This window comes from Atractosteus spatula, chromosome 2 (genome assembly GCF_055471065.1).
Source record: "Atractosteus spatula isolate fAtrSpa1 chromosome 2, fAtrSpa1.hap1, whole genome shotgun sequence".
Classification (NCBI taxonomy): Eukaryota; Metazoa; Chordata; class Actinopteri; order Semionotiformes; family Lepisosteidae; genus Atractosteus; species Atractosteus spatula.
Genome location: NC_142707.1, coordinates 67,151,072 through 67,284,530, shown reverse-complemented (window position 1 = coordinate 67,284,530; position 133,459 = coordinate 67,151,072). Strand labels below are relative to the sequence as shown.

General features: G+C 37.0%; 2 protein-coding genes across 5 annotated transcripts; one reads left to right on the top strand and one right to left on the bottom strand.

Moving 5' to 3' along the window:
- Positions 1–25,350: 25,350 nt before the first annotated feature.
- Positions 25,351–84,366, bottom strand: LOC148840105 (uncharacterized). Of its 3 annotated transcripts, XM_088933519.1 has the most exons (4): positions 84,287–84,352; positions 37,172–37,248; positions 35,544–35,664; positions 25,351–25,591 (listed from the first exon to the last, which is right to left on the bottom strand). In XM_088933519.1, exons 2-4 carry the CDS (start codon positions 37,175–37,177, stop codon positions 25,368–25,370), a joined length of 351 nt encoding a protein of 116 aa, XP_088789645.1. In that variant the 5' UTR covers positions 37,178–37,248; positions 84,287–84,352; the 3' UTR covers positions 25,351–25,367. The 3 variants fall into 3 exon arrangements, 1 of the variants encoding a protein (XP_088789645.1); XR_016094175.1 differs by lacking the exons at positions 25,351–25,591; positions 35,544–35,664; positions 37,172–37,248 and adding an exon at positions 68,905–69,303 and having other exon boundaries at positions 84,287–84,366; XR_016094169.1 differs by lacking the exons at positions 25,351–25,591; positions 35,544–35,664; positions 37,172–37,248; positions 84,287–84,352 and adding exons at positions 68,905–69,303; positions 82,176–82,529.
- A 54-nt stretch (positions 84,367–84,420) lies between these two features.
- pax1a (paired box 1a) lies at positions 84,421–92,796 on the top strand. Of its 2 annotated transcripts, none has more exons than XM_088933508.1 (5): positions 84,421–84,655; positions 85,190–85,819; positions 86,951–87,084; positions 87,739–87,952; positions 92,044–92,796. In XM_088933508.1, exons 1-5 carry the CDS (start codon positions 84,652–84,654, stop codon positions 92,133–92,135), a joined length of 1,074 nt encoding a protein of 357 aa, XP_088789634.1. In that variant the 5' UTR covers positions 84,421–84,651; the 3' UTR covers positions 92,136–92,796. The 2 variants fall into 2 exon arrangements, with proteins under 2 accessions (XP_088789634.1, XP_088789625.1); XM_088933499.1 differs by having other exon boundaries at positions 84,423–84,655; positions 86,948–87,084.
- Positions 92,797–133,459: the final 40,663 nt, after the last annotated feature.

Sequence of the window (133,459 nt, the reverse complement as noted above, 5' to 3'; positions counted from 1 at the left end):
AGCTCAAACACAGGCTATTTGCCTTTTCACCAAGACTAGGGGAAAGGCATTCTTTTTAGTCAGAATTTAGCAGCACTGCTCAACTTTCACTCGTGTAGTTTCTGAAATCGCCAGCATCTTGCAGAAGAGTAAAGGGATGAGGGTACATAAACTCCACCGATAGAATAATATTCTTTTCGATTTACACGCTGAAGTTCAGTCTGTCAGATTGACTACAGTATGTCAGTTTTTGAAAGGGACAGTACCAAAACGACTCTTCGATGCATTTTCTACTAAGACGCTTATTAACAGTTTTCATTTTGTCAAAGTGGCGACAAGCTTCTTTAAAAAAAAAATGTGAATTACGTACTCTTGTATATTGAGTTTGTTTAAATGAAAACCGTCATTTTCTAAAATACTATGGCTGTCATAGTTTGAACCAACTTCATGGCTAGAAAACAATTTGGTTTAATACGTCGTGTTGGCAAAATTTTGCCGCATGTTGATAGTTTCTGTTAAATCTCACAGAGAGAACTCTCTATGCAGGGAATAACCATTTAGGATAGTGACATGGTTTGTATACCCTCAAATGTCTTTAATCATTTATGAATCAATTCCGCAACTTAATCTATCATTGAAACAAAAAAACTAGAGAGAATACGTTGGTTTTTGATGTTGTTCGAAGCTGGGTTTGTTTTTCTTGACCAGCGTTTACTTACACTGCAACGCAGGGGCACTGCTACAGCGTTGGTGGAGGTTCCGATTTAAATCCTTAAATATAGTAAGCTATGTATGAATGCGCACAAGTAAGGCTGCGTGTCTATATAACAACACATCACAGTCGAGAACGTCGAGTGGATTACAGTTGTTTGAATGACTGAAATGCGTAAACGATGTTTTCATTCATTCCACACAAACAAAGCGTATTGCACCATACCGGACTATCGGTACCATGCAAAAGCTAGGTACTGTATACTTTTCGTTCCTCGGTAAACGGTACCGCTGTGCTAGAGTTTTTATATATTTAAACCATCAAGATCCCCAACACACGAAGTATAGAGCGAAAGCAAGCATATTTTTTTTTTCCACAGAAGAAAACCAATCAACACCCGAAAAGAACAAGAAAAACACAGAACGCAGAGAAGAGGAAAGGGGATCTTATATGAGGCGCGACATGCAGCTAATGTCCACATTAGAGAAAAAGGCGGCACAACCTAGCGAATTGGATATTTCATATATATTTACTGATAGTATTTACTGTTCTTCTGTTCATTGCAGTAAGCCAAGGGTCTGAATCGACACTCATTGCCATTATGGCTAGATAAAGGATAGGTTATTATTAGTATTGCTTTAACGATATTAGTAACACTGACATAATCATCATCATCATCATCATACAGCTTCAAATTACTATTGCCATATTTTTTACGTGTTATTGCACAGCGTTTCGAGTTTTTTTAACCTCTCATAAATAAAACAGTATTAATATGATAAATGCTGTCAAGTTCATTTACAATATGCGACTTCAAAAATTCATTTGATCTCAAATGGAAAAAAAAACTAAGCCGAGCATAACAACAGTGCAATCCGTATGCATTTTCAAAGAAGTATTGCCTTGAAATGAACAGGGAATGCTCTAAGGTAATAATCCCATTCGAATGCATTTAAAAAGAAGAGAGAAAGCCAGAGGATGACTTATAATAACGCTGATGTTTTTTTTTAATCGCTGGATTTCAGCGCGTTGAGATGCCCTTGGCAAGCAAGCAGGTCTTTGATAGAGGTAACCTCATTTTCCTTGAGGTGGTGATGATAAATGCTTAAATTTAAAAGCTTTTTTAAGAGTTCATATATATATGCAGGTAAAAGTATTTCGTTTTATTTTATGGGACTTACTGATCGCTCTGGGGATACCTTGCGGCACAAATCATTTGTAGCTTTTTCATTCCGGAAATCTAAACCCTTTTCTCGCTCGAAGGCAAACGTTCCGCTTTTATTCACTTGCCTTTCTCTAATGATTAAACATGTCACAATGAGATTAGCGTGTGCCTATGCCCCGAGGAAATGCCTTTATTTGTTAAACTACCAGTTTATTTGTAACGGTGAATTTCGCGCAGCACTGTGTTAAACTTGCCGTTACAGCCTTTTATCAGCTTTTCTGTAACAAATTGCTGAATATCTTATTTAAATCGTGTCCAATGGAATACCTCGGAGTTAAGAATCACTGGTAAGTGTAGTTGTGACTTGCTTGAAATTAATTACTGTATAAATGAGGCTCCAGTGCCAATGTATGCATTCAACAAGAATAGCTAGAAAGGGGATTTTGTTGCAAAATAATAGCTTAAATTTAATTAAACCATCAAAAAGTGAGTAGTGTATGTGGCTATACATACATACCCTATGTATATATATGTAAATATATAAATACATTTCGAAGCAGAAGTCTGTACTGTTATTAAAATACTGTCTAATGAATATAAATATAAAAAAACAAATATAAGCATCTGGAACATAATGACTTTTGTACTGTTAAGACATTTGCAATACTCTAGCGAACTCTACTGACACAGCGATGAATCGTCGCGAGAAAAGCTCATCGATTTACAACACAAAAAAGATTAACAAGCGAGCAGGAACCTGGTGTGGCGTGATTGAACTGAAAAGGCCTGTATGTATGATAATTATATATATAATTCTGACAAATGTTGTAATACATCACACTGATATTCATTGTACACTACCAACACACAGAGAAAAAAAAAACTACTATTGCCTCATTTTACAATCAATGAATCTCACATGGTATATCGGCATGAACCATCAAGAGGTTTTGGACTTTTCTAGGATTAATTGTACACAACATTTTTCTTCAAAAACAATCCTTAAAAAAGCAATGAACTGAGAGCAATGAATTTATGAGATCACCGAAGAATCACGCCCTCCGTGAGACGTTTCCTGGATGTTGAGTGCTCAGAAAGGGACACCTACGCAGCCTCTTGGACAGTTTTTTATTGTAATCCGAGAAACGTTGAAACTCCGTTGTACATAGCTAATGATTTCTGTAATTCCTGACGTGGTCATGGGCATTGAATTCAATATGAAATATTTATATTTAGGGACTGCTGAATGGAAACTGATCCCGGTGGCTTATCTCTTGAAATATTTAGGGAATACCTGTGACGTGGTAACGTGGAGCATCTTTGCTCCATTTGGTAAAACTTTTACTTTCACGTAATATCTCTGAGCCATAAACTCATTTTATTTGATTCTACAAATGACGCATCTGAAACAGCTATCGGTAAGCTTTCTTTAAAAAAAATCGAATGAAGCAATGGCTTTGTTCTCTGTTCCACACGCTTTATGTTTAAAATTTTAGCTAGAAATACGTTTGTCAACAGACGAAAGCAAATCTTAAGTGTAAAGTAATGAATGGAGTGATGTTCCTTCGGATTAGGTTCATCTTGAATTTATCATTTAAAACAATGAAGTTAGCATATTGCTTGTTTAGAATATGTAAACAGAGCTCATTGAAGAAGATAAACTAATATCTGATACAAACACACACGTATTCAAATCTCCTGGCAGAAAAAAAAAACTTCTTCAGGTAATTTTGTATGGAAAAGAAGAGCACCTCAAGTGCTGTTAAGATTCGCTTCATGGCTTAAAATGGCGTATGAAAGGGTTAAACATAATAAAGACATATATTGTGCTCACCTGGAGACTGACGAAAGGGGCAGAGTGGTGTAGCCAGCGTTAAGACAGCTTGGAGTTAATGAAATATCTCCAAATGGAAGTCAGGAGTGCGTGCAGAGATAAGGGTGATGTGCTTTATATACCCAGAAAGCAAGTGCTCCTCTTCTGATATTGTCCAAGTGCGTTTGCATAGCTGCCCAAGTGGCACTGCTCTTGCTCTCTCGCTAACATTGCATGATGTTTGTTTTCCCCAACTATGACGTTAGACAAAATATTGGCCATATGTTCATCGGCAATAAATTGGTCATGAGTGCAAACACGGCTCCCCTTGATGGTGCTTTTAGCCGGTTCAGCCTAACTTTCTTATTCACGTTGCTGTCGGCTATTTGTTTTTTTTTTCTTCTTTCATATCGTTATCAACGCGTGCTTTAGTTTCGTTTGTAGTACCAGCCGAAAAAGTAAACCAAAAGCTCCACCAGCAACAGCTAACGTATAAAAGAAACAGCTCTTTATTTTCGATCTATTATTATTGTTCACAGCTCGCCCTACAGAAAGATGCCGCGAATAAATCGTTTGGTAACTAAGAAGCAGCTAAGCAAAGGGGCCAGATGTGGCATGTTATTTATGCGAGAAATCCCCGTTTACATAAGATACACTGATGTAGCATTAGATAGCTGTGGTTCAGGGGATTAAGTCTCACAAGTTATTTATTGTTGTAGCTTTCATTTTGTGGATGACGGGGAATTGACATGTTTTACCCACATTAAAGGGGGTTAATTTCCAAGCTCTCTTTTAATCGTGCATGGGGATATTCAAGAGGGAAAATAAATTCAGAGGAAAATAACAGCATAATTTAAAACATTTGTAAACGCATTTATATATATATATATGCTTACATTGTGTTGGTCTTTTAAATTACGTAGCTCAATATGCTGTAATTTGATTCTAGGCAAAAGCCACTGAATGTACTAGTTTACGTCTTAAATCCCGACTCCATTTCATAGCAATTACGGAGTGTGAAACTGCAGAACACCATCACCCACAATAACAATGACCACATCACTATCTTTTACTCCCTTTAGTGTTATTAGTCACACTACGTTTAAAAGAACAATCACAGCGTCATATTGACATGTGCCGCCTGTAACACCCTTTTCTTTTCGGAGATTTAGCGTAGCCTACTTACAGACCTTGCTTGTGTGCACAGAAGATTACGCGCAGTCCATCCTCCGGGGTAGGTTGGCGTGGTAAACGCTGCAACTTCTGTAATATCGGTGAGTATCCGTTGAGAAAAAAAAGTCCAATATGATCTATATTCAATGTTTTAAATTGTCCTGCTACAGTAGGTCCACATAATCATTAATTGTTTTCATCATTATCTTCGCAAATCTGACCGTGGTTTTGATGGTTTTCTCTTTGCCCTCTTATCAAATCTTCCAAAAAAAGCTACAAGGTCATCTTTGATTGTCCTATACATTGCTGAAAAGTAATATTTCAGGATATAATAACAAATCCGTTGCATTATCCCTAGCGTGTGCATTCTTGTCCATCACCTGCGCCCAACAGTCAATCCATTTACATTATTTGTCCGTGATCCGGACTGGATCGTTACGTATGAAAAACTTCAGAAAGATCCAGCGTTAAAATTCCTCCCTAGTATTTTCATCAAATGATCTATAGTTTAAAACACACAAATTATATATCAGACACATGTCATTCTTTTGTATTTTTTTTTGCACAACGTATTTGGTAATGTGCTTTTGGTTGAAATAAACACGTTATAAACAGATTACTCCAATACAACACCTGAAATCGTAGACTAGATTTACACAGGACATTCTTGTTGAGAAAGAACTTTATAGGTGATGTTAGACATAGCCTATACTTAGAGCAGAAAATGGATGCTACTACAGTACATAAGCAGGAATATCACACGTGTAAATAAGTACAATATTTTTTTATATTAGTTTTCAGAATAATATTAAATCTTACAAATTTGAAAAGGTAAAGGATACACATAAGAAATTGCACAGCTGACTATGGGTATGCTTAAGGTTTTGAACATGTATTAAATGTTGCAATAAAATAGATTTGACTTGAAATACTGATGGAAATCTATGATTAAAATCCTTTTCAGTAGGCTGAGGAGAGCCACAGATATTGTATTAATACTGTATTAACAGCAGTTTGAAGTCTAAGCAAGTAATTCTTTAATCAGTTTGCTACAGAGCAGAGTTACAATGCAGCTGTAAAAGATGAATGGCTTGAATGTAACTATGGGATCATGTAGGTTCCTAAAGAAAAACAAAAGGAAAAATATCAACATACACTACATATGTATTTCATCAAGGCAGTGTATGTGTAGAAAAAGTGGAACAAATTGTGCACTTGTGCCAGAGGCTTTTATAGTGTGAAAGGTGTGAAATAAATTCAAGATTGTATGATAGTATCTGAAATCACCACCATATTAAATAATGCCACTCTCTCGTTTTTGTATTGCTTTGTCAAAAACATGAGAACTGATGTTCAGGTTCTGCCCATGAAGATAATATTGAATGTTTTGTATGACTACTTTTACTTATTTTCTAGTTATATCTTTGTCAGAAAGGCCAAGATTATGATTACAAGTTCAAGTGGAGAAAGAATGTACAGATAATGAGAAATAATACACTTCATTTTATATAGTACCTTTAAAAGTAACTTCTCAAAGCGCTTTACAGTAAGAAAAAAAGTTAACAAGGAGAAGAGGTAACAACATTTGCACAATTAAAAACAAGAGTTTAGCATGCAGAAGCAGATGCAAGGGGCACACACAGAGCCCATTAAGTAAAAGCCCTTCTGAAGAAGATGGTTTTGAGTCCAGATTTGAAAGAGCTTAGGAAAGGTGACTCTTTTATATCATTAGGGCTAGTATTCCAGAGCTCTGTGGCACAGCAGGAGAAGGCCCAGTTACCCTTATAGTGTGAACATGTTTGGGAGATGTACAGGAGAGTGGAGTCCGACAAACAAAAGTTGCGAGGTGGGGAGTAGGGTGATTGTATGTCAAGATAGATATCTGTATTATTTTAGTATAATCTTTTTGAGCACAGTAAGTACATTGTATCTTTAAAAAGGGACATGTATGGGTCATTCTGTCATTCTGTTAATACAGTATGTAACAGTTCATGAGTTCATTATGAATCACTGATGTTGTAGTCTACCTGAGGGCTGGAGCTTGGAAAAATATTCTATTTTTTTATTTTTTAAAAATAATATTGAGTTGAAGAAAGTTCCTTCACATTGCGTTTATGGAAATAACCATCTGTCTTATACACTGGCTAAAATCAGTCTACATTAGTTGCAAAATCAACATCTGCATATACAGTTTATACATTTCTTTGACAAAAGCATCCATATTTGCTCAGTTTTTGAACAGATGTTATTAACAAAAATTGGTTTATTCATATCCCTGAATTCATATTCCAGACATATGTCTACAGAGGATGTACAAGAAACACAGTTTGCAAACAAGTTAAAGTTGTTTAATAATAAGATTTGTGCTACATATTATTCCACTTTCCTAATTTAGTACTTAATTCTATTATAAAATTTGCTTCGTAAAATATCTGTTTTCAACACATTGACACGGAGAAATTAATCATACAATGTCACAATTCAATTGTATACAGTATCTCAAACTATATTACTGCTGCAAGGTTTATTTATTTTTTATTTATTTTACACACTCACTTACTCTTCCAATGCTCAACAAGCAATGTCAGAGCTCCTGTTAGATAAATATACATCAGGTCTTAGGATTTCAACAGCAGGAGAAAAGAATTTCAATCACCAAGAGCATCCTGATGTTATTATGGGCAGTTTGGAATCTCTATAATAATAATAGTTACCAAGTGCAGCAATACTATCAATCAATATGTAATACAGTACTGATAGGTGTGTTAAAAGCCACTTTTGTGATGAAAGATAGTGACTGTGCTTTGGTACTATCATTTTGTTCAAGAGTATTGCTGAGATTCAGAAAATACATTCAAATAACATTGTCTCATCGTGATTTTAGAATCTGTAAACGTAAAGGCACTGTCTTGAGTTTATTAACTCATTCAGTTTTCTTCAGTGTCCTTGCTGGCTGTGAATCTCATTATGACGAAAGAATAGCAAGACTACAAGATTTGCTCAACAAGAATATATAATAGCAATGTTAGTGAGCTTTTAAACCCAGTAGTTCAACTATTATCAATCAAAGCCCAGAGCTCTGCTGCACTCCAAATGTAGTACTCAACTCAAGGAAAATGCCAATGGGTCTGCATTCCTAAAACCACTGGTTCAAGTGAACATATCTTCTGCTCAGTAATGCAAGCTTCTTAAAAATACAAATATCAGAATAAGGATATTTTCAGGGAAGATGCCCTTTTAGAAAATGTTTAATTAACATAAGTACACACTTATGTGTTTTGTATAAGCCTTGGAAAGTGGACGGACTCCTGGTCCACAAGTTGTTAATATACATCACATTAGTTCTGCAAAGGCAAATGCTGTTGTCTGAAAGGCACACTGAATTTTTAGTAAAAATGCTTTTAAGAGGGAACTTGTATTGATACTGCTTCTGCTGCCAAGACCAATGAATAGGAGTCTTTGCCTCCTGAAAGCACACAGAGTGAGCCCAATTTCACTCATCAGGAGACAAAAGTGCTAGTTCAAAAGATCACAGAACACTATCATTTCTTGTTTGGAGATAGTGCATTGATGGGAGAACCTGTCAAAGAATAGGCAGTGTGTATTAATATCCTGCACTTTGACACATCTCTTCGGTTTACTTCTCAGCGGAAATAGAGGTTCTAAAGCACAAATAGGAAAATATCTATGGGGCAATGGAAAAAAAGCTGTATGAGAACTGCTTCTAAACCTGACCAGAGTTCACTAAATCCTTCTGGAGTTGAATAGTTAATGGCAGAACTACTGTATTTCTTTGTAGCTCGGCAGCTTTTTCAAGGTGCTATACTCCTAAGAAAACATATTATATATTTTTTTATCCCTATTTTCTTCCTCAAGAATAAAGCAGTGATGCCAAAAAAATAGTACCTCTTCAGGATAAGGGTTGTAAAAAAACCCTTGTAACACATAGTACATGAAGAGAATGTTAATGCAGACTTCCTGTCATTTAAGTGGTGATTTCCTGAATTCCTACTTAATTCCAATATTATTTTGGCTACAATGTTATTGTCCTTTGGATATGAAACATATACATGAGATTGTATCATACATTAAACTTCTTTTACAGCATTCTCACTTTAAAGAAAAAGTAAATATAATGTAAAATTCAGTATTTATGCATTAAATAAAATTCACTGCTGGCATACTGGCATTTTCAATAGCATTTGTTCACATAAATACCTTATATACTGAATGAATTCTGACATGGTTAACATGAAATGCGAGCATTCTTTCTTTACTAATCAGAATTTTTTTTAAAACATTCAGAAATATTATAAAAGGTCTGCTTAATAGTTTTTTGAACCAGAGATAAAGCAAATTTCTGTTTTTAAAAATGTGCTTACATTGTTTTGTGTCAGATGGACAATATTATAGTAGATTAAATTTCTTAGATTCAACAAGCAACGGACAAAATGTTTAGTATTGTCTCAAGCTGTTGCAAAACTTAATTGATCAAAAAGAACAACATATATTATCTATGAGCATCACTTTTAAAAATACTAATAGAAATTCAACTAGAAAGTTTAATTCGAGACAATGCAAGTCCATGTACTGTACATGTAATTAAGTATGTAAGTCTGTGTACATGCACATTTGTATGAAGTTCATCTCCATATGCTCCTTACATTTACCTTAGCCCCTAAGTCACTGGATGAAATAATAAAGAATCCTACGTTGTAGTGGTAACCATATAGTTCCTTGATGTCAGAACAATTGCTGTTATCCATAACAATATAACCAGTCCAATATAAATATATGTAATAAGGTTACAAATGCAAAAGCAGCTTCTGCCCTTATGAGTCAAAAACATTCCTGCATCCAGTGTCTGGTCTTCTGGTGAAGTGTGCATCACACTTCTTCAAACATGTTTGGGTAGTGTAGATCAAGTACCTGTATTTGGAAGCATGCATGAGATATTTGCTTTAATCTGCGGTCTTAAGACGCTTGCAGCGGTGATGGTTTTTGTAACATATTACAAAGCTGGAAAGTGCAGACTCTTCTCTGGCAGACCTTCAAAGCCTTTCAGTGTAGCAGAGTTTGCTGCTGACTAGGCAGTGGTACTGTGTTACTCTGAGCCTGTGAGTGACTGTGATCCAGGCCTGCAGGGACTCAGTGGAGGTGAACACATCACAATTTGACTTAGATTTTGATGCCCAACAGTTATGAAGCTGCCATTGGATTTAGAGGGTGCTCATAATGTATTTTGAGTTATTAAAAGCTTACCAATGCACTTAATGCAGCGCTTCACAGCCCTTTGGGGAAGTGTTTTTGATGCTTGTACTGTATGTGCTAGCTATGTGGATGAGATGCTCAGGGATTTGTCTGTGACTATAAATTCAAATTCCAACTACATACTCTACATATACCCCCCCAAAAAAATCACTATTTTGATAAGAGATGCCAACCTCCAGGACACCTCTTCTTTATTCTGGGGCCACTGAGTCGGTGAAATTCTTTTTTTTTTCATGACATGATGATAAAGACTTGCAGATACCAATGGTGAGGATTCGAAATGTGAAGACTCTTTTGGCGAGATTGTTCTGGTGAAAGTATTCCTGCTTAAGTATAACTATCTACAACAGTTTTACTTTAAGATTGTGTCATATCTATAGTCATCCAAAGGTCTGAGCACCCCAAACTGTGATAAAGCATGGCATCCAGTTTTAAGAGGTCATTTGTTCTCGTGGTTCAATATGCTGGTTTGAGCTGAAATAGAGAACGATGTTTAGGAATGAAAACGTATCTACATGAATTCCTCACATAACACCATAGTTGTGTTCCTGAAAACATGTTTTACAACAAGATGATTTTCCTTTCACAATAATGGAAAAGGCAAGGGTTGCCTTCTTGATTTTCATTCATTAATTTTATTTTGTTGGTGTTATTTTCAGGTACAGTATGTGTCGGCATGTGTACAAACCTGTTAGTGTGCTTGTATGTATTAGTATATTATTAGCATAAAGACACCATAGAAAATTAAGTTTCCTTAAAAAGTTATAATTAGCAAAGCTGGCCTAACTTAAAACCATTCATTATTTAATCTGAAAATAAAGAATAATCAATAGAATGACACTCTTATTAACCTTGAAAGCTATGTATTGATGAGCCATTGAAATTCAAAGAGTGGGCAATACCACATATTCATTCACCTTTTTCTATGCATTTATTATTTCACGTTTCTCTTCTAATGTAATAGCCTTTCTTTGCTTTTTATTTGCAGAAGCACTGGAATCACCTTTTTCATGCTTGCTGCTCATGTTGAAGAGCAATAATGAACTGTAGACAACTGAAGATATATCCAGTGGTAAGCAAAACACTGCAAGGAACGGACTGCAGCAATGCATTCCTCCTTACAGGCAGATACCCACAACTCATGCTAACGTAACATGTCTAAGGCCAAGCAGACAGTGTTATTGCTTCATGTGAAAAGTGAAAATAAAGTGCCTTCACGTCACTGACTCACCTGGTTAAAGCAATGGCTTCTACAAAGGCTGTCCTCAAGAGAAATATCCAAAGAGGCATGAATGCCAAAAAACTTAAATGGGGGCTTCATTAGTTGCCATCAATGAGAGATGTTGAGATTCTGTCTGGTGTGACAGGTGGTATTAACTATGAATGTAAGAAAGGTTACAAGAGGAGGCCATTTTGCCATATTGCCCATTTGGTAGTTTGGTAGCTTTGCTAGCTAATTGATTCAAGGATCTCATCTGGCCATTTCTTGATAGAAGTTAGGTTATTGACGTCAACAATATGTGTTGGTAGCTTCCATACTTGTTTTTTTTTTGTAAGGAGTACTGTACCTCCTGTTCCCAGTTTTAACTGCACTTTCTCATAGTTTCAACTTGCATCCCCTGATTTCTGTTTTGCTGCTGATTCTGAAGACGTGTACAGGGTTACATATGTCAGTGCCTTTGAAACTTTGACGAAACCTGAAGTCCTCCTTTGACAAAGTGTCATGTCAATCTGAAGGTAATTATTCTGGAGTGTCATATATTTCCCAATGTATGTATTAAGATGGTGAATGGTGGCGCTATTCTATGTTTACTTTCACCCATCCATTTTCTAATCCATTCATTCAATCTGGGGGGTAGATGAAGCTTATCCCAGCAAGCAATGGGCGCAAGGCAGAATGCACCCTGGATGGGATGTAAGCTCATTAACCTACCAGTATGCCTTGGGACGGTGGGAGGAAACTGGAGCACCCTGAGCAAATCCACGATAAACGTGGGGAGATCATACAACCTCTATGCAGACAGCACCCCAGGTCTGGACCTGAACCCTAGGGACCAAAGCTGTGAGGCAGCAACGCTTACCACGGCACCACTGTCCTGCCCTTGGTAAATTGACCTTTGTTCCTTTTTTTCCCTATTATAAGTAAAGTTGGATGTTTTAAAAACAAAGTTTCCCTTTAGTGCAAACCATAAGAACAACCCAATATGCTGGCTCCAGAATAGATCAGCTCCACACTCTGGCCATGATGGTGATGTACCACAGTGTACAAGGCTACAGTGCAGTGCTAAGCACTACTTTTAGGGCCAAATTTCTGAAAGAACTTTGCGAGCGGCCTGGGAATTGCCAGTATGATAGTTGCATGTATGAAAGGGTGCAGGTATTGTATCTCGGGAAGAACCAAATGGAACGATTTTGAGCTCATATGCTATTACTGGGAAGGTAAAATGATTGAACCTCCTGCAACCTCAGAATGTGGACAAATGAGAACAGGAATCTTTCATTCTTTTGTTTATGACAGAGCCAGCAAGGGAAAATTGGACCACCGTGTGAAACGTGACTGACTTGTACTTTAAAGTTTGTGAGAGAACTTGAATACTGTAGATCTATTATTTCCATCCTTTTTGGCTTCCAGGTTCCATATCACTGAAGAGTCTTGAAATGCCTGTTTTCTTTACATGATGCCCTTGAAAGTGGGGTGAAAATAAAGTGAATGAGAAGGTTGAGAAAAATAATTACTTTTTTTTAAAAAAGAAGGCCTCTGTATAAAATCCCTTTACCAGTTCCTTGACTCTAAGAGATATTTTGGATATTCCCTGGAATCACTATGGGATTCAAAGAGTAAATATCCATCTGACATGGAAAACCATGGTAGTTCAATAGTCTTAGCAGATATTGAGATAACCTTGAGACTTCTCATTGAGAAGGGAATTTGTTCTGCATCTGGTAGGTAGAAAAATCCCTGTAATTTTTTGAAGCATCTAGTTCTTCCAAATGCCAAAACAGCACAGTACAAGTGTAGCGAGTTTACATTCCAGGCTATCAGTGTCTTTAAAAATATTGTCAAAATATTGAAATATTGTTTTTTTTTAAGACTTGGAGTCTTATACTGATGTTTGAACTCCCAATCTGTAGTTGGGTTTCCTCATGTCCACTATCAATAACAATCTGTATAACATCTGTAATCTCTATACACTGATGCTGGGCTCCTCGGTTTGGCAGTGAAAGGTACAGAGTTTCTGCCTCTGCGCAGGACTTACCATGGACTGGAATCAATATCATAGAGGTATCTGTTCCAATCAGCTGCACAGCATCAGTCAATCAGCAATGAGAAAGTAGCATAGCTACTAAGTTCCTTTAATATGTTTGATGTAGACTATGTGATTTAAAAGTGATTGAAAGCAATTAATATACATACAGAAGATTCATATCTCTTCTTTGTAATTAAAGCTCACAGTTAAAATATTACTGCTTTTTACTTACTATAACGTCTCTATCCTGCAATTTAATTGACATGAAGTGTGCTTGAGAGCCGTCATTTTTATTTGCCTGCAAAACCCAGCACATTTTAGAATGTGAAATTCCTCAAGCATAATAAAATATTATTCAGGACCCTTAATTAGGGATCGTAATAAAGTCTAAATATTTGTTTTGTACAACCTAGCCGGACAGCAAGCCCCTCGTGAGGGCTTCCAAAAGCAGAATAGGTGTTCAGACAGGAAGGGCTGGAGAATGGAATAATGTCGCACTCCACAATAATTGAATGTAGTTGCAGATATTCAAAGAAATGAACTGAGACTGTTGCTAACAGATGCCCATGTGGAATTTCAAGGACTTGAAGTCTGGGATGGCACTGTCCTTTACAGCACAAAGATCAAGCAACAGCAGAATGGAAAGGTCAATTCTGCCGTGGCTCTCTGACTGATCAGTATAAATTCAAACAGCTGTTCTGTAGAAACCAGATTTTGCCACTTCTTTGTCTGTTTCTGTAAAAACACTCAGATTTTCACTTCCTTATACCTCGAGCCCTAGGTTGGATTCCAGGATGAGATGTCTTCAGGGCTGGAGAGTGCATGTTCTCTCCTACAGTATGTTCAGGTGGGTTTTGTGTTTTGTCCGGGTACTTTGTTTTACTACCACAGGCCCACTCTATGCTGGCAGGTTGCTTCTGGTCCTGGACCTCCATCTCATAAACCGTTTATAAAAACGTTTTATTCGCTTTTACTAAGAAAACTGAGTCTAACATTAACTTTCAATAATTTGGTGGATTGAATCATAAAGAGAGGCACTTTTTGACATTTAACAATACAATACAGTTGTTAAGATATACTGTATGGGTAATGCTATGCTAAAATTGTGTGTACGTTTCTTATTAAATGAAATAGCCATGATTCAATGTCACTTGAGATTTGTGAAAAATATTGTGCCTTAGTTTAATTAAGGCCTTCATTCATCGCTCCAAACTGACCCACTAAGATTTCTTTTACACAGACCCGTTTAGTTCCTGTCCTTCTTTCAAAAGCAGTTTTCTTTTTTCTTTCTAAATTGTTGGTTAACTTAAAGTATCTAATTTATTAAGTCCTTTTTGTATCTGTGGCCATTTAATATGAGAACATTTTTGCGGTTTTCGAACAAAAGATGAAAATCTTATTCAACCCATCAGCTTCTAAAGAGATAAATGCTATACAACATGGCCTTCAGATCCAGAATGTGTAAAAATAATTGGTTTTGTTCATGTCATGTAGAAATATTTGAAGGTGAAGAATCACAGTTTTTAATTGATCTTTATAAAAAGAATTCCCCCTTCACTCTGCCATGTACTTGAACGTACATCATGCGTTAAGCAACACTTGATTTTTTTTTAATGTAATGTTGAAAAGATACTCATGATACAGGGAGAACCTAACATTATTCATTACAAACGCCCTTTCTCCAAGTCATGACAGGTCTTCAAAAGTACAATTTTTCAGAACTGCGTCATTCAAGTTATATTAAAAAACGGTTGTTTGCGTCCTAAAAATGATTCAGACTGGATGTCAAGGGGTTGGTAGCCCACAAACCCTAGAAACAGGTTACGACTTTATTTTCATGTTCTTCAATTTTGTTTCTTGACACAATCTTTGTAAGCATATTGATTTAATCTTCAGTGCTGTACAATGGTAAGCACTACACACTGCTTCATGCATAAAATGTAATGGAAACATGCACAGTCTGTATTTGCCCTTGAACTGATCATAAACCTTGTCAATAGACATCATCTGGACAACCAATTAATATGCATAATACACAAAATGTACACCTATTCTGCATGAGAAAAGCAGAAATTCTCTAAAAGCATGAACCAGTAATAGTATTCTCTATAATTGTCAATATTTTTTCATAAAAGGTCTCAAAAACCAGAGAAAAAAAACAAGATTCGAAAGTAGATTCATTCCAACACTATTTGCAAGGTGTAGGACAAGTAATTTAAACTCAGAATGAGTATGAGATACATGTGTGATATTAGAATTCATTGATTATAAGAAATGGTTTGACTCTGTATTCACAAACTCTATCTGGATGACTTAAAGAACCAAGGAACTGATATAAGGAACACTAGTATATTAACCTAATCAGCACCATTTAAACAAAGGCAACATCATCCATAGGACGCAAAGGAACAAGTAAAGGTTTATTCCATTCTGAAAGAAACATAGCGTTTCGTCTTCAGGGCCTTCTTCAGGTGTCACCTGAACATGCACCACTACATGTTTCTTTTCTTCCCTTTCACCATGGAATAAACCTTTACTTTCTCCTTTGCAGCCTACGCATGCTAACGCAGCTACAGTACCTACTTGAACTATGTCATCCACAGGACTACATGTAGACAGTATTAGAAAACAAAATAGAGAAGTGAAATCTCAAGGGATACACGATACTCCAATTGCAAAAAAACTTGCAAATATCTAAATGAAATGTATACAACAGTACCTCATTAATAACCACAAGAAAGTTTGTGATCACAAAAGTGAGCATCTCTAATGTAGACACGTGCTATGAAAATCATTAGCACAAGTACATGCAAGTTTGACTAAGCCAAGGTTTAGTGAGAAGCCTTTCCCTACCAGAAAGGCGAAAACTTGAGACCTGTAATCACACTGTACATAGATAAGAACCACTATAAATGACAAAGCACGTGACACGGTGAGATCATATGAGGAATTTGAGGATGGCCTATGTGAATGAGCTATCATAAGTCCAATGATTGAATAAAACAAGATGTCAGCATCTTGTGCATCCACACAGGAAAAATGCAGGTAGAGGAAGTCAAAACTAGAGAAGTAGAACACACGCACCTGCAGGTGGACGAGGTGGTTGTCCACTGTTAGTGCCAGTAATCTGCTCAGTCTGTATGTCGTTGGAATTTTATCTTCTGACATTCCAAGAGGTGTTGTATTGGCATAATGAATTATTATTACTATTATTTGTAATTAATAATAATAATTCCATACACTTTTACATAGCGCTTTTCTGGACACTCCCATCAAAGCACCTTACAGGTAATGGGGATCCCCTCTACCACCACCAGTGTGCAGCCTCACCTGGATGATGCGACGGCAGCCATAGTGCGCCAGAACACTCACCACACACCAGCTCTCAGTGGGGAGGAGAACAGAGTGATGAAGCCAGTTCAGAGATGGGGGTTATTAGGAGGCCATGATTGGTAAAGGCCAGGGGGGAATTTGGCCAGGACACCAGGTATCCTAAGGACGGCGCCTTTTTACAGTATAGTGTCCCTGTGATACTAATTCTGGGTATCCATGTCCTTTGGGATCTGGATTTATCTTCTTTCTCTCTGCTTGAAAACAGTGCCCTTCCTGTGGGCAAGGGGTTCTCAGATACTGATACCGCACAGCAGCCTTTTCCCAAGTGAAGCTAGCAAGACTTGTCTAACGGCTCGAAGGGTACTGTGAACACTGTGCATATCATACCTCCTCGCTTCTATCATTATTTGTATACATTAGCCGACATTGAGCATATTCTAAATGATAGAGGTGTCTGCACACGTGTGAAGCTTTCAGAAACATCTAATCGGGATTTGTGAATGTGAAATTTGATATATGCCCCTTTGTTATAATAGATGTTTCAGATCACTTTAGAGTCTTTAACAATTAACCCCCAATATATTCACAGCCATGTAGAAAACATGTATATACAGTATAGTATGCTTTGATTCATTGATTATGCAATTGTATATAAAATAGCACATATATAGTACCATGAAGTAGCAGTCATCACTGGAGAAAGGAATACTGAAAAGGATCACAAAGAACCATACAGTATGTGTTAAAAAAATGGCTTGTAGTCTCTGGAATATTGTGTGTGGAACTGGAACACTTTGTTTCTGCTACCATGGGTGAGTGTTAAAAACATCACAGAATGATCACCTGCTTTGTATATTTGCAGGGCACTTGAAAAAATCTGCAGTTAACAGACTGTATCTTTGGGCGTGTCTCCTCAGTATTTCACAGATGTAACATATTTGTGAAAGTGGCGTATCTGCAGCATGGGAAGGATATGACAGATAAGACAGATGGCTTTGAAGGCTCAGGCGGGGGGAACCACCGGCCGCAAGATGTGACTGACTGAGTTTCTTGCCGTAGCTACATTAGAGTGACCCAACCTGACATGATTCATTCATTACTGAAAACCTGCAGTAATTGGTCGTGTTCACAGACAAGTGTAATGCTTAAAAAAGGTTTTTTTCATTTGATGAAAAAACACCCTTTTTCTGTAACACAGAGACTTACAGTTGTAGAGGGCTTTGAAGGGGATAAAAAAGGATCTGAAAATACCATCTGTGTTCAGCTTCATTCAAAGGTAAAATCTTTGGGGCTATGGTCTAGATTAAAACAGAATGTCAGCCCACCCACCAGGTGCAGAATTTAAAATTCCTACTTTTGTGCAGCCTTTCTATCCAACACGAATATCCTTCCTTTTGTCAGAAGTGAGCAGCCATCAAGGTGTTAGGTTTGAAATTTCCAAGTATTCTGGAGGGTCAGGTGTTTAATTTAAACTGGGCCTGATACTGCAGTTGTTTTTACTGGCCCTGGCTTTGTAATTCCTTTAAATCGTTTTTCACTATTCAGTGCTTTTACTGTCCTGTTATAGCTTGTTTTATTTGATGTTTGTTACTTAATTTCGATTTGGTAACATTACTGACTATGTGATTTACAGTTTATCATAAAAACAGGACAATTAAATCTAAATGTAGTCTATACTATATTCTAGGCTTGGTTTCCTATCCCACCCAAAGGGTCCTGGTCAAGCACAGGAAAGTTACAATATAGTGTGGTGTCTTACAAGAAAATACCACAGCAAAACCTCAATTGCACCTTTTTAACAAGACATTTTAGAAAACATATATCTAATCTATTATATATCATAACAATATGTTTAAACTACTCAAGAAGACGTTATAAGATGTTTCAGTCTGTAGGAAAAATAGAGACTAATCACAAATATCAACACCAACAATAACAAATAATTATAAGAAAATAATAGTTTATGCTTAACATAATACACTGTCACATCAAAGTTTCTTTTGTCTCCTCAAAAGTTATTTACACGGTTGGAAATGTTCAGTTTTTGCAGTGGGTATTTAAAATGCTTTAATTTTGCATGTATGAATTATTTAATTTATATACATAATTTCAAAGGATGAACAAAATATTCACTTTGGTTCTCAAGACAAGCAAGCTTTAAATTTCTAATAAAACACACAGCCTATTTTACAGGAAAAGATAAGGCACAATTAGAATAGGAATAAATCAGAGCAATGGCAAGGATGCAGCTCTTGCCTTGAACCAGATTGCTCTTTGAAAAAGCACACATTCTCCATCTGCACAGTTCTGCAGCTTTTTAATTAACAATGGTGGATATCTACCAAATAAAAGCACAGAAAAACACCATTTAAAGTCTCAATGTAGGTTCTAAAGATGGTTAAAATTATGTTGCAAATATTCTCTGTAAATGAAACCCTCTAATAGCAATTAATATGTTCTGCAAAGAGGTGAAAACTTTTCATAATGGTAGCATGGGAAACCATTAAAAGAGGTAAACAAAGGTGTTTGCTATTTTTAGATTTTGAAAGCATGCTTTCATAAGGTTATATCTATTGAAGAAAAAAAAATGCCAAGTGCAAATTAATGACCAAGAACTCACTGAAGAAGTCATTTAGGAAAACCTTAATTGGGTATCACTTCTAATGTGTATCATCAATACAGCATCATAGATTAAAAAAAAACACCTTAGTGTTGCATTCAGTGCACGGCTAGCCTTTTATTGAGATTAGTTTATTCATTTTTTAAAGTGTCTATGAGCATTATTAACAAAAGAAATATTTCCTGCACAGCATAATGCTAACAGCATGCACTCATATTAAGATTTGTTTTCTGTTGTTGCTGTTGTATTTCTAGCATTGATTGCTTTTCATAATGTAAAGTTGGACATAATGAGAACATTACAAATTTCATGGTTTTAAACCGTAAGCCTAACCTCTTAATTACCCCTTGCTTAATTGCTGTATGCTATTCATTTAAAAGAGAACATTTTAGCCTCTTAATTTAGTCATCTGTGACAGGGATGTATTAGACACTCATCATAACACAAAAAACCTTATTGATGTTAAGATTTAAAAATCTCTTTCCCCTTTCAATACTTATGCATAGAAACTGATATACACACCTTCCACTGTGCAATGTGATTTGGTGTAGTGCAACTTTCTCAAATAGAGGATTCTGAAGGTTCAGTATGATATTAAATGGTGTTTTCGAAAGCAGTGTCAAGAGCACATTCAAATCACACAACTGCACCTTCTAAAATGCAGTTGCCAATGCAATATTAGTGTACTAAAATAAGGAAACACATCAACAGGGACTGACTAATCCTGATGTTTCCACAGAAAATGAAGAATCTGTTCTAAACATTATGAATTCAGTTCTAGGTTGCAGAAAATACTTACCTGTAGCTGTTGTTGTTTTGGAAAAGTGCTTATCAATGTGTACACTGATGGTGGATCCAGAATGAAAACATGTCTAACTGTTGACATCACAGAGATATCTCCTTGCAGGGAAACACCATTGCAGGAACCCTTACAAAATGGGTTTTACCACTTTCTAAAGGGCAAGAAATCTCCCTCTGGCATTTCAGTGTGGGTCTAAGAGTTGAGAAGAACATAAAGCTCTCCTCATGACCTCATGAGATGTTTTTACAAAGTAAGAAGCATTATAGAGGAGTCTTCAGAAATATGTATGCTCTCTGAAATTCTGCTGTTTGACAAAAACAAAACAGGAGACAAAGAAGTAGAAGCATATCACAGACTGAACGAACAAGCCACGTGCTACCATTTCCATTTGGAAACACATGCCCAAGCTACTATATGTCAAGGTCTGTCAACTACTGTCTCAATTGTCCCCTGCCGTTGAAGACTAAGTGATATTAATACATGGTTTGAAATTTCCAATTGAATCTTTATGTGTCCTGATTCAATGTGTAGCTAACATGATTGCCTCCTCTGACTTTAGGGTAAAAAAAGTTTATTTTAAACTGAATTTGTGGTTGTGGTTTCAGGGGATGTCAAGCTAATGATTTTTTTGTGTTGAAATAATTAACATTATTAAAAGATTTTTATCATCCATCCATTTTCTGTCTTATCCAATACATGGTGGCTGAGGCCTGTCACGGCAAGCAACAGGCACAAGGCAGTATGCAACCCTGGATGGGATGCCTGTCCACTGCAGAGCACAGACTGGCACAAACATTTCCACACTCACTCCAGGGCCAGTTTTCCCAGAAGCTAATTCATTTTATCAGTATGTCATCAATCTGTGGGAGGAAACCAGATTACCTGGAGGAAACCCTCATGAACGTGAGGAGAACATACAAACCCCATTCAGACAGAACCCAGGAATTGAATCCAGGGTGTCAGCACTATGAGGTAGCAATGCTAATCACGGCACCTCTGTGCCAACCTTAACGCTTTCAATATGAGATTATCATATTCTAAAATTATAAAACTTGTCTTGTATGCTTTACTGTTATTATTACAGGCTGGTATCTCTGTATGTATCATGGACGTCTTTTCAACATGTATGGCCATATTACTTTTGGTAACATCCACCCATCCATTTATTAAACGCTTCATTTTTTCAGGAAGTTTGAGGTGTACTGTATAACACATACAGTCTATTGTTTTTAAAGGAGTAATTTACATCTGCAATTTTGGGATGTTTATTTCCTTTCTTGTGTATCCTATTAGGCATATCATGCCTCATTTTATCTAGCAATCTTAAAAGTATTTGCTTTGGTAATTACCTAAAATGTAAGCTTTTAAAACACCATTAGAAGCTAATTGCACAGAGGTGTAATGTGAGCTCTGCACAAACCTTTTCAGAAGTTATCTTTGACAATAAAACCTGAAAAGAGCTGAATATTGCAATGCTAAAAGAAATGACAATAGTTCAGTTGCACAATTAGCTAAAGGGGTAACAGCTCCAGTCCATGAGAGTCAGATTCCTATAGGTTTTATGTCCGTCCAAATTTTCCATTGATTAGGCCCAACATAAACAGTTGATTTGATCCATACAATAGTTATTTGTCCAAATACTTAATTGATTTATATAATTAAGGTGAGAATAAATGAAAACCAGAGAATGATGTGGCCTTCTAAGACTGATGTTTCCCACCCACACGATATTAAAAGAATGCTTAATAACAGAAATATGGAATAGACTTTGATATTCACATTTCAATAAGAGCACTTCTGCATGCAACAAGTTCTAACAATGGGGAATTTCCGCTCCTTTCATATAGACTGAGAAGGACCAACTGGAAATGTGGAAGCTGAAACTCAAATGACTGTGCTATAACCCAGGGGTATCCAGGTCCATACACCTGTTGGTGTTCATTTCAGCCAAGGTTAGTGACTTAATGAAAGCCATAATTGTACATAAACACGTTGCTTGTGTAGAGCATTTGCAAGTTTTGTGTACTCGGTTGTTTTGAATTTTATGCAGCTTACAAAATGAAATACTTAGGAGACAACGTCCAATAAGCTGAAAAAGGTCAACCAGTTTAAATAGAACCTATTATTAAGTTAAATAAAGGTTCAACTTTGTGAGTGAGAGCTGGGCATGAACCAAAACAGCAGGTGTTTGGGCCTCTTGGACCAGCATCAGGAACTTGCTCTGACTGAATTGGCAACTATACTGTACCCACTAGAAAAAGGCTTGTGTTGATCTGCTGTAGTTTCTTCCAACAACTCTGACAGAGGAAGAAAAACACTTGTGAGAGAATCACTGAAGAGCCACAACACAGAATAATCACATGACCACAACATGGAACTTTTAAAAAACATTTTAATGTCTGCAGGTAAAGTACAGTATATAATTATGGACTGCTATTTCAATTAAGACGACCACAAATAAATGACATTATTAAAATAAAAGAGATAGAAAAACATGCATTGGACTTTAACAGATATGGAATCCAATGAGCATGGACAATTTCAAGCAATAATGTTTCTGTATCAGAAATTCAGGAAGAAGAACACTTTGGAGTGGATGTATAACAGGACCCATCCAAAACAATTGAAGAGGGTGAGGGTACACTTTGTTGTAAATACAAGTCGAAAGAGAAATTAGAAAGGAAAAGACAGAGAGTAGACAAAAATATTCCAATTGAGAAAACGCATACAAATGTGATTTCTTTCTATGCTTTTGTACCAAAATAACAATAAAGAAAAAAAAACTAATAGGTCTGAGAGATGGTAAGAGATGTGCAACGGATCAAATGTATAATACAATAAAGACGTCATGTGTATCAAATAAATATTTTACAAACGTGCTCACCAAGGAAGGAACAAATGAAGTGCTTCATGTTAAGAAACACTGCTATGGAATAATGAATAATCTCAATAAAGTAGGTGCTAAAGTGTTATAGGGGTGAAGAGTGGTATTTTAACATAGAGAATTGAGAAATGACATTTTACACTGTAAAGTAGGATTATTTCAACAGACACTTAAGGGAGGCTGCACCCACTCAGAAGAATGCAAATATAATATCAGTTCACAAAAAGACAAGAAACTACAGATGAGTAGAAGCTAATAAGCTACATTTATTTCAAGCAAGCCCATGAAACATTAAGTTGCATTAAACTAGAAAATTGATGGTATTCTGGGGATAGTGACCATGGATTTAAGGAAAGCCAGTTCACGTTCATATAATTCCACATATTCTTTGCATGAGCAAGATCTAAAACAGATACAACAGGCATATACTGTACAACATAACATATTTAGCTTTCCAGACGTCTTTCAATATATACTGAGCATCAGAATAAACAGCACTTACAACAGGGACAACTTGACAAAGTAATTATCAGGAAGAATGAATTTTGTAGCAGGTGCACTGATATTTCATTGAACTGGGATGACATAGGTAAATCATTTTTCTTGTTGACATTTTGTCAGTAACAAAATTTTAGACCCCCAGGGGTCTAATCTGAAAATCAAAAGTTAGTAGAGTGGCACATGGTGAAAGCAATCCGAGCTCTCTGTGGAGGCTTTGCATCTATTGAAGAGTCAATATTTTAAACAAGAGCTTAGTATCAGATAATTTTTCAGGAAACATGATTGATTATGATCTTACTTAATTCTCCCGATGATGTGCAGACACAGGCACGTGTGCATGGCAAGCTGCTCTTTATACTTCTAAAACTGCTACCCAATTCATTTCTGTTATGTATTTGTAATGTCTATGACATGTCCAGAGAGACCCCTGTAACCTATTAGCCCGGGCATTTGCTTTCAGAAAAGTTAGCAAAAGAATTTCTTTCCCAGCTCTACTGGAAATCATGCACTCATTTGCCAGTATTCAGGACATGTGTATGAACAAAAGCATCTGTATGTAACATACATTATGGATATTGCCTGTATGCTTTATATTTCCAGAAAAGGCAATCATGTTTTTCATTCCTAGTATATTTTAGAATTTTCACTTATTTCTTCAGCTTAATTTTGGTTGTAATAGGCAAGGTATACAGACTCTGTTTTGTCATTTATTTTTGTTAGCTGACACACTTATCCGGGTTGGTCTGCCCAGGCTTCAGTCACAATTTAAAATATAGACCTATGTTTATATGATACTTACTTAAAGCATTGAAAGGTCAGCTGCTGCTCATTTTTCTAGGATAATATGCTAAATTCTAACAGTAAACAGGTGCTTTTGGCTCTACAGAAACTGGCCCTGATAGGAACTTCTTATAATGACTATTATTTGGAAGTTAAGAAAAAAATAATTGTTTTTTTCTCACTCTTGAGCTAAGCAGCATATTTTTACAGAAGCCCAATGCAGGTTATGTGTTCTGGAACATTCATGCTGACATTTGAAGCTTCGGTTTAAAAATGCCTATATTATTTGAAAGAAAGCAAAAAATGAGTTTATTTACAGGCAGGGATTGTGCAGGAGGACCAGTATATCTGTAGGTTTTCCAAGGCTCTATAAACCTCTAGCACCTGATGACCTGGGAGAAGTTGTAAATTTGGTCTCATTAAGTCAATAATGAGGTGGATTATGTGGTTAAGACCTGAACTGGAGTGGAAACTCTGTGCACACACACTGACTCTCCAAAATTCCCCATCCCTGATCACAGGGCTTCCTTAGATGATAAGCTATTCTTCACTCAAGCTCAGCTTTCAATCAGTTAAATAATCCCTTACTCAGAGTAAACATTTGTGCTCCACAAGAACTTTGTTCAAATGATCTTAGCACCTAAATAGTTGCAGGGATCAAGGGCAATTTATAGGTAACTTAAAATGACCAAAATGGAGAAGAGAGAATAATTTGTCATGTTTTTTTTAAATTTATTAATTTAAGTTTTTAATTAAGGAATTGATAACCCAGTTCAATTAAATTTATTTTTATATAGCGCCTTTCACACCAAGGTCACCCCAATTGGCACACAAGCCACAGGAAGATTGGAACTGACAAGCCCTGGTATACAGTCAGTGTGATCCACAAAACGTCATTGTATATAAAACTCCTGACTCATTTCATGAATCAGTAATGATACTGTGGCTTAATGATGCACTTTGTGATGTCAAGGTTGGAATGACTCTAGTCCTCTGTAATTTGGGATTGTATCTTCTGGTCCACGTCACTAAGAGATGTTTTAAGCGTCTAATGTTAGAGAAATGTTCATTTTTCTTTCTTTTTTTCTATCCATTTTTTAAATGCTTCAACCAATACAGGGTAGCGGGGGAGCTTGAGCCTGTCATTGCAAGCAACGGGCACAAGGCAGGATACAACTCGTACATCACGGCGCACACAGACACAGTCACGCCAGGGACAATTTTCCCGGAAGCCATTAGCCTCCCAGTATGTCTTTGTACTGTGGGAGGAAACTGGAGCAGCTGGAGGAAACCCATGCCAATTCGGCAGCCTGAAAGAGACCCAGAGCTTCTTATTAATCAATATTGCTGCACACTCACACACTGAAGCCTGAAAAACAAAAATACATGGATTTTTAAGGTTAGCTTGCATTTTTCTGTTAGTATTATTTTTAAATAAATCTATAAAACTTATGGCAGTCCTACATTTTATTTGCAAATTGTCAAGACCTTAATTCCAGAGGCGAAAGAGGCCTCGGTTTCCGTCATCCCACCCAAACTTTCCTTTTAGAGTCAATGTCATGAATTTACCTATATCGTGCCTGTTCCATAAAAAGTCGGTGCACCCATTATGAAAAAGATATTGTCAATTTTTCTGATGCTTTTGTGACTTAGTTGCAGTTATGAGTGATGCTTCGCAGGTGATCAGTTTATGTGAGATCAGAAAGGTACCATAAACCAACTTACCACCAGGTGGCACTATCATACTTGTAAGTGAATCTGCACTCTTGGTTTTGTCTCCACATAGGCACACATAATACGCAGTCTTCTCCCCAGGTCATGTAAACCCCGACTTACGCAAATCCGACTTTATGAGAAAACCATGGGTTCTATTGCTGAGTTATAAAAGTTTACATTATATATGTAAAAAACATGTAGCGCAGCAAGTTCCTTCCGCTGAACAGTGTGGAGTGAGCATAATGCGAATCAGGTCACCACCAGCGTCCACCAGGACTCTGATTTACACTTCCGTCTCGCTTTGCTTTCGCACACCTGTGGCAAGCTGTGCATATCATCTCATGCTTTTGCTTTGAAAATTGTAGGTAACTCATACTGCAATCATGCTATTTTATTTTGTGTTTAATCACTGGACAATACAGTTTAGCGTTATCAAATATTATATAGAACGTTTTTAATGGTAATTTTCTCTTTCTTCAATGTTTAATTTGATATAAAGGATATTTTTAAGTGTATACTATATCCGTCGATCCATTTTCAAACTGTTTTATCCAATACAGGTTCATGGGGGAGATGGAGCCTATCCCAGCAAGCAACAGGCACAAGGTGGGATACTCCCAGGATGGGATGCCAGACGCTGCTACTTTCACTCTCTTGCTCTTTACTTGCCTTTGTGATCAACACACACAGGCCTGTTGACCAATAAAAGACACTACACCCTGGTGAGCCTACAGCTCTGCTCTCTTGTCCCTCTTTCCTCACTCACCATGAATGGTAATTCTCTACACAGCACATGTTCATGCAACAGCTAAGAAAGGGTTGCTTCTGACTTAAGCAAAACTTGTGTTATGAAACAGAAATCTTATGTAACAAGGGGAGCGGGATGATAATCTATTCAGATACTAATATTTCACACAGATGCCACAAAGTGAGGAACTCGTTTTATAATATGTTCAATGGGATTTTTCTGAGCTTCAGCTGACTTTGTCTTTGGAATGCACATGGAGATGGTTGTCCTTGTTGCTTTGGAAACCTCACAGTGTTGTCCCACTTCTGTTCCTCTTATTTCATGTGTTCAACGTGATGCCTTTTGCACTTCATAATTAAGCACACCTACTTTAGATGTTTTTATATGTACTGTTGTATATACAACTGTATGTATACACGTATACTGTTGTATACATTCATTCATGTATGTTATGGACTTTACCTTTAGGCTTAATTCAAAGCCTCCATACTTTTAACTACTCTTCCAGCTGCTTTTACAGTGATGAGTACAGCTCAGTGTGGGTGTGAAGAAGCCAAGATTTTCTGCACATTGACGAGTTTCTTCAAAGTCATGATTACAGCAACACTATCCACAAGCATAAACTATGAAGTATTGTAATAGCTAATCCATCACATTTACCAGTCAAACATAATGTCTCCTCATCAGGTTTCCCTTATCATTAACACAAATTGCTCCTCACTCATCAAAATACAGATCTATCAGTGTAAGCAATGGGACACATAGAGGTTAATTCATCGATGAATGTAAAAATCAGAAAACCAAACCCATGAAGCAGGCTCCACGATGGAAATGTTGTTTTTTCTTCCCTATTCTTACTTTCCAGCAGGGAAATAACCTCTGCTTGTTCCTTGGCATCTTGTTCACTTACAGAGCTAGCCGCTGTACTCTCAGGAGGAGTAACTGCTGGCTTTAAACAAGAAGACTAATATTTCAGCAGAGGATCGTGACAGCATTGTGTTTCTTCATGAAGAGGGGAAAACAATGAAACAATGAAAAGAGCAGAACAATGTAATTTGTGTAAGAAATTTGCATAACAGTGCCATTCAGAAAATTCCCACACAAGGCTCTGGAACAACTGTCTTGACTCATTTGATCTCTGTTGTAATCATCACAACATAAATGTTTCAGGTTAAGTAGGGTCATTTAATAAACAGTGATACTACACATTTTAGCTGGATTGTTTAATGCACATATCACTAAACATCAGAGTACTTCAAGCAGAAGAACATATCAATCATTCCCAGTTAAGGGCAGCTACATTGGCTGAAACGAGCTCAGGAACTACTTAAACTTGACCAATACTTCTCTGTGGAGGGGGCTTAATTGAAGTGCTTCTGGGGCCTATAGAAACGCTAACAATCATCTCTCCATTATTATGTTACATTTCTTCTTTCCTCCTGAAGCAAAGCTTCATTGTTTTTCCAAAAGGACGACCAGGTAAGTTATCCGTTAATTAGAACGTCATTGTCAGCACGGAGATTCAGGAAACTGAGCTAAGTAACGCACGTGAGAGTTTGCTGGGAAGGTGATCAACTTTTTTGTTCTTCAGTATTACTAAAAAGAAATAAAAACATTTTTATTCAGTGCTATTTCCACATTTGTATCCTGAAAAAAATATGTTAATTTAACTAGGGTTTGAATATTTCACTTTAATTAAACAGGAGCAAATAGACACTTGATGAGTACAGTGATGTACTGAAATAATGTAAAGACTGTCCAACCACACATTACATATACATTGGCTCACAATCAATAAACAAGGGAATGGTAATAGGCTTCTAAAGAGCTCCTGACTCACAGCTCTTAGGTCCTGGGCTCACATTTGACTGGGGTGCTTTCTGCATGGAGTTTGGATATTCTCCTTGTTTATTGATCTGTCTTGGATTTCTCTGGGTTTCCTCCTGTCTCCCAGAAATATGTTGACTAGGCTATTTGGTGTTTCAAAACTGTCTCTGTGTGTGTGTGTGTATCCATCCTGTGATGAAGTGGCCCTCTGTACAGGGTCTGGACGCACCTATTGTCCTGTGGTTCCAGGATAGAATTGGAATTGCTGGGACTCATCATAGAATAAATGTTTTTTTCTCATAGGAAGTGGGTAGGAATATATAAGGCTTCAGACAGAATTAGAAAATAGTATACAATAAAACAACAGCAGAAAGGGACACATATATGAAACTAAATGGTTTTTTGCAGCATCTGCAAAAGGTTAAAAAAATTCTGATGCTGACAGACTGAAAGAGCTGAAGGTTTTTAATCTTAAAAGAAAAGGCTACAAGGGGACCTGACCCAAGCATTCACAGTCCTCAAATGCAATGACAAGGCTGTGGAGTCAACTGTACAACACAAACTAGAGGGCACAAGTAGAAACCACGATGAAGTGCTTTTAAATCTGACAAGAGGAAGCTCTTCTTTACACAAAGTGTTGTGGGAGTCGGGAATATAATATCTGACCATGTTGTACCTGTCTTCTTTCAAGAAACATCTAGTCGAGAGCCTAGAATCAATTATCTCAAAGCAGGCAAATGAAATACAGTACATGGGCTGAAAGGCCACTTTTTTATTTTCTAAAAACTCCAGCTGTAACTGCAGGAGAGGCAGCTTCTTTTGTGCTGTGTAAAGTCGATGATCGTCAATCCTGACTATGGATATTTTGTGAAGAAATTATTTAAAACATTGCAGATACTCTCCTTTAAAGAAAATCATGCGTATCACCTAGCTAGGTAGCTAGTTGTGTTTTGTCTCATTGTGTGTTATTTCAAGGGACTCTTTAGAATACATTTAAATTTCTCTAAATAAGGTTCTTTATCGGTATGCTTCATCGTCATCACCTTTCTTATATTTTTGTTGATGAAACATTCCCCTTTTTTAATTTAAACTTTACAAGCACATCAGTATTGAAACATGAATATCAAAATTGCATAACCCTGAGTCATTTAATAACTGATGTCAGTGCTCATGTAATGGGAATCCCATAGAAAGCATTATTTAAACCAGCGAGTCCGTGCCCATCCAGAGGGAGTCCTGAACTCCTAATGCTACAGAAAACAGAATTAGCTCAACTCCTATAAGCCACTTAGGCTCATTAAGGACTTGAACCAATATCAATAAACTGAAGCCTTTTTTAAAAATGTGGGTAATATACTGGGAAAAAAACACAGTTTCATTAAATGGCATCTGAGTGCCTACAACAGATTTGTCTGTAAGTACAAAGGCTACAGTTATGACAGCATTTGCAGTTTTTATCGAAACCCCCATGACTTGAATCTCTGGTGTCATTTCCTTTGTCTCCCTCTAGTGGTGTTTTGTATGTTGGGTTTTGATATGGAGCAGAGGAAGAGTGGCTCCAGACCTCCTTTTAGGCAATTATTCCTTTCATATTGGAGCCACAAACTGGTACTTTTTCATTCGATACCTACCCTCCTAATAGCCTGTTATTTAAGTAAATGGGGTAACATCAGTGGGATGGTGACCCCTTAGTGTTACGGAGCTCTCAATACCAGCACACCTGCTGAGACAAGGTAACATTTATCACTGACACCTTCATAGAAAGAAGGTTTAAAAGGCCATTGATAGAGGACCACGTTGGGCTTGTTTTATTACAAATATGCCCATTTACCAATGCTTTGCTCTTGTGGTTGCCAGGCTACAAACTAATAAAGGTAACAGTGCATGCATCAGGAAAACAGAAGTAAGATGTTGACTTTGAGATAAGTACCTCTTCAAATGAAACACCACCATCACATTGCATTCAAAATAACATTTTCAAAGGTTAACTTAAAATGGCCTCGTTGGAGAATACTTGTATTCTGCAACTCACTAAATCAGCAATTTGCATACCAGTTATGTTAGTTAAGGCAATTAATTATTAATGTTTTAATTGCACAGCATTACTGGGGTGATATTATTCTTAGCGTTTTGTGTGCATATGTTGCAGGACCACTCGGATGTCTCTTTATTAAAGCAAACAAAAAGATAATTAGGCATTCCCCTATCTAAACATTACCAACAGGCCTGTTCAGGAAGTCATTGTTGAATTGGATAGGAGAAGAGAAGCTCTTGATAAAATAATGTACCCGGTTACTGCATACATATAAGCATTTATAGCAAGTAAATTCTTTATCCTTTTTGTTGGTAGTCAAAGTTCATGAAAATTGTTTTTATGCTTTTGATTACAGCACTAAGCAAATGGGTAGCTAAGTCACTTGCCCATGTGCCATTAGAGAGCTGTTACCATCAGACAGTTTTCAAGTGCTCTTTACTTATATAAACAACTGTTTTAGTTAACTGCATGTTCAAAGACCAGGTTCCTTATGTGTTCTTTCAAATTTCAAAATAGATATAAACAGTGAAAATGCAACAAATAATTTATAAATAAAGCTTAAGGCAATTTTCTAAATACGTGCCTGACTTTTGTTGCTGTTGGAATTGAAGTTTAAGTATGCGGCACAAGCTCTTTCTCTAACCTGTAATTTGCCTGGTACGAGCAGTTTTAACAATGAGCGTAGAGTAAATGTGGGTGTGTTGCAGAAACAGACTAGTGTGATTGAAAACTGTGTATTTAGATAGAGCCCTCTGCTGTTTAGTGGCCTGGTCAGATCCTGGTCAGAACATTTTCTCCAGGTTTGACCTTGGATTTCCACAAAGAAGAGAGGATTTTGTTTAGGGAAGGGAACACCAAAAGGTGTCAGGGTCAAAGGTTATGACATCTCAGAATAGTTCAAGAGAACTAAAGCCTTTCAGGATACAACAAAGCCGGACTTTCATTTGATAGGGGTTGTCCCAGTCTTGAAAACAGCTGACACTTCATGAGATGATTATCAGAGACAATTCTGAAGCAAGAACAACAGTATAAGACTCCCACTTCAGAAGTAGAACCTTTACATCACAGCATTACTAAAATAAAAAAGGGTGTACTGTATACAGTAAATGGAGAGTACATATTGAAAAAATAATGTTAAACATTTCTCTTTTCAAGCAGACATAAGAAGGTTACAAACGAGAGAAAGTCATTTGACTTGCATACAACCCTGGCAGTATAGCAAGGGCTTACCAGTGGGGCTTTAGGCATTGCCTTGACATGACCTGGAGACTTATTAAAAATGCTTGGCAGTGCTTGTTGTTTTTCATAATACCGTCGGAAAATGTCAATTTCATTATTTTCACTTCTTTGTTGATGAGAGAGTGACAGAGGTGGATGTTTTCTTGAAAGTAGCAATGGTGTGATCGAGTGCAGCCCGTACTGACGCATCAAAATAAATGGGAAAAAATCATAAGATAAGCTGGCACTCTGTTGTTGTTTTTGGTTTCCCTATAGGGCCCTGGAAGCTTGTTGTGTGAAAGGTACTGTAGGCCAGAGCACCTGCTGTTAATGTAGAGGTTGAAAAGCACACTGTACCTCCGCCATTTGCTGCACACAATTGTTGGAATCGTAGTAAAGTAGTAAAGTAGCATTTCTTTACTCTGGTCTGTGGTTCTTTTTTACTGCCAACACAAACCCTCTTCACTCCCCAACAAACACCTGAACAATTGCCCTGAGATGGACTGGCCTTGCGCCTGTTGCTTGCCAGGATAGGCCGACCCCCCTCTGCTGTCCTGTGCTGGATAAAGAGGTTAGAAAGTTGATGGATGGATGGAGCTGAAAGATTTCTCTTCCGCACCCCAGTGCTTGTATCAGAAAGCCCTATCTCAGAGAGCTGCCCTTTCCTTTTAAAAGATTAGAGGGGAAGTTTTCTCCCAAACAGACAGATACATTTTGTTACAGCTGGTGCATTTCACAACACTGTAGAAAATCACACCAGCTGTAAATCTGGAAAAGAAACTTGATGAATTGCATTGGACATTTGCTTCATCACATTCCACATCAAAGTTAGAGAACAGAAGCTTGAAAATCCCAGAAGAATAGCAAGTCAATGTATCAGATGGGTGTTTGGCCGTAGTTGCGGCAACCGTTTGACTTAATCAGGAGATTCAAGTTCAAGTTCATTGTAGAGTAAGGTCTCACTTAAGGCCTGTACTGTTATATTTCACTTACTATTTCACCATGCCTCTATATTTGAGGTGTCTACAGAAATATTATTAACCACAAAGACCCCGAACAGCCTTGAGGCACAAAGAAAAGATTAGACTTCTTTATTTAAAGGCTCGGACTGGCATGAAATATACCCATGTTATATATTTCTCAGTAGCACTTAAAAAAAATCAAACTCAGAAAAGCCAGCAGTACTGTATGTCTCCAAGGTAAAGTGCATTTTTTGTCATGCTGTGAATTTTATAACATTCCTTATTGGTTCTAACTGAAATTGGTGTTGTTACAATTTTCTATTTTGGAAAGTAAACAGTGTATGCTTTAACGGATATGAACAACATGAATTGTGAATTAATTCCATTCACACTTTAAAAGTCATCATTCTTAATAAAAACATAGACAGTGTTCGGGAAAACATATAGAATTTATTGGATAATACTAAAAATATTTAGTGTTTCCAAGACTCTAAGTACTACAGTTTTTGATACTTCATTTATTTACTCATTTGTACACCAAACTCACCTTCAGCAGTTCTCATTATCTTATCTCCTACTCATCAAGGACAGCTGATGAAACTCCAGAGATCAGAGACTGAATGAGTCATTTGTTATCTGTACTCTGAGTTCATTTAATGCCAAATTCACAAACATCCATCCCAGGTAGTGAATATAAATTCAGTGTATGAACACAATGGCTGCCAACACTTGCTAACCATGGCATTGAAAAAGCAACATAATTAATGTTTCTTTGGGTTTTGGACAAACTGAGCTTTCAGACATCAGAAAATTCAACAGCCCAATACTTTTACAATGTACTGAGCATGTAGTCCTTCTTTTATGTCTGTGCCATACCTGTTTTAACCCTAGTAAATCTGTACAAAAATCTGTAGCAAAATAAATGAAAATTGCAGACTTGAAGACTGAAGGACTTTATTTGGCAATTGCTCTGTTGAGGTGGGAGTGAGTTCCTGTCAACAAATAATGTTTTACTGCATATGTATTTTAGGAATTAATTGGGAAAACTGAGATGTGAGAGTCAAGATGAAAAAGCTAAACATTTCTCTCTGTAGTAGTAAAATTAACTCAGGTTCAGTGGTTTTGGACCAAAATGATGCAGAAAAGTTACCCAGGCTTTCAGAGTTCATGTTCTGACAGTTATAAAATTCACCACGTATTCAGCTCATTAAGTCAGTACTTGGTAGAAGCACCTCTTGCAACATTCTATTTTATTTTTTGAAAGGTCTTTACCAGTTTTGGTGTGGTCTGGTGGACTTTTTTTCAGGGCCACTGAAAGGCGTTCACTTTTTACAGGTGCCATGAGACATAAAACCGAAGTCCTGACTCTCCGTGGTCATTAAAAATCCCAGGGCGTTTCTCGAAAAGAGTAGGGGTGTTACCCCGGCATCCTTGCCAAATCTCCCCCTGGCCTTTACCAATCATGGCCTCCTAATAATCCCCATCTCTTCACTGGCCTCATCACTCTGTTCTCCTCCCCACTGAGAGCTGGTGTGTGGTGAGCGGACTGGCGCACTATGGCTGCCGTCGCATCATCCAGGTGGGGCTACACACTGGTGGTGGTGGAAGGGATTCCCATTACCCTTGAGTGGAGTGTTCAGAAAAGCGCTATATACAGTATGTGTAAGCATTATTATAATTACTTTTCATTTTGTCAGATCACTCAGAGCTGGGTTTGACCTTGTGTTGCAGGTCATTGTTTGGATGAAGGTGCACTTCTGTTCTTGATTCTTGGTTTGTGGGTGACTCACATGGGGTTTCATCTAGGGTTCGTCTGTACCTTGAACATCCATTTTCCCTCAGTCCTAACAAGCCCCTCAACCCCTGGCGCTGAAGATACTGCCACCATGTCGGAGAGTGCTGACTGGGTGATGTGCTGTGCTGGGCTTGCTCCAGTCATAACATTTTGGATTTAGATTTTTAAAAAAGTTCATTTTTCATCTGGTCTTACCGGAAGACAAGATTTCATACAAGATTTAATATGAGCCTTTTTCAGCAGAGACTTCTTTTTTGCCCCCTCACCCCTTTGTTAGGGACTGGGATAGTGCTTATGTACAATGACTCCCATCTCAGACAATAATAATGCACTGTAGGTTACACAAAGACATCCTGAAAGAGTTTCCTGCTTGCCTGGGTGCTCAGTTTGGAAGAGTGGTTTTATCACGGCAGTGTGTAGGTGGTATCATGCATTTTCTTAATGACAGACTTCACTGTACTCAAAGGGACAATCAACGTCTCCTGATCGGTGCCTCTCTACTACTTGTCGGGAAAAAAAATCCCAATATTTTTGTAACGCTCCCTGATCTTCATGGCTCATTTTCTATATCACCATGCGTCTTGTGGCTTGAAATTCATTATCCACCTGGGGGAACTTAATCAGAAAGATAAACATATTCTGAAGTAAAAATTAAACTGCCCTGCACACACACACTGATACCATTACGCTTCTTTTGCAAACTCTCAAACCTTTCTCTTGCACCGGTACAGATTAAGGTTTGCTGTAACAAAGGGGTTGAATACTTACTCATTTCAGATTCTTCGGATTTTTTTCTGAAAATCTAATTTATTTACATAGTTTCAGCGTTTTTAGCTTTATTAACTTGGATTAGATTTGAATCCAATGTCATGCAGTTCTTTTGAAAGGCAATATTGGTTTAAACTTAATGTAAATTAATTCTATGTGGAGTATTTCTGGAAAATGTAGGAAATCTTCTCACCTTTGTGTCGTAAAATCCTTTTCTGCCCCCCAAGTTTAGAAATGACGTGACTTTGACATTTGTGATGTTCAGGAGCGCTTTCTGAAACTGCTTTCAGGGGCTGCAGGTTGAAGATTTTTTGCTTTCCAAACAAATCAGAAAAGAAAAAGAAAAGCGGAAAATTATTCAGCGGGCTTCCTGGTGCCCATCAACACTCCACACCCATTCAGACAGGGTGAGTAGAGCTGAACAGATGTGCCAGACAGAGGACTATCTGACAAATTCATCCACAGCTGAGCAAGAGGAGACACAGCTCGCTGAAGAAACAAACCTTCACCCAGTGCAGTCTCACACCATGCATTAATCTTCACTTTCCAAGGCCAGGTGGGAATGATGGCATCCATTAACGGCTAACCAGGTGGCACAGTGGGTGGCATTGCTGCCTTGCTGTGCTGGGGCCCTGGGTTCAATTCTGTTTGTGTGGAGTTGGTGTGTTCTCTTCATGTTCATATGGATTTCCTCCCCAGACCAAAAAGGCATCCAGAACTGGTTAGTTAATTGGCTTCTGGGAAAATGGCCTTGTGTGAGCGTTTGAGAGTGCCTTGCGATGGACTGGCGTCTGGACCAATATGTATCCTGTCTTGTGCCTGATGCTTGCTGGGATAGGCTGCGGCTCCCCCACAGTCCTGAATTTGATGAAGCGCTAAGAAAATGGATGGATAGATGGAATGGATCTCACTGTGATATCTTATCTTGATCTTGCTTATCTGTGATGTAATAGGAATCTTGTTCATTGCTTTTGCTTACTCTTTGTTTCATAAATTTACTCTTAAAAAAAGGAACTCTTGAGCCAGTGAAAATTGACCACTTCAAGCTCTTGGTCTGATGAAAGGTTTTGAATAATTGATCTTGTTGTGAAAATACAATGTTTATTGTCTGCCCGGATGTAAAACTGTTTCAAATCTGATTTCACTAGGAATAACAACACCCAGGAACTAAGTGTACTGAAAGGATTATGGAGTGTTTAGTCAAAATGTGTCTTAACCCACTTGGCTGAGGGCTGACCTCCTGGCCAAGGGGACGAGGAGGCTGGGACCCCCCTGCAGAGTGAGGGGTGACCAAGGGGCAGCTGCAGAGGGGGAGAGGGGGTGGAGGAGGTGTGCAAGAAGACGTGAGGGAGAGCAGGGGATCACATGCGGTATTTATAGTGTTTTAGGAGAGGAAGTGACATCAGAAGTGATTGCTAATTACTGACAGATGAGTCTGATAAACTTGGTTGTTGTCATCCCTCCTGAACTTTCGTCATAAACCCCATTTACTTTACAATTTTAATTATTCCATGCCATTTTAAAAAAACATCTTAACATTGTCCAATATAATCTGATATTTTCCATAATCACTTATTGTTAAGATGTGGTGGATTTGGAGTTTTCAAAGGAGCTTTCCTTGTTTCACATTAAAAAGGTGTGTATTTAGCAATAATTGTCCCTCAATTTATATGAATATTAAGATTGTAAAAACATGCCATTTAAAAACAAACATACTGTGTGTGTTTGTGTGAAAATGGATTCCCCTTTGTATATAGGATAGTTGTTTCAGTATTGTAGTGTGAAGAATTCTTGTGTTTTTTGTTGATGCAGCAAAATTACCTTCATTCAGCCTCATAATATGTTTGGAGCTCACTTGTGGACAGTGTGTCAGTGTTGTGCATGTCTTCATGATACATCTGCAAAACAAAAGCAGTTGCTAAATGAATAATGCCATTGGGTTGAGAAAAAGCATTACTGAAGATGAGCAACGATAGATTCTTGGTGAAAATAGAAAACTCTCTAAATCATCAGGCACAAAGACATCAGCACTAAACACTGTTGTTTATCATTTGTAAAGAAAGTGTCTTAATGTCTTTGGCTTTCATCGGGGAAAAAAATCACCGTTCTAACATCTTCGTGCAATATATATATTTTTAATTTGTGCTCTTTTATTAACCAGCAATAATCACTTCAAAATGAATAGCACATTATTAAGTCTTCTAGTGGCTCTTATTGTGCTTTATCATTGGATTGTATCAGTGTGCAATTCATCTACAGCCATTCTTCACAGTGAATATGTTTTATATGAGCCCCCATTTATCATCAGCTGTCAGCTCTTAAATGTATCATTATTCAGTGTAGAGTTATAAATTGGAATCATTAAATAGTTTTTCATATAATCTGATGCAATAACTGCTTCTCTTTTATTAGCTTGTGAAAGAAAATAGTAAATACAATTGTCTGTCAAGATCCCAGTGATAACTTCGACTGCAGAGTTGAAATTAGTCCAGGAGTAGGTTAGGATCCATATCATAATATTTGCTCAACTTCATAACATGAAGAAGAAATGGTGAAAACCAGTCGCAAGAGAGACTCAGAACCAAAGTGAAATTTATCCTGTCGGCTTTAAGAAATTTGATACCAGACAGTTCAGACCTTTAGAAAAGCAGAATATTTTTCACCTTAGATCCATTTCCAGTATTTGTATTGAAACTTACAACATTTCCAAGCACTGTAAACAATGTTTATAACAATTTGAAACAAACCAGGGATATTTGACAGAGAGGATTCCTTTGTTCTGTTGCTTTATTAAAACAATAGACTTCCTCCAACTTGAGGATTCGACAGCTTTTTTAAATTGAAACTTCCTTTAATCGATTTAAAATTGAGTTAATTTAGAGGATTCTTCATAATGTGCTAGGACTGATTCTAGCAGTGCATGTAGACTGTAAAATGATTTAGCTTTCTCAGCACAGTGTTTTTTCAATGAAAAGTCTTTAGTGAAAAACTACTGTACTTTTAAGAGTCTCGAGTGTCACATAATTCATAAACAGCCTTCATAGTTTTAACACAATTAAATCAAATACTCCCAGTGTGGAAATTAAGGTCATGTGTGCTCAAGCAAGATAAAAAAGGCACTTAGATTTCGGGAATAAACCACTGGCTCACTTACAGTACTGCTGGGTTTTACCGTTGCTAAAGAAGAAATAACACAAATGCAGCAATATTAAGGAGAGATTGGTTGAAAAATGACATTTATCAAACATTTGGGATTAAACTTTGATGGAAAAAATCATCCAGAAATGAAATCCGTTTCCTGATTTTTATTTCTGTCAATTTCTGAAGCACTCCGCGGTAGTACAGTCTCAACTCAGCTTATTGCTGTGGCAGACTTGATGAAATTTAACTAAATGCTGCCATCTTCTGGAAGACTGTGTTGCTTGTTACCGTTCTAAAATTAATTCCAAGCTTTCTGTCGTGCTTTGACCACATTTTCCTCTATAATACTTGAGAAAAAAATACTTGTTTTCCATTCATTTTTGGAATGAGGATTTCTCATACTATGATACAAAAAAAAAACTGTAAGGGGTCATTCATCCATCTATGAATTGGCTTCATCACTCTGCTCTCCTCCCCACTGATAGCTGGTGTGTGGTGAGCGTTCTGGCGCACTATGGCTGCTGTTGCATCATCCAGGTGGGGCTGCACATTGGTGGTGGGGGAGGGGATCCCCATTACCTGTAAAGCGCTTTGAGTGGAGTGTCCAGAAAAGCGCTATATAAGTGTAAGCAATTATTATTATTATTATTATTATTATTATTATTATTATTATTATTCTTCACAGCAGTCACTACTTTGATGGCCATCTTCTGCTGCTCTGTCTTGGTGACGACGGGCCCTTTTCCCTTTCGGTTGTTTTGCACTGAATTTAACTTGTACGTAACATCGTTCACTTCTGGGACTCACGAACCATTAAAAAGTCAGGCGTTAAAAATCACGAAGCTTCTGCTTTATAGTTCGTCTTTTTCCCTCACTTTTCAGGTGGTCCTCCTATGTCAAATCATCAGTTTTCCGTGTCTTTTTAGTTCTGCTGACCCCAGATGATGTACAGTGCTGTACTGTACGTCTGTATTTGGGATTGGTGGTCGTCCTTCGTGGAGGGAGTCTCCAGCTGTTGCAATGCGTTTGGACCTTCTTGTCACTGTATATATACTGTTGGTGCTCATGCTTTCAAACAATACATGTTTTTCTCCTTTCACATGCAGGCACTAAGTCAGGATAGTTGTCTGCAGTTCTGTTGGCCGGTGCCTGTTGTTTTCTCATCCCTCAACAGAAAGTATTTTTTTCCGATCAGAACGACTTTAACATTGAATGAAACAATACTTGATGCCGATTTCTAATCATAATTCAGACAAAGAGCGTTGTACTGAATTTTAATTATGGAAGTCATTTCCTTGGAGACCGTTTTTAAATCAAAATGAGTACGTTTTTGCTATTTTATACATTATATACATTTTATACACAAGTAGTTTCTTAATGCAAATGTTGTGTTCATGCAAACAGTGTTTACCTGGAGTTACAGATTTACGGAATCATTAAACTGAAGTTCCTCGTCATCTCTCCGAACTTAGAGCTAGTCAAGGTTTTGTAAAAAATGATATTTTTGATTATATTATCGTGCATCTTTTACTCCTATCTTTTAAGTCTTATAAAATACACCATGTCTAATTGACCTTTACTAAACTGTGCCATCTACTGGGCTTTTAGCAACACTGCTGCAAGCAGATAATAATAATAATTGCTGACACTTATAGAGCGCTTTTCTGGACACTCCACTCAAAGCGCTTTACAGGTAATAGGGACTCCACTCCACCAACACCACCAATGTGCAGCGACAGCAGCCATAGTGCGCCAGAACGCTTTCCACACACCAGCTATCAGTGGGGAGGAGAGGAGAGTAATGAAGCCAATTCATAGATGGCCATGATTGGTAAGGGCCAATGGGAAATTTGGCCCCTACTCTTTTTGAGAAATGCCCTGGGATTTTTAATGATGACAGAGAGTCAGGACCTCGGTTTTACCTCTCATCCGAAGGATCCGGTGCCTCTCTACAGTATAGTGTCACCGTCACTATACTGGGGCATTAGGACCCACATGGACTGCAGTGTGAGCACCCCCTGCTGGCCTCTCTAACGCCTCTTCCAGCAGCAACCTTCCAGGAGGTCTCCCATCCAGGTACTGACCAGGCTCACACCTGCTTAGTGATATGGCTGCTGGCTATCCTGAGGTACAGAAGCTAGCCTAAAGTAAACACTAACAATATCCAGGATTCTTAGCACTGATTAGCTCTAATGCTTTAGATAAGAGATTTCCATACCCTGTTCTGGAGACCTGCAGTATCCTTAATGATCAACTGAGCTAATTATAGGCTTAACTGAAGCAGTGTAACAGACTGCCTGTTATCTAAGTGCTACTGATGTAAAGGCATAAAACCTGCAGGAATTCAGCCCTTCAGGATCCAAGTTAGAAAATCTTGCTCTATTCTAGAATCAGAGTGGAAACTGCAAAGGAGCAAGTAGAGGTTAAATACAGTACATGCTGAAAAACCAAAAGAAGGTCTTTGACTGCAGACTGTTTTACTCTTTGTGGGGCTACAGTATGTAATTAATCTCTGCAACAGGGGGATCCTAATTCTGATTTTGGGGGTCTAGGCTACTGTGTAACTCCTTACATACATACAGATCTTCATAAGGAAGAAATGTTTAGTTTCTCCAGTTTTTGTTCAACAGGATTAATTCATCCCTTCCCCACAGCCAGAAACCATAAACAAACCATAAACAATTTATGAGGAACTGAAAATAAGAATAATCAACCTTATGCTTATGTATAATTTTCTGGAAATTCTACTCAAAGCTCTTAACAAGTAATGGGGACTCCCCTCCACCTCCAATGTGTAGTCCCACCTGGATGATGTGACAGCAGCCAGAGTGCCCCAGTACATTCCCCACACACAAGCTATCTGTGGAGAGGTGAACAGATACTGTCACTATACTGGGGTATTAGGACCCACCCAGACCACAGGGTGAGCACCCCCTACTGGCCCCACTAACACTTCTTCCAGTAGCAACTTTAGCTTTCCCAGGAGGTATCCCATCTAGTACTGGCCAGGCTCACACCTGCTTATCAGTTGTGAGCTGCAGGGTGATATAGCTGCTGAAAACCTGCTAGGTTCCAGGCCCTGAAGAGCAGAATTTGAAAACCCAGCTTGAAACAACCTGAACTTTGCTGAAGAAGTGAGGGAAAGCACTTATCCATGTCTGGAGTTTTAACAGTACTCAGTAGCACTTGTGGATGTGAATCTGGAAGAGAGAGTTTTTCCTGTGTGGTAGTGGTTATTTTACAAATCACAAAGCAGTGCACTGAACTGGAGGTTCCTTCTTCTATGCTAGTGTGAATGTAGGCAGTCAATCTTACTACGAATGCCAGGGGTGCACAACTATAATTTATAATCATTATATGATTTTTAACGCACTCTCTACTCTGTCCTGGAGAGACTGAAAGCTTCTGGTTTTCTTTTCACCTCAGCCCTTAATTACCTATTTGAATTTGTTTTTGCTTAATTGCTTAACTATCCTATTCTCCTCCCCACATGTCCGGATGGTGCCCGGGCTGGGCACCATCTGAGCTGGATGCTGCATCACTGCCATGGATCCAAGAGGGACATCGTGTTTATAGCTATTGTTTAGGAGGATTTTGCTGGTCTACAGAGATCTGCATGGAGTACTAACACACAGAAGACATGATGGATGGATTAATACCCTTATTCATTTTTTTAAATTGTATAGACTTGAGGACGTCTATAAAACCTGCTGGACAGCGCCCCCAAGGGACTGGTGTTGGGCGACCATGACAGGAAGGACATTTGAAAGAAACGGACCTCTTGTGACCTCATGTACAAGGACGACCTTCGCTGATTTTGTTAGCAAAGTTTCCTCCACTTTTCCAGCTTCAGTTATATCTCCAAAGCCAGGTTTAAGCTAAAACACACAGTGACCATTGCAGTGACCATTTCCCAAAACAGTCAACATCAGCCTATGTTTTGTTTGGACAAAATTAAAAATAATTACATACTTTTTTATTTTTATTTAGTGGTAACAGGGTAATGGGGGAGACCCATGGAATTTAAATTAGTAAAATCTACAGAAGCTGAAATCGATGTAGTGCATTGTAACTTTGCTTTAAAAAAGTAGCTTAATCTTTGCACGTTGATAGAGGTGTGTGTCCTTCCAAAGACATACTAACTTGCTGTTTGTTCTCTCAAACTGTATCTTACGGCAAATGCCATAAATCTTTTGAAGCTATAATCAATGCTATGCTTTAGAAAGTTCCAGACTATGATATACAAGCAGGTTGTTGTGTGCTGAATGTAAGCAGTATATGCAGGAGTGGCTGCTGCTGCTGCAGGCATAATTCTGTTCATAGTACTATCACAGCGTTGATAGTACTGAAGTCGGAACTGAGCTGCCATCTGCCCTTGCAGTTCCCTTCTCTCCCCACAAGGTGGCAGTTTTGTTCTGGCTTGAAAAACACTGCTCCAGTAAAAAGGAGACAGCTGTTGGAAAGCAACCTCACAGGCAGACACAAAATGAACAAACCTTAAAAGGACTGGGGAATTAATGAATTTGTTACACATTTACAGCCGGTTACACCTGCCTTATTGTCATTACTGCCTTCTCATGTGGTCTGCAGCTGCAAAGCAGGGTTGGACCTGGTCAGTATTGGGAAGGAAGACCTCAGAGAAAAACAAAACAAGTTGCTTTTTTTGTAAGTGGAGCTGGTGGCCTAGTAAGTGGCACTTAAGCCATTAAATATGCCACGACACCATTCACAAGAGGAAGGGTCGTAAACCTGATGTCCTGGCAATGTGATCTAGCTTAAATTCACCTTTAAATCAACTTGTGAAGTTTCTCACTTTTCCCCAACAATATGGTGGGCAGTGGGACTTCTGATGCTTTGGAGTCCTTGTAATGAAAAGTGCTATATAAATGCAGTTTATTGATAGTTGTACGTGCTCATACGTGTTAAATTAATTCTACAGAGTTAATTTTCCATTATCGCCCCCCTCATCCCCGACACACACATTTCCTGACCCTGCACATTTATTTTCAGCATGTGCTCAAACACAATTAGGAGTCTTCAGTTTACTGAATTAGGAGGCATTGTAAACTGCAGGATCTTTTTAAGGAAACTGAAAGGGCATTATCCCATTTGTGCTTACAGCAGCACAGGAATTTGGCAAAACCTTCACTACTTGGAAGGCAAGAGATAAAATGAATAAAGTGACTTTCAACATTTTAAATGATCTTTTATTTAGCACAGCTGCAATTACATTTTATATTAGAATAACTGCAATAAAATTCCTCTTTTTTCATTGCTTCGTGTGGTATTTTTATTTATACTTACTGACCCTCATTTCACCAGTATATAAGCATGTTTTTATGTAAACTGTAAAAGAAAAAAAAACACTCAACAGAGCAGGGCCAACACAGTGTAGGGATCTTCATCACGCACCTCTCCTTTGTTTGTGTGAAGAAGTCAGAGATCTGGAATGTTCCGATAGAATAAAACACGCTCAACCCCTCCATGTGAGAGTTTGGAGGCTTTTGGTGGGGATGTAATTACAGCAAATTAATATAAACATGACAAAAAATAAAACTTTGCTTTACTTTGCATTTACCTCATAGGATATTTTACTAACTGAGACAGTGACAGTCTAGAAAAACACACACTTACCGTAGTGATACAATTAAAGCAAATAGGACAAGCTATTCACTGCCTTAGTCTTAAGCATTGAGCATGGTTTATTTTTAAAGAGAGCAAATTTCAGTCTACACCAAATACAAAGTAACAACTACCTTAGTTTGACATGTAATATGCAAGTCCAATGACTCTTTTTTCAGTTTCTTTTATTTTGTAGTTGTTTTTTTGAGTTTATAAAACAAAATATTCAAAATCTGATTCTTATTAATGGGACCCAGGTATAACTTGCCAAATAAGATCTTAGCAAAAGAACAATTATAATCCATGGCAAAACAGAACAGCTTCCAATTGTCTCTAACTCTGGTTTATCCCTCACTCGAAGCCGAGATACTGCAGAGCAGTGGTTCTCAAACTGTGGTATGCGTACCAGTTGTGGTACGCGGAGCGCCACCAGGCGGTACACCATATGACCCCGGAAATTTGTTGTGTGCACTGAAAAATTGGGACGGGTTTTCATATTTTCTATTTTAATAAAATTAGTTTGTGTCGAATACGCAGCCTACGTACTATGATACAGTGCGCGCTAATACTTGAGTGGACACAAGAGCTACAATGTAATTCTGTACCACTCTATAGGAATGCGTGCTATGAACGCAAGTGACCAATTGTATTGAAAAAAAGCTATCTCCAGCAAATAGGGAGGTAGGAGAATGTGCGTGATTTTGGAACAATGCCAATGTTGTAAGCACAGGAAAGCATAGAAATGCGTACTACAAACGCTGGCAATCTTGTGAGCACAGGAAAGCGTGATAGGTTACTAGGTTCTAGGTTAATTTGAGAAAAATACACAGAGCGTCTTTGTGTTTTGCTCCCATGCGCATGAAATAAAAACTTCTTTTAACTTCTGAGACAAACTCCTGAAATGGAAACGGGGAAAAATGCAAGCTTGCGGATTGCTAAAGCAGGCAAGCCCCACACTACTTGTGAAGGACTTTGTTTACCATTGCCAAAGAGCTGACACGTACTGTATTATGTGTGGAGAAAAAGCTGCTGAACAGCTCAACCTGCTGCCCCCTCTGAAAGACACAGTCACCCATAGAATTATTGATATGGCGGATGATGTCAAAAGTACGCTGATGGAGCGCATTAAGATGAGCAGATGCTTTTCACTGCAATTAGATGAGTCTATAAATGCTGTTGATTTGGCCAATTTACACGTTTACGTTAGATACGAGTTTGAGGGTAAGTCCCGTGAGAACTTTCTGTTCTGTAAGCCGCTACCAACAGGAACTACAGGAGAGCACATACTTCAGCTTCTGAATGAATTTATCGAAGAGAATGGCATCGACTGGAAAAATGCGTCGGAGTTTGTACAGACGGTGCTAGAGCAATGACAAGCCGACACAGCGGTGTAGTTGCGCGAATTAGAGAGGTTGCTGCAGATATGAACTGCAGCATCCACAACAAGGAGGCCTTGGCCGTCAAGAAAATGCCTGAGGATTTAAAATCTGTTAGACTCTGTTGTGAATTGTATCAAGGCTCGACCAATGAATTCACATCTGCTTTGTTCGACTAAACAGGCTCACCCTTCTCACTGAAATGGTGTTTTTTTGTTGTTTATTTTTAATTATTGCTGTTGTTCCTTTTGTCATTCTGTAAAGTGCTTTGAGAAGCCACCTTTAAAGGTACTATATCAAATAAAGTTTATTATTATAATATTTATTATATGTGTTGTAAGTGAGTGCGCACGCGCATGCGCGCTCATGTTGGTCATAGAGAATTTCTGGGGTTCCTATGAGATGATGACTTGTAGGTGGTACTTGGATGCTTTGGTTTGATCAGGGGTGGTACTTGGTCCAAAAAGTTTGAGAACTACTGCTGTAGAGCAATACTCCCCCACGTATGTCTTTTAGCATGTGCTCTTAATTGCTTAATTCCTGAAGCGATTAAGAGCATTTTGGAGTATCAGTGTTCCCTTCAGTAATAAGGAAAGAAAAAATAAAATACCCACGACAGGATAATGATCAATAGACTATACACCCCTAAGATCAGAATGAATTTATTTTGGCGGCCTACAGAAAAAACAAATGGAAAAACATGTTACGCTCAACACAATAATACGTTTTTTCCACCAAACCTGCATTTTTAATGTTTTACATCAGGTTTAAAGTGCTGTAACTAGTGCAATGTAAAGTAATTCAGGACTTCAAAGCCAATGTACAGCTTTTGAGATGTTAGTTGTTATTGTGCATGAACTGGCAGGCTGCTTAGAAATTCAAAGTGAAAGCAAAACCCTGCTTTGTCACATTGACATTGGGAGTACAGCAATGGGGAGATGACCTTTCTGAGAGACAAATTCTAATTCACCCATGCTCAGCACATCGTTAGAGGCTGATTTTGCAATCGTGTCATCACTTCCAGCACCTTATCAAAAGATCTCATCTTCCTTAATTCTCTCAATGAACTCATTCTGACCCAGAGCACTGAGAAATCTTGTTCAACTGCCAAAGTACAGAAGCTTGAAGTCATAAGAAAAGGATTCATTCAGACTGTCTACCTCAGCTTGGAGTGTTGTAATACTAAAATATTGAGGTAGCATGAGTCTCCTAATTAATTGATTGATTTCTGTGTCTCACAATATAGTTACAATGTGGGACAAAGATATTAAACAGTGTGTTACCTAAAGACGTGTTGCAGAACAAACAAATAAGCACATAAAATATAAACCATGGCTATTATTATCAAATGATACCTATAGCAATCCATCTGTCAGTTTGTCTTTATCACATGAAGATTTTTCAAAATGTTACTGTATTTTTAAAAAGTAAAAATGACTTTGGCAAATATTGCTTCAGCTAGATCCAGCTAAGATGTCACATCTATGTTAATTTTATTTTTCATTTTCACATCTACATTTTCTCTTTCTCTTGATTGCATATTCAGACTGCTGCTTGAACTATCCAAATGTTACACTGGAAAAAAAAAAGAAAATCAAACAGCATTGTACCACTCTGTGCCATACATGCAGAGAAAATAAAATGATTAAGAAAAAGCAATCAAATATTTCCTTCAGGGCTTGCTTCTGCTTGTTTTAGTTTTAGAAAATAAAGAAAAAAGAAAATATTTCTTTTTGCTGCTGGCAAAATGAATCAGCCAAAGAAACAAAGACAGTGACAAACACATTTATAGTTTTACTCAGACATTTTGCACCCAGAATGCTAAAAATGCCATGCTTGATTTAGTTACAGGGCACTGAAAGAGCTTGCGTATGACTTTCAACCTGTTCGACAGGTTTTGAATGCAGTCTTTACCTTTAGCTTTATGAAAACCAGAATGGTGAAAAGCAAAGCATGGCTGTTAAACAAACACAACTACTGTAATTTCTTACTTTATTCTTTCCTACAGTAGTTAAATCATGTGATCTGTGACTTCTCTCTCAAGAGACCAGTGTCTGCCCACTCAAATGCTATCTCTCCTTTCAAACTAATAGGGGTCACAGATCCTCCTCCCAAAAAAGTCCTGTTCTCTGCACACTAACAATACAAGTTGTGGAATATCATGATCATTTGAGAAGCCTTTTTCAGTACGTCAGGATAACAACCATGATTCACTCTTCTTTTCCTTGTGCAGGCTTGTCTGAGAAAAATATATTTGTCAAATACTCTATATGTCATACCTGTACTTGTCACTCATGGTCTCAGATTTCTCTCATTATCATTAAAACAAACTAACTTGCAGATTGTACTTAGACTTTTATAATATGCTTCCTTCCTGTGCATTATAACAATTGCATTTAAAAGACATTTAAGAATTCCTAAATGAAGGTTTTATGAATTATATTTGTAGTTTTATCCCAAATAATAGAAGGACAGTGAGCAGAATTATGATAAATTAAGTGAGGACAGGTCTGTCTTCTAGTAAGGTAGCCTAAACTTGCAGGAGACTGAAATACTATTTTTGTTTGGTTTGTTAATTACCAGATATTATCTTTATGATCCTCTGCAGCAATCTGTACACATGGTGGGAAGGAATTCTGGAAGAATAACTTGAATCTGCAATATATACAAAGAATAAGTACATTTGGCCCTGGCTGTATTTTGAGGTTATGGGCCTATCTCCATTGAGAATTGGTGGTCTATTTGGGTCTGGCAAAATTTCAAGTCATTTTGGCAGTTCTCCCCCTTTCTCCTTAAAACGATATATTCCCTTTTGTTATTTGTTGTTTGAAAAAGGCTACTGACAGAGCTTACTGTAAACTGGCTTCTGCAGTTTTCACTGTTGTCAATCAACTTTTTCTAACGCCAAAAAAAAATGGTGTTTTCCACAGCTCTGCAATATACCAGCTAAATAGTTGGCTTTAATGTTTCCTAAGACATATACTGTAGATTTTACAGTTACAAAATCTTCAAGTGCTGTTGAAGATGACAAATCTTTTAATTTAACAAAAATCTTATTTGCAACGATGAGCAGGAGTGTGGTCCATTACAGAGCTTTACAAAGCAGGGTGTTTATCAGAGCAATGTGAGTCAAGCAACTGTCTCAAGGATATATTGTACAGTACCAGAATTGACTCCACCCTCCAGCCTTTTGATTACGAGTCAAGAGCTCCAACTGCTACTCCACCATCTTGTCTAAGTTGCGATGTATCACCTGACATTAACATGACATATTTCTTATTTCACTCTTGTATTGCTTTGTGCTTATTTGATTCATTTTGCACTTATAGCTTAGTATATTCATGGTTTGTCAGTGTTGTTCAATTTTGTGTTCAGTTCTTGTTCAACAAAATCAATTTTATTTCCAGCTTACACACGTATCTCTATAATACGTCATTCTGTTACACTTTGTTCCATGTTAAGTAAATATATTTTGAGTGTAAGATCACAGGCACCAGGAAGTTATGTCTGATTTGCTTATGTGATGCCAATGCTAAAAAAGAGGGCAGGAATAATACAATAATACCTGGCTATGCTCTGCAAAATGGCTTTTCTGCAGTTTAATAATATTCAAATAAATAAAACAGTACACAAATACAACATAAAAATCACATTCATTTAGAACAGAAAACTGTACATTTGTGACCACATCATGAAGCCTTATAAATCTTACAAAGTTTGCATGGCTATTATGTCCGAATCCAACTATTAAATTTCTTCAGATTAAGAGTAGAATTACTAAATGTATCTTTAAAAAACTGCTAGTCAAACATATGCTTGAGAAGACATAAGGATACAGTCAGTTTTAAGGTGGCTATTTAATGTGATGTGAATACCCTGTGGGTTACAAGGAGAGAAATCGATCCAATGCACAATTTAGAATTATTGACATGTCCTTGCTACTTTACTAATATATAATAAATACAGTCTCATTTAGTCTCTGCAGTAGGTACAAAGCATAGCATTCTCCAGAGCTTCTTTTGACAGGCTGTTGCTTTCTGGGGGTGTGCCAGGAGAAGTCCCCGAGGTTCAGAAATCCTGGTCATCTAGTCCAGACATTTCTACTACATCTGTGTGGCTACACCTGCTCTGAAAGTTGTTTTTAAAATGGTATCATTTCATGTTCTAAATCCTTGACTTTTTAACTGCCCTTCAAGTGACACAATTGACTGTAGAAGACTGAAATCAAACTTTTTTTAAGGATTGTTTCTTGGACAGAGAGGTAAATTGTATAGTGGGTTATTCCTTTGCGTGTTGTTCCTGGTTGTTATTATTGATTATGTTTGTAATGCACTGTCTACATTGCGTGGTGTTGTCTGTTGTGCCGTTTATGTCCCAAGAGATCAGTGTGAATAAGAATTCCACTGTACACGTACAGTACATATGGCAATAAACTGTTCTACTCTCTACTCTAAACATTTGTTGGAAAAATAGCAAATAGGATACACGTTTTTAAAATTTAAGGAAGCTCCTGTGTGCAGAAAACAGCAAAACAAATGCCTCAATATGTTAAAATGCCTAAAGCTCAAACAGAACTTTAAAAACAAAATACTAATAGACACAGGAAATTTTTCATCCCTGTTGCAATATCTCTTTCAAAACATGCATAGTGACTATCTTCTCTCTTATCTGGCTGTAAGACTATTGCAGTGACTTGGTGGTAAATTTTGTCTGTCATTGTGTTGTTATGTGGGGAGTGTGCTGTAACACAAATTTCCCATGTGAGACAATACAGCTTAAACAGAAAATCAATATTTGTTTTAGGAATATCTGTTGAACAATTTACTCATATTTTATTAATTTGGATGAACTATTAAGGAGGTGTTCAATATATACATTATAAAGTATGTTGTGTGTACTTTTATAATAGTTAAGGAATGTTGACCTATTTCACACTAGCGTGCTACACCAGGCAAGACACAAAATAACATCTGATTGTTCCAGATTGTATTTAATTTAGAGCACTAATTATAGGGTAACAAAGACTGAGTGGATGTAAAATAATACAGACATGCTGTAAATTTCAGCAAAAGGTGTGAATGGCTTTTAATTATATTGGATGAAGATAATCCCAGCGTGACTCTTCATAACAACATTAGCCTTACTGCTTGCCTTTGTTTTTCCAAGAGAGATCCCCATCTTAATCCATTATTATCTGAAAGATTGTGCAACTACTGGTTTCATAAGAAAAAAATCTGAAGGGATGTCACTTGTAACACCACAGTGAGGCATTTGGTAATGTCTCCTGTTTTGGCAGCTTAGAATTTTAAAGGCCTAATACTTCACAACTAGAGAGCTGCCTCGCCTTTGTAACTTGTGCCATGATGGGTTATTGTCTGACACGAAACATCCCGATGGCGCGCAATACCATCATCAATCATGTTTTTGCACCAATGCCTTGGACTTAGTTTTCAAGATGGCAATAATGAGCAGCAAACAACCAGACTTCCTCTGCGTTGACTTTTGGTGAACACTCATCAGTGTTTTGATTATTTCCAGCTTTTCTCTCGTGCTGCTTCAATAAATTATACATTTTTTCTCTCTGTCTTTTAGTAATTAGCATCAATGCTTTGCCGAATACAAAAAAAAAGATTATGAGTTTCTGTTATGAATTTAGACAGAAGGATTATCCACTTTACTACAGAGAAGAAGTATGATCTACTATATACAGCATGAGTGTCAATGGCAAAACCACCCAGATAGCTTCAGATGCTCAAAGTTCTCAGAGCTTCTCCATTCTGAAACTAGGTCTTTCAAGGGGTAACGAAAATGTTCAGAATCACCCACAAGACCTGCTTTCAAGGACGGCAAACTCAGTTTGTCTGACTCAAGTAATCCCTAGACAGTGAGACAAAGGCAACAAGAAACTTCTATGAGCTCATCCTTTATGAGATTCATACTAACCAGATGACATCAGTCCTAATCTCTTCTGAAAGTGAGTCCACCTACAGTACTCACCCTCAACCGTACAGTTTCAAAATCCGGAACAACTTACACCCTTAGAGTCACAAACTGAATACCTCATTCTCAGGATGAAAATTTGTGTTGCTCTTGCACAGAGTGATGGGCATTTCCCAAATTATTCTGTATAAAATGCAAATTTAGATTCAACATAAAACTACACTAGTAGAACAAGCACACTAGCAGACCTAAAATACTATATAAAGTACTGCAGAATTGAACAATATAAGCTTAAAGACTAGATGAGACATACCATAGTATATGGTACAATAATTCAATGTAGGTTTGTACATAAAAAAAACATTAAAATGTGAGTCATTAGAGGATAGACGTGGTCCCATTTTACTGTCTTCTTTACATTATTTATGCAATTTTGTCTTTTAAGATATGGCGAGATATTCGAAGTTGACTTGGAAGGTGCATTAACTCCTAGTAAAGTGGTGTCCAGCTTGTCGAACAGTTTGATTTATGACTACTTTTCAGTGCAATGAGATGTCAGCAGAACAGTGTGTAAAAATAATTGTCATAAGGGTCCTTTATGTTTTAAATGGTATAGGGGGCTTTGTGTGTGAGCTTTGAAGACCTCTCAACTCTCTACTGACAGTCCAATATTGCTCTGTCTATTCATCACAAGGGGGCACATGTGGTAAGAGAATGTGGTCTGTTTTGGGGGAAAGAGTGTCCAGCATTCCTGTTACTAGCACTGTGAACATTATTACAATGTACAACAGCTAATACCCCTTTTTCATACCATTTCAAACACTGGTATTTTATTTCACAATGCAAAAAAAAATCTGATATTTTTGCAAGCTTGGACACATCATGCTTTTGATGCATTTATGCTTAAATATGCCATTTTTATAGTATATAGATACATCTACATTTTAAAAACCCATTTGGATTCATGCTCACATCATATTTTCTATCTGTTTGATAGTTATACTACTCTAGTTCCAGTTTAGAATATACAGAAAATGCATAGCTTCATTTATCATTTTTAAATGTACTTCAGATATTATTCTTTAGTTTTCTGAAATACAGGTACAGCACAGGTATGATTTACTAACATACATTTGTTTACTGTCTGGTAACAATGTATAATCCTTAGTTACAAAAGTGCTGTATATCTTTGCTTCAAACAGTATTTTTATTTAGGGATCAGAATAGATTATACCTTAATAATAAATATTATTTAAATATAGCACTTTTAACTATCAAAATGTTACAGGCAAAATTCATACATATTACCTTAAACTCTGATCTGTTTTGATCTGTTTGATTATATCATGAAATTAATTCTAAGTGTACTATTATAATGTACTGTTTATGTATTGTAGAGTGCTTTGAGATTATTCCTTTAAAAGATGCTATACAAATGATAAAATGACGTTTATTATTACTCTTACTGAAATAGAAGTTATAGAAGAATGTAAGTCCCAAAAGAAAGTTTTTTTGTTATTGTCCTGATATTGTCTTGTTATTGCCCTGTTGATTTCAGCGTAAGAACAGAAACCTATTGCATACTGAGTTATCTGATAAAAATAATCATAGAAACTGAAAGATAACTTGAATTTATCAGTTCATGATAATCGGAGCTACAGTAGCAAACACTTTGAGAACAAAAAAAAATAAAAGTGTTTCTTGTAGATGATGAGAATTTGATTTACACAGACATTTAAAGAAGAGATTTTAGTAAAAATGATCATCAAAACCTTTATACTGCCAAAACCCCTATTTTGCCACACTTTGAGGTATTCCTTTACTTAAAGTCTCTTTCTGAAATATTTTTGAATTTAGAGCACCTGCTTTGGGAATGTCCATTCCTTGTGCTCACATGTCTCCACTGCTCCATAAACAGAGGAGTTTATCACTGATTCCTGTTGTCTTCAGATCTTTTCACAATTAGACTGCAGTGTTATCATTGAGACGGCCAAGAGAATGGGGTGTATAACTGGATACTCAGAAGTGCACATTCTGAACCATGTTAGGGCCATTTTTACACAAGAACATCAGAAAGGTTACAAATGTGATCATCAATTTCTGCACATTTAGTCTGGTGGTTAGTCGATAATTGACGGGAGGATCTCAACCAGCCATTTCTTAAAAAAACACCAGGATAGTGACCAGCCAAAAACATGGCAGCTGGGTCTCATACTCCAGCAACCCTTTGTGCTAAACAAACTGGATCCTACTGACTTTCTCACTGAGAGAATCTAACGTTTGCTTTAAATTATCCCAACACATTCGCCAGTACTCCATGCATGAAAATTAAAATGTTGTCTTTCACAAAAGGTTATGGCATTCATAAACATCATTAGACAATTTATTCAAAACGTATACTTGAATAACTCTAACAGCTACAAGTTGTGTGAATAGCTCTTTTCCTCAAAATCTCGATGGGACACTGGTGATCAAATGGGAATAAAATGACATGGCTTTTGTTTGCATGAGACTGACTATTTCCATGTAGTATTGAGATACAGTGCAGTAGACAGTTCTGCATCAGACAGTACGTCATCAGTATATTTTCTGATTGCAAATACATCCTAGGATTCTTGAGCCCATTATCCCAGCCAAAGAATTAGGCCTTACATCTTTTAATAATGTAATTTCTGAAGGGTAGATCACCAATACCAATGTTTGCCTCCTCTACTGAGAAAAGACACCTCAGTCACATAGATATGGGGAAAATCTCTGATGATTCTACATTCCTAAAATGTTTAAGAAAAGCAAAACCTTCTTATTTCCTTTCAGGTTGACAGACCATTGGTTGGATTAAAATGCCTTTCTTTTTTAACTGACCCCCTGTACCTACAGTAGCTTTTTCAAAGAAGAATATTGTACAATCCTTGGGATCAAAAGCCAGGGCTGAAACAAACTCACCACTGATACTGTTTTTACAACAAAAATATTTCAGAGATTTCTTATTCTTTTGTTTCTAGTATAAAACTGATACTGATTTATTGTAGTTTTAATATCAATAGAAATATAGCAAACCCTTGGTTTAAACGACTAATAGGGGGAAGGGCTTAATTGCCAAATGTCCATTATATCATAAATAATGTTTTCCTGACCCTGGAAATACTTTTATGAGAAATATATATATAATATATATGCAATCTGGATCTTTTGCCTTATTGTTTTAATAAATGATGCAATCAACAAAGTTTATGAGAATTGTCACTGTGCATAATACAGTATACAGTATGCAAGGTCTTTATTGTGTTAAAATTTGCTAAAGCATACGAAACACAAGCAACACATAAGAAGCTGACCTACCCCCAAAAGGCACCATTATTTTTCCCTAATTTTAAACCTGTGTAAAGCTTGTTTTTAGTATTTGTGCTTTTTTCAGACCTTTTTGACATTTTTTAGAATGATTTTTTTTTCAATTTCACTAAAGCATAACAAATGTTTGCTAAAGCATTTCACTAAAGCACACCAAACACAAACACTAAAGCAAACACAGCACAACACAAACACTAGTAATGTAGTAACTAGTAGCAATAGTAATTTTGCCTACTCCTATACCAATTGCCCTATACTTTGTCTGTTCTTGCGGGGAAAGTTTAGTATTTCGGATTTTGCGCTCACAATGACTCTTTTGCAAATTTTGTTCTTAAAAAATAAAGTCAGTTAAAAGAAAGTCCGTTAACCCAAGGGTTTACTGTATTCATAATTGGCCACTATCTTCGGAAATGTTTATCGGGATCAGTGTTTCCCAGGGCTCACCTGTGATCTCTTTTTCATTCCCGCTAAGCACTTAATCAATCAATGCTATTTAAAATTCAATTTGAACTTTTTTTCTCCACTGATTACCTAGTTTCCTTAACATAATTTCCAGCCAAAACAGTGATCAGGCAGCTCTTTGAACAAGATTTAAAATGACTACAACTCCTACTATTTATCAATTAATGATGGGCAGACACTGGCTGAATGTCGCTGTCAAGAATCTCATAGTAAGTGTTCTGACTGCTGCACGGGGCTCATTGGCTAGCTTCGGCCAGGTCACTGAAACAGTAAGACTGAATGAGAGGAGAGCTGAAACCCAGCATCTGGTTTTGTGCTCATTTCTAACTTTGTTCTACTATTTAAGAAGTGAAATGGTTTTAGAACCACAAGCAAGAAGTTCACTTGAAGGGGTTACTAAAAGCCTAGTTGGGTTGAACCCCAGAACATGAAAGGGTACTCCCAAACTAGGGCTGCAGACCAACAGTCTTCATAGGTGCACACCTACAGTATGGGCCTTAGGGTAAAGAATCCTGCAGCTTCTCAAGGTCTCTGTAAATCGTCAACAGCTGAAGACCTTTGAAAAGTGTTAACGTCGTCTAATTAAGCCAATGATTAGCTCAATTATGTCATTAAAAGCAGAGGTAGACTCAAAACCTGCAGACACTGAGGCCCTCCAGGACTGGAGTTGTATAGCACTGGTATAGAAAATATGCAATTTGATAACTGTAGCTTTCCCATAATGAATGAAAAAAACGATTTTTTCTTAACATCCTGTTTTTTAGGGTGTCCGGGGCTTAACACATTAATTACAGTAATCTGCAAGATCTCCCTGCTGGTTTTATTCCCTTTTTTCTGTGGTCATTAACTTTTACATGTCATTTCCAAAGGCAACAGAATGTGAAATCCCCCTTACGCCCCCCCGTTACAGCACAGCCAGTTTTAATTAAAACAAGCGTCTAACAATTCACTTCATACGGAAACAAGATTACTTAGTGTCCAAACTTACAATATCAGGGTTGTTTAGGAAGACAGTGGCAAACCACTGCTGTTCAAAGGCGGAGAGGAAAGTAAATTGTGACAGACAAGTTGATGTGAAATTAGTGCTGCATGTATGAATTTTAATGAAAAGGCAATGTTCTGGCAATCTTGCTGTGTTTTATTCACAGTGTTTCTACATTTGTCCTTGATTATATATTTTAGTACAGACTATAATCTGGTAACCAGGATTCTGTGATGTTCCTCATTGCTGGCCACCCACCTTCCTCAAAATGATAATTGTTCTTTCTGTAAATTTTACACAGTGGAAAGCTGCCAGTACAAAGACATGTGTCACGCCAAACGATGGTGTGGAGGGTTATTTATATAGCTTCCTCTGCCCTTCATGCGTGGGTGTGGTCCTGTCTATCCCAACACCAATTTCATTCAAACACAACCAAATCTTACAACTCAGTTTTTCTACTTTTGTTTTCATTCAGTTGGCTGCGCCAAAAATGATTTATTGTGGTTTTAATTCACATTTCATTGAAGAAATCATTACTTAGCATTACTTAAAAGGGATAAATTGGCAGCCATGTGTACAAATATGGGCAATATGCTATGTTTATGCTCTACAGTATGTGTTCAATATAGTTTATGCCCTGCACATGTTTTATTTATTAATGAAATATTTAATACTATTCACTAGTACTGCACAGAACACCCACATATAGCTTCAAAATAGGAATGATATCAAAGATAATTCACTTTCTTTATACTTGTATCCATTATTCTCCACTGTTGGTGGACAAGTAGACAGAAACAAACTTTAATAGCACCTTCACACAGTATCCCACAGAAAAAACGGTGGGAAACCTAACAATCTGCTTCAGGTCTTGCTGATACAGCAGAAAATAGACTATCGTGGAAGACATTTCAGAGGGAACTGTCTCCTTTGAAAAAGCCAAAATATGTCTAATTCTGCACCAACCGCTAACATTCTGAGGCAATTTTTTAATGATCCTTCATTTCCATTCCCATATCCCATAGTAGGTTTTTGATTTTTGGTCTGGAAACTGCTCTTTCTGGCGATACGTTTTGACATTGTAGGCATACAGTTGCTCAACTAAAGGCCCTGGACACCAGTTGGAGTGCTGGCTGATAAAACTGTATTCAATTCACCATAGCAACAAAATACTGTGAATTTTTCAGACCCCTCACATGTGTCACATATCCAATGGCTTTATTGAATGCATTGTAAAAACAAAAAAGTTTAAATGTCGAGTAAGAACAATTTGGAACTTTTCCATATAATATTTGGAATATGATTTAAGAACGTTCCTACTTCTGAATAAATAGTGTGTTCTCTTTTGATTCATTGCCCTTCAGTACGTCCACCCATTCTCTCACCGCTTCTTCCAGTCCAGGGTCATGGGGAGCCAGAGCTTCTACTGGCAAGCAGCAGGGGACTGTACAGGCAAGCATACAAGGCAGGGGACTGTACATCCCGGACCGTAAGCCAGTCCACCCCAGACACTAAGCATCAGCATTTTTGGAAAATCAAGTCTATTTTTGCCTAAGAAAGGTTACAAACGAGAGGAGGCCATTTTGCCCATCTAGCCAGTTTGGCAGTTAGGAGTGAACTGATCCAAGGCTCTCAATCAGCTGTGTTTTGAAAGAAGCCATGGTATTGTCTTGTTCCACACTCCTACATTCATTTCTGTAAAGAAGTGCCCCCACTTCTCGGCATTTCTGCTCCATATCCACTTGTGTCCTCTGGATTGTGTTTTACTGTTTATTCTGACAGGCTGACTTTATCAGTGCTCTTTGGCTTGACAAGTATTTTGAATACTTGGACCAGGTCTCCTTGTAGTCCCGCGTTCAAGACTAAAAAGATTCAGTGCTTTCGGCCTGTGAGCGTAGGACACTCCTTTAAGCTTGCGAGTGAATACAGTTGCTCTCCTCTGGACCGATTCCAGGTCCACAATATCTTTTCTGTAACGAAGTGAAGGCAATCATAACTTTATTCAGACAGCACTATCTACAGCATTAGATTTTAGATTAAAAAAACACTTAAATATTTGTGGGTGCATGCATATCACATGAAGTAATAATTTAAGAAACAGACATTCTAGATGTACTGTACCAGAATTTTTCAAAACAAACCAACTGCCAGGTCCGTCTGGAATTCACACAAAGGTACTGAACTAAATAAAGGGAAAGTCTTTAACACCGATTCATGGGGTCGTTAAAGATACGAAATGTATTAGCTGATCGCAGATTGAAAACTTGTAGAAGTAGTACCCCATGTACAAGGAGAGTGACAAGGCTGAAATAAGAACTCATCAATCAAAGCCATTCAACTCTTTCCCCAACAATGCATAGGTCTATAAAAAGCGCCTTTTCCTTGTGAACAAATTTTATGGAGCATGATTCATTTATTTTATTAAAGGAAACTGGATTCAGTAAGGAACCATCTAACACCCACAGTTTTAACAAGCATAATGCTTTATGACATGTGTGAGGCTCTCTGAGGTTAAATTATGTTTTTGACTTTGGCAAATGTAGTCTTAGAAATATCTTCACTTTAAAAGACCTTACTGGCCTTTTCAACGGTTCACATTTAAGGCTAGTGACGTTATTATTGATATATTGATATAAACAGCTAATACTTTTATTCAAAGTGACTAAATAGCATCATTTAATACAAAAGAGCATTTTGCTAGAGCAATCCGAGCAAAGTAAGTGGCTCAAGGATACAACAGCAGTGTGCCATGTGCAATTTGATCCCACAACTGTGCAGTTCTGAACCCAAAGTCATAACCACACCTTAGCACTGCTGATGTGTCCTGCACCTATCACATAACCTAGGTGTTTAAACAGCACTTACTGAAGCATTAATAACATGCCCATGCTTAAGTATTACTGTATATCGCCGTAAGTATTGTAAGGATATGAAGGCAATCATTTGTGTTTAGTATTTTTAATCCTTAAAGCTATTACAGTTGGAAGGGACAAACTGAAACACACCATAAACACAATAAACAAGAAATACTTTGCACTAAATACTGACATGTTCAGTAGATCATATTTCATTCCTTGTAGAGAATCCTTGAGTTTACTATAAAACAAAAGTTATAGCTCAAGTGCTCTCGCTTTTTTCTTTTTACCAAACGAAGCATTGTATTTCTTCTACTGGTATTTGGAGTTCTGTGCTATTCAGTGTAGAAACAAATTTCCCAACAATATCACCCCCCTTCGTATACATTTTACATGGTTTCAAATAGCTAACACTGTACTCTGTTCAACCTGTGAGAAGAAGCCAAATTTCAGACTTTTCACACAACCCGACAATAAGTAATCCAAGATGGCTGGTAAAACATAACTCACAGAGATGATTATAAAGACACTATTCTGTTATGACATCAATACTCACTCTGTCTTGTGGATTCCGATGTCAGAATTGCACTATTATGCTGGTAATACTGACGGATCTTAAGTTTGGCCTACAGAGCACAGCACAAGGTTTTCATAAACCCATTAATCTTAAAAGGAACAACTGTCAAAAACATACATTACCCACATGCCTGACATAAAAAAGGCCCGTCCTAGTCCTTGATTTTTGGTTCAGCAGAACACGATATCACACTAAGATAGCATTCCTCAAATTACCTTGTGCTGGGGTTTCCTGCTACTCAAGCACTCTCACAAAATGCACTACCTCTGACTTGTGCTCCACAGTTAGTGTTCCTTCTTGTCTACAAAACGGGTTGCATTGTCTCTAACTTTGTTTTGTATTCCGTGCTTCATTTATGTGTACATTTACTTCAACAATAAAATACATATTAGTACTGTTCATAATGTCTGTGCAAAGTATGCGTAATAAAATGTATTTGAATATATAAATTCCTGTTTGTGGGTTTAAGTAACTTTGCGAAAAAATACTGGATGACCAAAACAAAATAGCAGACAACGCCAGAAACATAAATGAGTGGGGAAAAAAAACTTGAGCAAAAATTTAAATAAACAACTGTACCCTCACATGTATATTGAAGATGCCTGACCTGTACCTGTACCTGTACCTTCTGTGCAGCACCTGGGTGCAATTGCAGCACCAATTAACAGCAGATCAGGAATGGATGGGAGAAATTCTGAGAGATTCTTCTCCAGGAGGACTCTTCAGTGCTTGAAAAAGTGGTTTCTTTTCTGTACATAAATCATTTTAGTTCCATTGTCCTTGAAAGCACTATTATTATTGCTATTATTATTATGCAAAGGAACAAGTAATAGGTTTATTCCATGCTGAAAAAAGAAGAAAGAAAACACAACGTTTCAGCTGTGGAGCCTTCTTCGGTTGTAAGCAGGGTAAGAAGCAGAAGAAGGCTCCACAGCCGAAGCGTTGTGTTTTCTCTCTTCTCTTTTCAGCATGGAATAAACCTGTTACTTGTTCCTTTGCAGCCTACGCATGCTGACGCAGCTGCCAACCTACAAGTAGTGCTTCAGATACATTGGCTTAGTAAGTGAGTTGGTAATTTTGACACATTAGTAATGAGATCATATGGTGTCAATTGTTTTGAAATAATCATTACACGCAAATGATTTGGTTCATTTAAAAAGCAATTTCTCTTTATTATTGTCAGTAGCAGTAGTACTACCCCTACCCCTAATATTCATACAAGTGGAACAGCACCTAGTAATTGCTCATCTATGTAACTTTCAGTCTCTTCATCACAAATTTTTGCCTCCAGATAATCCCCATCTATGAACTGGCTTCATCACTTTGTTCTCCTCCTCACTGAAAGCTGGTGTGTGGGGAGTGTACTGGCGCACTATGGCTGCCATTGCATTATCAAGGTGGGGCTGCACACTGGTAGTAGAAAGAGTCCCCATTACCTGTAAAGCGCTTTGATTGGAATGTCCAGAAAAGCGCTATATACAGTAAGAATAAGGAACTATTATTATTACTTGGAACAGGTTAAAGAAAGGAAACACAACATTTCGGTTGTGGAGCCTTCTTCGGGTGTGACGCAGCTACCTACTAGAACTACTTATTACTTGTTCTTCTTAGTAGGCACAATTAAGGTAAGCACATTTTTTGTTTGAAATCTCACTTTCTTTTCTCTAACCGTTTTGGTAAACATGATCAAAAACACAGAAAGTGTGTAACAGCACATTGTGTGCTGATACTTACAACTGGACTAGTTGGGGCTCATCGGGTGTGATATATGAAACTGTACCACGTCAGACCTGCTTGGCACACATTCAGGGGTATCTCAGCAGAGCAGAACCCAGACCGTCTAGTTGAGACGCACCTCGAAGCAGAACAGTGGAAACCCCACAAAGTGAAGATCTGTGGAAACTGGGCATTAGATATTGTTTGGGACACTGTGCAGATACCTGGCCTGTCAAATTCAATGTGGAAAAAATTAAATAATTCATGCAAGCAGCAATCATAATATAAATGCAGGGTAGATGGTACACATTTTAACAAAGCAGCCTATGAAAGGGATTTAGGTGAGTAAAAAGAAGGCTAAAAGTATATAGCAATGTATGGAATTTTAATAGTAGAATTTATGCTAGAATGTACATAACACTTGCCAGACTTCATGAAAAACTATTGAGTACAATTTTATTACCATGTTACAAAAAGGACAAAGAGCAAGGAGAATAATTCCTAGTGGAAGAGGTTTGGCATACAGAGCTAGGTTGACATACTGTATCTTCAGTCTCGAACAGAGGAAATTATAAGGGGATTTGATACAAAAATTCTGACAAGTACCAAAAAAAGCTAATCTAAGCAATACTTCAGTTTGGAAAAAAGTCACATCAACAAAGAACAAGGAATTGAACAATCTGGAAATTATAATGATAGGGAATAGGAAACATGTTTTTGCACATAGTTTAGTGGGTTTTCTGTGTTGTTGAAGCTAAATCCCTGGGCATTTTTAAGAACGTTTTGGATGTAGCCCTTAAAACTGTCAGGAACCAACAGGTTGAATAGGAGGATCCTCTGAGGTGCCTTGAACCCTGCGGAATGCAGAGTAGCACTGGGACAATATCCGAGACACATAATCCAGAGGCTAGGTCGGTAGGAGAAGCAATGAGTCCGGTTACCAGAGAAATGGTTCCCAGGAGTTTAGATCAGGAACCGGGAAATCAGGCGAGAAGGTCAGATCGGCACTGGAAAAACTCTACGGGAGGCTTCTCGATAGTGAGAGTGGGCTGGTGAGTGAGAGAGGTTTACATGCTGAAGGGAGAGAGACGTGGTGAGGAAATTGGTTCAGGAGTGAGAAGCTGTGGAACCTGGTGCACGTGAGAGTGTGGTGGCTTCAGTGGGAACGAAAGCGAGAAACAGAGGGTATGGGAATGCCATGACGTTTGTGAGGAGAGTGAGACGTGACAAAAACTAATGTGTACCTTCTACTAACTAAACAAACGAGAGCTTAAATTGCGAGCATTGCATTTTTGCATCATAAACGCACAACTTGCACAAACAAAAATTATGCATTCTATATAATCCAGATTTAATACTGATTAAATCTTCAACTGTCAAAGCATTATGGAAAAACTGAATACCAAATTTTGGTAAGAATTAGTCTTTCTCTGAAGCCCTGAAGTGTTGATTGAATCTATATGTGTGAAATTAAAAGATGGAATGACATTCTGTTATACAGTTATTAAAAAAAATGTTTTTTATGTCATATGTTCATTTATTTCAATTGATAATATAAAATGTGGGTGAAGGTGACATGATGGTTATTACAACAGTCTCAGCTCCTGGATCCCAGTCTTGGGTCCAGTAAGAGGTGCCCTCTGTGTTTGTGTGCATTTTCCTCAGACCTTCTGACTGGCTTGGTTACATGATGCCTGTAAAGTTTACATGTAAGCTTGTCCTGTGATGCACTGATACGTCACCCAGAATGTAGTCCTGTCTTCTAGCACCTTCTGCTTTCATAGTCTTGGTTGACACCAACTGACCAGGAGCAGGTGGCATTCTGATGAATCATCCAAAATTCATTAAAAACAAATTAAATGCAACAGGTTGACTAGTACAGAATCTCCTTAATAAATCTTAAAATAGATGTACATTTAAAAATATACTTAAATGACCTAGCCCATGACATGCCATTTACCTATGTAGTTCACTTGGTAAGTTCAGTTTCTTCCACATAGATCACCCATCCAGCTTCAATTGCTACTAAGTCCCATAGATGGTTATGGGTTGAAGGCAGGATTCACCCTGAACAGGACTCCAGTGCAATCTAAAGCACACACACATATACACTCGAACATACTGTATATGGGTGACAGTTGAGAGTTGCCTGTTTACCTACACAGCGTGTCTTTGGATTGAAGGAGAAAATGAGAGCACCTAGAAGATTTCCAAATGTCCTTGGGCAGAACATGCAGACTCCCCACAGAGGTGCCCCAGACTAGAATCAAGTGGAGGACCCAAGAACTCTGAGGCAGCAGCATTAACCATTATACGACAGTGCTGCTGCAATGCATATTTTTAATTAATTATTGGCCTGTTTTTGTTTTTTTTTGTTGCAGTATGATCAGAGACTTTCCTTCGCCTTACAGATTTTTTATAACCAAGTTCCTTTAAGCAGAGAGTTAGGATTAAAACCCTTACTAAAGATCTGAGTGAGTTGCTGGATACAGCCATTTTAAGTTGCAGTAAAAAAAAACACTGTTTTAGTTTTGTGCAACAACTTGCAAAGATACAAACCATTCAGTCATTAAAACATAGCCTGTGTAGAATGCACATTTTACTGTGTCTTCCACAGCACAACTAAACACAACTAAGCGTAGCAGACAGGTGCTATTCTGAACTTCTGCAAGTACTCTGGCACTTGAAATTTCAGGCTACAGACCTGGCTCTTCTTAATTGGTAGGATCTTAATTTTCAGTTCAAAGTTCAAATAAATCCAGAGAAAATGTTTTGTTTCACTACAGCCTTTCTTAAACCTTTATGACCTGCAATTGGAGTGCCCATTTCAAGTGTGATTCCCCGTTTTCCAGCTATAGGAAGTAAATGAGAATAGTATCCTTGTAGTCTGTTAGTGATAAGCATGAATAGTTACTGTAGTCTAGACATATACTAAGTAGAGGACATGAGCCCTGTTAAACTTTGCCAAAACTACTTAGCTAAAAGTAATATTTACAACAAATTATAAATATGTTTACCTTTCAAATGACTATTCAATGCCTCTCAGTATACAGTGAGCAAACAATTAAGAATTCCCTTTCCCTCTCTCCCCATTTTTTCCAGATTTATGTCTATTGGTGCATACAGTATGCCCATAGAGAATAGAATACTTAGAGAAGAAAAGATATTCAATAAAAATCATCTAATTTTAACAAAAGCTGAATGCTCAGACTGAACACTTGCACGAGTTAAATGTTAACAAACACCACAGACACAAGTTAAAAAATAAAATATGTTAATTACATAATAAGTATTTACCTACCTAAGTGAATACTTGCTGAAAACACCATTGCCAGAAATTACAGCTCCCAGTCTTTATGAATGCGTTTTTACCAACTTGGCAAAAAAGGGCTGTGCAATTTTTGCCCATTCTTCTTCAACACGTTGGTTGGGGATTGTTGATGGACAGCAATTTTGCTTTGTGGAGTGAATAAGATATTGTTGTCTCATTTTCAACTTTTTCTCTCATTTCAGTCACTGAGCTTTATAGCTCTTTCAAAGTTGTTACTGGCCTCATTCCTCAACTAGTTTCCTCCTTCTCCGGCTGCTCGGTTTGGAGGTGTAGCCTGATCCAGGCAGTGTCTGGGTCGTACAATACACCTTCCAATTCTTAATGAATAATGCCTTTACCACACTCAGAGATATTCAGCGTCTTTCATTTTTTTAAAGCCCTTCTAATGATCTGTGTCTGCCTTTCTTGAACTTTATCCCTGAGTTGTTGTAAAAGCTCAGTCTTTCTCTCGGTCTTCATGGTTTCATCTGTGCTTGAAATTCTCTACCTGACTAAAGGACCTTGGAGAAACAGGTGTCCATGTTCTGAAATCGATTGATTTTCACACAGACAGATGCTATTCAACTAATCATGTGAGTTGTCACAGTACTCTTGTGCACCTGAATCAATTAATATTTGCTATAGCAAAGGCTATGAACACTTCTACTTGCAGTTTTTTCAGAAATTTAATTTGTAAATCACTTGTATTTAACAAAATGGGACACAAAATTGGAAGTGGGAGAAAAGTTTTACAAGGTAATGTATCAAACACTTTCATACAGTATACTATATAGTATAATAGACCCTTTTTCTGTATTTTTGTTCAGCATGTTTGTTTTTGCTTTGCCAACCTCAAAATCGATTAACACTTTTTAAAAAAAGGATATGCTTGAGTGAACCAAATGTGACTAGCACAAGTATTGAGTCACTGACTGCAGCTGTCATGTTAGTGAAAATGAAGTACTGAGAATTGTTCAAATGAATGCTCCCAGACAGAAGGAGACCCCAAGGGCATGCAACTGCACAGCTGAATGACTCACAGTCCCTCATCGGTCACTTAGAGGCCTGATTACAACATAGTGAAAATGACACTGCTTTCCCTTCTAGTGAATGATCATGATGCTAGTGTCAGGCTTTGCCCCTGCGGCAAAGTCACAGAGTGAGCACAGTATCTGCCAGGGTAGCTGGCCTCTCACCAGTCACTCTGCTGGTTACCACGGGAATGCATTCTGACAGGAAGTCAGCATCACCTGTGAGCGATTTCCACCCACGCCCGTATCAGGTGCTGCAGAAGATTCAAGGACGGCTCTGACACGGCTCAGGGATCTGGTATAGCGTCTGCTCGTGAGGTCTGCTTTGAGTCTCCCTGTATTTCTAGTCTCGAGTTCCTGAGGTTCCCGATCTTGCGCTGTGTCTTGTATGTTCGACCCTCGCCTTGTTCTTGACCTCGGCTTCCCTTTGGCGTTCGCTACAGTGTTTCCCAGCTTTGACCCTCGCTAGTTTCTGACCACAAACTCTGCACTGTGTTTGCCTGCCCCATGCTCTGCCTGTTCCACCAGCCTGCTACAGCACCACGCCGCTGCCTGATCAGGGTCCCCACAAGTGCACTGTTTCCTCAGTTCTCTCAGCGGTCTCGCCCAGCGCATGGGTTCACCTTACGGAGACAAACCGCTGCCTGCGCCATCGCTAAGGTGCGACCTAACAGATAGTCCAGATATCAGGGCTAACTGCTGGCCACAAGGACACTGCATGGCGGTGAGCAAAACGCAGCCACACAAGACCCGAGTCCTTAATCCCATCCAAGCCAAGCAAAATTTAAAAATCCGACGATCTGCAAACGGGACTGTTAAATGATTGCCAGACATAACGTATGACTAAACTGGGTTTAAAGACAAACTCCATGGTGGTGTTTAACTCCTTTATTATTCTCAGATGTGAGAAAATGAGTGACAATCCTCTTGCAACAGATCTTCCTGATGGATACAGGTTGCATCACCATGATCACCAGATTGAACACTGCTGGTGGGTCCAAAGTTACCCAGAGCAAAGACGTTCTTCTTTGAGCGGAAGCAAAAGTCAGAAGAAAACCAGAAAACACATGAAGCTGGAAATTTAGAAAGCCCAACTCAGAGCTGTCAACAGGATGTTTGATTTCAGTCTGTCGCCAACGTACCATGGAAACACACAGAAAGTGATCTGCATTTTCTGCTGGTAAATATTTTTTTAAATTTGATTAGAAACGTATGGAGGCCTGGAGATGACATACTTCAGAAAAAAATAAAACATGAGATTAATTTGTGTGCAGTTTACCACTGGTATTCTTATTGGTGTATATAATGTGCAGAAATTAGTAAATGGTATGATGAAAGGAGTAGACTGTGTGGTCAAATTTCTTCATTACCTTTTCTTATTATAATATGGGTTAATAAACATACTCATTAATTTAAAGTGAGGTAAAACGAAATCACCCTAATAATTTGCACATATTTTAAATAAACATCATTTTCTAGTATTAAGATATAGTATTAAGTATCTTTATACAACATTTAAATATGTTATACAAACACATATGTTGACATTAAAAAACAATGTTTATTATTTTAAACATGCTTCCATACAGTATGTAGCACAGAATCCAACACCCAGATTAATTGGTGTTGGTTCCTCCTACCGTCCAGTAAACGGTACTGAAGCATTCGGTCCAAGTCCAACAGACTACAGAACAGCTTCTACCTCCAGGCAATAAGACTGCTAAATAGCCAACCTGCAGCTCCTTTAGCAAATCACCTGTAATGGCTACATGGACACACAGTTTTCACTGTATTCAGCATAACCGCACTACTTGTATATATTGCATACACCATGGGCACATAGCAGCTCTACTCATATTGAGTTTTATTCAATTTAAAAAAACGTAACCTCAATTTTGTGAATTTTGTGATTTGTGATTTTTGTGTTTTTGTGAATTTTGTGATTTTTGTGAGCTCGCAGAAAAGACATTTCATTGCCAGCAACTACTGCTGCACGCTGTATTGTTGTGCATTTGATAAATAAACTTTGATTTGATTTGATTTGAATTGGTCCAATATTATATTTAAATCTTTACAGTATATGATACGTGTTATACTGTAGTTATTGGTTTAGGTATCTGGCGTGAGCTGTATTTGGGTGCTAAGATATTAGTAAACATTGTTAGCTATACCAAAGCATTATTAATTCTAGTGTTATGGTATTTTCTTTTTTGTCTGTATTTTCATGTAATACTCACCGATGAAAATATAATATGTAGCAGTAATGATTTCCTGAAATAACTCTTATCAGAGAGCCCTGTGAGCCCTTTTGTGATTAACAAACCTAAAGATGAAGTACCTATCGAGTAACATGAGATTGATTTGGCTCTGTGTGTGCTCATTTTTAACCAAGAGAGGATCTGGCTGGCAAAGGGGGCAAATGCTCACCATACTTCACACTGTGGTGGACAACATAGTCAGTTTTTCTATAGCCTGGTGATACAATGGAATCATAGCTGTATCTGAGTAATCTTGCAGGGAGATAACTGTTGCTGTATCCCAGAACTTTTAATGAGTAAAAAAGACCAGATGCTCCTGACCATAATACATCAAAACAAATCTAATTGAGCAATTTTAATGTGTCTCATGGTTTTTGAATCTATAAAGAACAGAGTTTACAGAATAAGAGATACTACATGTATCTGTTGCACACTTGTCCTTGCAAATAAAGCCCTTTATTATCATATGGTTTCCCTTTTTATTAGAATTCCATTGGTTACAGAAAATACTTAGCCAAGATTTTTTTAAGCAAAGCTCTGTGAATGCCTAAAGCTGGTTGCTATAAACTGGATTCCCTGCTGCATTCTTTGGTTACTGGGGTTCTTGAGTTTTATTTGCATTTCAAGTATTTAACCTTTTTATTGTATTTTAATGCTCCACATTATACATTCTGGTTAATACTCTTATGTTTTGTTCATATTCAAAAGATAAAATCATAATGAAATGTATCGCATTGTCAGTTAATCACACTGCAAATTTGTACATTTCTAAAAAAACATAATGAATAGAGGATTTTAATGGCTCGTGGCATCAATATACAGTAGGCCAATGGTTGCCGATTAAAAATTGGGATGCATTAAAAAGTAGCAATTTCCAAATTGTTTCATGATCTGGGGAGCGGTCTTTTGGAAAACAAAAATAATGGCACAAAAATATCATATGGACCATTGATATTTATTTTGATGTTTATTAACACAGACAATTCTAAGTTGTCTCAGAAGGGAAAGAAAAACCTGGGTCTTTTGGAAACAGACTCCGGAGGAACAATATGAAAACGGAAAGGCCACCTCCTGTCATCACGTCCTCACTCCAGAGCTGCCTGAAGCACTCCAGAAGGTGACATCTCCCTCTGGAAGACGGATAACGCGGTACGAGGCCATGTCCCTGGGCATAGTGGCATTCTTCACGGTTTGAGGTGTGGTGCTGTGTGGCTGTGAAGCTGGAACTGTCTAAGAGAGGCTGGGAGGGAATCCAGGGACCGAGCCACACTTGTCACAGTGTTTCCACTACTCAAACCCTGGAGACTGATGTCTCTATATCAGTCGCCGAGGTTGCTGCAGAGGAGAAAGAGGGGAAAATGCAACAGGGCCCATTGGTTTCAGAAAAAAATGAAAACCTGCTTCAAATATACAGTATGTACAGTGCATGGCTATACTTTAGCTGCAAAGGCTGTGCAGCGGGTTGACAATTTACTCAGTCCTTCTCTACTGTCTGCTACTGTATCGCACGTTTGGGTTCCCCCCTGAAAGGAACGAAACCCACGCTTGGCTCATTATCTGTAGTCATGTTGCTTTCTGAAGATATACAACAGCAGTGCTCACAAACATCTGAACTTCCCCGTGTTCGTTTGTAACGGAATCGCTACATATTAATACTTCGTCTTATCCACCACTGTTATGGGGAAATAGAGCCGACATGCCCTGTGCTTGGCAGATGGCTGCAAGCAATTTAACACAATGGACACCTAACCTCTTGGTAAAATAAATAGCTATGCGAGGTCCTGTGAGTGGGATTTCCAGCACAGGGCTGAACAGCTGCCTGCCATCAGCATTGGGATCTCCTGGATATCCCATAGATCGTCCTGTAGATTAGTGTCTCTGTAAACTGCATGGGGATCAAGCCCCCAGCCTCCTTGTCCCAGTATTCTGATATTTAATGATGTTTGTTCTAACCAGAACGTACTTCGGTGGCAAACATCTTAGTCATTGCACGTTCCAATGGATTGATATTGGGATGGCACAGCTTGTTTCAGGGGGCTCTAAAGATGTTCGGATGTTTAGCTAACAGTGAGAGTTGGAGAGAAGCCCGCATATTATTATATGCATATTAGTGCTCCCTGGTGAGACGTCTACTACAACAGCCAGCCTGCATAAGGGTCACCCCTATGCATAGACCTCCCTGAGGGGGATGCAAATAATGACATGAGGAGGTCTTTCTGATGGGTGCTGATGCCAAACTCTCAACACTTGAGACAGTGCCTTCATTTCAAAGCAACCCCTCTCACGCCATCTTGTACAGTTATAAAACATCCAAGTTCCCCCCTAAAAGAGCCTCAACAATATTTAATTTTATAGAATTGAATATAAAATACAAATTAATTTACTCTATGTTCCCTCATGCCCATTAACCAATTTACAAGTACGTACTGTATAACAACACCAAAATAAATGGGAGGGATTTCAAATGAATGTAGACATCAGGTTTGTTATCACTGTTGCTAAAACTGACTTCATCTGTGGCTTTTAAACCTAACAGTTTATCAAAAAAAGTTGCTGATGTGTTATTCTGAGGTTGTGCTAAGACACTATATGATGGGAAATGACTGTGAATATAGTTCTTGTTGTCTAAAATTAAATAAAAGTTGATGAAGTCCAATAGTGTTAGTCAGTAAGTCATTGCTACAACTATGGCCATCAAGCATAAGAAAACTATCCACACTCAGAACACATCATAATGATTTGACTGATGACATACATATTGTCAGCAGGTGTAACACAGAGAGTTTTTTTGGCCAAATCTTTCATACATTGTGCAGATGTCCATCTTTATAACCTTACTAGATATTAACACAAGGGACAAAATTAAACCCTGCTATACTCTTCAGCACACATACAGTACTACCATTCAAACAATTCACCCATGATCTCAAAAATTAAAAACATAGAGATGATGGTGTATTTTAAAAACCACTATTTATGTGCTTTGTAATTGAGCTACAGATGTGGCATCATGATATGATTAATGAGAAGGCCAGACTAATTATGCTTCTCTCCTGATATGAGGTAATTCTTCAAGACAATATAAAAAAAGGTCTCTAAGACTAAAATGACAACGACTAAGACGAAAATGGCCTGGTTTGTGTTTAATGTCTAAATGACATCCCTGTATATCACCACCTCTTATGTTCCAGTCTGGGTTAATGATTTAAGAGAACATATTTACAACAGTTACAGTTCACATTTTCTGTCACTGTTCAAGTTGACCATGAACATTTCAGCGAGGCTAATTGAGTCAGGTAACAGGTGAGAGCAATGCACCAATGACAAAACTTTTTTTGTTATTATTTCTACTTTAAAGTAATTTAGTTTGAATCTTACTTTCTGTTTAGGATTATCATTGAAAAATAATTGTTTTTTTTTCACCCAGAAAGAACCAATAGGTTATAATTATAAATTTACCTAGTGATATACCCCAGACCCTCACATTATAATATTCATATACAATATATATAAATTGTTATTGCTTTGAGGACCAAGATGAAACACGATGATTATGTGTCTAGTCTTATTCTTTAGGGAGAATTCTACTAATTGAGGAAATAGTGAGAATGTTACTAAGTGAGGGAAAAAAAAATGATATCAAACCATAAATGAAGGCAAACTACAATAAAATGATTCATAATAAATTATACAAATGCTAGCAAAAATACACCTATTAGGAGACAAGAAATAGAATATGTTGATTAAAACCTGAAGGCTAATAATTTTCTCCTTTGCATGCAACTTACTATTGATTTCAAATCCACATTGAATCTCACTATGTTTATTAAACTGCAAAGACGTTTTTTTTGAGAAGCCAGTATGGTGAGGAGAGTTACATCTTGAAAAGATTAATGGAGATAAGTAAGTCATCACCAAACCATGCAGATTTATTTCCAAAAGAGGATATTAATGATTAAATGAACTTGCTTTAAAATAGCAGCAAAACAAAAATTCTGTGATGCATTTATTTCTGAGAAGATTGATCGTTTTCACAAAAATTAGCAGGATGTGCTAGTTCATTTTTATTTGTACAATCTCCTTGGTATCCCTGCAACTTTGACCTCCAATGTTTGTGTTATCTTTGTATGTTGAAAAAGACGTGTCATTGATAAAGAGTACATTAATCACCCTGTCATCTTGTATATGGCAAAGAATGTGACATATCTGGTAAATTCAGTTCTGCATGATGTAAGTCAAAATAATTTGTTGTTTTGACTACTAAGGTTTCAGTGTTTAGGGTAAGTTTAACAGTCTGTTTTTTTTTCTATAAAGCTCCTCAATCAGCTTAGCTCATTTTGCAGCTGTTTATTGTGAAAAAGAAAACTGCCTGTCCAAACTCTGGTTTAGTCCCTTATAAAACGTTTTAAGCTGAAGCAATAGCAATAATTAAATATTTCTCGGATAGTTGCAAACACATAATGGTATTACAATTGCTGCATATTTTGTATGTGGTAAACAAGGCCTGACTCAGCCAAACAATAACCATACCAACACACAGGACAGATTTATTAAGGTCACCAGCAAGGCTGATAAAATGTGGAGTAACTCAAATCAAACTACAGTATGTGGAATTATTAACCTCAAAGAGAAACCAGGAATGGACCAGACTGTGTTAAAATGATTACTTTTTGCTGACATACTGTATGAACACTTCTGCAGTCCTGCACAAATGTAATCATAAATAAATGTAAGCTAACTTTCTCATTCAGTTAGGAACAAAGGTGATAATGTGTTAACAGAAGTAGGCTGCCTCAGGAAACATTTTTATGTAAATTATCTTAATGACTAGCTTTTACACTGCCAGCATAAAATGCTCTTATTAATATTTTCAGAATTTAAGCAAAGTTTAGGATACAAGGCATTCATCTCAGAGTAAATGTGCAGACCACGACATAACTGGGCTTTATATTTCCATTTTTCTGTGATTGCCAGAGTTCTGTGATTCCCAGATTATGTGTATGTTTCTAGCATGAGTACTTTTTACTACAGAAACTTATATACAGTATACTCATTTTTTATGTTTATAAAATTATGTACTATGTATGCCAGGTGTAATAACATAGGGTATTATTCAACTGTAAGAAAAAAAACCAATAAAACCTGGATAATTTGTTATCCAGATTATATTTGATATGTTTATTTTTAAATTGAGTCAGAGTTAAAAAATATTTTAGTTTTTTCATTCCCTCATAATGTTTGAAACAGATTCACAGAATGGACCCCCTCCTTTTAGTTATTATACTTTTCTTCAACTAAATATTACTTTTTAAAATTGCTCATTATTGTTGTTTTATTAAATGATCTACAATGATATATTCACGTGCAAATAATTGGCTATAATTCGTTGATGGTATTCAGACGTATAAATATAACCTGGATGTTCTTGCTAGCTTATGTGAAGTGATTTTTTTAAGACTAAGCAATGTTAGAAGACAGGCAGGAACTCAGACGGTTAAATTATGACATTTTAGCTTTACTTCTGTACACTCAGTTTTATATTCCTCACCCCATGTTGATCCTAGCCTGCTAAATGCACGCAATCTGGACCTTGTCTAATATTTTCCATACTGGGCAATGAGATCACAAAACTCACAAACACTAAATCAAAACCGGAGGCACAACAGGTCTTCAATAAAGCACCACAGCCCATTCAGAAGAAAAAAAAAGAAAATTGAAACCATATCTGATAGAAAATATATTATAGGCATCTACTATTAAAACTTTCAAATACCATGGTACAGGAGGGATTTATTCTCTGAGAGACAGACATGTTGAGCAGGGATTTCGTGTTGTTTGGACTGAAAGTATTCTCATTGTATGTCATTGTCAGACCAATCTCAAATGATAAATACAAACAAGCACCGTACTGACGTTCTGCAAGGTGACAGCAAGAAAACGTCCACATGACATCATATAACAGCCTGCCGAATCCCCACAGCTCAGGTTTCCATCACTGAGAGAAGACAACCACTCAGAAAGATACAAGCAGCTTAATACTATGCCTGTAAATTCGAAGTACTGTTGGGGAGACAAAATTCTAGGAGGGAGCCTTTTTCCCAATGAAATTCATGCAAGACAAATCCTGCCGGTGACCATTTGATAAAGAAATATTAACTGTATGTTTTGCTGTGAGGATCAAGGGATTTTGAAAGGCTTGAAGATGTTATGCCCAAACACGGGGAACATAACCTGTCTACCTGATGAGCTCAAGTGAAAACAAAGGCGAAGCATCCTTAAATTATCCCTCCAGTTCAAGCAAGCTCATTGATGGCTGTTGTCCCATACACAATATTTTGGTTCATACCAAATAGTGACCTGAAACACCAATAGTGTCAGTCTCTCCTGAGATGTTGCAAGACACATACTTGTTCATAATCGGAATATGGATAAGAGTTTGTAGTTATACTAGAAGTAATACAAAACAGGCTAATTTTAACTGCTTCCTCATTAGTACTAATATCTGACGTTCATTAACAATTAGTCAACCAAATGCCCAATCAAAGTACTTAAATTTAATTATGACTATGCTTTTGAATAAAAATGTGGTCTGATGTTAAATATTTCAAGGTGTACATACTAGATAAATTGATGAGAAGGCAAGATTAATTTCTTTAAAAAATTATGAATTTACAAAATATATTTTAGACTCAGGTCTGAAATTAACCATTATGTTTTAAATTCAAGGAATGTTAAACAATTTATCATCGATATCTCACAAAAAAAAAGTATTACATTGGAATTCAACACGAGAATAGCCAGAAACAAACTCCTACAATACTGCTAAAATAAGAAAAAAATGTTTTGCTTGAAATATCCATAACATATTACTTAATTACGTACGCTCTGGAGCTGGCTTTCAAATATGTAAAACTCTTGTAAATATATTTCCAATTAAGTTTGTAATTGCACGTTCAAAATAAACCAGATGATGCATGCGATAAATTATAGCCTACAAGTCTCATGTCCCGCAGCAATCTGTACTATGATACTCAAAAGTGCCAATGCTAGTTTAGAATAATCAATTATAAGACACGTACAAAACTACTGTACATCCATAGCTGATTCTAAGATATGTTACGTTTTTTTCTGTAACATTTAGCAAACACACGTTACCCGTGTTATCGACCCCAGATTTTTCAAAGTGCTAACACAGTGGCTGAAGTCTTTACTGACAGCAATACACAAGTAGGCTTGTGCATACGTAATTACAACTTACACAAGTGGAAATTTCAGTAGTGTGCGCAGCAGTTTTCATTTAACCTTTTGTGACTGAAAAACCTGAAATACCTCTTAATCACGGCCGAGATCCAACAAGTTTCAAGTTCACGAACAAGCTAACAGACATCACGCCCAATCCACATGATTAATTTGAGGTTAAATGTGAGTAGGTATAGGACTCGTTTTAAAATGTATTCAATCGTACAATGAAAAAAGCAGAGGTAATCGATAAAAAATGTTTATTTAAAATGTAACGGCTGTGTTAAACATGATACACAAAACGCTAACTAACCGGATGTTGTATGAAAGCTACTGTACATTGATTTGTACCCAATGTTTTTCGTTGTGTGTAACACCGGATGAGACAGAAATTGCATGTTTCAAGGTAAGGAATTGATGCTAAGGCTGTCGGCGACCCCTGTCCTCTCTGTGGAGAGTGCGTGAGGCATTCCTCTGTAAACCCGAAGAAGGTTTCAGTCAGGTTGTTCTGTAAAATGCCAAGCATACAGTACATGGGTACTTCTTAATAATTGTTGACAGTCGCCGAATGACGTAGAAATAACACTGGAAAGGGGGAACTGCAGGCGGTTGAAAAGAGTAGAAACTGTAAACCGACAGTATGTTCTGCATATCTACCGACACCGTGAGCTAGAGTAATAAAAAATATAAACGTTACCACATGAGAATCGCACCCAGGGACAGTACCTCTGTGCATAGGATACATGAAGGTGTAGGATACATGGACTGCACATTGAACTATAGTTTCATGGACTGCACATCTGTCAGCGCTCTTGAATATCCACGAAAAGTGCAGTGAAGGTACTATTTGTAGGACTACTCATCACATCACCAAGCAGAACTACAGTACAGGCCTGTATCGATTATCAAAACGGAGAAGCTGATCCGCTTGATCACAGTGCGATACACTAAGGAGTCCGTAATGCGTACAGTGTGTCCGTAATGATTGAGGAGAATTGCGTTATAGTGCCTGAAAGAAAAGCGTTTTAGATATTATTATATGGGAGCAAGACAACAGTAGAAGAATTACACGTCTCTCAATATGTTCTGTTGTAAATACATGTACGTACTGTATGTAAAGGCTAACTTTGTTATGGAAGTAATATTTAAGTTGATAAAATCAGCACTTTCGATAATTAAATCATAAAAGAAATAGTAAAATGTCATAATTAAATGTAAATAACCTAAAACTAAAATTAAATGTAGCTAAATCTACTCTAGATTCGTATCATATCATAAACGTGAAAAGCGCATTTATTATTGTGTTCCAAAATCAAATGGAATCATATACAATTAAGTATAAAGAACCGAACCATATTTTAGGTACTTTCATATTGCAGTTTCTTTCTCTTGTATATTGTTTAGCATAGCAAGCATGATTGCTGAGAACATTCAACTATGACTTTATTGTGAGGCGTGATATATATTTTCCGAAATTACAGTATCCACAAAACCGTGAAAATGACAAGCGGTCGAAAACACCTGCAGTATTTGTCATTACTATCGCGTTATATAATTAGATTCTTCGCGCATGTAGGCTGTTTTATAGAATATTTATTTTAATATTGGTCCTAATTTATAATATCTGAAATATTAAACGCTCTCAATCGAAACCAAGACTGTAAATTGTCATTGTTCAAAGGAGGTAACAGTGAAACTGTACGGAAAGAGTAAAGATATATATCAATTAAGCTTTTAGTAACACTGCTGGAGATAAAACTCGGTAGGGACCTACCAACTCAATTCACAATGTAAAAACGTTAAAAACAGTACGTTGTCATCGGCATTTTAAGAATTTTATAGAACTGCAAATTGCACATTATTTGGCACAAACATAGTGCATCCTCTGGCTCTTACATTTTGTAATTATTTTGATATGAAAATAAACATCAGGCATAACTGCTGTGTCAGATCTGATGTTACTATATCCGAGTACACAGAATATAGAATATAGCAGATATTGTGATATTTAGATGACCTTTGCTAAAACAATAGCTGACCAAACCTCCAAATGTTGGTCTGGAGTTAAAGCCCTTAATAAGCAGAAGAGACAATACTGCCTCTACACCACTGGCAATCCTGACAGAAAACCAAATCCAGTTTCAGAAAGCAAATACCATTATAAACCGTGCTTTTCAACTCCAAGGATCCCAGATTTCCGTATAGGAGAGGACCCACTTCACCCACAACTGAAATGAAGCCCCCACCTGGGTGACATGTAACATTTATTTTATATCAGCAGCTCCACAGCGGATCACAGGAAGATGTGTTAAATTACTTTGGCAAAGAATTAAGGGGGGTATTAGAATGAAACCAGGATATGGGGTTAACAAAACCCTACTCATAAATAAATCCAAGGGATTTTTAATAACCAGGTAGTCTCATGAGAAGAGTGTTCAACAACCTATCTAAAGCACAGAAACTGTGTCCCTGGGGTATTGGATCAGAAATTCTCTTTCAGAGATAAGCAGAACAGAATCTAGCCAGGAGAATGAGGCTAGTCGAACCACCCTAACCCTTACAAACTGTGCCTTACAAACTGTGCTCTTTCATAACCAAGACACTTTTTATGGTGATAGCTTTGTGTCAGTTAAATCCCTTTACTTGTGTTCAACCAACCATCAACAAGACACACGGATACTCTTTGAGAATTTAATCAAATGGATTCTTGGTTTGCACTTCAATTTAATTTTATTTTGGAGCTTCTCTGATTTTTTTAATTTAAAAACATGTCAGTTTAAATCCTCACACTCTGAGCACCTTTTCTGAGTTCTTCATCTTTACTAATGTGTTAGTAACACAGTCAAGTCATGAAAACAGCTGTTGTCCAGGTACTGTAAACTATCATGTTAATCTCAGTCATATCCATTCGGTGTTTCAGTATTTTGAAAAGCTAATTCAAATCACCAATTTTGGCTACTCCAAGTCAGAGTTTGGATTAAGAGAAGAAGAAGAGGTTCATTTAGCTTCAGTCCTTTTACAGCAGCTTGTTTAGTTTAATAGCTAGGTGATCCAGAGATCTCATCAAAGTTTTTCTTGAAAGAAGCCAAGGTATCGACAACACTACTGGATGGTTTGTTCCAGACTCCCACAACCCTTTGTGTAAATGAGTGTTTGTTGTTCTCATTTTTTTTTAAATCCTTAACTTCTATTTTTGAACTTTGGTTTGTGTCAGTCAGACGTCCTTAGGATTACCTTTATCAATCAGGTTACCATACAGTCTTCTCATTTTAAGATTAAATTATTTTATTCGTTCCTTTGAGTCCAGGAATATAACTGGCCACTCTTTTCTGAACTGATTAAAGAACAGCTATATCTGCATTTTTCACTGTGACTATAATTAATCCCAAAATTCTAAATAAGGTCTAAGTAGTGCATTGTGCAACTTCAATATAACTGTTATTTAATTCTGCTCCTTTAGCTATATACTACTTTTTTTTTGCTTTTTCCTTTTATACATTGTCTGTAGGTTGAAAATAATGTATTCAGAAATAAAAACATCTAAGTCTTTTTCCAACATACCTTCTTTAATCTCAGCATTTCATATTTATATCTTCTGTCCATAGTTTATGTTTTTGCTACCTGCATGCAAAACTAAGCAGTTGTCAATATTCAATGCCATCTTCCAGGTGTTTGCCCAGTCTTGAGTTCTACAGTATGTTAATCTTTTTCTTTCAATTTCCTTTAAAGCTTCTACATTGACTTGCTTGCAGATCATCCTATGTAATATCACTTTTGAACGTCACTAGTTTACTTTTTCAGAATCTAGACCTTGATCTTATGATATAAATAAGGATGAGCAATAGACTGTTTATTATACTTTATCTCAGGATGTATTTTAACCTTAGGTTATTACACTCCTTTCAATTATATTCTTCTTCTTATTTTTATTATTATTATTGTAGGCTAACAACCGGGTAGAAACTACAAGCAGTGCTTCTAATAATTTGGTTTGGTAATTGAGTTGGTCATTTTTATACATTTGTAATGTAATCATATGGTGTAAATTGAATGGAAATAATCATTACTTGCAAACAATTTTAAAAGTAATTTTGCATTTGCATTTATCCTTGATATACTGTACTGTAACTCCAGGGGGGCATTTTCATATATCAGGCAAATGTATCTGAAAAGGTTATTGAAAAGCAATGTGAAAGCATTGCATTTTAAAAGCCACTGCGTTCCTATCACTGTCTGATTGGAGTCAGTGGAATCAAAACTACATTAAATCGAAAATCGAAACCGAAATTAAAGCAAAGTCTAACAAACTGAAAACTGAAAGGTTTACAGGACATATGTTTCCAGCTGTACACTGTAACAACATGACATTATATTCAGAAAAAGACACACACAAAACTGAAAAAAGTCATCTTGTGTCACTGTTGTGACATACTGTACTGTAGTAACCTGTTCATGTTATCAACAAAGAAGAACAAAATAAGAACGTTTAATAACACTGCTCAGACATGTGAACTGTATTGTAAGCTCAGGAACAGTTCTGTTAATAGTGTTCAAAATGGGAAAGTTTGAATTCAATTTGCTTCCCTTGTTGCTGGTCATTGTCACCTACAGTAAGTAAATCCTAACCTGTTACCTTTGCTGCTTCTGAACATTTGAGAGATGCATGCACTAAAGAACAGAACTAGAATGTACAACAGTAGGGACATTTCAGAGTTTCTCCAAATATTTAGTCATATTTTTCCATCACATAATGTGTACCAAGAAAACACCAGAAATACATTTGCAGGTGCAGAGTAAAACAATTTATATTCTATTAACCTTGCAAAATCCTAGGCATCATGTTAAAACTGCTCACGATTATTATTTACATTACAATGATAAGGATGATAAAGTTTTAATCTAATTATTTTCTGTATTTCATATGAAGGTATAAGCAAATGAGTTGTATATCTGAGTACTGACAAAAATATTAATTCCCTTCTCATCCTTAAATTACTTTTCTTAAAATAAGAAAGTATTACTAAGCACCATTTTAAGGAGTCCAGACATATTTGCATACATTGTTCTGAAGCGTTGTTATTGAAACAGTGTTTGCAAAGACTTAGAAAGCAAATTAAACAAAAATCGGTCTGGACAGGGAACTAAGCAACTAGGAGATTTGTTCTCCATTTTCTAGTAATAATAGTAATAACGCTATAAGTACCTGACATACACAGTTGCTAATGATAAAGTATTAATAAAGGGTTTATAAAAGACAGTATTAACTATTTATTTCACTGATATTCTTGTTAATATTATTATTGTTGTTGTTCTTCATGTTTACTATCTGCAGTACAAAATGAAAGTGGAGATAAAGTTCTTACAAATCTTAGGTGGTGAAAATACCGCGTTTTAAGAGACGAAAAAAAAAATCAGACGTCATAAAAAAATCCTTAGACTGGTAATACATTATAAATGATAAACTACACGTGCGCTAAAAACGGAAATTTCTTATAGATCCTATACATGAAAAAATTAAAAATGCATTTTCTTCTCAATCAGCCAATTGACAAAAATGTTTGCCCCCAATTCCTATTATATTGACAATAAAATGCAAATGCATACATAAATATCAGATCTAAATCGAATTTACGTCACCAACCAATTCTTAAATAATGTGCATTAATATCACATTACTGTAATACCAAATACTTTAAAATGATTATAATTGAGTTGCTGAATAATTAAAAATATAAATATATTCGAAAAATTTGTGAACGTAAATCCCAGATAGATCTACTTTATGAGAGAAAGAAAGCTAAAAACTGACGATTAGATTTATGTTTATTTTACCATCAAGTCACACAAAAAGAATATTACTATGAATTATCGCTTGATGTTCAAGTGTTAAAAAGAAAAGCTCTCTCGACCAACCAGACCTCTGCAACTGAAATTAACGTGGATGAATATCCATCCTTAATTTTGGACTTTATCTTAAACCTCATTAAAATAAAATTTAAAGACGTTTAAACACGAATCGCCAAAACCACATCCGTATTCTGAGAGAGACATTAACTCTGACGTTCTCGAAAATAATAAAATGACCTAACCGAAAACATGGTCAAGTATTTTAGCAGTTAATAGCAAATGAACTAGTGATTTTAAAATATTTTTTCAATATTTTTTCTAATGCATACGAGAGTTCGTCCTCTTAAGATGCAATTTTCTGTTTAAACAACATATATCTAAAACATATTGAATATATAAAACAAGATGGTTTATTTTCTTGTAACTATATACTCGACTTGATTTTTAGTATATATAGCTTTTCTATAAGCTGAGCTACATAAGCTTACATATAGTTTAATTAGATAAAAATGAATGTTTTTCTCTACATTTCAATATAAATCACAAGAAAATTCAATATATTGCATTAGTAGTCTGGAAGAACAACTAGTAAGCTAATAATTCTAAATGTGTTTATGAATAGAAACTATTTGCATGAAAGTGTATGCATTGCACTCCATGTATTTTTCTTAAACACTAAAGCAAACCCTGCTTTTATATACTGCAAATATATAAACTTTGCTTCCACGTATGCTGTGTTTAGTCTATTATTTTTTATGTGCAATCCGGAATCAATTTGTCCAATTAGTTATTCCATTTACAGATGAATTAATTTAAATCACAACAACCAGTATTCGCTTTATAAAAATAAAACACTGTAGTAATCAGACTATTCTTTTACAAAGAAATCCTAGCTTTCTTGTGAATACTCTTCTTGACTGCCCCGACTTCAATCTCGTCTGATTTTCTATTTTTGAAATCGCGCTTTGCAGTCTTCGTCTATGAAATCTGACATGTACCTCCGACTCTCTTTCCGAAGGAAAGCGCCTGCGATTTAAAAGATGCTACTCCTTTCAACTGTTAGAATGAAGAATTGAATTTTAAAATAAAATATATTTGGCATTGCAGTCCGTTGTACTTGCCTGAATTACGAAGTCAGTGAGCGCATCCGCTTTTGTAGAGAATAGGGTCGTAACACAGCGAAGAACGCGTAATGGTGTCCCTCTCTCGTTAAATTTACAAGTATTTTCTGAGGTTTGTAACCTTTATCATTCAAAGTTCTAGGACCCGACATGTTGCGCCTTTGCCTTGCTTTCAGAAGACTGAGCTATTCCTTGTTATTTGCCGAACATCCAGTAGGGGGAGACCCTGTTGCTGGTTGTTGGTTGACCTCCAGTAATGCTGCGAAATCGTTGGTGTTCTACCTTTCAGCTCGAGGTGCAGACATCTGGGCTTTCCCAGCAGCTCTTAAGAAAACCTTCGCCCAAGTTATGAAGTTCACCCGGTTCAGAGAAGGCGGCTGCACACTACAAACATAATATGTGTATCTGAAACAACACTCAAGCAAGCGTTCAACTGCCTTGTCAGTATTTCCATTCTCGTAGTGGAAAAAAACAGCTTCTAGTAGATGTAGTCCGTTTAATATTTTTGCGGGGGGTTAAGCAAGGCCTGTATAAATTGATGTGGCCTGAAACGTCCTGAAACAAAGCATCCCTTTTTCACCGGAAAGTTAGCTTTTCCAAAATCGCTTGTTTGAACATACGTGTAAACGTGCTCATCTATTTCTGTTACCCACCACATTCCTTTTTCTTTCCAGAAAAGGTTACTGTCTTGACCCGAGCTGATGTTTTCCATGTGTGTTTCACAAGATTTGGTGCGAACTAGTTACACCAGAAATGATAGTGACACTGCATCTTGTTACCGTTGGGTCTGCTGTTAAATTTTACAAGTGACATTTTGCAAGCTAATAAATGATACCTTCTTTAAATACACAGGAAGCACCGATTACATGCTGTGCTAATTCCCTGCTTTGGAATGTATACAACACGTATATAGCCCAAGTGTATAAAAATTAACAAGGGTATCGATTACGAATATCTGTTTGAACTCTGTCGCAATTAAATTAGTATTTAAAAATAAACAGATCAACAAAAGGCTTTTTCTCTAGTCATACACTTCGTCTACTGTTGTACTAATCATTGAACCTTAAACAATTACTGTCTATTTTTAAGTTTTACAGTCCCGTTGTGTATGTGGCTTTTTCGTTTAGCTTTATTTTTGTTTATTAAAGGCACCGTCGCGATGCGCCAAGGAACATTTTTCAGTTCATGTTACTCAGACATTGCTATTCTTATTAATGATATAGATGATTAGCAAATGTGAAATAGTAATATTGTAAAGCATTTTAGTGTTTTGATGCTGAGCATCACCCATCTTCAATCAGCTGTAGTGCGTTTTTGTTTTAAGAATACGCGTCTTGAACTGCTCTCGACACAAATTCTTCAACGGGAAACAATTCTTCAGAGGAAATATGTTGTTAATATTATTGTTAGACTTAGGGGAAAATAAACGTAAACATGTTTTCCAGATCATAAATGATTTTAATATTTCTATTTAGATCTTTTTTATTTTCAGACCTGCTGCTGCTAACGAAATGGACCGATTTTCCGATGCTTATTAGCTCTACAGTTTCGTACACCTATACTGTACCTCTCGTGTTGCTGCTGCCCTTTCTGATTCGAGATATCGAATGTGAGACTGTTTAAGGAGCTTCCCATTGCATTAGTTATTATTCTTGTTCTTGATCTTGTTCTTGATTATCATGTTTTCTGGGTATCGCAATAGTTAAAATGTCTTCAGCAAGACTACTGAGAGTTTTACAGTATTTTGTAATGATAGTTGCGTCTGAGATAAAGGTGATTTAACTTCAGAAATAATTCGAACGTACCTGAATATTGTAAATATTTTTTTAAATCAAATGTTGTATTTTTGACCATGTGGTGCACACTTGAAAACTCTTCGATCTACTTTTCACAGCCCGTTCTAAACTTGTATTAACAAGCGCAATACAAAACAAAGCTAACGAGGAAAAAATGCTGTGGCTTCTAATAATAATTTTGGCGCTAGATGGGTAAACAAGTTCTAGGGTACTAGAATCAAGACATGACACCTAAACGGTTTGTAAGAGTTAATTTTGGTGAGTTTATGTCACTTCCCCAGTGAGAAATGCTCAATAAGGTTAAATTGTACATACCGGAATAGACCGTGCTTGTGAGGAGCAGCCTTTTGAGAGTGCAGCGGACCAATGAAATCAAACACCAGCTTCCAGCGTAACCAGCTGGATTGACGTGGAAGACGCGTCAAATTAATCGGAGCAAACTTCAGCCTGCAGGATAGACAAATTAGTCTTTATCGGATGAAGATCACCTTGGTGCTTTTGTCCAGAGCCATACCTTTTAAAGCAGTTCTTTAAAAGTGGGAGTAAAGCGTCGGAAGAAGTACTCCTCCTCCAGGCTTCGTCTCCCGTCCTTCGCTTCCTTCAACAAACCGGAGAAGCTGCGCTTTTTCAGCCATCGAAGGGCAAATAATTCAAAGAAAGCATCTTGAGCAGCCGGGCAAATGGGTAAGCCTTCGCTCAGTTCTGCATGGTTCTGCATGGTTCAGTGGCAGAAAGATGATAGAAGCAGAACTTGTTTTGCACGCCTGCATAACGTGAGAGCCAAGCATAAAGTTGAACTTCGGCTGTAGTTAAAAAGAGTTGGTGCAGTATCTCTTCTTTCCGTTTAAACATATATTGTAATATACTAGCTTTCGATAGAAATTAATAGCAACTTTACTATACTGTATTTCTAACTTACAGGTTTCTCAAATGCATAATTATTATTTATTTAAAAAGCGATATCGGGGTATTATTCGTGTTTTGCGCCTTAAAAAGCAATGGCATGAAGGAAGACGAATAAACAACGTGCAAAAGTGAAATATTAATATTGTAATAAATCTATTATTATGCACAAGCTATTTATTTTGGAACGCCATTTTTCCATGATATAAGTTAGGGCACTCAGGGGAAGCGTTAGTGTTTTGACAGCTGTTATTATTCATTTCTTATTTTCTTAAATGTTGACATTTATCATATTTATTTCTTTCCTTCTTGCAGAGCAAACCTATGGAGAGGTAAATCAGTTGGGCGGCGTATTTGTCAATGGAAGACCTTTACCTAACGCTATCCGACTGAGAATCGTGGAGCTGGCCCAACTTGGAATCAGACCTTGCGACATCAGCAGGCAACTGCGGGTCTCCCACGGCTGTGTCAGCAAAATCCTAGCCAGGTACAACGAGACTGGGTCCATCTTACCCGGTGCCATTGGAGGCAGTAAACCCAGGGTTACGACCCCCAATGTAGTGAAAAACATAAGGGAATACAAACAAGGTGACCCCGGCATCTTCGCCTGGGAGATTCGCGACAGGCTGCTCGCAGATGGAGTGTGTGATAAATACAATGTTCCCTCGGTGAGCTCGATCAGCAGGATTCTAAGGAACAAGATCGGAAACCTCTCCCAGCCTAACCAGTATGAAAACAGCAAGCAACCCCCTCCCCAGTCTGCGCTTTCTTACAACCACATTTATCCATACTCTTACCCGAACGCCATGTCGCCCACCGGGACCAAAATGGGTAATGCTCCCGGCGTGCCTGTCACTGCGGGCCATGTGAGCATTCCGAGAGCTTGGCCTTCTGCTCACACCGTCACCAACATCTTGGGGATCCGAGCGTTCATGGATCCAGCAGGTTGGTACTGTACCTCAATCATACTGCATACGTTCTTGCTTTCGTTGTATCTTTTCACTTAGCACATCGGGTTACAGTAATGCAATAGCACAGTGTGACTTGTGAATCTTTTTTTTTTTAAACTTGAACTCAGAGTCCCAGGTAAACAACTTTGATTTTCCAAAACCAAGGTTACGACTACAAACTATTGCTCCTTCTGCAAATAATTATAATGCTGCATCTGCTTCATACGGGTGTTTTATCCTAGATTTGTTGCTGGTTTGTTTGTTTCTATTTAAGAAGTGGATGTATTGTGATAGAAAAATAAAAAATAATACTCTTGATCCACTGAAAAGCAAACACTCGTGTTCCATGAACAGATAAAATCGTCATATCTACGTCAACTTGAATTTATACACGGGTTACAGTTGAAAAGGGATTTTAAAGGCCTTTTACACAACATTGTGATTATAACGTCACCAGTCTAGACCCAGAATGCAATAAAGAAGCTTGGATGTCAGGCATTTGTTAGACATGTAATCGTATATTGTTTGGAAAAGTCTATTGATAATTCCAATGATTTTATGTTAAAAGCCATAATTTATTAAATAAACAATATAAAATAATATTGATCTCGAGATTTTTACAACTTGCTTACAGTTTTCAAACGTATGCTTAAAGTAAACGACCTTAGATCCGTTTGAACATGGAGCAGTTATCTAAAAATCTAAACAGTACATTCAACGGGCACTTCATGGTAACCTGCTTTTTAAAATTATCTTTCCCTTTGTTAATAGACGTTCCAAAATACAATTTCAGAAATATTATTTAAACTGCCTTTATTATATTTCCAGATTAAGGAAATGTTTAAATGCATTTCCAATGACTACTTCTACAAAATGCATCCGACGAATTACGTATTCGTATTTAGATGGGATTGAGCATATTGCATATTGCTATTTTTTTAAAGATTACTATAAATCCCATAAACCCGTATAAAACGTTAAGGCCTTCACTGAATTTGTTCTAAAACAAAGCCTTAAATTTGGAATGGATATGAATCTGGGTGACACTAAGTACTGTTGGAGTACTCAAGATCGTTTGTCGTTTCTATAGTATTGCATAATTAACACTTCATGGTTGTTTCAGCAGCCATCGCTGGTACCGAGGGATACCCACCGAAAATGGAGGACTGGGGTAGTGTTAACAGAACTACTTTTCCTACAGCTCACGGCGTCAATGGCCTTGACAAATCAGCCATAGACACCGACATTAAATATCCACAGGTAAGCACAACAAACGAATAACGCATGAAATACCTTAGAATAAAAAAATAATTCTCCGAAACATGTCTTTCGGTGCTTTACAACATGTTGTCAGGTGCTGTTTGAAATCAGATAGTGATAAAATGTTTTCATAAACTAAACGTTCAAAATGGATCTCGAAAGTCAAGCCATGTGCGTAAAGGGACAGATTGCAGAGATTCTTCTTGGAGCAACTTCACAAGGAGCCTACAAAGAGATATTCTGTAGAATATTTTATATCTGTCCTGGAACGAATAGGTTATTACAGATATTTTGCAATATCTGACTGAAAGAGGATTTTCTGTATGTTCGATTTTAACCCCCATACGGATTCTCCTTATTTCTAGATATTCTTATGCAACGTATGCCGATCATATATCGTGAACTTACGTTATGAATAAATAAAATCAAAGATAACTCAGATAACTGCTTTTCTCAGTATCACCCGTCTCTCTCTGTTCTCGCTACTGTATATTCTTCCAGATTTATACATAACGATCGGTTTACTTGAAATATGAATGCATTTTTACTGCGGCGTACGCGAATGAAATTAAAACTAGAGCGATTGTATTATTTCGCCTGTTCGTGTTTGCTAAAATGTAAAAATAAATAAATAATAATGATCATGTTTTGCAGCCTTCTTCCACGCTGTCCAGTTATGTTCCAGCTTGTGCCTATTCCCCGTCCAATCAGTACGGGGTCTACAGTGGGCCTGCAGGTAGTTACATGACCCCGGGTCACCACCACTGGCAGTCCCAGAGCACGGCTCTGTCCCACCCAGCGAGCGGGATGACGATGCACGGAGGAGAAATCCACCCCCCAATGTCCTTCAAACATCCATCAAGAGACGGTAGGCCGCATACTGTTTTACAGCTGCAGGAATACACTCAGCGGTCCTTCCATCATTATGAGATTGCGGTAGAAAAACACAGAGGAGCCGCCTGCCTTATTTAAATACAGTAGCTCTGACGGGTTTCGGATTTAACGGATGCAATCTGTAAAGGGGGATTTTGTGAAATGCACAGATAATACAATCTGAAAAAGCAAATGTAACGATCTATTTTCTGCTTTCAAGTAGTACGTCCCCTAAATACGGCACAGGTTTGAAAACTCAGGAGTATCACTGGTTGTTTATGGGGATAATGCAATGGTTTATGATGGGTGTGTTTCATTTGCCTTAGCGAATGTTATACAATATATTTAGGACACGTGAAGTAGAGAGCTTGTATATTTATGATAAAAAGGCACAGGAACAATTTTTGTGTTGAATGTGATTGTTTAAAAAAGAAGTCAAAGATCCACGAAACATGTACAGTATATACATTTTATTCTCATGTACTGTACAGTCATGGTGGGTTTGGGGCTGAAAAAACACAGTTTGTGATTTAACGGACATTTGGCAATAATGCAGACCCCTTCTCCCCTTTTAGTCCGTTAAATTGAGGGTTTACTGTAATTTATAAGAACCATTATACATTATATCAATTGAAAATTGAACACTACTATTTCTTAATAAGAGACCTACACTAAAGTTTGTTCAAAATTATATTAAGTACTTTCAGCAGTACTTAATTTCTCAGACGATTCACTTCTGCATAACATTTTCTTGGACTAGTATTTGTGAAATATGCAATTCGCGTTAAAATGGCTGTATTATTGGCCTACCATAGATTTATATACCTGTAACTCCTCAATAGAATACATTTCTGGGGTGTAAGTCCAGCTTTTTTTCCCCGTTTATGTTTGTTGCCACTGGGAAAAAGAGTCAATTTCGGCCTGTTATGATGTTCCCTCAAACAATTTGTAATATCTGAAAGCTTATACAGTAGAAGCCTGGTTTATGGCTCAGATTGACGCTAACACATTGCAAATGAAATAATCTCTTTGGTGGTTCTGGAAATCAGTAATAATTTCACTTTGGTGTCATGCAAAAGATCTTTAAATTAAAAAAAAAATGATCAAATGTTTCAGTGTTTCACTTTGCTTTCGACTAGATGAAGTCAATGACTTGCTACGGCACAGCAGTTCTGTTGCAATACTGGACCAGTGGTAGATTTGGGCTCTATATGATACGGCCAAGCCCAGTTTTAAAAATAATTGTTTTTTTGCGTTCTCAATGTAATCGTCATTTTGTTAATTTACTGTCAGTAAACATTCTGTGTAAACATATACTGTTCCAGATTCTAAACAATATTTCATGCACATGAGGAAGCTGCTTATGTGAGATCTAAATAAAACTTTGGACATCATGCTAAACATTTACAATTAAATACATCTCTGGAGTGACTCGGTGCGATTCAGGGGTCCTGGAATTAGCCTTTGCGACTTTGCAAAGACAGAAGGGAGATATATGTTATTATTACCTCTCTACCTTTCTAAGTATCTAGCGAAACCATAGATCCGGATAACGTGATACTGGTTCTGTGCCAGGAACAGTCAGCAGTACCACACACCTTAGCCACACAGTGTGTAATGTCATGTGCTTAGCTGCTCTGAACCAGGAACAGTTTTCCTGCAATGTTCCCACATAACTATTTTCAAAATATGCCATGTGGCAAGTCAATGTGGTTGTAGAAGTACACAGAGTACTAAGTGAATTGTACAATTTCTGCACACTGCTGCAAATAATATTAATAATTCATACAATGTTATTTACATCTGTAGTTTATGTCCTCTGTGTTTTACATAACTGTATTTGCGGGTCCAGTTTACTAACTCGCAACAGATTCATTAAACGTGAAACACAAATGCAAATCAATTCCAACTGTCATGTAACTCTAGGTCTTAACATATAACCCTATACCTCAATTAAAAATGGCGGGGATAAACATCTATTGCTCTAGCGTGGCTCCGTGTGACAGAGAATCTGTATAAAACCCAAGGGTGTCTGCTCAGTGTGGAGATGTTAAGACTAATTCGGTAAAAACACTGGATAATAAAACGACTTCTGCCATTTCAGTGCAGAAAGGCCGAACTGTGTGGTTGTCGGCTCAATTTTCAGTGATGAAAGAACCCACCTACGAAGGCGGCGCGAAGCAAGCACTGGTGATTTTTAATGAGCCTGATTCTTCCAGATGACAAGCACAGCGAAGTGTTCGAGCCCGCCAGCATTTCCGCGATTGTCGGCGTGACAGGTCGTAGGCGATGAAGCGCGAGAACTTTCTCTTCTTCTAAAACAAATGTACCGAAAATTACCAATTGTAGTGAAATGCAAGAAGGGCCCGTTTAAGTGTGCAACTACATCCGATTTTCGATTTTTGTTTTTTTCACTTCACTGCTTCCCGTTAGACTTTAACCAAAAAGTAAAACTCAAGGGCAAGGTACTTCACTAAAATTGCATCAGTAAAATGCTGTGCTGTATAACTGGGCATAAAATCTATTTGTATAAAAGCGTTCAACCAAATGTATTATGGATAACTGAATTCAAATTAAAGGAAAACTTTTAATTAACGCCTGAGATTTCCATTATAGTTTCCCTATATTCCCTGACAAAGATGTTTTAATAGCATTGTCTGTTATTACAAGCCAAATACGGTATATACTTTTCTACAGAAGAGTGTAAAAAAGAATACATTTCCCGTTAAACCATCGAAGAAAAATAAAACAAATCAAATAATAACCTTGCTGTTTTTTTAAATGTATCTGTTGTCAAGAGTTTGGAGCCCCAATTTTATGATAGATATTAACTAGAGTCAAGTTCAATTGACGTCTCCCCATAGCGCGAATAAGGGCAGCACCTCCCAAAGTGTAGCAACGCTTAGAGAATAATATAAAACGTCTTCCAGCTGAGGTGTTATCACAAACAACCAATATATGTGGAAAAACTACACCGTAAAGTCATTAACTGAATGTAATTTAAAGTCAAATATTCAAAAAAAATATGTTCATTGTTCCTTTAAAATAAATAAGAATAAACTTTACTCACATCCAAGGTTCCAGTAACATAATGATACAAGTTGTTGTACAAGATCTATGTTTAATTCTGAAAAGTACGGATTCACATTATACATTACTTCAGGCCATTTTGTCCCTATCAGTAGGAATGTAGATTGCATGACTCATATTTTTAATACGTGTACCGAGCCGCAAAGACAAAAATAAATATCGAAAACGAAAAAACCTGCGAAAGCACAATGGAAAAATATGAAACCCTTAGGCCAAGTGAAGAACAAATCTTCCAAGAAAACAATTCTATTATTATCAAGGATAAAGAATTAACGAATGTTTTCAGTTGAATTAAAATAAGGAGAACCCCAAGCCGCGGTTCGGTCAAAGGTAAAATGAAGAGATTCCTGTTCTTATAACCTAGAGGAATTTTTACTTCAAAAGTTAAACACGATCTCTTTAAAACAAATGCAAAAGGACAGGAAGAAATTAAAAATAAATCTCAAACGTTAAATCCTTGGTAAACCAATGTGGAATCAACTCGATTTTGTTGAGCATGAAAAAGAAAATTACTTCAGTGGTGAAATACATACAGGCCTGATATAAAAATAACTTAAACTTTAATATTTACATATATTACATCATCTAAAAATACAATTGTTTGTGTTCTATGCAATTCTTAATTTCCTCAGTTACACCAATTGTTTACCCTTTACTAAACAAGATAATATATGATTGTTGAAAAAGGCTATGTCATGTAAAAAAAACCGCGAATCTAGAAAGAATTTTCTACAGACAATTTTATAGAAAATAAACTTTTGAAGTGAAGTGTGCAGGGCGTACGTGCGCAGCATGTAGAAATATGAACATAGAACTCAAATTGTTGTTGCTTTATTGGTGTCCTGAGTGAATAAACCATGTCTTAGGGGCGGAATTGAATCAAGCCTTTAAGAGACAGTTTTTTAACGCATTCAATGGTTTTAGGATCATTGAGTTTTTCTACAGAAGAGAATAATGGTTTGTTATTAAAATACTGATTTTGTTTTTATTCCACAGGTGATAGAAAACCCCCCAGTTCTTTAATCAAGCAACAGCATGAAGCCTTGAACGGCGTACATGGACTCAGTCTTCCTTCCTCATCTCCTTAACTTTGAAAAACACAAAGTCCACACAAATCAAGGACCCAAAATGTAGCGCATATGCAACTGAAGCATATATATTTAAAGCGCATTTCAAGAATTCAAACAGTAAGTAAAAAAAGTACTATATTTATCAATTGCCAGTCAAAGTGTTAACTCAAGATAGGGCGCGCAAATATGATTCCAAAGTAGCCTTCTTAGTAATTGTTTCTCAGAGAAGCAGAGGAATGTAAAATGACCAAATGAAACGTAAATTAAAGTTTACCGTGCCTTTTTCAAACGGTGTTGGTGCTTGGGAGTTTTATCCTTTTTATTTCACGTCTGCAAAAAAAACAACATTACAGACTATGACATCCCGTTATCTGATCCACTATCTTATTTAAATAAATAACAAAATGACGAACCCTTTAAAAGCCTGTGCACGCCCTACCTTTTATGTTTTTGGGACAGAAAACCGTGTCGGTATTTGTCGATTTTTAAGACCATCTGTAATCGTTAAAATCTGGCTTTTGCAAAGCCAAAAAAACAAATACAAGTTTCAAAGGATGTGAACAAGATCATTAAATGTTGTATATCGGATTGTAAATGTAAGATGATTTGCGAAAGCTTGAATTATATATTTTTTATAAAACCATGTGTAAATATGCTAAATAAAAGCGTGACAAAGCCAGATATGTTCCTTTATTAACCAATAACCCGCTGACCTCCACCTCAAAGCATGCGCAAATATGTCTTTGATTTACTGAGGGTTAAGCGGTCTTTGATTTAAGGGAAAACGAACATAAGAGATTCGAAGAATATAGAATGTCTTAACCATAATACATACATACAGTGTATTATTTGTTACATACAATGGCACGTTTCTAGCATATGTATTGTAAATATGTTAAGTTGTAGTGTTACTTGATGACTGTGAGGATGGTAACACGCTTTTTAAAGAAAACCAAGTGGAAACGGTACCAAAAAAAAAAAAAGAACTAGATTTATAAAACTGAAATAAAAATGGTGGAATCGGTTTTCTTCTTTTGTGGGTGACGGTGTTCTGTTCTTTTTAATGCAGTCTACCCAAGCCTTCCCCAGTTAATGATGCCTCACAGTCCTCGGCGCCTCTCATAATGGTATCGTTGCCCAGGGTTTACTGGATGAGAGCCATGAGACCACTGATATCCCTCTCCTCTTTTTAAAATTAGGTTTATTGGCTGGAAATTGATATATATATATAGAGAGAGAGATATGTATAATGTGTGTGTTTGAATAATTTGAAAATAAATCGAAAATGGAATGGGCTGAAGGAGATTTCAATTGTGCGTGAAGCCGACTGTTCTTTCCATTCACATGAAAATCCTTATTGGTACCGACAGCAGTTGTGCTCAGAAGAGCCGTGTTTCGATATGCTTTACTTGTTTATGCACGTACAGTATTTCATTGCAAACGCGCATACGCACATAAGCACACATACATGGGATACTACATAGTCTACGTGTAGCGTTCCCTTTTTCCTTATAATAATGCATTCGAAAACATTGATCTATCCTAATGAAGGGACAATTAGTGTTGAGTGCCTCAAATCGAAATCGTACGACATGCACGTCAGACGGAGCAAAAGTAGTAATATCCTCCTAATTAATTGAAACTGGCATATGCAGAAATACGAAAGAAACATACTGTTTAAATACTAAACTCCATTTAATAAAAGTTTTCTTCAATCTTAAGGGTATTGCTGATTTTACTGACAAGCTTCTCAATGGACCTGTACTTATTTTACAAGGCACGGCGGAAACAAAATGTTTTAATAATTGTCAACAGGTTTCATAGTACTTGACTGAAGCACGTGTTGCGCTTGGGGTATCAGCAATCCCGTATTTACTGCCGTGTGTGGTCTGCTACTTCTTTTTTTTTCATTTACTTAAGGCATATACTGTACGCTTCCACATTTATACAGGCACGCAAGCTATATGTGAATTTATAACAGACTCCCGAAAACCTCGTACAAAGATGCCATTTTGTTTCTCTTCTAGATTTTCAGACACACCAACAAATACACATACAAATATTTATTTGATTGGATTTATTGGAAATACTTTCCACTCGATGGATTAAGAACATCGTACTAAAGCTCTGAGTTTAGATCGCTGTTTTTACTTCTGCTGTATGTGTCGCACATAAATATTAAACGATGAAGTCCTTCGCGAAACGCTGCGAGGGTAATAACTCATGAGCTTGCTTTTACGTCTTTACATCCAGAAAATAAACAATTAGAACACATCAGAAAGATATATCCTCAGTAAAATGCAAAATTTCTGATCCACATAGAAACTTATAAACCAGTTTCCTCTAAGGTCTCATTGACATTCTTCTTTGTATCTCAGGCAGATATATTATTATATACAGTATGCTACAGGATATATCACGCATATTTGTTTCTGGCCTAAACATAAATTTAATGGTGATTCAGATGAAAGGTTTATTAAGTAAACATAAGACAGATGTAATATAAGATATATAATATCTTACTTCACCCCCCAAGAAACGAATACAAAAATGTAAGAAGATTGCCACTCTGGAGTACCAACAGTCCATTAACTCAAGGTAGTGTAAAACTTTGCAAGTAACTTTTACCAGATAAATTACAAAATATTGAAATCAGCCGGCAGTATTTGTTATGCTAGTTTAAGGGAACACATTCAATGGTCTGATTGCAAACAAAGCAGATAAATATCCACTGGCGCTGCGAGACTAACTGAAAAACAATATACAGTAACTGTTTTAAATAATTTACTAGATAACGCACTGTAGTTTTGATCCCTTTTGTAGGCAGTGTGGAACTATTTCTTAGAAATACTTACATTTACAACAATAATCTATGCACAGTTTTTTTTTAACACAAGTTAACAATTTTCTTCGTGATTTAAATTCAACTGCCATGGTCAATCCTTGGTTGTTAGGCTTTTTCAGATTGGCACGAGAAAACATTGTGCTCAATTTCGGGAATTAATCTATCCAGTGTGCGGTTGTAATATTTAGTAACAACAATCATTTTGTTTCATTCGTTTCCCAAATATTTTAATACGCTAAATTCTATGGACATATCACGTTACCGAAGGAAACCGAGGACTAAAGTTGCTACTTGGATTCCAAGTTTCCTGACTGACATTCTCCACTGTGACAGAGGTCACATCTAAGGTTTATGAGGAGTGTGATAGGCTCAAAGGATTGCTTTTTACGGTTTGTGCTCAGATTGGAGGGGTGCTTGCTCTAGTATCCCTAAGTCTCTGAACTCCACTGTATCGTATCAAGTGTTAGCTAAGCAATCAGGAAATATGCTTATCCCAAAGCCCTAAAGCAAACAAGATAATGTAGCATGGGAATAAGACTTAACCTAATCATTTCTTGTGATTTATCCCCCGAGTTACTATAACGTCTTATGGTGAACAGGTTGATTTAAAAAGAAATGAAAACTGGCAAATTTTACTTCGATCTTTCGCAATCAAGACGGAAAAAAGATTGCCTTAGCTTTGGGATTTTCATTTGTAATGGTGAAAGAAAAAAATAACATACGAACGAGCCGTCAGTGTGTTTCCCTGGAGCACCGCAAGCTTGTTTTAGACTTTCAATTTTCTGGACCGAGTCACTGTTCTTACGTGTGTTTTATCTGAAATTCATGTAAACATTTCTACAAAAACTGTTTTAAAAATCACTGTTTTCACCCGTTATAGTAAAAGTATAGGAGTATTGTAGAATATCCTTAAAAACACAAATATTTGCATAGCTGGCACGTAGTTTGCGAGCACTAAAACGATGTCTCTGGATGACTTGTAAAGCACAATAGAAGTCCCAATTTAAATAGCTGAAAAGAAACCTAAAAGTTTATTTTAAAATATATCACAGCCAACATTAGATGTGATATCGATTAAATTAGACACTCTTTTGTGATAACCGATTGTGCTGTGAGAATAAAGTGATGATATTTTGAGAATAGTTCACCAGTGTTCATATACTGTACGTGCTTACTTTTTGAGAAGGACGTGAAACCATGAGAGTTTCCGCTCAGAGTACACCACTAGGCCCTTCTTGCCTGTAGCTTAGTCACTAAGGCAGTCTAACATTTCATTCGAGATACCCCAAACTCTGCGCATAAAGATGTGTTTTCTGTTCTCTCTTTATATGGATTTCATTTTACTTTGCACTTCCATTTTCTTGTTTCACTACTAAGTTGAAAATAGCTGTATGGGTTGATTTTTCTACATCCCTTAGGTTTTTTATATGGTAGGATCAAGTCTCTTGTCTGTCTACTTATAATTTGGCCATATATGGCACCACCGAGTTACCAGAAATCCTCCCTGTTGCCTTTCTATAAGCTGTAATATTTATATCTGTAATATTCTAAAGTAAGGTGACCAAAATGGAATATAATACTCCAAATGAGGTCTTACTGGTGTATTGTAAAGTTAGAGCGTAACTTTCCTTGATTTAAATTACATACCATTTTCTATAACTTCAAAGTTTTGTTTGCTTTTTATTCCTTTCCCAGATTAGAAGAGAGCATGGAGGAATCCACTTTAACATTCAGATCCCACACAAATTACATATGATCAGAATGACAAGTAACTAAGAGTGCCTATCAAAGGTTTTCACCCCCTTTGTCTGTTTTGCATTTCATGGTGTTACTATATTGACTCGAATTGTATTTAACCAAGATTTTATTTTTGCCATTGATCAACATAAAACACTCTATAATGTCAAAGAGAAAACAAAATTCTACGGATGCTCTAAAATTATAAATCGAACACAGAAAATAACCGCATATGTATTCGCCTCCCTTGAGTCAATATTTGCTAGAGGCACTTTTGACAGTCATGAGAGTTCTTGAATGAGTCTCTACCAGCTTTGCACATCTGGACATTGCAATGTCTGGCCATTTTTCTTGCAAAGTTGCTCAAGCTCCCTCAAGATGAATGGGGACCATTGGTGAACCACAATTTTCAACTCATGCCATAGATTCTCTTTCGGATTAAGGTTTTGACTGGACGCTCCAGAATACTGACTTTTTCTGTCTGTACTGTATTTTTTGGGTCATTGTACTGTTGTAAGATGAATGTTCTTCCATGTCCAAGGTCTCTTGCAGACTAAAGCAGGTTTTCCTCCAGAATTATTCTGTACTTTGATGCATTCATGTTGGATTCTATCTTGCTTGCCCTGATGCAGTGAAGCATCCCCTTAGCATGATGCTACCACCACCATGCTTCACACTAGGGATGGTGTTCTCAGTGTGATGTGCAGTGTTACACTTGTGCCAAGCATAGGGCTTAACACTGAGGTCAAAAAGGTCAATTATGGACTCATCAGACAATACAATCTTCTTTCACGATCTCAGAGTCTCCTACAGTACATATCTTTTGGCAAACTGTAGTCAAGACCTGATATGTTTTTTTTTCAACAAGGGTGTTAGTTTTTCTACTCTTCCATGAAGCGCAAATTTGTGCAGCACCCAGGCAATTGTGGTCATACTGTATGAACAATTTCTCCCATCTCAGCCATGGAAGACTGTAATTCCTTCAGAGTTGTCATAGGCCTGAAGGTCTTCCTGAGTAGCGCCCTTCTCACCTGGATACTCAGTTTTTGAGGTCACCCTGCCCTGCTCAGATTCACAGTTGCACCATATTTTCTTAATTTTAATTGTAAGGGTATATGCAGTAGTATACTGCAGGGATCAGCTTTAGGTACCTTGCTAATTTTGTTTCTAGGGTAACTACTAATGTACAGAAGCTAAATTTACATATTATACTAAAAAATAGGTAAATATCAAATAGAAACTGGCAAGGAAACTACAAATTGGACAAAATTGTGGATTGGGCAGATGATTTGCATATTAATTTAATAAAGGAAGTGGAAACAAGTGTATACAGTATACAGTGGCAATTAAAAGTATTCACCCCCTTGACTCTTTCACTCTTTATTGTGTTACAATAAGGAATCACAATGTATTTAATAGTGATTTAGTACTGTTGATCATCACAAAACACTCTACAATGTCAAACTGAAAACAAAATTGTACACATACTCCTAAAGTAGTTATCCCAATCCCAATTTCTTCTATCAGTTTCCTACAGGATCATATGGAGCCTGCTTCAACCAGATGGCTTTGGAGGTTGTTCAAGACTTCCACAACCCACAACACAAGACTGTTGTGTCTTAAATGCTGTTAAATTTAATAAAACCTAGCGTCTATACAGCACTTTTCTTCCTAAAGGTCCCAAAACACTTTACAGAAGTGTGAAGGTATTATGCATCATCATCCCCAATACCCACCAGATCAGGTGGAGAAATAAGAAATTAGCACATAATTTGAAAACAAGGGAAACATTAGACCATATTGTGCATACCCAAAGTAGATTTCAGCCAGGGCAACTTTATTAATCATCTTGTGAATCATACCATTGGATCAGTAATGCCCAAGTATCCAGGACCTGAGTTTCTGATTTTGTTTGAAGGTCTCCTAGACTCTTTAACACCTCACCTGGTGACACTGTGTCCTTTAGAATTTAATGGGGTTGTTTTTGACCCTGTGGCAAGTTATTTTCCTCTTTTGTGAACACCCCTGTTCTGGTTTTGAAATATATGTCAAAGGCACTTATATAAATGTCACAGATTTGCAATTCTTCTTTTTTATCTCCCTCTCTTTCTCTGTCTTGGTGGCCAAAGAAAGTCAGAAGAAGGTAAACACTTTCCTTTGCTGGGTAAGAGTTTTAGCATGTCGCTCCCTTTTGGTTTAGTCCACTAGGCTTGAGGCAGATGAAATTCCACAATCTGTTTTGCTCTCAGGCAACATGGCGGCACAGTGGTTAGCATTGCTGCCTCTCTGTGCTGCAGAACTGGGTTTGATTCCTAGAGTGGTACGTGTGGAAATGATATGTTTGCCCTGTGTTTGTGTGGGTTCCTCCTGGGACCATTGGCAGTGGTGTGAATGTGCTTGTGTCTGTCTGCCCTGTGCTGTACTAGTGTCCCATCCTGGGTGTATCCTGTCTTGTGCGTGTTTTTTGCTGGGATGAACTCTGGCTTCCCTGTGACCCTGAATTTGGGTAAGAGTTATAAAATGGATGGCTGTTTTGTATTACACAGATATTGGTATTGTATAGCACAGATATAAAGGTATAAAGAAGGATCATTGTGATCTGCGCTGGGTGGTCTGTAGCATACTCCTGTCTTAAAGTTTCATTCTCAAGTTTGATCTATAAAGATTCTGAAACATTTGTAGCATTTTATTATTCCACTATTTAAAAACCTTTATACTGCTACCCCATCTCCTCTACAGTTTTGTGTGGATTTCTGAAAATTTTATATTCACCTCACCCCTATCACCAAGCACAAAGCACTTGCAATCTATGTTTTGTAACTTATAAAATCTTTGTTTCATGATAAGATTCTAAATCCATTGCTCTGCTGTTTTTGTTGTATAGCATCTCCACTCCGGCTTTCCAATCTACTCTGTTCTCTATTATTCTCTGTTGTCTGTTATTCAGGGGGCTACAACTATTTGAACGGATTTTATTTTGAGTTCCCCATACCCTGGTCCCTAAATTAAATAATACAATTCTGAATAATTTGCACAAGAGTCACCCTATATATAATATTCTTGTTCCCTCTTGGTTCAGATGTATACACATCTGTTTGTGTTTCACATCTTTCAAACATAAGTAAATAAATCTATACCCATCTTATCCACAAGAGGATTCAAACCATATCTTTTTTTTTTCATTTTTGCTGGATGTCCTGAATGTACAGATGATACCAGTGGTATTTAAGTGAGAACTACTGTGGGGGTTCTGCTTCTAAACTTTTGGTCTAATTTATCTTGCAGAACCTCAGGCCTAATTCTGTCCTCTGTTTACTTTGGCCAAGAGCCCATCTACTAGTTCTGGCGGATTTGTTGCCTGAGCATCAGGGCAGCAGGACTCTCTGCAGGGCTCCTTGTCAATAGCACATACAACCTCATTTCTGGCACTAACAGTTCAATGCCCTCTCTCTCTTCAGGGCTCACATGCTCCCAGACCTAATGTGTTCTCTCTTATAAATCTGAACCATCAGCATCCATGCCAGTGTCTGTTAAACTACTGGACATTTCAGTCTCTTCATTTATTGCCTCTGTAGGACAGGGAGTTATGCCTTACTGTCATCTGTTCTCTTTCTATTCCAGACTCCTCTAGAGTTTCACTGCTCCCAGCTCTTGGACTGCAACATTACTTTCCTAAAAAGCTGACTGACCAATTTATTCAAATTGTAAGGCAGCATAAGTCAGCTTGTATGGCCAATTTGACATTGTTTGCCAATTACACCTTTTTGTCTTTACTCAAGAAAGCAATAATTCTGTAAACTAGACAGGTAGTACTCACATACTTTTTAAATTCTGAGCTCAGCAGTTTGATAGCAATTACTTTTCAGATCATTATTTAAAAAAAATAAATTCTACAGTCCTTCCAAACATGTTGTGTATGTTTCAGATGTTTTAACAATGAAAATCAGCACAGCCAGGGTGGTGTGTGCAGATCTGTCCTTCAAAACCTAGTTCTGAGCCACACAGTGCCTCCTCAGACAGTGGAGAATTTCACTGTGACATAAGGCTGGGTTCCTGTTGCATGACAATTCCAGGCTCTTGAGGTTTCTAGAAGACTGCATCACCATAATGTGCTCAAAGACTAAATGATACACTGCCTTGCAGGGCATTAGAACCTGCCAACTTACTAGCATGCAAATCAAAACACCAGGAGCATTTATACATGTACATAGAGAGAGGGAATCAGTCCTTCTGATCTTCTATCAGGATTGGAAGGCAACAATAAAGGACATTAAGATAATAATTAATTAAACTAATGAGTGTTCCCCCCATCTTGCATATTTAGATGTTAGAAGATTATTGATTTGAGAATCTCATGCAGACTTTTCTTGGAGGATTCCCGATAATGAACTTCATTTTTGTGCCTGGATAGATTGTTAAAGATCCCTCCTGTCGATAAAGGTCCTCGGTTTATGTCCTGTATTTGCTATATTATTTAGAAAGGAAGAAGTAATGGTTTATTCCATGCTGAAAAAAGGAGAAAAGAAACACAACATTTCAGCTCTGGAGCCTTCTTCAGGTGTCTATTGAACACTCATTTAGAAATATCAGAATCTATTCTATTCAACTAAACAATGAAAATAATTCAGATTTCTTGCTTGTATCTCAGTAAAAGTAGTTGCGAGTTTACATACACATGCTTGTTGAAGACTTGCTTACCTGTCTAAAGAAATAGGCTTTTGATTGCGTTAAGAATGATTGTTGAACCTCTGGTTTATTTTATCTGTCAGACATTTTCACATCTTGAAGAATCCCAATTATCTTTCAAAGACAATTGAAACTTGAAAAGCATTGAAAAGCAGATTTATTTATTTTTTTTTCATCATTGAAGCTCCTTCAAAGCTGCAGTAGGTATTAGAAAACAAGCTTTAACATAAGAACCTGGAGGATCACAGGACTGGGATCTGAAGTAATCCACAGCACCTGCAATCTTAAAAAACCTCTGATGAAATTCCAAATCGGGCCTATAATATGAAAAAGTCTTAAGGGCAGAAGTGAAGGAAAACAAAGGAATTCATTAGTGAAAAGGGATTTGAATTTTGTGAAAATATGGGTGGAAAAGATTTCGATTAAGAGACATCGGAAGAGTACACTTTGCAGCACACGGAAACTACATGTAGGATGTACAACAAATATACTGTAGTTTAACTGTGATCCAAACAGTCCTATAAGTCTACAGTAAGTGTTTTGTTCAAAGTATAAATATATATATTTACATGAAAGAAGTGTTTGATTTAGTAAGTAAATTGGAAATCATTGCTTTGATGTCTGACCTAGTAAACAAAAGACCAAAAATGACAGAAGGCACAAAGTTTTTTGCTGCAATTTTAATAAGATCAACCATTTTAATTAGCTTTAATAACCAATGTATTAAATTCTGTTTGGTCAATTTTCACAAGAAATAAAATGTTTTTGTGGTTTTATTTTTTTGCAAAGATCCATTAGTCAGCCAAAATCAGATGTCAATACTGTCAGGAACTAAAAAGCAAACTAAAAAGGAAAATGAATTTTCTATTCTAAGCCAGACGTTATTTCAATATGAAGAAAACTGAATGGAAAAGACAATGGCAATTTTCTCCATGAATAAAAAAATACAGACAAAAAGTCTTTGTTTTACCTGCACATTTTGCAAGTAGTTGTGTTTGAATACTCCTGGTGACTGCATTTGTATGGCAAAAAAAATCATAATTACTTTTCTACTCTTATTGTTTACCTTTTCATACTGACTAGAAGAATGAAATTCTTACTACATGAAATAACTTAATTTTTAAAAGTTGAATGTTAATCAAATTATGATATTGCAATTCCGGTGAAGTGTTATATGATGACTGTACTGCTCATTTAATGCAGTCATTTTCCTTCATGTTATTGCATAACAGCAATATCAGACAGCGCACTATGTGTTTGCAGACTCAGGTGCTATATGACTTTTTATTTTACTTCTTTAATATTGCGAGCTAGACACAGCAGAACTGGCAAAGCACAGCTCTCTGATTAGCGTTAAAGAAAAGGTGTTTTTTTAAATTATGTACAGCAACAACATGGAATCCTTCATTTATTACATTGCTGAAAGTTTTAGAAACAGGTTAAGTGATCAACATATGTATGTTCAGTGTTTACTCAGATTTACACTCAAATGTTCTTGTAATTATTGTTGACAGAATCTATATAGTTTGTATCCCAATTCCAGCACTCACAGAAATTTGATTTCAGTCTCATCACAGAAAACCTCTGCTCTGAATACAGAGTGACTGAAATCTACAAACCTAAAGCTTCTTCCAAAATCTGTCTTACTCTGGGACCAAGAAATGACATTCATTGTAAAGATTTATAGAACCCAGTACTGATCTCATTTGCATATTTTTGAGCACTTTGGAAACATGTATCCATGAGAAGTAGCAGGCTCTGTAATCTCCCTGTTCTATTATTTATGCAGTTCGATCGGATCTTAATAAATCTAATAGAGGAAAAATGTATTAGAGTCTGTTTGACATAACACACCTGGTGGAGGGAACTGCAGCCTAACTGTACTCACTTCTGCCAGAAATGAGCTGTGGAGCTGACGCAAGGGTGAAGATGGGGTGGCGGGAGGGGTGCGAGTTGAATGCACAAAGGGAAGTTCAGAAGGTGAGATATATGTAGAAAAACAGAAATAGGTGAGATTAGGATCTGACCTTCCTCCTGAATGAGGTTAAAACCTCATTAGCATTGTCTCTATCCATTTAATTTAAATCGAAAATGCTGAAATAAATCAGTACATTTTAAATACAGGTACTGCTTCACTAAAGTCCTTTTTTGCATTCCTTTTAATTTAACCCCCCCCCCAAAATGGTCCAACTAAAAACTGTTTTGTGACGGCTTTGTCAATCCTGGAAAATCATATCAGATTTAAACATTCACTATAGTCTCCTAAGAGAAGCAGTCGTTCTGACAAATAAAAATAATGATTGCAGGTGGGGATGATGTACTCCTCTCTTCCCCAGATAATCTCTAAGCTTGCTTAATATTTTAATATCCTAAAAAAAAACTTTGTTTTCAAAGTATGCAGAATGTTGTCTTCCACATATGTTCCCTAAATGTGTTTATATTTTTCACCATTTTATGTAAACATTTAGCTGTCTGATAACAAAAGATAATCTTATCAATTTCCAAGCAAAAAGAACAAGTTAACAATAAGCATGGGACTGGTTTAATTCTTGCTTCAAAAAATGTAAAATAAAAAAAACACACACCCAAAATTAATGAGGTGGTCCAAAATCAACCACAGACAATGTTTGTTTATTTTAGATAAATTGAAATTAGAAACTTGTTTTCTCAAATCCCTTCCACGGAGTAGTTCAGTATTTTAATGGACGTTCAGTAACTACATGCTTAAACAGATACTAATGAGGATGAAAATAAGCTTTTCCACTGACCTAAACATTACAGAGAAAGCTGCACTAAAATTTCAAACAGATAATACATGTTCATTTATTTTTTTATTAGAATCAATTTATCACTGTCTTTTATAGGAGAGATCGTGTTTGCTTTGTACAGACAAGAATATAGTTTACATCTTGACACTTTGCTTGAGATGATTTAGGATATATGCACTATCACAACAATGTTTCCCACGTACAGCTATCATGTGCAAGTTAAGGAAAGTGTGTGTGTGTTTTGGAATGCATCTGTTCAGCAAAGCTTAGAGCTGACAAAGTAATGTTCCAGGCAGAACACAAAGCAAACTAAAAGGCTTCTGGTGAAAACTAAATATCATACCTAAAAGGCCCTTTAGCAGACAGAGAAGCAACTTGGCAGAAAATCGATGCTAAAAAGGAGTTGAATGTCAGCGTTGTTTTTGTTCTCTTGAGCTTTCAATTAGTTCTAGAGGTGGCCATGGAAAAAGTATGATGTATAGCATCAACTTTAGAAAACAAAATAAATTGACATGAAATGAAACTATAACGCAACATGGATATCAAGTAATATTTTACATGTTACCAAAAATAGTTGCCATTCTGAAATGGTTAAGTGAATAACTTCTGTGACACATAATAGCCCAAAAAACTGATTTTGTCACTCAAACCATTTTTGTTCTAATTATTTCTTGTTGAACTTTTAGTGCTTATAAAAGGACACCCTCACTGGAAATACAATAGTTTACACAGAAGTTCAGTATTCAAAGATAAATGTGTAATTTTCTTTCAAAATTTCCTTTTTGGAAATTATAAATATTTTGCACTTGTCTCTTAGTACATTAATTTCCCACTACACTTTATAGATCTCTTCGACTTAAAGTAATGACCATGAAACATATTGAAACATATTTGATATGTGTAATGTCCTTTTTTTCCTACATTTTTTAAAAAGTTTTTTAAAGTTCCCTTTTATTGCTCTACATCACTAATAATAATAATACCAATCATAATTCAGTAATTCAATTATAGCGATGAATATACATAAGTATCTTATGTACTTACTGTAACTTATTAACATGTATGCTGTCATCAGGCATCTGGCTACAGTACTAAGTATTTCGTCATGGAAACCTGATTCTGAAAGTTTAGGAGCTGTTATTGCTAGTTTGTTTAGATATATGCTAAATTCCAAATACCTCATACTTCTGTCCTTCACTTTATTGATCTCAGTAAACTTTTAATTTACAAGCTTTAAAATAATGAAGAATTGATGTCATATGCAGATTTTTTTTATTGAAAACTGGAGTGGCTTTAGGTCAAACCTTAAAGCAAGAAATGTTTTATGTCAGGCTAATGACGTAATTGTGAGTGCTGATCCCATGTCTGAATTTATTCAGCTCTGTTTTATTCTTCGACATAATTAAATTTGAGTAAGTCAAACATGTCAATTAAATTAAAGGTAAAAAACTGGGGATTAAAGAGAATTAATGATAACTTCTCATATCCTGCAACAGGAGCTCCAAATATTGTCTTCCACAGCTGTGGTATACAGTAGCTGTAGAACTAAAATTTGGTTGTTGAGTTGGAACATTTTCTTTAACCAACAAAGTTTGAAATGTATCATAGTTTCTTTCTAATATTGTAAGACTGAGAAGAATTACATGGAAATGGAGAAAATGGAGTACACTCCAAATTCACACAAAAAAGTGAGCACTGAATTATTTTCTGCAGAAAGGAACCAGCAAAGTACCAGTGCGCACACCAATACTGAAAGGTGATGTGGTAGTGTCATGGTATAGATGGGTTCGACATAAGTTTTCAGATTCATATACAGTGCCTGTATTCAAATTTAAATATGCACATTCTCATTAGACAGATTTTTTTAACCTCAGTGAAATAATAGAAAGGTTATCGAAAATATGGTGATTCAGCTGAAGTATAATAACGTGCAATAAATGTTTTTTAAACATGACACAGGCACGGCAAATTTATTTCTATAGCACATTTTCGGACACACGGGTAATTCAAAGTGCTTTACACGAATAGAAACCATAAAAAAACAAAATAAAATAAAAACGAATTAAAAGAATATCATAAAAGAAATAGTTAAAAACACAATAAAAGTAAGCAAAAGCAGAGGAAAATAAAACAGCTTTTATACAAAAGAAGGTGTTTGTCATTTTTAAAGTGTGTTAATTACATTTCAGTATACAAAAAGACTTCCCGCACTAACCTGAAGGGGGTTGTGTGAAGAGATGCTTTGACTGCAGCCCTGTTTGCTCTTTGCCAAGTCAAAGTCTTGTTTTGGTGAAATAGTTTTTGGTTTTTAAAACGGATGGACCTTGCTTACATTTGTTTTATTTGTCTGTGTCTGTGTGTCAGCCCGAAATTTGTACAGGAGCTTGGAATTCCAGGAAAATTAATTACACAGTTCTTTGACCTGTGTTTTTATAGGTATTATAACACACTATTGGGGTCAGTGTAACAAACAGGACTGTACTTCATTCTATCCAGTTTATTTTTCTCCTGTAGAAACAATAGCATTCTTAGCTGCATGGATAAGAATATTCCATAAAGCATACATTTCATTTTCTAATCTGAGAATCCAGTCCTAATTTTTACTGCTACTATTTTGTTTAGTTTTTTCTTGCAAGTGAGAATTACACAGGTATAGTTTGGATTTGTGTAATGTATTGTAAAAACGTTTGGCGTTATGTATGAAACATTTACCATCAAGGGTTTAAAACAACATCTGTCAGCAATAGACACTTCTCACAATGGCCGCCTTGCTTTGCACAAACATTTATATGAAATTGAATTTTATACCCCTAAGAGTATCTCCATGGCTTTGCTCTTCCACTTCAAAGCTGTAGCTTTTTATGACCTCTGAAACACGGTGTATTTTATGACACTGTGATTGTTTTCTTTTTAAAGATCTTTTTTCCTTTACATTTTTTTTAATGGAATAGGTACTTAGGGAGGAAAACACATGTCCCTAACTGAATTAAATGCAAGAAAGACCAATAGGCCTACTGGACATATCACAACAAAGACAGGAAGTCATAATAATGTTTGGCCACTATGATATTTGTTCCTTTATTTAAAAAAAAACAACGGCTGTGCGACTTTCCCTTTCCATTACAAACACCGAGAACACATCTACAGATCACGATTTTGAATTTGATTCTGATCTGTACTCATATGACATTTTACAGTGTCAAATGCAAAGGAACAGGTAATAGGTTTATTCCGTGCTGAAAACAGAAGAAAAGAAACACAACGTTTCGGCTGTGGAGCCTTCTTCAGGTGTGGCTTGCGTAAGCTATGTACTTGAACTACTGTACAATGTCGAACTGACGTTCTTCATTTCATTTAACATTTATCTCTCCTCTGATGTGTGTTCGTTATCCTTTATTATGATGTACTAAATCAAAATGAGTTGTTGGGTTGGATCCTAATGAATGCAATAGAGGGATGAAATATGTGACTCCCCTAACTGACAGAATGGCAGCCCAGTCATGAGGACAGGCTGCCCAGATCTCTCCAACCCCCACTCAATAGTGCGAGGAGAGAGCTACTGTAGGGAGCTCCTGCAGGAGTGTGATGGGTTTGCTGGAGTTATTGTGAGAGCTCCACCAAGGGCAGACCCGGGTGTGAGATTTATATACAGTATGTAGTCAAGCAGAAGTGTGTGAGTTTAGAACTAACCATTCCCCCAAACTTCTGTTATAAACTCCATCGAGCCCCATTCCCTTTAGTTTAATTTCTACTGTACTGCATGTAATACTTATTGTCCACACATGAACTTATTTGCTTGCTTTATCTCAATTTTTCATTAGAATGTATTGTAACTCCCCCCATGAATATTTTTTCATTTATGCTTGTGGTTGACATGACCTGTTTACTGAACTAATGAAGGAACTGTCCAGAGGACCATTCCTGCTCTTCAATAGGGTTGATTTTGTTTCATAACTACAGGCTTCAGTCACTAATTACAGAATATATAATTTTCAGTACTCATAAAGCACACATGACTCGCGCTTAAGACATGCTTTAAGGGAGGCAGGATTTATTGGCCCCTTTATACTGTAATTATTCTGATCTTTTGTGTGGATTTACATATTCTCTTCAAGTCAGAAGGCAGAATTTTTTGGCAAGGTGTTTTGGTGTAGTATTTCAGTTCCTGGTAAATCACAGGGTCAGGCCAGTCAAGAGAGATCTCACCAGAGAGCTCTGGTGCATTTTGTTTATCATCTCTTCAGTTGTTTTCAACAGTTGAATTTAAACATTTTCAACCGAATGTATGGAAACCCATTGATTTATTAATTCATCTGTTTTTTGTAATTATAATCTTTACTTACATTTTTGGAATCCCTTAAGATGAAGGGTTCATCATAGGGGTACTTTCTCTCCTTCACCCTCTTGTCATCACTGCATAATAGTCATGTAGTTTGGATAACTGTTCCCAGGAGTTAGGCTTATGTGGTTGCTGAACTCTACAATTTGTTCGATCTCAAATATCTGTTTTGGAAGGCTGTGGAAAATGTTGTAACTTAAAAAGTGTTGCATGTTTGAACTCCTGAATCACTTAGGGCCTCACCTGTGTTTTGCATTCACAATTTACGAGATCAACCAAGTTTTGCGAAGGCTTTTTATGCAGAATGCTTTCTGTGTATGGCATTTCTGTAAATAACATTCAATATTTTTCTCATTCTTCACTTAGATGGAAATTTTGGGATGTTTCTGCTCTAGCAGAAAACAGAAGAACCATAAGTACAATAACCACAGAATCACTTTGAATTGTGCTGCTTCAAAACCTCTGTTTATTACATACAGATGGTTAAAACAGCATAAAATTATGTTTGCATACACAATTTAACTTGTTCCTTTTTTTAAGCAGCTTTCTGTGAAAAGAATGTGAGTACACTAAAGTAATGGCTGTGATTTCTGTATCTCATCAGTAGTATGTATGTACTGTACAGTAAACAGTTTCAAAGAGTTATGTGTTATACTTTTGAAGGAGTTTCTGGTCACTGTTTCAAAATACAAGCATTTTTTAAGGAAATGAATATATATATGATTCTTTCTGTATTTTATACAAATAAATGTTTTATGTGATGTTGAGGACAAAACTCTGGGCAGTGGTATCCTGGCACCAGCAGAAATCCCTCTAATTTGAAAGGACTATAGAATTAATGTTCTGCATGATTACATCTGACTTTATTTAACTCTGCTGTAACATACACTGTATTTAAGGCTGCCATATGCATGCCTGACTTTACCAACAAACTGTGTGGCATTGGATTTTTACAACTGCTGTCAACTTAATTTCTGGCTAGCATTCTTATGAAGTGATAATAAGAAGATGACTTTCCTAACAAAAATGTACCAGCGGTTAGCCACTGTACTGTCTGTTGGCTTTGAAGAAGTACTGGACTAAATTTCTACCAAAGCTGTCGTCCTGTTAGGAAAGTTATGGGGAGGCTTTTGAAAAGTGACAATTTTATGAAATGACATTCTGGTAGAATTGACGAGAGGGAGCGTGGTGGGAACGGTTAAAGACACAGAATTCAAATCAATGGAATGGTACATACAGTAGTATATGTAAATCGTGCCAGAGTAAAAGAACACAGGTCTGGGTTACGTAGAACACATTGAGCACATACAGTACTAAGCACTGAATCACAAAAAAACATGGATATTGTCTTCCATGTATAATTCTGTTTTATGCAACATTTTTAAACTTTGAAGAAAGTCTTATGAACAGTTTCAAACTAAGAAACAGACCTTCTAGGCAACTGACTGTCAGGAAATTGGTTTGAAAATTGTGGTCAAGAGGGAATGTTGTCACCTCAGGTCCACCTTTATGGAAAGAATATCTGTCAACCCAAATGGTTTAAGTGTGCTCCAGGTTTAAAGTCCATTGCAGAAGAGTATACAACAGTAATTTTTGCTTGATATGAAGGTGTTTGAAAAACAAACCTAGCTTTGGTCAAAATCTACCAAGTCATAGTGGGTAACTGGAATATGTTTCCCAAACAGGTACTTGAGGCCAAAACTCTGGGTAATTTTAAGAAACAACTGGATGAAATCTTAGATCTACCTACTGTAGCTTCTTCTCAATCACCAAACGAGCAAAATGAATAGAAAAAGAGGCTGAATAGCTCCCTCTCTTTTGCAGACCTTTCGTATGTTCTTATATTCTTAAGTTTCATCTTACCAATGAGATATTAAACCAAGGGACTGACTACTTTTTACCATAGTTCCATTTTTCAAAGGAGTAAAAGTGCTAATTCTCAAATGCGAATGACGAAACGAGCTGATGAAATGGATAGCTTTTAGCATTTTGGCCTTAACTTACCTGGCTGAGGAAACAACAGTGCTAGTAGGAGATCAGCGCTGTAACATTACCCCTCACTGTCGAAGGATGAGCCAAGGAGGAAATGCTGCTATGGTGAAGCTGGGGTGGAGGGAAGCTTACTAGAAAATATTTGCGTAGCATCGTCAAGATCCATTAAGCTCATATCCAAAGTGAGAGATTAGAATTTGGCCTCTTCCTCAATTTCTGCTTCACAAAACACCATTTTTGGCTAGCACAGTCTGACCTACCTAAATGTACCCCTTGATTTAAATGCACTTTCTCACTTATCTGCATGATCCATTGTGCAGTGGGGCTGCTGATGTATAATGATGCACAGTATATGATGTATAAAGGCTGCCATATGCCACCCAGGTAGGTGCTGCACTTCAGCTGTAGATGATGTACAGTAGTTTCTCCTACATGTAAAGTGCTTTGGGGTCCTATGGAACGCAAGACACTGTATAAATGCAAAGAATTATTCTGGTGAATTAATGAAATCTGGAAAGTATCCGTCAATGTGGAGCTGCTTCAGATACTGTGATGGCCTGTCAGGATTCTTGCAACCTTCAGACATTGGTAACTACATTCTCAGTGGCAGAACAGGCAGTAGAAGATGTACCACCTGGAATATCTCAACGGCTGGTCTGATAGACACAGAACAGCGAGCTTTGCAGCAGATTGAGACCTCCAATCACGTTGGTCTCCACACCACTGGGTCAAGGTCTCATGGACTGCCTTCACAATAACCATCCAGAATGCCATATTGCACTTTGTGGTCCAGGAGATAGGACACTAATATCACGGCAATAAATGAAGCCTATACGACTTCCACATAAGCCCTTACTTCACAAACAGATGAAACCGAGGAAGATTTCTATTTCAAGCTTTGCATTTGACAAGCATTAAAAAGATCCTTTTTGTATGTCCCTGCTGTTACGTTCTATGCAGGGTTTAATGTTAAATTTCAAGTGAATTGTAATCTTGTAAATCATAATATATAAATTGTAAAGAATACAAACTTGACCATATAAAGTAATTCTGTTGACTAACCATGTGTTTGTTAAGGTGTCTTTTTTATTCACTGAATATTCTGTTTGTTTTGTGACTTGGATGGGAAATCTTTCAATGTAAGAAGCTTTTAAAGCTTTTGAAGAGCTTTTGGGATAGACCAAGGCTTTAAAAGCCAGGAAGGCTACTGTTTTTTTCCTTTGATGGATTTTAGAGCTACTTACTGGGATCACTATCTGTTATATGCGTGAAGAGGTAATTTCTTAAACTACCCGCTACTCATCTTTCATAGATTTAAATTAGAGGCACCAGGTCAAGCATACCTTAGGTACTTCACAGTCCTCTAGCTTTCTCTTTAGGAAAGCCTTAAGATAATACTTCATTCCAGAGGCATTTGAATGTTTGCTCAGGCTTCTAGGGAAAAAGAACGGTGTTTGCTGAAGGATTGCTATCTAGTGAATTTACTCACATTTATGCCAATAAACCCATAATGGGTTTTGCAGAGTCCAGTATCACAAAATGAATTGTTTTCTATATTAAACTACTGGAGTGCATGGGTTTTAAGGAACTATTTCCCTAATTGTTCATTTCTTTATATGTATTAATTGAATTTACATTAATTTGAAAATGACTCTTAATCGTGTTTTGTTTTTCAGTTGTGTATCAGAACCTTAGGAATAATTGATTCTTTGTAACATGGAGATACAGTGATATTATTTTCATTATTTTTAAGTGGGAGCCCTAGCTGGTCTTGCTATATATTTGAGATATAAAATCCATATCATGTTATGCTCTTTGACAGCCTATTGTATCTGACCTGTTTTTGACTCAGTGCAATAATAATAATAATAATAATGCACATTGCACAATCAAATTAAAGATAATTTCTAAGCCTATATTGCTATGCTGAATACAGTAAGATTTTCATAACGTGAAAAAATAAGATGTAGGACAATGTAGGACAAAAAATATTTTAAAGTCTTAATTATGTAACTTCATATGCATCTGAACTGCTTTGCAACTTAATTCATGTTTCTTTAGGATTCTTGCTTCCAATTAATTACTGTACCATTTTAGGCACAAATGTTTGGTAATGCTTTACAATCACATTGAAAAATACTGCTTACTAACTTCGAGATCTGGTTTTATTAACTTCAAATTATTTTATAAGAAGAACATACTGTACAGTATTAGAAGACAACTTATTAATGGTAATAAAAATAGGAGATTGGAAATTCACAGTGCCTTGCAAGAGTATTCACCCATTGTGTTAAACTGAATATTTCTAGTCACACGTTTGAATGCTCATAGTGAATACTTTTATGGGCAAAAGACATTCAATGTATAAAAAAACTGCAAAGAAAAATCAAAACTAAAATATGTTGATTGCATATTTTAGTACACTGATTTATTGCAAGTATTCAATCTGCTTAATAACTGGTTGAAGCACCTTAATTTTCGAGCAATTTAGGATAAGTCTCTAACAACTCTGCTCACTGGGATGGAATAATTTCACCCAACCTTTTTTGCAATCATGCTTAGACTCTCATGTTGGATGGGTATCATTGATGGATAGCAATTTTCAAGTCTTTCCTCTTTTAACATGAACTTTCCTCTTTTTGAGTCAGACCAGTGCAGATCTGGACCTGCACTTTGGGTCATTATTCAGCTGAAAGTGAACTTTCAACACAGTGTTGGAGACTTACAGTACTTTAGCAGACTGAAGCAGGTTTCCTCTGAGATTTGTTTCTATATTGCTCCACCCATTTTCCTCTCAATCTTCAGAAGGTTCATGGTCCCTTCTGAGGAGAAGCAGCCGAATTACATAATGGTTACATCACCAAGCTTGATAGTAGGGATAGTGTTGTCTAGCCGATGTGTTGGGTTTATGCCAGATGTAACACTTTGGTTTTAGACCAAAATAATCCAATGTAGTCTTGTTTGATCAATAAAGATTTCAGTATCACTTTTTTGTTTTCAGTATCACTTCCATGCTTGGTTGCAAACTCCATGCAGGATTTGAGATGGGTTTGCCAGTCTAATATACAGGCCAGCTTTGCTGGATATTGTCAAGTCATGAATATTGTTTCCCATCTCATCTGTTGAACTCTGTAGCTCTTTCAAAATCCCTATTGGCCTCATGCATCCCTAACCAGTTTCCACCCTGGCTAGGAGTTATAGCCTGATATAGGCAGTGTTTGGGTGGTATGATGCATCTTCAACTTCTCAGTGATCGACTTTACCCTTCATAGGTAATGTAAAAGGGATATTCAGAGTCTCTGAGAATTTGTTTTATGAACTTCTCCTAATCTGTATGTTTTTAATTTATTACTGAATTACTTTGAAAGCACTATGGTCTTCATGGCTGAATCGTTGCTTGAAATTCACTACCTGACTAGGGGACCTTATTCACCAATAGTCATACTGATCGCTGTCACTTTGTCTCTCTTAATGGGAATAGGTTTGAAATTGGTCTTATTAAGTCTGGTGTTCCTCAGGGCTCAATACTGGGCCCCTTGCTCTTCAGCATTTACATGTTTCCACTTGGTCAGCTTTTAAGATCACATGGTCTCAGCTATATTTTCTATGCTGATGATACTCAAATATACATCTATACCAAACCTGACACTGATGTGGCTGTCTCTATTCAATCTAATTGCATCTCTAACGTAAAAACTTGGATGACTCAAAATTTCCTTCATCTTAACTGTGACAAGACTGAAGTTGTGCTTATTGGCACCCCCCATCAACTTTTTAAAGCCAATCCTATAACCCTATCTGTAGATGGCTAGGTACTTGAGCTTCAGTCTAAATTGGGGTGATATTCGATTATGGCTTAACTTTCAGTAACATGTGCAGCAAATTGTCAAAACATCTTTTTTTCACCTCAAAAATATCGCTTGACTACACCCTATGGTATCACTAACTGTGGCTGAAAAAATGATCAACACATTTGTGTTTTCCCAAATTGACTACTGTAATGCTCTACTCGATGGGGTATCTAAATCTACATTGAAAAAACTGTGGTCCAAAATTCAGCGGCCAGAATCCTGACCAGGTCTATAGGCAAGTAATCACATTACTCCTATCCTGGAGTCCTTGCACTGGCTTCCTGTCAAATTCCGTGTGGACTTTAAAATCATCACGCTCACCTATAAGGCTCTGCATGGCTTGGCACCTCAGTACCTGTCTGAACTATTATTGCCCTACTCCCCACCTCGCAACCTCCGCTCTTCAAATTCTGCCCTCCTTACTGTCCCCCAAGCCCGTCTACATTATATGGGTGACAGGGCCTTCTCCTGTTATGCCCCCAAGCTCTGGAACTCTCTCCCCAAGGATATCAGAGAGTCGACTTCTCTAAACTCCTTCAAATCCAGACTCAAAACCTTCTTCTTTAGAAGAGCCTTTACTGAACTGGTTCCACTCTTTACTCCTCTGTTCCTTCTACCTGTATACTTAGTACCACCATCCACGGTCTCGTCTGTATATTGTAATTGTGTTTTATCTTGTGTATTCTTTTTATTTATTGTTGTTGTCATTCTGTAGCGCTCACACCTGAAGAAGGCTCCATGGCCAAATCGTTGTGTTTTTTTTCTTCTCTTTTCACCATGGAATAAACCTATTACTTGTTCTGTAAAGCGCTTTGAGAAGCCACCTTTAAAGGCTCTATACAAAATAAAGTTTATTATTATTATTACTATTATACACAGACAGGTGTATTTACTGTATTGAGAAATTAATGTGAACCACTATTACGTAAAGATAGCATAAAGATAGAGAGTAATTTTGTGTGCGCCTGAACTAATTGAAATTTGCCATAACAAAAGAGGAGAATACTTATCTATTAAACATATTTTTCTGTGCAAGGTTAACATTTATCTTCTTGTGTCAGTAAGAGCAAAAAACAATCAATCTGAACATTAAATTTGGACTGTTTTCTATTGGCATTTGTATTGCTATTCATAAAATGAGAATACTTTTGTGAGGCACTATAGATAACGTAGGCTAAAACATTTTTAAAAATAAAATTGATTTTGATAATGTTTTTGAAAAAGGAAGCCACAACGGGGCTTTTTTTGGCATTGACAAATTAAGCATTGGTCATCCTTTTTAAAATAAAATCTCTGCACCTAGAAATAATATCACTAACCACAAATCGAACCTTTATGTTGTTCCCAAATAGAGGGGTGGGGTAGATTACTTTTTTTAAAAACGTTGCACAGAGAAGTTAGAATGCTGAACTGCTGACAGAACTGTGACAAAGGCAAACTAAACAGTTTCCTTTCAACATACTGGAACCCCCTAGGTAGAGAATTCTATGTACAACAGTCCCTGGAATGAAACATTTTTTTCTTTGATAAATGAAAAGGAATAAAAGATGAACAGACACTGAAAGATTTAATTGATTGCTCAGTGATGCGTGCTTCATTTATCCCAACCATCACCATTAGTGTTTTCAGGACTCGGTGTCAGTGCACATTGAAATATCCTTTCATCAACATTGGTATAAAGAAAATGTAAAGAAAGAGCTAGCTAGACCCCGAATATGGTAGTGTATAATACATCTGTGATTGCTTGTCTTTTACTATTCCAAATATGGAAAGTATATATAGTTGTAAGCCATTACAATGAAGAAATCTAATAAAGTAAGGCTACCTGTATATGGAGTCAGGTAGGAAATGTGTGTGATGATAAAATATCCACGTGTATATACATTTATTTATTTGGAATCTCTAAGAGGATATTTCAAATGTAATCCTTAATTATTTGTGAGGTTCACTGTAGAAAGAAGCTAAACTGGTAAATCTTCCATCCATTTTCTGACCAGTTTATCCAGTACAGTGTCAGAACAGGAACCTCTCCTGGCAAGCAACTGGTGCAAAGCAGGATGCACCAAGCAGAAGACCAGCACACCCTGCTAAATCATTTCATGTGTCTTCTGTTGACCTTCATACATTTTTACATTATTGTAGAAGGGTCTTTGTCTGTCTCATCAAAAGTGGTAATGCACTTAGTGTCAACCTTGAGCCACCTGACAGGTACTGTACAGCATACTGGGGAAATAACATAGGGCATTAGGATGTTAAGGTAAGGGTGCAGCATTTGCTATTTATCTTACTTTAATTAGCTTTTTTTCTTCTATGAATGAATGCTTATTTTCTCATGATATCACTGTGCCGTGTACGCCTGTGTGTCACAATTACTGTAGCTGTGTGCCTACTGTCCTACTAGTTCTTGTGTTGACCCACTGTATCTGGAGGGGGGGTTTTGAGATGTATTTCAAAAGGAGTATTTCATACATTGTCTCCTTTGTTGATACAGTACGCCAACCTGTTAAAAGTCTCTTTCTCCACCATGCAGAGAAACATTGGCCATAGTCACCCTGATGGACAGCATTGTTCCAGGAACAATTATAATGCTTCTTAGTTATGCCACCAAACAAAACTTTTGTTTCTTCTGAACGCATGTCCCAAACATGATGTAACATTTCTTAATCAATGCGCACTTACTTGCACTATGCGTTCATTAGAGCTGTATGAGTTGTCTTTCACTTCTTTGTCAGGGACACTTGCTATACAGTAGACTTCCACTCTGATGAACGGGAAAGATAAGCGAAGAGCTCAGCTGAAGACAATGGTGCGTGGCACTTTCATTTGACTTGTTAAATGAAATGTGACAGCTTTTCCGTTTCAATGTTCACATTTGACCTGGAAGGTTGGGGTCAATTTAGCATGAAATAAACACGGGTTACAACCAGAAATGTCAAATGTAATTTAATAATAACCTTTCATGTTAAATGTCGTAAGCTGTATTTTACCTCCACATGTGCCTAATGGTATTGTATGTGTATCATAAAAGAAACAGTTGAATCATATGAAAAGTGTTGCCCAATACAATTTATATACAAAACAAACAGATTCTCATACTGTATTTCAAATAGGTGATTGACTGGGTAAAGAAACAAACAAATTAATATCACAACAATTAGCCAACGGAACAATACCTGCAACACAGACTCAAAAAGAAGAGACACAGCAGAAGGTGAAGTAAGCAAGACACGAAACCACAGAAAGAGAGAAAAATAGTGTAACCTTCCCCATTCCTCTAAATTACACATAGACTGAGACGAAAGAAAAAATATTTCCAGGATAATTAGATTACAAACTGAATCATTTTTATGTTGTCTTTAAACCAGTATGATTTTTGTAGTCATTTTGAATTACCAGGTAACTTGCCATATACCCACCTGATTTAGAATTGTCAATGGTGGGCTTTTCATGTCTGGGCTTGCAGCTCCAATCCCTCCGAGCCACACTCAGGGGAGGAGGAGGAAGGATAGGCGGACTCCTCTGACCCTCCCACCTTTGAGCCATTTGTCTTTTAACACATTACAGGCACTGCAGCACCGTACGGGAGTTTCCTTGCTGATGGAAGGAGAAGCACGTCTCTCACCAATAGCACAGCATGCCAACAAGTGAGCAGGAGGCCCCTGGTGCTGCTCTTGCTGATGGGCCAGAGACCTCTGGCCAGCTCATCCCACTCTAACCATGGGTAACTGTGAGGTGGAGTGCTGGCACTGTGGCTAAGGATCTCCACCTGTGGCTAGAAGGTTGTAGGTTCAAATCCTGTGGTTAGCAGAGAAATCCTACTTCGTTGGGCCCTTGAGCAAGGCCCTTAACCCCCCCTGCTCCAGGGGTGCTGTATAAATGGCTGACCCGAAGCTTCTCTCTCCCTGTCTGTGTGTCTCATGGAGAGCAAGCTGGGGTATGTGAAAAGACAAGTTCCTAGTGCAAGAAACTGTATATGGCCAATAAAGTGATCTTTATTTAATGGTCTGCCAGTCTCAGGCAGCTAGTGCGATAAGCCAGGCTCATGATCACTGAGCTCAGCTGATGCCTGGGTGAACACATTGACTGGTTACGTCTCTTGGGAGGTTCCTCAATGTATTAAACTGAACTTAAAATATAGTCACTTTGCTGTTTTTTGTTTGATAACACTTTAAGGAGAAGTAAAATCATTGGACTAATTAAAATGGATGCTTTTGTAACTCACACAGGTATACTCTAACAGGAATGTGACATTTTTACTCTTCTCGGTTTTCCTCTTCAAACATGTAGGTGTTCACATTTGGAACATCAGGAAGAGTACTGCTGTTTGCCTGGCAGGGATTTAAAGATACTAATAATCACCATCAGATTTATTTTATATCTCAGCTTTCCTAATACCTCATTCTAAGGCACCTCACAATAATAATAATAATAATAATAATAATAATAATAATAATAATAATAAATGAACAGAATGGTGTACACAGCAAATTCAATGTGACTGTTGATTCCATCCTGACTACAGGAGTCTCAGTTTTTTCTATGATCTCTTTTTATTTCCTCCCTTGGTTTCTAAAAGGATTTTAACCAATTACTGCAACTGGTACTGTACTTGTTGTTCTTGTTGTGAGTATTAACTGGCTGAGGATAATTAAGCAACTGTTAGCCTTTGTATCTCATGTAGGATCAGATTCACACAATAGAAATGAAAAACATTCTAATTATTACTTAACCAAATGTTTTTAATAAAATCACAATTCTTTCCTAGTGCAGTACTTTTACATGCAAAACTCCACAATGAAAATCTGCCTTAAAATAAAAGAATGTTTTCAAATAGCGTTATAAAACGTCCTCCTAATCTGCTTTGAAGTGGAAGTTAAAAGCTTACCTTTCACAAAGCTTTTACAGCTTCATTAACAGTGCAAAGATTCTTCAGAAAGTCGGTCCTTGTGTGTTAATATCTGGCAGCTCCCTGCAGATAAAGAGAAATGTAACTTGATATATTGCAAATAGTTCATTCTGAATGGAAGTAAGCCATTATTAGGGCAGGTTTCTTGTTTAGACAGAGAGAGATGGTGGCAAAGAACCGATGAACAAACACAGCACTGAAAACCTATCTCCTCCTAATTGTTTAGAATTATTTTTCTTTATTGATTTTGTTGTTTTAAATGACATTCTTTCAGGAATAGAGAAATCCTGTAATTCTTACCACACATCCTTTTTTAGTTACCAGAACATCGCCTTCAAGTTTTCACTGTTGTGTCCTCGAACAGAAAATCTCAAGCACGGAGGGTACACTGACCTCAGCACTCCATCTGTCACCTCCTTCAATCGCAAGGAAGCTCACATTTGTTTCCTACCGTCAACACATCTTAAAAGCCAGAACAACAAATCCAGGTCCAGTGTAGGCTTTGACTAAATAAATGCTTAATCTGCACTAAAGTGTCTGATGAGCCACCTTCTTTTCAATTTCAAGCCCATATCTTGCATGGTATTAAATCCTAATGAGGTAAACAATGTAAATACCTGAGTGTGCTGTCTTCCTTAAGGAAGACTTCTCGCCCTGAAATGAAAAAATAACCTCACCATTAGGGAAATGCATCTGAAGAACTTCTCAACAAAGTGATTTTTATACGCTTTACAAGCCGATGCCTATACAGTATTAAAGCAAACTACCACCACTGGCAGCCACCTTTTATAGTGAGAACAGAAGAGAAGTCTCTGCTCTGGCTCTGAAGAGGATGTCTCCCATAAGCACTGCAAGTATTTATATCTTTATAAACTTTTATCACTTATGTTGAATGGCTGTAGTGTGTTGCTAATTGCAAAGTGGAGTGAAGAAAGTGAAGAAAACAGGAGAGTGTTTTAAAAAATTGAGCATGAGATATATTTCTTTGCTTTTGTAACCTTCTGCCATTACATGTAATACCTATCTATTTATAATAAATGATCTGAATTTTTTGTTTCTCTAATTGTATATATTATCAGCATAAATATATTTTACACTACTATGAATAATATTTCTTATGGAAGTCTACTAAATGTTTGCTTTTACTTTTGAAGTTAAGTTTCTAAAATCATGTCTTCTTTGGTGTGACCTGCAAAAGAAATACATACCATTAATGCAAAGTTTCAGTTTTTCTTTTTAAATAAGTGCAGATCTCGGTTGCCTTGAATCAGAGAGAAGACAAACCCTTTTACAGCTGATTCCATCTTGGTTTTCTATTTTCTTCTGAGCCAAAGCCCACTGATACTTAGACATGGTCTAAATGCTTGTCCCTTTTTTCCTTAGGACAAGAAAAAGAAACCATATTCTAATGTTTACATTATTATTTATATACTTAACATAGTAAGGCATTCCTTTCTCTGTAACAGACAAGATTGAATAGCACAAAACCCATTTCATTTCTAACTAAACCTTACAGGCACACAGACACATAAATTAACAGCGTAAGAAAAGACAGTTTGTCTGACATATAAACAAATGATTGTTGATTGGATTGCATTTATCTTTTAACTAAGATAAGTCTAAAATACAGAAAATCAGTTGTGAATGCTTTAAATTGTTCTTTAAGAAATAGGAAAAGATTCATTTGCTTTTCAAAGATTAAATTTAATCATGACAAGCACATGTTATAGGGTGTACTGGCACATTTCCAGTATGCATGAGCAGAGCCCATGGCCCAGCTCCAACTAAAAAAAATATTCTTTAGAATTCTTCGATTAAAAGACAAAGCAATGTGAATTCCTGTATAAGAACTCTACTGAAAAAGGCTTTTGCTCTTGAAAGACTTTCTTTCCATTAATTATTTTTATTCTAACCACCATGGATACTGGCACTGTTATTAGAAGCATATCCAAATCAAGGTTAGTCACTTAATTGAAATTTAATTTAGTTGTCTTGGGGCAACCTTGTTGTTCTGTTTAGGCGCTATATACAAAATAAATTTAATTTAATTTAACTGAATTAATTTACATAATCATTGATACTAGATTGTAAACTTCAGGGCATCACAGTGGCTCAGCAGTTATCATTGATGCCTCACAGCACTGGAGCCCTGGGTTGCTATCTGTGTGGAGTTTGCATTTCTTTCTGTATCCTTGTGGGTTTCCTCTGGGTGCTCCAGTTTCCTCCCACAGGAGGAAGACATACTCGTAGGTTAATTGGCTCTAGGAAAATTGGTCCTAATGTGTGTGTCTGTATCTGCCCTGTCATGGACTGGTGTCCTGTCCAGGGAGTACCCTGCCTTGCGCCCCCTGCTTGCCAGGATAGGCTCCAGCTCCCCCATAATAATAATAATAAATGCTTGCACTTATATAGCGCTTTTCTGGACACTCCACTCAAAGTGCTTTAAAGGTAATGGGGACTCCCTTCCACCACCACCAATGTGCAGCATCCACTTGGATGATGCGACGGCAGCCATAGTGCCCCAGAATGCTCACCGCACACCAGCTATCAGTGGGGAGGAGAGCAGAGTAATGAAGCCAATTCATAGATGGGGATTATTCGGAGGCCATGATTGGTAAGGGCCAATGGGAAATTTGGCCAGGACGCCGGGGTTACACCCCTACTCTTTTCGAGAAACGCCCTGGGATTTTTAATGACCACAGAGAGTCAGGACCTCAGTTTTACGTCTCATCCGAAGGACGGATGACCCTGTGACCCTGTAATGGACAAAGCAGTAAGAAAATAAATGGATGTAAGTTAAAATAACTAACACTCACTCTAACAAGTGTTAAATTCTTCCAGTGAACAAGGATTTCAATTGGTTGAAGTCTCAGGTGGAGCACTGCTGTCTTGAGTATGGCTTCAGTGAGACTGCCAGCTGTATAATCGGGTACAAATGTAAACTATTTTGAATAAACCAATTAATCCAGATTTAAGTAATAGTTATATTCATTAACTTAGAGTCACAAGACTGATTAAAGATTTTCTCCAATCAGATTATAAGATTAATTCCATCAGCTCCTTGAAATGTCAGTAATTAGGATTATCTAACAGGAATAAATAAAGGTTTATGTTTGACGTAAGTAAAAAGGATATTTTTCAATGTACTTCATGAACAAAGTACACCTTTGCTGTCCTCTCAGGAATTAGTTGTGCCATTTTGCCATAATTAATAATATACTGTTATGAACATAATGAATGTGTGTTTGGAATGGTTTTTCTGAAAAGGCATCACATTATATTATAACAATATCGGTAAAGACGAAGATCAGATTATTCCCAGCTGTTCGAAAACACTCTCGGAATTCCGATAATAACGGTGCTATCTTCAGGGATTGGCTCATTCTGGGTCGAGTAATCTTGCCAGTTCGCCGTGTAGAGCAGTCCTGGTGAAGCTGGTGATGAATCCTTCAGGTCAGTGGGGCTGTATGAGAGCCAGTGGGGAAACAATGTACCGGGTGTATTCCAGAACAGTTTGGTAACTTCATGGGAAATGGTAGTGACAGAGGTTAGCCTTCGCTTTATCTCTTTACTATCTCTTCAGGTCTTAGATTACTTCATTCAGTCTCCTTTGTGGACAAAAGGAATATGTCAGGGACACCAAAGAAGTCCTTCTCCCTCGTCCTGCATCAAGTGACACTGGAATGAGGCCCATCTTTTTAGCGGCTATCAATTTCCTTTGCAATGTTTTAAGCCCAGAAGTTAAAAGGGATGAACTATTCAATTAACAGGATGTTTTTTAAATCAATTTATTCATGTTATGTTACCAGTAAATTCAAACAGCTGTTGCTTGGACTGAATTATTTTTTGGTGTAGGATTGTAGCAGGGGATTGTCTTTATTTGATTTTTTTTACACAGAACATAACATTTTGTCAAAATAAGACTTTTGTAGCCTGTGCCATGATTTCCTCAGGATTAATTGTAATTTCACGTTTTCCCCAGTAGGGAGGTTAAAATAATCCTATGTGCACTACAATCATGATTTAAAATTGGACGTGGACTATGTTAATTATAAGATGAAACAAATTATATAGAAATTACATAGAATTATATAGAACTTGTAACTAACCCTGCACTAAAGACAATCCTACATTTTTGAACATCTCCTAACATTAATTAAAGACATAGAGGAAGGGCATTTCAACAATTCAAACAAACTAAAGTTCCAATCACCTCGCTAAACTAGTATACAGGTTTCTGTCCCGCATAAGTAGGAACTCAAATGGCATGAAAGCCAAATGATGTAGATATTTCAATTCTACAGTTCAAAATAAGGTATATAGTAGCATTAACTATATCCTTATTTTTACTTTAATGTTATAGTAGTAACGTTAAAGAATTCCTTTGTTTAGAGCTAGATTAACCGAAACGTAGAGAATCTGTTCACAACCAAACTTTATACAGTATACTCTGCCACAGCCATACATAAATTAAATTGTAAGAGGGGCTTGAAGTTAAATTAAAAGGTTTACTGGTACCTAGACCTAAACCAATTAAACATAACAGCAGGTGAAATATTATTCATAAGGATATCATCTTATTTTTTCTCTTTGATATCAAAATGCAATCATTACTTTATGGTATTACTAGAAATGAATTTGTACAGTTTTGTCATCTTAAATCTGTTACTATATACAGTATACTGTTACAATAATAGTATTGTAACATCTTCACAATTTCATTGGTCAGTAAACGAAATCCAAGATAAATAACTTGGGTAGAATAGGCATATTCTAACCCAAACCATGAATGAACAATGCAAACAGATACTTTCAAATTACCCAAGTGGATTACAGGATGCCTAGAAACTTTAAGAAAATATGATGCAAATGTTTTTATTTTTATTCTTCATATGTTTCATGTAAAGCTTTTTGTGCATTGTTGTAGCAGCGTTTGTATTCATTACATTTACATTATAATTATTATATTATTAATAATGCACTCATAATAGTAATATGTGTTATATTAAAATGCAATAAACAATCAGCTTGCATTACAAAACCATTTTTGTACAACAGGATTAAAATGATAGCCTTTGCAAAGCAGTAATTGGCCTGCTATTATAATTAAACGATTTGAAAAGGAAATTAATCTATTCTCATAAAGGTATTGACATAAAGTCAAAAGTTGAAATCACTGCGTCATGGTGAATATTTTGAAATTAAATTCTTAAGAATCAGCCTAATGTACAAAATGTTGTGTGTTATATATGGACTTTTTAACGGAAGTTCAGTTCCTCATCTGCCTACTTCTGCTTTCCTACATACATACTGTATGTCTCTTTCTGGATTTCACTTTGAGCATCTCTCTATGACTGTTCCCCCCACCTCATCTTCACTCTTACAGGAGCTCCCTGGCTCATTCCTTGGGACAGTGAGATGTGATTCTGTCAACTTCATCTTGATGATTATGCTGCCATCCATTCCATCTCATTGTTAGAAAATGTAAAAAGAATGGGAACACACAGTAAAAACAAATGTCACTTTTTTATTTGGGGACCATAAATCTTATATATATAAATATAGGAAATATAAATTAAGCATTACACCTTTACCGAGATTAATGCTGAAGGTTAAATTCTAAACTCATAATACTGGGACCAACTGTTCAATGATAATTTAAGAATATGAGAAATGTTCAGAATGAGGAAAAGTAGTTATTCAGTCTACTTAGCCCATCTGGTAGTCAGTAGCTAATTGATCCAAGAATCTCATCCAGCTGTTTCTTGAAGGAAGCCAGGGTAGTGACTTCTGCAACATGGCTGGGTAGCTTGCTCCATACTCCCACGACCGTCAACAATTTGGCTAAGTTCAAGATATAACCCACACTGTTAGTCAGAGTTTGTTCAAGATGCATCATTATCAAAAGCTAAAACACTTCCTCACTTGGATATATTTAAAATAGGTATATCAAATAAATAACATTCATCTTTACAATAAAATATATTTAGTTTCTTCCCCACATATACTGTACATGACACATCGTCATTTAACAAAGTGACTATCGCCTTAACCTTACGTAACTTAAACATATTTTTAAACAGGACAGAAGAAAATGAACAAGGATCATCTCTACTGGGTAAAAGAAAGTATGAATATTTTAAACATACTGGACACCCAGCTGTTTTGTGCTCTGATACAAACATTTGAAGTGTTTACGTTCTTAGCGTGGAAATAATAAACATGTCAAATCAGTGTTCCTTCTCCTCTGAGTGGTGTTGATGGCTGGGATATACAAGATTGATGAGCTCTGGTGTCATCATCACAGGTGTTTGCTTTTATGACAAACTTATTCCAAAGCAGTTTCTCATTACGAAATAAAAATGAAGTGTTCATGTTTCCTGAATTCATACAATGCTGTAAGGAATATGTAATTTAGGAGACTAAATTTAGGAGAGTAAATCAGTTTTATTTGAAGCAGATCTTGCTCAAACAGAAACTCACCACACTGCGGTTTGCCTTAAAACCAGACTGTTCCTTTCTTTTTAAAGTTCCGAGTACTGCAAATCTTTTTCTTTTTTATCCGAATGAATGAAAACTGTATTTTGACTTTTATTTTAAGGACTTTCCCTCCTTCTGGAATTTCTCACTTTAACTATTTACTACCTGCAAGATTGATGAAATTCCAACACTCACCGATCCCAAATTTCTATAGTTCAAATAGTCAGTTTGCTGACGTTGGATGCAAAGTTTTGATTTAATCTGGGCCTACAAGAAGTTAAACTCGGTTTCTGTATTCCTAATATATAAACATTTTTCAGCTCCATTTTAATATATCACTCCAGGGCTTTCATACTCAGTAACTGATTTCGAACATGAGCTTCTGCATTGCGTGGGGCTTCTGCATCACAAAAACAAAACAAAAACCAAATCATTGTGTTAACCAGAATCTATTATAGCCCACTGGTCGGACTGCAGTCAAGCAGGTAATTGAACACTGACTTAGAGTATGTGGTATAACGTTATTCTGCTCCTTAACATAGCTGCAATACTGTACTGTAAGTACCACACATTTTCAATTTGTATAAAAAGATTTGCACGAGATTAAAATATGTTGACATTGGAGCCAATGTCATAGGTTGGACTGTAGAAATATTAACCACTACTGAGTTAATATTGCAATTTTCTCTGTTGGAGTTGCATATGGTATTTCAAAACCCTCAAAGAAACAATTGGTGACATGATGTATTGAAAAAATCAGTTTTCAACGGAGTGCAGTATTAATGACTTAAATTCTGGCAGGTGCATCACTCACTACGATCTGAAATGGACCGCCAGCGAGGTTTTGCAAAGTGTCAAACTCCAGTTATTGTTGACTTGTTAATGGGTAAGTATGTTTTTAAAAATGAAAGTGAAAAGACCATTGCGTCATCACTCCAAGTTAGATCTCAATTATTATTATTAATATCAGGGCATTACACCTATTATTATGAGGAAATGGCAAAGTATCAAACAATTGTCTGCAGGAGATGTCACCAGTAAATTAAAGAGTAGTGAATGAAAATGTAAAGTGAGGAAAATGTAAATTAGCTTAAACATTTCTGGGTGGAAATTCAATAACATTTTAACCTCATATTTCATGCAGTATTTGATAATAGTGCTTTAGATGTGATTAAATGTTCCTGTCATGCAATGATTCGAAGTTCAGTGGACAAGAATGTATGCAAAGGAAATGTAATGAATTGGCTACAGAGTAAATACCTGTTTGTTTGGAAAACATTAAAGATTGTTTGGGGTTTAGCGTGGTACAGGTGAAACAAAAGTGTCCCTATTCATTATGCTCGGCAATTGTTTTTTGCTGTTTACGCTTCTTTAAGGGCAAACATCAGTAGCAACTTCAAATGCTGGGGATGTTCCAGTCCATAAACTTGCCTGACAGTTAGCTAAAAGGAAAGATTTATCTAAAAGATGCTTTCCAGCACTGTTTATACAAGGTGTGGGAACCTGTCCTGTGGAGTTCTCCAGGTGATGGTGAGATGGTCTTCTTCAAGAACTGAACACACACACAAAAAAAAAACAGATTAGGACAGAAAATGTTTCAATTAAAAGAGAATTTAAAATGACATTTGAATATCCTCTTAGATTAATTTTTCTTAACTGAGCTAGATTTCACCTCTGTTTAACAACTGAAAGATGTTGAGGGCCAAAAAAACTTGAACAAGTAGAATAATGGTAGTATTAGCCTATAAAAAATAATCTGTGTGTGAATTTAATTTTGTATTTGATTGTATGGATGTATGATTCAGTATTGCGCAGTAAAGGATCTTTGTCATAATATTTTAAGAAAAGACATTGTTCATAGTTAATTGTATTGTTTGAAATCTGAAAACATTGTCCAGACTAAAGCAGTCAGAATTACACATGGTGTTTCAAATCTTCTTAAGGGTTTTTTGTTTCTATCCAACAATTGACAACTAGTATACCTTTCTAATGCTAATTTGCTACTCTGCAACAGACTGTTCTGAAATTGCAAATGAGGACTTGAACAGAAAGGCATCTTAGGGTCATTTAGGAAATAAAAGAATAACCACAGGCAATTTCTTCCGTTTCAACCTATTGCTACTTTTCAATCATTGTACTACTAATTTGTAAAAAACACTTATTGTATCATAAACCAAATGAGCAGGATGGGTTGAATGGTCACCTACCTGTATCATCTGTAACTTTTCATATGTTAATATAACATTACCATAAATATACTGTAGGTCTATTCTTTTACATACTGTAGGGTATGTTTGACAGACCTTTATTTTGATTGATCCTCATTTTGTTTTATCAGTTATTCCTTCCTGTACAGATTTTTCTTTACTGGTGGAAACAGCAAAAGCTCTGCTTCTCCGAAAAGAAAATGAACCTCTTGCATAAACACTCCCAACAGATATCCCAACAGATAAGTATGTTGTGGTCGTAGGAAGCCAGTGCAGTGCAGTATTTCGAGTCAAGGACAATCCTTTTATTCAGTGAAACAGAAAGACTATGGCTCCAGGAAGCTGGGGTTCTTCTGTTTTAATGTGAGTTTTGAATACATGGGAGAAACCATACTCATTCAATTTAGTACCAGTGAATTATTGGAAAATAGACATTAAAATAAGAAATAATAAGAAAGAAGACCATGGTATGTTAATTCTAATCTCTAGTAAATTTCTTTTGCCTGTTGCCTTTCATCCACCCCTTACAGAGACGTTTAGATGATAAGCAGCTATATTGAAATCTTTTTGAAATGTATACATTCTGAGTAAAAGTCAATCATAAAGGACATGCTTTCAAAAGGCATATGATATACTGCATTTGAACTGGAATATTGTGTCGGATATTTAATAACATTGGTACTAAAATGCAAAATAATTTTGAGGAGCTACTGTAGCTTTTGCTTGGCTTGTGATTATTTTCAATTGATATGGAATTACAGTATGTACAGTAGCTACACGTATCATTGAAGGGCTCTGTACTTACTAAGAACCACTTACTTCTGTATGTAGGTTCTCAATTATGACATGTAGTGTGCAGAGAGATGGCAAAAGTAGGTACCTAGGAATTTCTTCCTTCTTTGTTAGTCTCAGGGTTTTTCAAACTTCTCTGATGTAGACATACACATTGCGAAAAACAATGGATCTCAATTACAGTCAGGGAAAAAATCAGATAAGCTACTGACACAGAAACTGCAATCCAACTGAATCCACTCAGTTGTTGTATTTTATTCCTTCCAGGTTCTGTGTCAGCTTCCAAAAGAAAGTGAACTTAACAAATGACCCCGTGAAACTGAATATGAGTTTTTATGTAACAGCCACTTTTACATCCAAATTCCTTGGCTGAAGCCATCATCAATAAACCTCCAGCCTCCAAATTTTGTCCTTTCCCTTAAAATAAATCTGCAAGAAATTAAGAGATTTTGTTTTTCAAATTAAAAACGAAACCTTTGGGGGGAATGAAACTGCCAGTTGCAATCAATATAAGCCCTTTGAAGTCCCACATTATCCCTTTATTTGAATCAATCAGCTGTAAAACAAGAGGAGGCTCTTATATTGTACACATGTAAGGGAAAAGTGAGCCCCCTACTGCTAAGAACCGCAGTGTGACTGATCACGGTTTCCAAGAGGGATAACTTTATCCTCATGGTGAGGCATTCCAGCAGATCTGCTCAAAATCATTGCACAGACTAAACTACCATTCAAAATAGATTTCTCCAGGACTACATATTTCATGAGCATTACATCATTTCCCATCATTTACGAACTCAACAACTGTTTTTTATTCTTTAGTTAGTGGCTTACTTTATTCCAGTAGAAAACTTGTCTAGTCTTGGCACAGATTGCTTTCTTTTACATTCGGAGTAATTTAAACCTAAAATCATGTTAAAAACGGGATGATCTCTTAATTGACCTGCTTGGTTATGTGCATTACTAGTTAGCTGCTACATTAAAAAACATACGGTTCACAAAACTTTGAAAGTGTGAATAACTATATTACAAAGTTAAGAAAATCTAAATAAAGGGCTTGTGTGTCTTTAAATGGTAGATGCTATAAAAAGTGTTGTATTTATGCATCTTCACTGAACTGCAGCAGCAATCTTTTTCTGGGGAAAGATATTTAGCCATTACTGAACTCCTTATAAAGCTTCAGAACTGTTTCTAGAGTATTTCCTAGAAATGAATCACAATTGCCAGGTTCCTCATACTTCTAAATACAGTTTCCAATTCTAATCTCACTAGGTCTCAGAAACTAAGTTCTAATTTAGATTTAGATTAGAAGAAAAAGTGTGTGTCTGATGAAAGTGTTGTTGCTTGGCTGGTACAGTAGGTGTCAAATTTCCTCAGAAAATCCAATCCAATGCTCTATCATACTAACAGGGGGCGCTGTGCTGTAGATGGTGCCATCTCTCTCATGTTAGACTGAGGTCCTGTCTGAAATGTGGACGCTGAAGAGGTCAAGACTCTTTTAATACATGTGAAGGCTGCTGGGTCTGGGATCATAACCGCAATGAAAAACTGTGTCCTACCAGAAGTCCGTCTTTCTTCGGTGGCTATAATCTTGCTTTTTGCCCTAGTTGTACAATGGGAACTCTCTAAAAAGATATATGTATATACTGTATATTAATTTCCTAGGGACTTCTAAATAAAAAAGTATACAGTATGTGTGTGTGGGGGTGACTAGGAAAGTACCAACTGTCAGAGTAAATTAAGATTACATGATTATCAAGTTTAACTTCATATACTGGTTCTGACACCTTTTCAATATTTTCATTATTATCATCACAATTGCTTCAAATGTAATAAGTAAAACAGATATTTTACTGCAAGTATTTAGATGCATTCTATCAGCCAAAATCGATCTTGAAAATAGCTTATAGCCATAAAAACTGCATTTCATGTACTTTACAAATGATTTAAACACAACCCACTGTAATTTGTAAAATGAGATTTGCAACAGTCACGGCTTGAGCAGTACTACGCATTTCTAAAATAACCAAGACAATGGGGAAATATGATGTGGTGTTTAACAACCAAAATGTCTGATAATCTCATCTGAGATCCGAGATTCCGTATTTACTGTATATGCAAAATAAAAATGTAGTCAATGTTACCATGTTATATGTGTCTCACCTTTTACTAGAGAATAATAGTAAGATGATACTAGAGAATAACTGAAAGATGTGGGAAGGGAAATACAAAAGCCAGTGTGGTAGGTTCCCTTTAAGTAATAGTTTGGCATTGGAGGATGTACTGTATACTGGAGAATGTGCACAGCTGCACAGGTGCTCATACATCCGTATACAACTGTATGAGAACTTAGACACAGGGACCCCCAGTTACTAGAGTCCCCTGCGTCCTGCTTCCTGTAACCTGAATAATGATAGTGAGCAGTCGTGAAGTCAGGGCTGGGGTCCCGCCCAGTGTGATAGCCCTCCCACACAAACTTGGTCCATAATCCGATTGTCCTCTCAAATCTAAAGGAAAAGCCCTTTTACTAGACTATTAGATAACAAGATGACTTCTCCTGTGTTCTTCCACTATTTCAAGACAAGTCTAATCCAAAATCAGTCACAGCAGACTTGGCTGTCACAACGTTGTGTGAATGCCTGCGATTATTTTCTCTCTGAATGGCCTCTGAGCGGCACGTCCATAGCTCAGACCCACACAAGCAGCTCAGAGAGACAGCTGCTCTGTTTTTGTCAGCCAAGCATGACTCCTTCACAGTAAGAAACAGCACTTACATGAATATTTCTCTTGCAAAAATGCAGAAATGGAAAAGCAGTCCTAACTATACCCAAATCCCATGACTCTGTGTCTAAATTGAAACAGAACAGTTCAATTTAGAATCAGCATCGGTTCAAAAGTAGCAATATATTCAGTGGGCCTGTGGGATCAATCAATACAGTTAATCGCACTAGTAGCCTAGTACTAAGACCATGGTCCATTCTACCAGGATATTTGCATACAAGACACCAGACATCACATTACAGCTAATTAATATTCTCAATCAGCGCCCAACTAAGTCCTTTTCTCTAGACCTTTGTGTAAAGTGCTGACTAGACAGCTGAAGTTAACAGGGGAGTGGACTAACAGTGAACCAATAGACTCCTGGAGACATTGAACCTACACTATAAAACGAAATACTCAATCAAAGTCCAGGAACAGGCCAAAATCGGGAACCGAGAAGTCAATCCAAAGAGAAACAAAACACATGAAGCAGGAGCAAGAAAACTAGGAGTAATTGGGAGCACATAATGAAAAAACAAAACCAAGAAGATGAGAAAATACTGAAATAGGACAGAAGCAAGATAAGAAGCAGGATTCAAGTTCAGGAAAAAACAGACTAGTGAAGTTCAGAGCTCTAACCAGAGGTATACAAAACCAAGCACTGAAGGGAATGAGAGCACAGTTTATATAGAGCTGAGGAATTGAGGTGTGTATCCCTAGATACCCAGGGGGAGTCCGTGATTGGTTAGGACTTAACGCAGCCATCTGCCTGGTCTGCGCCTACAGTATACTGTGCGGTTGGATCAGCAGCCAGTGATTGAGGCGCCCTCTGGAGGCAAGGAGGTGGAACTGTAACATTTTGTGGCAGAATTTTCAAACTTGAACTGGTTCTTGACAATGAGCTCCTTACAGTATACAGTATCTCCACACCCATCAACAAAACCAAAGTTTCAAGTCTTAGTAGTGCTGCTAATATTGTACGCCCTGTTATGTTTTTGTCCAGCTTCAGTAAGGCGTTTTCCGGACGCACTTGAAACTGTTGTTCTTCTGTCTGTACAGCGAGTTTGGGATCCAGAGACTTGTCAGGGTCTAGGCCTTGTCTTAATATGCACATAAAGTATGAAAAAGTATCTGGCGAGTGATTGTGAAAATAGCAATCACGGACGAAGTAGTGAATCCACATACCAACACCATTTGCAAAACTTGTATTTGATTTTATAAGTACAGAATGTACATTTTAACTGAACTGTGAAAAAAATGGTATTTCTGATAACTGATGTGTATCTAAGACACAGAAAGTGAGAAGTACAACAAAACAGTCCATTGGCATACAATAGCAGATACAGTATGTGCTGTATCTTTGGTATGCTGTGTGACAAAGAATTAAAAGTAACTTTCTGCTTAAAGAAGAACATCCATAAATGAGTTTGATTCTCTTGATTCACATGTGAACAGATGAAAAAAAACTAAATTGTTGGTCACTTTTGGAACACCTTGTTAGCCATCCACTTCAGAATGTACTGTAGCAATACTGGACCACACAAGTGTCTCAAAACATTATGTTATGCACTGTTCAGTAATGCCCAAGAATAACAATTTCATTCCAGCTGTGGCCTTCCCAATAAGAGTGGAGTGGAAGATGGGATGTGCATCACGGCTCAAGAGCCCTTACAGCGGTGACATAACCACCTCTGGGAGCCAGACAGAGAACCAGTCTTTTGGAGCAGCGCAGTTATCCCCTATCTAGTAGATGGCACCTGGCTTGCTCAGAGGCTGCAAGGCACTGGAATTGAATCCCAGCAGGGGCAGTGCGAGGTGCACACGCTACACATGCGTATTTAAATAAGAGCACCAAGTGTCATAGAACATCACTGTGTGTGGAAAAGGGTTCTGTTTAATAAGGGTGTTGATTATACAGTATATGTGACAAAAACCTCATCATATTAAATGTGTTCTAGATGTTTTTATTTTTCATGTTACAT

Bases quoted from the DNA above. Each gene is read 5' to 3' on its own strand.
- LOC148840105 (XM_088933519.1), bottom strand. The intron at 25,592-35,543 runs GTGAGAAGATTT...GGTCTCTTTCAG, and splicing joins AAGGATTTTACGACACAAAG to GCTGCCGAATTGGCATGGGT.
- pax1a (XM_088933499.1), top strand. The intron at 85,820-86,947 runs GTTGGTACTGTA...TGGTTGTTTCAG, and splicing joins AGCGTTCATGGATCCAGCAG to CAGCCATCGCTGGTACCGAG. The intron at 87,085-87,738 runs GTAAGCACAACA...CATGTTTTGCAG, and splicing joins CCGACATTAAATATCCACAG to CCTTCTTCCACGCTGTCCAG.